This window comes from Osmerus eperlanus, chromosome 13 (assembly GCF_963692335.1).
Source record: "Osmerus eperlanus chromosome 13, fOsmEpe2.1, whole genome shotgun sequence".
In the NCBI taxonomy this organism is placed as follows: domain Eukaryota; kingdom Metazoa; phylum Chordata; class Actinopteri; order Osmeriformes; family Osmeridae; genus Osmerus; species Osmerus eperlanus.
In genome coordinates, this window is record NC_085030.1 from 14,382,573 (window position 1) to 14,519,577 (window position 137,005).

Below are 137,005 nucleotides of genomic sequence, written 5' to 3' on the forward strand. Positions count from 1 at the left end.
AACAATTTTCTGCTGATAAACTTTCACACAATCGTACATGGCAGTATCACTCAGTTTCGTTTGATTAATATGCAGGTTAAAAGTCTGTCCTTCTACTTTTGCTGTGATGCGTGGGGTGTCATTAAAGCCATCCTGTGATATTTTATCTGATCCCATGTGGTTTAATGCCGCTCTGAATTCAGGACTGTGTCCTACACCATGTCTGAACCAGAAGATGAATGAATTCTTGTCAATAAATCCCCTTGGATGGAGACATTGAAGAGTCACATTCTCTCCTGGCTGAACAGTCATCGTATTGTAGTGCAGATCACATGCGAGGCCTGAGTAAATACAACAATACACAGGTATTAATGAGGTATTTATCTATAAATGTAACAATAATACAATATTTTTTGAATTTGAGTATCATACTTACATACACTACTGGCCACAAATAAAGCCTGAAATATGATAGACACCATTATGCTACACCAGAGACTGCTGTGGCATTTATGAGGAAACTGACGGTGATTCATCCAAATATAGTGTGAGGGGTGTGAAAATGTGACTGTGTTTCTGATTGGCTTTTCAACTTCAGTGTAACTATTGAAGAGGTCTGTCCTTATCCACTGATCAGTTAACAATAATTGAAGATAATGATTACGTTTATAATGTTTGGAGTTCTCTGAATATAATAAACAAAGTTTGATCTATACCCTGCTATATCAAGCTCATGAGAACATAACCCTTGGTCATGTCCAGGAGAGAAATATGCCTATCTATTAATTATGTTGCTTGTATCATTATCATATTTGGGTGTGCTCAAGCCTTCGGCGAGAGCACAACCTTTGTTCTCTCACATATATATTTATTATTATTATTTATTTTTGCCCCCCTAAATCTTTGTCAATATTTGGCCTACATAGACAACCTAGGTGTCAAAAGTTTCGTCTTGGTAGCGATTGAGTTGCTTGTATTTTTATTTACGTTCCGTTGCATGGTTTAGGCTGAAGTTAAGTTTTTGTGGCGAAAAGTGAAGCTAACGGTGGCTAATTTGCTAGCCACAGTCACTGACGTTACTAACGTCACTACGTCACTAACGTCACGAAAACACGCGTGACTACCTGTAGCAGAACATTCGTTTCATATCTGTTAACTTGGGGGATAGCTAGGCTAACTATAGCTTTACTGCAAGGCAGCTGCAGGAACGCCACAAGCAAAGAGGCCAGGGTGACTATTTACTCATTTTACTTTGATTGAATTTCAGTGATGAGTTGTTTTTTCACAGCTTTAACATTTGCCATGTCACGGAACCCAAAGTTTTTAAATCTTGTGTCCAGGTAGGTGCTGACAGCAAGACCATAAAAGGATTCAACACTACTGAAATGCTTCTGGCATTGTGTTGTTAGCTCAGCAGCTAGCTAGCTACCTTGGCACTCATGAGATGCAGTTGATCGAGAAGCGGTTAGAACCGAAACTGTACTATACTGTTGCTAGTGGTATGTACCACCGATGCCAGTGGTACGTGACAGCGCCTCTACTGGCACATGACAGTTATTGCTAGTGGTACGTTCCACTGCTGCCAGTGGTACATGACAGTTAGCCTACTGTAGTTGCTAGTGGTACGTGCCATTGCCTCCACTGGCACGTGACAGTGGCTAATGGTACGTACCACCGCTGCCAGTGGTACGTGACAGTGCCTCCACTGGCACATGACAGTTACTGTTCTGTTGATAGTGGTATGCAAGTGTCTCGTGGCAGATGCATTGGCTGTCTTGCAACTTTTGTTTACTGTCGTGTAACTGCCCCGCGGCCATTTTATAATAGGATAACAGGCTATAAACTTTTATTTTTGAAATATAAGTTAAACTGTTTGTGCTAACAGACTCCAAACATACTTTTGACGTCTCACTACAAGCTCACCATACAAAGTAGTCGATTTAGACATTATGATGCATATAGTGTAATGGTGTGACTGTAATGTAAAGCAGACTTGTACACATGTAATGAATTAGTAACAAATTATTTTACTCAAGAGTAACTGAATTTAAGCGTGAACATGAGCCACCGTTGTAGACTCTCGTCTCTAATGCACATCGTTGTGTTGTTATCAGCGCCTCCTAATGACGTATATCATTAATTGTAATAACTGTGTAATAACACTTGCGTACCACTATCAACAGAACAACACCAAGAAGACCAAAGAGCTCATTGTGGACTTCAGGAGAACCAAAGGTGGCACACACACCCCCATCCGTATCAACGGGACAGAGGTTGAGCGTGTCGCCAGCTTTAAGTTCTTGGGTGTCCACATCTCCGAGGACCTCTCTTGGACCCTCAACACCTCAACATTGGTCAAGAAGGCTCACCAGCGCCTCTTCCTCCTGAGGAGACTGAAGAAGGCTCATCTGTCTCCTCTGTCTACCGCTGCACCATCGAGAGCATCCTCACCAACTGCATCTTGGTGTGGCATGGCAGTTGCTCTGTTGCGGACCGGAAGTCTCTTCAGAGGGTGGTGAAAACCGCCCAGCGCATCACTACTTCCTCGATCCCCACCATTGAGGCTGTCCCATAAGCGGAAATCGCGGGGGGGACAGGGGGGACATGACCCCCCCATCCTGGGAAAAATAATATTTGTCCCCCCAATAAATCACTGTAAACATAACTATGTAATTTCAATAATATTAATAATACGCAATGAAAGCGCTTTGCTGATAATGGACACAATGGCGCTTTTTTAATGTGCTATGTTACAGCAGTAATTTTGGTGTCCCCCTCAGAAATTGCTCTTGAGAAAATGTCATATAATTGTCCCCCCCAAAGTTAATAGTAGATGTTTGCCACTGGGCTGTCCAGCACAAAAGATGTCTGCGGAGGCCACGCAGCATCGTCAAGGACAACTCTCACCCCAGCCGCAGACAGTTTGCCCTCCTCCCCTCTGGGGGGCGCTACAGGGCCCTCCGTTCCCGGACCAGCAGGTTCAGGAACAGCTTCTCGCTGCGTCACCCTGCTGAACTCTGCACCACGGTGATGGCCCCCCTGGTTACGCCCTCACACACCCTCCTCCAGTGACTGTACTTACCCCTACACCCTGGCCTGGACGGCTATGCACCTTCTTCCATCCACTGAACATTTGCACTACTTTTTTACTAACTTTACATCCACTTATATACTTAGTCCGTAGTATTCACTGTACCTATCTCTTCATGTTGCATATTGCATATATCACATATTGCATATATCACATGTTGCATATATCACTTCCCTTATATATATATATATATATATATATATATATATATATATATATATATATTTACATTTACATTTATTCATTTAGCAGACACTTTTATCCAAAGCGACTTCCAAGAGAGAGCTTTACAAAGTGCATAGGTCACTGATCATAACAACGAGATAGCCACAAAACATTGCGAGTAGCCAAAACATGAAGCACACATTGTGAACAACCAAAATAAGTGCCAAAGGGAAGAACCATAAGAGCATGGTGTATATATATATATGTTTATATATATATATATATATATATATATATATATATATATATATAAACCCTGATTGACAGCTAGGGTGACCAAACAAACATACCCAATGAATAATATGTTTTAGAACTATATATCTTATTTATTACTGATGAACATTTATTTCTATTTTAACGCTATGAACTACAATTTTTAACTAACTTATAAAGATATCTGGATTAAATATGAAATACTTTTATATTTATGTAATATAATACAGTTTAATGTGACTGCTTATGTTTTTAGTAAGTAAACAGAACCTGTATATTCTAAGGTTTACCACCCAGGCTACACACACAATACTACTTAACAGGCTGGCCACACAGTAGCATTTATATATTTTATAATATACATTTTATTATATTAATATATTTTCACAATTTAGTTACAATTAAAATTGTCAGATGCATTTGTGACAAGTGAGAGCAAATCAAGAAAACAAGAAATCATTCATTTAAAAAGGAATCAACTAATAACACAATGATCATATTAAACACAATTCTTTTAAATTGTACTGGCCAGTTTCTATCACATTTGATGGCAAATTGTGTAGTGGCAGTGGCATATTCCCACCTTATTTAAATAAAAATAGTAGAACTGATAAAAGATTCGTATTGTAGCTGACAAAAATATGATATTGAAAAAAAAATGTATTTTTTTCACATACAGTAGGCTACCGTGACATCGGACAGTGTAAAAAGTATTTGAGCTAGCCTATATTGTTTTGCTGATCACAATTGTTATGAATCGGTTTTAGATTTGTTTTTTGTCTTTTCTGAATCGTGCAAATGTTTCATGGCCCTTTGTCTGGCTAAACAACATCACCTTCATAGTGTATCGGCCAACGTATGTGGTGGTTTTGCAGATCAGGTTGACAACCAACTTGGATTCTCCTTGTTGATGCTCTACCTCTGTATATATGCGGAGTCAGGTAGCTGAGCGGTGAGGGAATCAGGCTAGTAATCCGAAGGTTGCCAGTTCGATTCCCGGTCATGCCAACTGACGTTGTGTCCTTGGGCAAGGCACTTCACCCTACTTGCCTCGGGGAGAATGTCCCTGTACTTACTGTAAGTCGCTCTGGATAAGAGCGTCTGCTAAATGACTAAATGTAAATGTATACACAATTGGGGTGTTGAGTGCCATTAGAGCGCCTACAGGTGATAAGAGAGAATGGCTGAATGCTACTGTATATATTTCCAAATGAAGGTGTTCCAGCTCTATTACAGACTGCCTCCACAAGGTTAGTTTTAGTAATGATGAAATTGTTTACATATTTGCAGTCTATAATGTGTGTGTCAGAAGAAGTGTTATTCAGCTCCAGTGTTCGCATGACGCGAGTACAGTCCTGGGTTGCCATTCCCATTGTTATGTGGTTCCTGACAAAATTGTAGTAACCTCTGGGTGGATTATCTGCCCTCACCACTGTGCAGGCCAGCAGCAGGAGTATCCACTGGAGCTTCATGATGACCTAAGGAGAGTCCTGACTTTCATCTGTTACATTCACGTCAATATTTGAACTAAGCCAATAGTGCTTCTCGCAAATCATGTGATGATTATTTACTTTTCCTGTCCTTTGGCTCTGTGGATACAAATACCTGTAATTCATTAATACACAACCTTTATTGCTACAATAGGACAAATACGGAATATAAACTGAATTTGAGTAATACAGTTTTCTCAGTCACTTTGGTACACGAATCATATCACAATTGAAATTCTCAAAACCTTTTGTTCAACCTCCACATCATCTAGTCATTTGTCACAAAAAATAAAATATTCATTTAGCAGACGCTCTTACCCAGAGCGACTTACAGTAAGTACAGGGACATTCCCCCCAAAGCAAGTAGGGTGAAGTGCCTTGCCCAAGGCGCAACGTCATTTGGCACGGCTGGGAATCGAACTGGCAACCTTCAGATTACTAGCCCGACTCCCTCACCGCTCAGCCATCTGACTCCCTCAACACGCTGCCATTGTCAATGTACAGCACAGGGGGCACTAGGATTTGAACCTGGGACCTCTTGATCTGCAGTCAAATGCTCTACCACTGAGCTATACCGCCTATGTTCTCACTGTTTTGAACAAATTGTCAATGTTTTGTACATTATTGCAAATTATTTTGTACAATTGTCAGCTGTTTCCAATATTATAAATTACTTATGCTACGTATATAAAAATGTATTACATGGTTCGGTGTTGAATAGTCATACCCCACAAAACATCTAGGCATTAGTTCATCGATAAGCAAGTCCTTTATCTTACGACTGCCCTGAAGTTACCTTGGTCAAATGCCCGCTCACAAACATGTCACAGGAAGGTATAAGGTCAAAACACATTTTTGATTCAGAAAATTGTATTTAATGTACATTTGAAAACAAACTTATGTCCCTGGTCAAAGTGTAAAAAACTGTAAAGTTCAAGAATTGACTTCAGCTGCATTAGCACCCCCTGGTGGTGAAGTATGAGTATGACAGCTGGTCTGTGTGAGGTCCACTGTCTGAGGCTGTCAGGCCTTCCAGAACACATGTAGAATGAGTTAGTTCCATTCTGCTGAGAGGAACCGCTGATCTGATCTGCTCTGCTCTCAGTCTGCATGATCTCTGCAGCCATCTTTTTAAATCCTTGCGAGACTCTCCTGAAGTTACCATAGTCAAATATTTAGATTGTGAGAATTTGAGATTTATTTGATCTTATGGTACAAGTTCAAGGCAAAAGGTCAACAGTTTTCCAAGGTAGAATGCTGAGCAAACTGTTTTCAATAGAGGTTTGTTTACTGTCCCATTAATTTAGTGGGAAACAAATAGTTGCATCACTCAAACAAACAGTAAACAAATAACTCAAATACAGTTTGCCAGTTAACCTGTTTTAACAGAAATTTCAATAAATGTTTTATGTCATTGTAACTGTAATTTAAAGACTAACACCATACACACAATACTACTTAACAGTCTGCCCACACAGTAGCATTTATTTAATACATTTTCACAATTTAGTTACAATTAAAATCATGCTGCTTTTCAGATGTATTTGTCACAACTGAAAGCAAATCAAGGAATCAGGCATTGCATTACTGTAAAAGGAAGCCACTAATAACAAAAGGATCATATGTAACACAATTCTTTTAAATTGGACTGGCCAGTTTCTATCACATTTGATGGCAAATTGTGTAGTGGCATATTCCCACCTTATTGAAATGAAAAAATAGTAGAACTGATTAAAGTATTGTAGCTGACAAAAATATGCTAAACAACATCACCTTCATAGTGTGTCGGCCAGAGTATGCGACGGTTTTGCAGATCATGTTCACAAGAAACTCTGATTCTCCTTATTGGTGCAATACCGTTGTATACACAATTGGGGTGTTGAGTGCCACTAGAGCGCCTACAGGTGACAAGAGAGAATCGTTGAGTACTAGTGAATATATCCCTATCTCGAAAGTCACGTGTTCCAGCATTATTACAGACGGCCTCGACCTGTTCGAGGATAGGGTTAGTAACGATGAACGTGTTCGTATATTTGCAGTTCTGAGTTCCAGGCTCATTCAGCTGCAGTCTTCGCATGATGCGAGTACAGTCCTGGATTGCCATTCTCGCTTGTGTGTGGATCCGGACAAAATGGTTGTAACGAGGGGGTGGATTGGCTGCCCTAACCACCGCGCAGGCCCCTAGCAGAAGTATCCACTGGAGCTTCATAATGTCCTAAGGACAAAAGATATGAATAAAACTACCATTACAGTCTGACATTCCATGGCATCGAATTCTGTGTGATTTGCAGCGTGATGCAGAAATTAATACATGGATGTGGTACAAGGAAACAAACATTTTCATTAGCTAAAGAGTTGTTCACTGATTCACAGTATTTAAACAATTTAATTCCCTGTGTCAAAAATGCCTACATACCTGTATCTCCACAAGTCTACACTACTGTAGTCTGCATTGAGTCCTGACTTTTATCTGTTACATTCACGTCAATATTTGAACTAAGCCAATAGTGCTTCTCGCAAATCATGTGATGAGTATTTACTTTTCCTGTACTTTGGTTCTGTGGATACAAATACCTGTAATTCATTAATACACAACATTGATTGGTAAAATAGGACAAATACGGAATATATTATAGTAAAAAAATAGTAAACTGAATTTGATTGATTAATACAGTTTTCTCTGTGACTTTGGTACATGAATCACATCCCAATTGAAATTCTCAAAACCTTTTGTTCAACCTCCACATCATCTATTGATTTCTCACTCTTTCGAACAAATTGTGAATGCTTTGTTACATTCTTGCAAATGATTTTGTACAATTGTCTGCTGTTTCCAACATGATCCATTGCTTATGCTATGTTGATGAAAATGTATTACATAGTGGGTCAGTGTTGAATAGTCATACCCCACAAAACATCTAGGCATTAGTTCATCGATAAGCAAGTCCTTGATTTCTCCCACAAAACCAACAGAGCATGTGATGATTATTTACACTTCCTCCTGTAGCGGGGTTTGCTCGTTTAAGATTAGCAATACTTAATTTATAATAAAGTATGTAGTTCTTGGGGGGGGCACCACCTCTTATTGTTAAAGGGATAGAGGAAACCTTATTGAATAATATTTAAATAATAGCCTTCGTAATAATCAGTCTAATCTTAAGTCGTGAATTCTATGAAAGTAGAGCAGATCAGATAACGTGAGTGATACGCGAATATTATACACAATGATTTATTTAGGAGAATGTAATTATAATGAACAAATACCAGATAAGTTATGGGTTAGTCAGAGTAGTACAGTGGCTGGATGCAAATGAGGGCGAGCAACACAATGGCTGTGTAGAGCGCGTGTAAAGGGGGGAGGGAGAGAGAGTGAGAGAGGGGTAGAGAGGGACAGGTAGGCCTTTGTGGTAACAATGGACGAGCAAGGGCAACTGACTTAGCAAGGGTTAAGCTAACTCATTTGTAAAATACAATCAACATCAACAATTCAATCACAACATGCCAATATGTCACAGGTAAGAAATATTGCAAATCGTAGTTACTTTTGTCGGTTTGAAGAAGGGTAGAGTCAATGGTTTCGTTATCGTCCAACGAAAATAGAACAACGGAATCTTTGGCCAAAGTTCCGGGCGCTCAGTGAATTTGCAGGTTGAGAGGAATAGTTTAGAAATGTCGCGAGCACTTCAGTTTAATCCTACGAACAAGCGAGGGTGATTGTACGTTTGGGGGTTTTATACTCCAAAGAACAAGGGGGGGGTCCCCGTGAAGGTGACCTCTTTCATTGGTCAGTTTCCCCCCACCTGGGCGTCGTCCTGAGATCTGCCTAGGTGTGAAGTAGCTGTACCTTTTGAGTTCCGTTATTTCAACTGTCTATGGAATGCTCAAACTTCAGAATATAACAATACAACATTCGTAAATGGTTTTGTTAGTATGGTACAATCATTTTGATATCAAGATTGGCTGACTTAACTATACTTGAAGGGAAGTTATAATCAAACCTCAATTAAACAACGTTCTAAGTAAATGGGAAAAACACACATTATAACACATCAACTACTGTCATTGAAATAGTGTCCATGAGCCATGTAGTCCTTGAGAATGTGTTTGTAAATCCACATAAGAAAGTTCTTCCTTGTAAATCCTTTGTCTGATACTGTGGGCCGTGTGGCCTCTGTATCTGACCCCATGCTGGGTCAGAAGCTTTGAAGCTTCTCCTCTGGGAGAAGGACAAAGGGGGAAGACCCTTTCCTTGTCGGGGGTAGGAGAAGGTGTGATGGTACCGTGCTTTGTCTGTGGACTGTGCTACACTCCTCATTGATTCGGTGGGTACAGACGTTTGTGTCAAGTTCACTGTGCAAAGGATGATGCAACATGAAGATGACACTGCACTTCAGAAGGAAGTAATCTGGCAAAGAACACAGGTAAAGGTAACGGCCAAAAACACCCACACAGTCGTATATCTCCACAAGTCCACAGCACGGATCGGACTCATGACTTTCATCTGTCACATTCACGTCACACAACAATATTTCAACTTTCGACTGTGGAGAAAGAAGATTCTGTAGAGGACTGTGGAGAAATGCTCTGAAAGACCAAAATGTACACTGCATTTGATCGGATCCTGGCTACTAGAGACAAGTTTAGCTAGGGGGCAGTGTTGATCCAAGATTCACAGGAAATCTCCCAAACAGTATGATCTGACCTAAAGGACATTCATGAAACCGTACACAAATACAAAAGTATTCTGATGTTGAGTTTGTAATTTGAAGCATAAGGCTATTTAGAAACTTGATTCGTGTTTACAGAACTTCCTCACAGAATCCCAGCTGTTCATCGGAAATGTGTTTGCTACTTTAGAAAATACATGTATCAATCAACAGGTTTTTGAGAAACATTGGATTAAAAAATCATCATTAGGAAATGAAAGGGAGTGTGTGTGTGTACATATGTGCGCATGCACGTGTGCCTGCATATGTATGTGTGTGTAGATGTGTGTAAACGTACGTGTGTGTGTGTGTGTGAGTGTGTGTGTGAACATACATGGGATAGTGGGTCACAGCAACACTTAGACCCATATCTGCCACCATTGAGAGGTGGAGCACAGCAAAATGAAGATTAACAGCAGACCAGAGACATCTTTGACCCTGAGAATCAAGTCTCCCTCAAACTGCCTGAGATGAATGGGTTAGGAGAACAGCTCAGACAATAAGAGAATTACTGGATTAGGCCGAACTCAAAAGTTTCCCTTTTCAGAGAAACATAGAACAAAGTTATTCTGAAACCATTATCAAGATCACACTTCTATTGGTAGAGCATTCAAATATACATTATTTCCTGAAAACCAGCTTTCTGCTGTTAAAAGGTATAAAATAAAAAACGTTTGAATGGAAAAACAAAGGATTTAATCAATGTTCTTAAATGTCAGAAGTGATTTAACATTTCCTAGTTCCCATGTAAGAGTGTTTTTTTGTGTACACCATGTTGTAAACACAGTTCCCAGCTACCCCAACCTTCAGACCCACTCCACAGGCCCCCCGGCCACCCAGCCCCCCCAGCCTCCTCCCCTCAGCCTCCCTAGCCCTGCACCCCCCCAGTCCCCTAGCCCCTTCCTCCCCACACCCCCAGCTTCTACCAACCAGCCTCCACCCCCAGCCTCCACCCCCAGCCTCCCCCCCAGCCTCCACCCCCAGCCTCCACCCCCAGCCTCCCCCCCAGCCTCCACCCCCAGCCTCCACCCCCAGCCTCCCCCCCAGCCTCCACCCCCAGCCTCCACCCCCAGCCTCCCCCCCAGCCTCCCCCCCAGCCTCCACCCCCAGCCTCCCCCCCAGCCTCCACCCCCAGCCTCCACCCCCAGCCTCCCCCCCAGCCTCCCCCCCAGCCTCCACCCCCAGCCTCCCCCCCAGCCTCCCCCCCAGCCTCCCCCCCAGCCTCCACCCCCAGCCTCCCCCCCAGCCTCCCCCCCAGCCTCCACCCCCAGCCTCCCCCCCAGCCTCCACCCCCAGCCTCCCCCCCAGCCTCCCCCCCAGCCTCCACCCCCAGCCTCCCCCCCAGCCTCCCCCCCAGCCTCCCCCCCCAGCCTCCCCCCCAGCCTCCACCCCCAGCCTCCCCCCCAGCCTCCAGCCTCCACCCCCAGCCTCCAGCCTCCACCCCCAGCCTCCAGCCTCCACCCCCAGCCTCCCCCCCATTTTTATTTCAGGGCTCCCCGGTAGCTTGCCGGATAAGTGCACGCACCATGTAAGGTGAGGCCTAACCCCGGCCTGGGTTCAAATCCGGCCTTGACTTGCAGCATGTATTCCCCTCTCTCCTCCTGCCTTTCCTGTCTCACTTCACTCGCAACAAAAAGGTACATTTAGAAAAAGGACTCCAACAGCAAACGTGTTTATCGCGGCGGCGAGTCGGTCACAACCGGATTTGTCACGCAGCCTCACGAGATTACATCAGCGCGAGAGACCCACAACGGCATCTGACGTGAACAAAGATGCTTGAAACGTAGATTTGATAAGCGGCGAATAACGAGGTTTTGGTGGGACTTAGCGTCCGTAAAGTATGAGTGGCGTCTGGGTTAATAATTTCCTCCCTCCAAGATAGAAGAGGCGCCTGGACTCGTGAGCGCTCCATCACGGTCGCCCTGCATCTCTCCACACAACAGCTGCTCAGGGTTCTTCACCGAGACGTGGTTAAACTTGTGAGAAATAGTTCAGAGGGGCATAACTAAGTATTCCAATCAACCTCGACTTGTATGGGGCAAACAACTTGAAATCTTGACAACACCAAGCCACGAGCCAACAAGCGTCTTATTGCCTTGCGGTGTCGCTGTCATTTTATCCTTTGTTCCTGTTATAACGACGACGGAATGGAATGCAACAAGCACGCTCCCTATCAGATGAGCCCCACTGACTGCACATGTTGTACTCTGACAAAGCGTAGGCATTCCAGAAGAAGTGGCTAATGGTTGGAACAGTGCTGTTCTGTTCTACTCATATCACACATATCACAGCCCCACAGCAGCCAGAAGACAGAGGGAGAGTGAGGGGTAGGCAGAGGCCAGGAGGAGGCCAGGAGGAGGGCTGGAGGAGGGTTGGAGGTTTGGAGGAGGGTTGGAGGAGGGCTGGAGGAGGTTTGGAGGTTTGGAGGAGGGTTGGAGGAGCGCTGGAGGAGGGTTGGAGGAGGGCTGGAGGTTTGGAGGGCTGGAGAAGGGCTGGAGGAGGGCTGGAGCAGGGCTGGAGGAGGAGGGCTGGAGGAGGGATGGAGGAGGAGGGCTGGAGGAGGGTTGGAGGAGGGCTGGAGAGCACAATCAAAAATAGAACTGTGATCTCTGGAGAGGCCATTGAGGGTCTCGTCGTTCTCAAGCGCGATAATCTTTTTTCCACTGCGGGAGAGGAAGGAAAAAAAGGGGTTGATAAAAATGATTTTGTAACAACGTGAGAGGCCATTGCTGTCTGTATGTGCGTATGTGTGCGTGTGTGTGTATGTGCTTCTTTGTGTGTGTGTGTGTGTATGTGCTTCTTTGTGTGTGCGTGTGTGTGTGTGTGTGCGTGTGTGTGTATGTGCTTCTTTGTGTGTGTGTGTGTGTGTGTGCGTGTGTGTGTATGTGCTTCTTTGTGTGTGTGTGTGTGTGTGCGTGTGTGTGTATGTGCTTCTTTGTGTGTGTGTTTGTGTGTGTGTGTGTGTGCGTGTGTGTGTATGTGCTTCTTTGTGTGTGTGTGTGTGTGTGTGCGTGTGTGTGTATGTGCTTCTTTGTGTGTGCGTGTGTGTGTGTGTGCTTCTTTGTGTGTGTGTGTGTGTGTGTGTGTGTGTGTGTATGTGCTTCTTTGTGTGTGCGTGTGTGTGTGTGTGCTTCTTTGTGTGTGTGTGTGTGTGGTATCTTGAATCTAGCTGTCCTGGCCTTTCCACCAAGGTCACTGTCAGAAGACTGAAAGACCATTTGTGGAAAAGTTTGAGAAGTTTATTTTGTATGTTTATGTTAACACACGTACACACAGACATTATGTTCCATTTCTTCATCTCCCTCTCTTTCTATCACTCTATCTCTCTCTCCTTCTCTTTTCCTCTATCTCTCCCTCTCTATAATTGTATCTCTTTCTCCTTCTACCCCTGTCTCCATCACTCTCTCTCTCCTTCCCTCTCCCCCTCTCTCTCTATCACTCCATCTTTCTCTTCGTCAAAAGAAATACACATCTAAGGACACATTTAATGTAATCGAATGATTCATAAAAGATTACACAACTCCAACTAAGCCAGAGTGTTTCAAAGTTACAGGAAGAAAAAAAACACAGAAGGGTCTCTCTTTCATCCCCAGGAAGCATCTGAAAGGTGAAGTGCTCTTCCTGATAAAGGACAGAACGGCACTTCCCGTGCAGCTGAAGGAAGGCTTTGTGGGCTGTGGATTTGTTCAGGGTAAAAATGACCTCCCACACACTATTCTCTTTGTAATCATTTACAATGACTGAAGATGCTAAAACCTGATTGAAGTTGTAAAAACTATGGCAATTTATAGAGTGCCACAGGCACAACATACTGTACACTTTGAGCAAGATGACATATGGAGATTACTTCCAATCTTGGGTAGGTGGGTATGTTGTAACACAATGAAGCCAAGATGGATGAAAGTGAAATCAATGGAGACACTATAGAGAGTAGAACACAGAGTCTTGGTCAATTGGATGTTTTTAAATGGGAAGGAGAGAGTCAATAGGTGAAGAAAAAAAAAAGGTAGGTGGATGATTATATTAGGTAGCTTGGACAATAGGAATGTTATTTCTCCTTCTCTCTTTCCAACTCTCTCTCTCTTTTCTCCCCCTCCCCCCCCTTTCCTCCCCCTTCTGTCTCCACCCCAACCCCACTACGGTGCATGATCAGCCCCCTCCAGTGCTTCAAAGCCCCCTGTAATATATCAGCTTGCAGCCCAGCGCTCCTCACAAAGACCAGGAGGCCTCGTGAATAATCCACAGCTTTCCGTGAATGCTTGCCGCTAGATAGATGAGATGTGGTGGATGAAAGCACAGACCTGTAAATCACGGACCAAGCAAGAAGAAGCCACTTTACCGGGCTCAGGTCATCGTGAAGGCAATAGTCTGATCCACAGCTGGGTCCACACCTGACAATCTTCCACACTTACAGCACTTTGACAACTTTGACCTTTTTCCAAGTCACCTGAGCTTTTGTTCAGGCAGAGAATACAGACACCCACTGCTGCTGGCCCTGTTGCAGTTGCCAGTATGGATTGAGCCGTAGTGTTTTATTAATGGATCAATTGTGTCTCTGCATGATGACGTCATGACCTGGGGAATGTATTGATTTCTGCCAGAAACATTATTGTGGATTCAGAAATGTGGATTTATCGATCCCAGCTCTTCTGCTACACTAAAAGGAGAAAAGGATGAACTGCGGCAATGATACGGTTTAATGGTTGTTTCCATACTCACATCCAGAACAGACACACACACACACACTCTCCCTCTATTTTTCTCTCCCCTCCCTTTTTCCCTCTTGTTCTTCCTTTCCCTCTCTCTCTCTCTCCCTCTCCTTCTTCCCTCTCTCTATCTTTTTCTCACCCCTCCATCTTTCCCACCCACCCTCCCTCTCCTTCCTCCTATCTTCTCCTTTGTTCCTCTCCCTCTCTCTTTTTCAACGCACTGAACAATTGTGAGTAGATTGGTGGTTAGATAGCGCGTCGCACGTACAGTTGCATAAACGGGCGGCCCGATTCTTCTTTAATATCATCCTCGTGTGTTGGTGTGAAAGCAGGGGTGAGGATTCTATCTGAATGAGGATGTAATTGTTGAGGGCTGCCAGGGGGAGAGAAGGGAAGGTTATGGAACTGCAGAGATTATTTCCCATGGGTCCATTATTGCTGAAGCAGTCGCAGATGCATGAATGCCTGGAAGGACTGTGTGCTCCTCACTAGGTCTGGCTGCTAGATGGACCACTGGGGCAATATCTGTCATCTGAAATGGTGTCGCTCTTATGTTTCTGACAGGCACAATACCACAGGGCCCATCTGCAAGGACCCCAAATGCCACAAATTGAACTTTTTCTCTCTCGCCCCAACCATATGCCTGTGTCATTCATGGTTCAAAGTATTGTGTTTAATCCTCTGAAGATTTTCCACACTGTATTTGTAGCTTGATTGCCGTCTCTGAACTCTTGAATGTACCTCTGAGGCCTTCTGGTTCCTGTTTGATGAAGGAGAACATGTCACTGCCCTCTCATTCACGAGCCTGGGTTACTCTCTACATTTACATTTTATTCATTTATTCATGACTCTTCTGTGCAAAGTGACATACAAATAGTGAAGAAAGTATAGCAGAACACCAGGGATCAGAACGGCAAAGTTCTAACAGTATTTCGGTGACCAGAGTTAAGGAACCATCTGTATTTACCAGGCACAGTGAGCGCACAGCTCACCGCATCTCAGCTACCAAGCACAGCGCAGAGTAACCGCATCTCAGCTGCCAGGCACACGATAATAATATCTCTACAGAACAACAAACACGTCTTAACTACAGTGTTACATAATACACGGCTGCATAAACAAAGTCATAACTATTTTATTCAAAGGAAGCTTGGAGTGGTGTAGATCATGATCAAGATGTGCCACGCTAGTACACTGAAGTAAAACATCCCTGTTGTGGCTATCACGCTGCTCTTACTATTTTGTTGCAACCATGTTATTGCTAGTCTGTTGTTGCTATCATGTTGTTGCTAATCTGTTGTTGCTACTACTGTGTTGACGACACTACAGTAGGCTGTGTAAATGCTATAATGATGTTTTTACTATGTTGTTGACACTACACAGTATGTGGTTGTCACTGTGTTGGCTATCTAAGGAAAGACCATGAGTATTTTCAACATCACCATGGTTACTTCCACTAGTAATTAAATATCCATCCAACAGCTGTTAGGTTGCTTGTATGAGCACAAACTGCCCTCTGAAAAACAGTAATAACATAGCTCAGGAACCTGCCAGAGGCCATCAGGTAAAGTCATGGAAATTAAGATGAAAATCAGATATTGAAGGACCCGAAGAAGAGAAGGGAAGACAAAACGTCTTCTTGGGAGGGCGGATCCGAAGGGTTTTCTCCCTCAGAGAGGAGACAGCCCTCTAAGTCTTATTGAGCAATCATGGAGAGAACAGCTTTTGGTTTCATTGTGTGTTTTGTCTGACTAGTGGCCCTTGGGGAGCCTGCCACTCACTCGCACATCTCTCCTTCTACAGAGAAGAGATTCTTTTTTGACTGGGGAGGATTTTTCCTTTTTGCCCATAAGTGGTCTGATTTAAGGCCCAGAACCTTGTGATTACTTTAAATGGAGGAACTCAGAGAGACAAAGAGAGTTATTGAGAGAGAGAGGGAGCGAGCGAGGGAGAGAGAGGGAGCAAAAGCAGGAGAGATAGAGAGATAGAGAGATAGAGAGGAGACAGAGAGAAGGAAAAATAGAGAGAGAGAGAGAGAGAGAGAGAGAGAGAGAGAGAGAGAGAGAGAGAGAGAGGGAAAGGGAGATAGATAAATAGCCTCCATAGTGTCTCTATTGACCTACATTATTATAGATTTAAATGTTGAATGTCATATTTTTTTATTAACACTAAAATCCTTTCCCTTGAGGTTCCAACACCGTGACACAGAGAACCAGCACAAAGGAAGAGATGTGTTTGCCTGAGACACAGAGCAGCGATTCCCTTGTGTCCTTCCTGTTGTTCATTCTACGGGTATTACATTCAAGGAGACCAACTAGGGCTAAAAGGAAAATGCTACTTGCAATTAAACTATTTATTTTCACGATCCTTGACTCCATCCCCTGTTTCTCTCTTTCTGCAACTCCAAAATAGTCCCTGACATGAGTATGATTCACGGGTGAAACATGTATTCTTCTTGACGTTTTCCTGACATCTTTCTCTCCTCCCTCCTTCAGCACATGCCCACCAGTGGTCCTCAGGCCCCTGGATGAAGCTGCATGTATGGTTACGTGTTGTTCTATTAATACAGGATCAGGCTGATTCCAGATCCCATGTGTGCCTCTGCCCCTAATTGAGCCCCACAACCAGTGACCCCATGTCTGCCTGGGCCCTTATCCCTCAGCCTGTCACTCGGGTTGGGTAATTGGCATGGTGAAGATGCCGTGGACCTATATCCTGGGCTGGTTTTGAGGCAGTGACTGACAGCATTCTGTTGAAGTTGTAGCGGCAGAGATCTTGTGCCAGTGTTTCCTGTTGTGTTCATTAGAAGAAGTTTGAAGGCCTTGGAGGAGAGTGACCTCCAACTGGAGTCTTAACAGATTCTGGCGAGTCTTGCCTCAACAGAAAATAAATCAGTCTGTATTTCTACACCACAGCTGGAATACTTAAGTATTATAGTAAGTGTTTTTTCTGGCATGCTGGTCTGTCTGAATAAACTAGCTAGCTAAAAGAAAGATCTAAAAGATACAGCCAAAAAAACTAAATAAGATAAATCCACAGATCACAAGATAAAGATACAAAAAACATATCTTGATAAATCTGTGAACGACCTCAGCAAAAATAAAATATATTTCCTCCGTCCACAATAAACAAACATCCAAATAACTTCATAACTCCCGAATAGACACAGAGTACATCATAACCAGAATGTGTGCATTCCTGCGATCGCTGTGCCTGATGGAGTCCCTGAGCAGAAATGTATTTTCTAAATATTAAGAATCAAACCAATGGCCATCATTTAACAATGCAGCCAGAGTGTGCAGTACAGTGTCTGTGAGTTTCACATTTAATTAGAATGCCTCTCACACACACGCGCCCTTCAGAGCTGCGGAGTTCAGCCTCGTTCTTTTCAATCCCCTCTCTCTCCCTGTGGAGGAGGGAACACAATGCCAGCTCCAGGTAACTGCTTCCAGGGGGAGCCGATCCTCAGGGAGGGGGGAGCTCAAATCCGGGGAACAAAAACACATCCATACTGTCTCTCCTGACAGGAAGGGAGGAGGGGGTGAGGGGAGGGGGGACGGTGGTACAGGGGAGGCCAGAGGGAGACTGGGGAAACAGAGGGGAACAAGAGAGGCAAGGAGGAGGGGGGTGGGTGGGGGTTCAGTTTAGGCAGGGGGGAGACAGGGGGATTGGGGGGGGATATAATAATGAACTGGATTAAATGTGAAAGTAAGAGAGCAACCGCTCTTCTGCAGGGAGAATGCTAATGCTTGTACAGTCTGAACTGCTACCGGATCAAAGCAGCGTGTAACGAAGCCGGAGACATTAGAGCAGGGCCGTAATCATATATTGATATAAAAATATAAATCAAATATAAATGTGCTACGCTACGACAGACAACCACGCACGCTGTCCAGAATAATCAAAAACATCATATTCATAACTAAACCTAAAAAGTTCTCAGGGGGGGACCCTCAGACTTCCCAGCATTTCTTCCCCCCCCCCCCCCCATGTTGTCTCCATGGCTACGGCCTTGCATTAGAGATACAATACAATGGTTTCTGCCGCTTTGTTGGAGGTCCCTGCCGGAAATAAAACTTGCTGCTAAGTGATGTATCACTTAATGTTCACCCTGGCCCTCTATTATAATCAGAGTAAATACATAAGGGGAAATGGATGGTGTTTAAATGAAACGCTAAGGAAACACAGGTGCATAGGTTACCGCGAAAATGCCTTTAATCAACAGCATGCTACTTCATCTCACCCGAGAGAGGGGACACCTTTCATCACTGCGTTCTATACATCTTTTGATATGGCTTTCTCCCGACAATTTATCGAGTTTAAGATTGCGCCGGGATAATGGCAAGATAGCAGCAGAATTGATGCCGGGCATCTTGATCGTCATCAAGCTTCCCTTAGTCCGCTTTCCTGTCTGGTGGACATCATTATTTCCAGTTATCCACAACTCGTTAGGAGCAGCGGACAGGCCGGCCTCCGCACAACCTGCATTTCGTAACCAGCTCGGGCGCAGTTAGATGAGAGTTAGTCGCAGAGCGGTCGCGCTGATGCAGGCCACGCTATCTAGGCTACCTCGGCGCTCACAGGTCTGTTCAGCTTCTCTCTCTCTTTTTCGCTTATATACCTCAGGCTCTTTATCTATCTTCATACACAGAGCGAGAGAGAGAGATAGATGGGTATGGATAAATATAGATGGATAGCTTTAATTTTTAATGTTTTATTTCAGATAACTAACAGTCCTCTAGTGCTGTCTGTTGTGGCGTTCTGGTGTTGTGGAACAATAGCCCGTCAACTGCAAATTGTTCATGGATGTGTATTTTTATTGAACAGACTAGCACCAAGGAAAGGCCATACCACAAGATACCTTGGCCGGTACCACATAAACACACATGTTTTTTGTTCAAATTCAGTCGAGGCAACGCAGGAACGTAAACATTTAAGCCCTCTTGACGCTGTCAGATTATTCAGCGCTACGTGCGATAGCGCCCACGGGATGCGGTGCTCCCCCGCGTCTCAAAAGCACCTTTGCTCCTCCGTGAATCTGAAAGGTCAAGACAGTCTCGCTCTCAGCTGAGGAAAAACATTAGCCTCTGGCCTATTGGGAATATTGTTTTCCATCTCCAAACCCCCCAGGTGCATTGCTAATGTGGCCCCTCACAAGCCTTTAAACCAGCTCACAGCAGGGCCGAACACGCACAACAAGCTCTGGTTGAGCACACTGGGACTCGCTAATATGCAGACTATTGATATGGCTCCTTTCTACCTCTTGATCTTTCCTGTACTGGGACTATACAGTGCTTGGATCGACTCGCCCCCACTGTAATCAGTAAAGGTTGCATTACTGGGCTGCTGTTGGCAGGTGACCATGAAGTTACGGCTTATCTATATAATGAGTTAATAAATACTTATTTTATTTTATTGTATATTTAATTTAATTCTAATCCCACTTAGTACTGCTAGTTTATGTACCCTTAGTATAGATAGTCCACATATTTAAATTTTAGGTCCCTATATGTTTATTGTATGCACCTTCCTGCCAAAGCAAATTCCTTGTCTGTGCAAACTTTCATGGCGAATAAATCCCATTCTGATTCTGATAATATCGGATTCTAAAAAAAGAACCCTTTTCCTCCTTCAATTTCTCTCAAAGATGCTAGTCATAGTCACCACATCACCACACCAGCATGATACATGGCTTGGTCTTGGTATGATGGTTACTGTTGGTTTGCATTCACAGTTAAGGTACCCAAGAAGACCATACAGCATTGTAATAAAACCATGAATCTTGCTTGTACACCGCATTGCATCTGCATTGTAGCACAGGCAACACTGTACCAGGCAGCAGGGCAAACCTTGTTTAGCCTTGGGAAAAGCAAGTCCTCAATTGAATATTCACAATGATAAACATGGTTAAATAGCAACTGCGGCAATCTGTCTCCTGCTCCTGATTGTTGACAGCACTTATGCCACATTGCATTTAAATATTCATCATATGCATATCCCACACTGAAGGGCAGCATTTCAAATTATAACAGTCCAGTCTTTAATTGCCAAAAATGCCACACAAGCTTGGGGATCTAAATGATGTTCCTTTTTTTTATTATTAATGAGCGAGGGAGAACGGTTTGACATTTCATCTGCGCCAGGGATGCAAATAAGCCTCTGGATTGGAAGGCCGGGCACCACTGGGTCTGCCGCTTGTGAGCTAAACGGGGGGCTGGTATGAAAGTCTCCACATATTATGCCCTCTCAGTTCTTTCCATTCCTTTTTCGATGGGAGTTTTACATTACATTTACATTTAGTCATTTAGCAGACGCTCTTATCCAGAGCGACTTACAGTAAGTACAGGGACATTCCCCCCCCCGAGGCAAGTAGGGTGAAGTGCCTTGCCCAAGGACACAACGTCATTTTGCAGAGCCGGGTATCGAACCAGCAACCGTCTGATTACTAGCCCGATTCCCTAACCGCTCAGCCACCTGACACCCATATAGAGTTACTATGGTACCTTCTGTCAAAGACGCCTGTAATCACCTAGAGGTTCAAACGGCCACAGGATTTCCCTCCGCTTCCTCCAGAAACACGTGGAGGTACTTTCGCATGTCCAGCTCCAGAAATACTGCATACAAGCAGGGCTAAAAGGTTGCTGCTAATGCACTCCTTAATGGGCTTTCCACATGTTAGCCTTGTTAGCGCGTGCCACCTGAATTCCATCAAGCTATTGCTAAGTGTTGTACCTCTGGTGTTTCATAAACAGCTGCCAGTGCAGTTAAGGCTGGGGGAGAATGAAATAAAGTCTTTCTGGCTCCTGACAAAATCACTTGTAAAAGCAAGGAGTGGGGGTTCAGAGGTAGCAGAATTAGGAGCAGAGCATTTCACCGTGCAGACCCTCCTGTAAAGTTAAATAAATCACCCGGAAAGCTGCGTTCTTCCATTTGTATCGGTCTCTGATGTGTTTTTTTGGGGGGGCTTCTTTCCTGCCTGAGAAATTCACAGAGCTGAAGGTCCAGTCCGAGGCCTGAGCTACACAGCAGTGGTCTGATTGAGGGAAGGAAATGGAGGAGAAGGAGGAAGCTGTCAACACAACACGCAGGGAGAGCACCTCCACTCGCCTTAGGCCACCACAATTTAGGAGAGATTGATTAACCAATTAACTTTGGGGGATGGTGTGATTGTTCAGTGTGTGTGTGTGTGTTTTGTTAACAAGATGCAAATGCAAAATCTGAGGGGAGTGGCAGCAAAAAATGACTTAATATGCAAAACGTATACTCACTATAGACTTGTGACAATGTACATTGAATATGCTGGTTGAATATTGCAGCGTGAGCCAAAGGGAACAGATTCAAACCAAACCAGAGTCCTCCATCCTTATCCAATGAGCTAAATACCAACTCCCCCCCCCCCCCCCCCCCAGAAGAAATAGGCCATGTTTGCCTGAGTGTTTTGCATTAGGATAAGCTAAAAGAGTCCATCTCCGACTGAAAACTAGATTAAATATAGTACCTGCTATTAATATTCATGAACATAATGTCCTGTTGCACAGACCATTAACCCAGCATGATGGTGAATAATTAGCAGATGGCATGTGATCTCCGCTCAGCTCTGATGTTGAAGTAAATGCATGACAACACAACAGCAGTAGGCCTCCAATGTCAAGTCAGCCATTTGAAAACAGGATTTAAAGCCCATTGTGTTCCTGCACGCTTGATCTCTGCGAGCACAATTAATTCACTTGCACTTAAGCACCCCATGGAGAGTGAACGTGAGCTTTTATTGATTTTATGATTTTCATTATAATCTGTTTCAATAACAGACAGTCTTTCGCTACGGCCTTTCACATCTGATAACATTTAACTTTGACTATGCAACTGATTATTTCAGACAGATTTCGTTAAAACAGTTGAGGAGAATTCAGTGTAACGTGGCTTGTTTCCTTAATCACAAATTGGGGATATATGGGGAGTCAACTGGCTGAGCGGTTAAATCAGGCTAGTAATCAGAATGTTGCCGGTTCAATTCCTGGCCGTGCAAAAAATGACGTTGTGTCCTTGAGCAAGGCACTTCACCCTACTTGCCTCGGGAGAATGTCCCTGTACTTACTATAAGTCGCTCTGGATAAGAGCATCTGCCAAATGACTAAATGCAATTCCGAGCAAAACCAATGTGAACACAACAAACGTGCCGTCCACCTCTTTATCTGGGAGCAATTAAAGATGGAGACTGGCAGATTGGCAACTTCAAAGACGGACCTCAAAGGCGGGTTTCTTGAGAAGGGGCCCGTGAGGTCCTCTGGTCCAGCAGATGACAAACTGGGGATGGAGACTGATGCCAGGGGAGGAGTCTCGGCCTTATCAGATCCCATAGGGGACACAACATGGAAGTCATTCTGGAATTAAACTGTTCCCGTTTGGCGCAATCATTTCCAACAACCTGCCCTTCACAGAGTGAAGGCAAGATGTAGAAGTGAGGAGATATTGTGTCAACATTTTCCGAACGTCACAGTTGGCTACAATGTCAGCCTACCCCCCTGCCTAACCCACCCTACTCTATATCTACCCACACCCTACCCCCCAGCCTACCCCCAACCGACCCCCGGCCTGCCCCCTGCGCCTGTATACATCCGCCTCTGACTCATCCATTTGTCTTTGGGTAATGAAATCCCTGGGGTTCCATGTGCCTCTGCTCACGGGGCGCCTCATTTGAGGAGCTATTAAATACAGAAACGCAGGATTCTGTTGCACTCTTATCTCCAGCCTCGTTAATCTGGGATCTCTTCCGCTCAGAGGCTCCGTTGCCATGGAGGTAATAAAACTAAATCAGCGAGACGAGAGGTGGGACTCTGTGGAGGGGAGGAGGACGAAGATGAGGACAAGAGAACAAAGAAGGTGGTAGAACCATCGCAGTTGTACTTGCTGCTGTTAAAGTGTTTGTAGAACCACGGCAGTTGTACTTGCTGCTTTTAAAGTGTTTGTAGAACCACTGCAGTTGAACTTGCTACTGATAAAGTGTTGGTTCGTTGCTACTGGTAACGTGGAACTCATTCTTGAATGTGGCTGCGTCATATAAAGAAGATACTCACGTCCTTATGTGTGTTTATTGATGTTCAAATATTAAGTTAAATGGCACAAGACCATGCCGTATACACGAGATTCAGCAGATAGTTTCCTATCAATTCCGAATGACTAAACCAGTGCATAGCGAACCCAGTACATACTCAGCAGAACTAGTAATCTAGTTTCCGTCTCGGTGACTTTAAAAGCTGCCGTTATGTGAATTCATGTGACAGACCACAAATATAATCTGTGTCCTCTTACTGCAGAACATTTCTGTTCTGCACATTAGCATGTGTACGACATGATGAATGTCTCTGTATAAAATCGTACCATTCCAGCGTGCAAGTAAGCAGAAAACAGTCTTGCCCCAGCAGTTTCATAATCACACTTCCTTTCCAAGACCTAACACCGGCTTACTGTAGAGCATAATTACATTAACTGTTAATGTGTGTTGGTTGTCTCCTTGCACGGGGGGTTGCAGAGTGATAATCAGAGAAACATGATGGATGCCAGGAACCCAAACCGTCATGAGGTGTTTGTCACACAGGCCCCTGCCCTGCAACAGTAGCTCTCAGATGTGGAGACAGGGCCATGGTTCGGACCGCTCTAGCCCCACACTGAATAGGCTTTCTCCTTTGAAATCTAGCCAACCAATGAGTGCAGGTGCCGCGAAGCACAGACCGGTCACTGCCGTGTTCCTGTAACCAGGGAGACGGAGAGGTGTCACCAACTGACACAAAGACTGGCCGTCCTGGATAGGGAGACCACAAACGCTCCAGATATAGATGTGAATATTGCTTTACAGGCTGAGATTAAATCCATATCGACGGTACACTCTGTTCTTATCCTCACCACACAGCTGTGACATCTGGACACATCTCATGTGCGGTTACTATTATTATAGAGAGAAATGTGTAAGTGGCTCATGCACTTCTAGTACTATGCACTTCTGATTCTTGATCTCCTTCTGTACTTTCTGTATGCCCTTTGGATAAAAGCGTCTGCAAAATGAGTAAAATATTTGTTTTTACGTAATTCCACCTAAAGTCTGTATAAGCGTACTACATCTATGTCGTCTTCAGAGTTTCTGAATGTTGGTTTACATCGTAATTGGGTGGCTAAATTCAATCTTGTTTTAATTATGCGTATATGTGGTTGGATCAATTAGAGGCTCTCTGGAGACGCGCGGATGAAAGTGAGCGGTGAGGAGCCATTTGCTTTTTAATTGGAATATGATTGACTGTAATCCCAGCTCCACCACCACTACTGGGGACATCCCTGTCGCTGCTCTCTGGAGAGCTCAGCAATGCAGAGAACCATTTCCTTGGATCCAACAAGAAACCTTCATAACGCAGGATACTAGTAATCGCTGCAAAAACAAAACCATCGTTTGGTAGTGCTGCAGTAAGAAATAAAGAATAAAAGTGTACATTAAAATGATATATTTAGAAATATTTGTTGATATGATGAAACTCCCTGAGAGTAAAAACACCACATATGCTCTTGAGGGTACAACTAAGACTGAATGTGTAGAAGGCTGTTAGAGAAGGACCACTACATCCCCAGTGTAGAGAAACACAGTGTTGTGTGTGGCGCATAAACGGCCCACACACTCATAAATGCATTATTTTCCAACCAATTTGCAAAATTGATAGCTGCAGAACACCACCACTGAGTTTCTGCAGAAATCGTCCAAAATATACAATCTCGACTGTCTGTGTGTTGATAGTCACAGATGCATCGTTTCACATTCATTCATTCACAAATTCATTCGTTTCACATTCATTTTATTTTGCATGAACGTGTGTTCACGCATCAATTAATCAAAACAGATCACTTGGAATGAATAAAATGTCAAGCAGCATTTTGTGAATGCATCATGCATTACATCCTTTTCTAATTGTGTTTATTCAACTGAACATGTTGCTATTTACATGCTATTCATATTAATTAATTTTTGTCACAGGAGGGTAGGCTTTTACCTGTCACGTAATTTCCAGGCTAAATGGACATATGCAAAACTGTTGTTATAATGGTTTGACAGACATCTCTGACCTACACAAGGATGAGTGGCTTTTACACAAACAGACAGAGATCTAGACAGGTTCTCTAAGCTGTTCAGACTACTCTTGATTTTGAACCGTGTCTAAGGAATACCTGTCCAATACTGTGAAGAGCTACCACAGTGTTTTGTAATGTAACACTTTGCTAAGTGCAATCCTCTTTTGTTGTGGTGTTGCTTTTTACTGGAGTTGCCTTAACTGAACATAAACACAGGAGCGTGAAATTTGAAGCTTTAGCATTGTGTTTTCAGACTTAAATGGGATATTGGTGGGGAGTTTCTGCAGTGTTTTGTTTAAAACACTTCTATAACTCTTAAGAAATACTGCACACACCGGCACCCATCAGTTACTGAGACACTGTAGCGGGACACAGGATCTCTCTCACTATCATATCTCGGTCTTCATTTCCACCTCCAACGATAGCCATGATTAAAATGTATGCACCTTGTGTCAAAGTCAGTCTGTGGGAGATAATTGTGTATAGGTTTAGCAATGAGGAAGGCATGCGGAAAATTGGACTTGTGCTGCCACTGTCTCTGTTCACGATGTATGCTCTGTGAAACCAGATACTGCACAGGCCTTTGTTCTCAACTCAAAGCGGTCATGCAGTTTGTCAGAGCATTGTGTAATGTTTAATCCTGCCACTTTGCACAAAAGAATAATTGAGAATCAAGATTCAGTTTGAAATATCGCTGTGTGTTCAGTGAGCCAGAACAGTGTACACCACATTGTAATGTAATGTAAGTGACGAAACATTTCTGCTATCAGTAATTTAGTGTGAATGATTTCAAAGCTAGTTTGAAACTGTCTCCGCAGGGCCGGTGATCAAAACATAAAATGTACAACAAGATAATTCCTTTTATACGTAAACAACTGCTCTTTTACTGCTCTTTCTGTCGTTATCAGTAGGCTACCTACAGTTAGTCATGTCGCTGTCATGAGTCTTTAATTTAGGCAGTGATGAGTGTGGATGCAGGAATCTTCTTAATGAGTGACTGAGCCCTGAGTACGACACAGGTCCATCCTCACGCCCATCACCTCGTCCTTCCTGCCTCAGCTGGATCAAATCTGTCCATGGAAATCCTCGCATCCACTGGAGCAGCAAAGAAGAAAATACTGCAATTGCTTTTGAGATCACACTGTTACACGGATAACAGAGGATCGTGATAATAACATGCCTGACATTTTCTGTCGGAAGAATGAAATGTAGAACACCAGTGTGAACAACAGACTCCTATCTCCATGGTGTTTTGAAGTGGTTTTACAACACAGTCTAAATTGCAATAAATAATAAATCTTTTGGCCTCCACTGCCAAGTATGGTACTGTATTTTACATCAGGCTGACACTAGTTTTAAGGGAATCAGACGGCTGAGCGGTTAGGGAACCGGGCTATTAATCAGAAGGTTGCCGGTTTGATTCCTGGCCATGCAAATGACGTTGTGTCCTTGGGCAAGGCACTTCACCCTACTTGCCTCGGGGGGGAATGTCCCTGTACTTATTGTAAGTCGCTCTGGATAAGAGCGTCTGATAAATGACTAAATGTAAATATAAATTAGACATAACGGCAGTTGGGAGCAAGAAATACACAGCTCATCTTCTCATGTTCACTGTTTACATTTTCCTAGGAATGCACAGAGATCCGTCTCCATGGAAACTGCGTAGCTATCCAATGGCAGGGGTTCTCTGCCTGATCATGTGACACGCTGCTTGTTAAGATGAGTATTGAAGTTGACGGTTGGGCATTCTGCTGACAATGTTTTATTGAAAGAGAAGTGAGATCTACTGATGTGGATCCAGGCCCTTGTTTTGCTGGAAAGAATACATTGTCCTTCTGGATGTTCATGACATCATGATGGAAGGTAACTTCTCCTCTGGGGTTTATGCTCATAGAACAATGTGTGAATAGAACAACTTGCACAACAAAACATTGCTCAGAAGGTGTTACCTTTGAAAACTACCCTCCCCCATCTATGTGCTACTCTTTTCCTCTCTCCCTCTCCCTCTGCCCCCCCCCACACTCACGCACACACACACACACGCACACACACACGCACACGCAACCAACTTCAAAATGTGCTTTTCCCTGTTCTGTGCTATTTGAGCAGCAGCCTTGAAACTACCTGTCTAGATTGATCACAGTCATGGGGTGGGCTCTCTCTCTCTCTCCATGATGAGCCTAGCGGTTATTAGAGCGTGAGGCTGAGAGATGAGGAAGCTGGTCCCTCCTGTAGCTGCAGGTGAGCCCACAGGAAAACTACCTCCAACACAAACAGTCGCAGCCATCACTTCAGTTCTAAGTCAGCCAGTTTAGGAGATGAATGGAAGTTCTCTGAAAACAACATTCAGGTTTGAAGGTTGGAAAATGTCAACGGTAATATTTTGCCGCGATGGAAATTAGGCTGGCAGGTGCATTGAAACAAATATTGTTATACCATGCTCACGCAAGAGTCTAACCTTTACACAGATCTACTTACTTCATGTGTTGTATTCTATACTGTTGTGTTACTATCGGTCAACAGACTTTCAAATCCCTACTGTTCAACAGACTGCTCTTCACAGGACTATTTTGTTCACCAGACATTTAAATGAATGTTGTTCAAAAGACTTCTGTTTAAACGGATTGTTCCACAGACTAGCCTACTGTTGACATTTTACCTATTTTTAATAGATTCGATAAGCTTTTGGCAATTCATGCAGGAGTACAATCTACAGCCAACAGATGGCAGACATAAGCAGATCACTGAACGAAGCGTCCGATGACAACGAAGGGAATGCTGTAAAGTAGAACTCCTTTTTCCTGACGGGGGCAAAGATAATACACAGGCCAGCCCACGACAACAGAATTCTAACCCACGACCCTGGCCTAGTACTTGTTGTCTTCAGCGAATAACCGGTGGGAACTCTCCCTGTTGTCTATCCTCTCACTGCTTTCAAGGATTCTTCTCTTTCTGCTTCCACAGTGCTGGCCTTTGTCCCAGATTCAGACGTCCCAGCGAGTCGTATCTGTAAGAAATCTGCCTGCCTTTCCCAGTGAGCTGTGCTCACCTGTTGATAATATAAATAGTATTTAAAGTCTTCTTTGGTGGGTCTGGAGAATCGGCCTCCCAGCGCCCCCCCCCCCCCCATGTTTTGTGAGAGCGGGGAGAGGGTGCTGTTAGAGCCTTTTCACGCTGCCCATCCAGCCGGTGTGTCTGTGAGAGCCGGCCTATAGAAGCCCTCAGGAGGCCAGCGCTCCTGGCGACACGCGGAGGCCCTCAGCCTATATTCATCAGACACATCAAACAGCAGCTCAAGATCCATCACACACCCCTACCAACCTCCCTCACACCCCTACCAACCTCCCTCACACCCCTACCAACCTCCCTCACACCCCTACCAACCTCCCTCACACCCCTATCAACCTCCTTCACAACGCTACCAATCTACCCCACACCACCCTTCCTACCTCCATCACAGCCCCCTACCTAACTCTCTCACACCCCTACCAACCTCCATCCCAAACCCCCAACACACCCCATCCCCAAAAGCCTCCCCTCCACAAACACCCCCCCCCCCCCTCGACACACACCCACAACTTCTGACCCCTCTCCCACAACCACCCACACACATCCCCCGCCCCTCCACACTACGATTCTGCTCCACCTTGGGGGACGGACACCCCCTGGACTCCTAAGCCCATTTAATCAATGGCAGAGATCACAGCACTGGGATGCCTGCCGGTGCAGATCTGAGATCCACTGGGGTGACAGGGTCTTTTCAGTTGCTGCACTTCTCCCTCTGGAACGCCCTCCCCAACCACATCCGACAGGCAAACACCCTGCCATCGTTCAAACAGGCCCACAAAACCCACCTTTACAAACTCTTGTTCACCAGCCAACCTCCTTCTCTCCATTTTCATGATTCCTCTAGTTTTTAACTACTTACTTGCCTTTTATTTCTCTGTGTACCTAATAAATGATTTATCATGATTCTTTACTCTCTGAAGTTTTTGAGTATTTATAAAAGCATTTTAGTGTATCATTGTTATCGTTGTTGTTATCATTATTATTCTCTATATCTCTAACGTCACAACATCACAAACCTGCGCGGGTTTACCTAACTACAGTAGAACATCAGTTCAGAAGCTCGTTAGCTTCTGGGAGATAGCTAGCTAGCAAAAACGTCAAAAAAGATAGCTTCAGAAATGCCACAGGCACAGGCCAGGGTGATAACATCTTATGTAGCTAGACTATGTTTCCAGGCTGTGATATCAACACTCTGTATTTTCGCCCTTCATACTGGTTAGCTCTTGTTACGAAGCGCATGGCGACGGTGCGCCGGTCTGCGTCACCGGAGTTCTAGTGCGCACCTGTTTTATGTTGGGACTAATTAGGACGGCTATATAAGCCGAGATGTTTTCCACTTCGTTGTGGAGTCTTATTCTTTCATGTTATGGCCGTGTGGCGTCTGACCTTTGTTTCCTGACCCTTGTTTTTGTTAAACCTTGTTTATTCCAAGTAAAGACCTCGTGCACTTTCGTCCCAAAGACGCTGACTCCTTGTCTGCTTTTCCACAGCTCTAGCAATAATACCACAGACAGCAGCAGGAGTTAGATCAGCTGTACAAGTTACCTACCGGTCCAGGGGTCATATCCAGTTCTCCAAAGCACCGGGTGTACCAGTGCTAGCCACCATGCAACCAGATGGATAATACTTTGTCAGTTGCCTTTGTTTTCCCTGTATTCACACTGTTGAGCTGGTATTGTGATTCTGATTTTGATCAGTTCACTGATTATCTTTTGTTTATACATTGCAAGGACAGATAAGTCACCTGAGATGGTTTGGTTGGTGTGTCAGACATTTTCAGCCATGAACACAGAGGTCACATATTAATTTGATAACGGAATATACAGAACAGAAATTACATGGGGGGTGCATTTGAGGGCCAGGCTGTCTTTCCAAGAAATGTCTGTCTATGCAAGCTTTTCACATGTGGATGTGAGTTTTCAGTAGTATAAATGTGAGTGAACATTTCATAAGTGAATGTGTTTCATGTGTTTGTGTAAGGACAGCCTGAATTATTTCCTAAACGGCCCCTACCATCAGCTCCACACTGGGGCGGGACCACCAGCCGAGCGCAGTCCAACCCAGGGCTCATGATTGACGGGCAGAAACAATGTCTTTGTGAAAAGGTTACTGGATAGAGAAGCAGTTTTTTTTCTTCTATAGTCATTCTGCGCTTCTTAGGCTAACTGTAGACACGGAGTGGATGATGAAACTCCCATCTGTTGTTGAAGAGCTCTGTGCCACGGCACTTCTGCTAGATCAAAACCACATTTTCTAATGAATCCTGTTCGTATTCTCTTTTCTCACAAATAATTTGTGTGGAATCGATGCGTCTTTAGGCCTCTTGAGGCCTCTGGATCACAACATGCATAACCATGGCTGGGTATGAGTCATTTTAAACACTGGGTTTGTATCACGCTGTTCGGCTTTGCTGCAAACTGCCTAGGCTGACTCCCTGTTGCCTGTCTTTCTATATTTCACAGCAGTTGGCCCAACACCCTCATAAAAGCGACATAACATAATTTATCAAAGCTATTTTTCACCTCCAGTCGATTTTCAAATATTCACACCCATTCTGGGTAAACAGATATGTCTTGAGCAGTGTGCTTCACGGTTGCCAAGTGTTTACAGGACTTAAATGTTTAAGCAGCTGTGTCCTCTGAACTACGAGCCCCGTCTAACAAATATTCTTTTTGCATTTTAACTGCTCAAAGGGTTGCTGTTTGTGTTTACGAATCTTCTAAAAACACCTTGTTTTTGTTTGCTCATGACTTGCAGTATGAAACACAAACACGTTAATTCACCCTGCTACTTCACGCTAAAAGTAGGGTCAAATAATAATCCTTGTACTATACAGCAACATCATCCATTTAAAAGACAAGCAAGAAATTAAATAGAATAATTAAAGTGTAATTTTTGTAAGCGACGACGGCAGGGCATATGGAGTTGAAACCACAGCAGGCCTTAAAGTACATACCACTTGCAGTGACTCACATTTGAAAATGTTTCTTGGACCAGCGTTCTGAGGCTTGTGCAGGTTGTGAAAGCATCCATCTGAAAGGATGCAGTGTGCAGGCAGCCAGGTATCCAGACTCTGCTCTATGAATACCCAGGCTATCCACAGCTAGAGGCACAATCTGGAGGCTGTTCCTCCGGAGGTTTATTTGGCCCTGCAGTGCAGCTGGAATTTACAGTCATTACACAGGTCCTCCTGCCTCTAATCCGCTCCCTCTAATCTGATGCCCCTAGTCTCCTCCAGTCATCTGCCTCTAATCTGCTGCCTCTGGTCTTTCCAAGTCTGTTGCCTTTAAACTGCTGTCTCGGTTCTCCCCAAGTTTGCTGCCTCTGACTGCTGTGTTCAGTCTCCTCTAGTTTGTGGCCTCTAATCTGCTGCCTCTGGTCTTCAATAGTCTGCTTCCTCTAGTCTTCTCAAGTGTGCTGCCTCTAGTCTGATGCCTCTTATCTGATGCCTCTACTCTTCTCTTTTGCTGCCTTTAATCTCCTCTGCCCGTTCCCAAACACTGCAAGCCAGAGACCAGCGCTACAGCAGTGGGCATGGTAATTGTTTCACTTGAATTTACTAGATCTGTCTTGAAAAGAAAGAGCGTGCTGTTTTATTCAGATGATTAAATCAGCTTTCCACTCCTGACTCAGAGCAAACCAGCCTGAATATGAAATACAGGGAATTATAAAAATACAAATCAGGACTTTGATAACTCATAATCAAGTATGACACTTAAGACCTGGCCTAGATTCTGAATCAAACACAAGCATGATACTTGTCGTGTCCCTCCCTCCCTCCCTCCCTCCCTCTCCCTCTCTCCCCCTCTCCCGTCTCTCTTTTACAACACACACACACACTCTCTCTTTGGGTACTGCATCATTCCTGCTCCTGTGTGCTGTATCAGAGAGAGCAGTGAGGGTTGGGAGACCAGATGTGTGGTTGTCCTGTACCACAGTAAAGCAGCCCTCCCGTGGGAGCAGGGACACTGCCCACTGTCTCCATGATTGAATGGCTGCCTGAGAAGGAACGAAAGTGATTGCCATAAATATTTCATCAAGAAAATTGCTTTGCGCAATAAATACATCATAGTGCTGTGACAGCAGCAATTGTGCTGGAACCCCTGTGACACGGAACCTTCCTATGTATCACATCATGAGCGACGGCAATTAACCAGGCCCTCGTTCATCACTCCCCGGTAGTTTATAACACCATTCCCCACCTTCCTGCCCTCGTCATAATCGTATGCATGCACACACCACAGATTGCGCTCCAGAGTTGTCAAGGGAAAGGGAAGGTATTGTTCGTTATCTGCGAGGGGTTTCCTCCTGGCCTCTCCAAGGCGTCCGTGCGTATGAATGGACCACAGCTCCACTCGTCGCTTCATGACATCCCCATTGTGCTGGGTAAAAACACTCACATGGCGCTATATAAACCACATTCCAGCGCCGTTGAAGTTTGACAGTTGGACGTATATCACTATGTCTGCCATGCATCCAAAGGTACCCCAACAAGCCCCTGTGCTCCTGAACAAGATGTGTGAGATGAAAATGCCCCCTTTTTACATTTCGGTCTTAACCCTTGACCCAAGGTAATATAAACTGCACAGTGTGGCTTTGCTCTGAGTTTGTTTCTGACGTGGTGTTGGCGCACCAGTGGTTTGTTAAAAGGGCTTCAGTTGTTGTTTTTATGGCCTATATCTTCAGCCGGCAAATGGCCCAGCTCTCCATGTGCACCTTGCACATTATTTACACCACTTTTTTTATTAGGGCAGTTCTGACACACATGTTTGTGATGGATGGAGGGTCCTGTTTTACTAGCTCTGCCGGGGTTACAAACTGGGCCAGGATGTCGTATATAACACAGGAGCAACTGGGATTCACTGCCTTTATTTTCATTCTCGATTAGGGGCGGAAAATTACAGAATAGAACCCCAGATTTGAGGGCACCAGTTGGCAATGTGTTCCAATGCTCAATGGGTGAGGTGCTTTCATTATTTGACGTCAACAAACCAACAGAGTAGAAAAATACAAGTCTTATTTCAGTAATTGGGTTGACCTGTGAGCCAACATGTCTCCCATTCGTTGGTTTAATCAGCAGCAGAGTAAATCACCTAACTGCTAACCACACTGCTATCAACCCAGGACCAAAATCACTCAGAGAGAGAAAAGGTTGAGAGGTTATTTCAGCAATGCCAGAACAAAATAGTATGAAATGAATCGTTTCCCTTTAAGTGTTTAAATATAACTGTTTTTCTAAAAACTGCTGAAGACATTCTCTGCTGAGAATTTGCTGAACGTGACCAGCATTACAAAAGCCTCTCTACAATAGCAATTATACCACAAACTACATGGTTAGCGAGTCGACCCATGTGTGTCCCAGTATTCGCTGTTGGAGTCATGCTTTCTCATTGACTATTGAAGAACATATTTTCTGTCTTTGTAGTTGTTTTTCCTGCACTGTAACAGTGTAATTCTGTTGTTAAGAGGCTATTGTTGGCACTTGAGATATTATTATTGTCACCACGTACCTGGTAAATTCAGACTCTTCCTTGACTCAAAAATAATGTTAAAACCGTGCACTTCTGATCCGTGCTGTTCTGCTTTCCTTTCGCACTATTTGTACAGTACCAGTAATTGAATGGGAAAATGTGTCTAGACTTTTGACTGGTACTGTATATTGCTTTGGATCGAAGCATCTACCGCATGAACAAAATGTAAGTGTCCGTGAGGAATGACAGATGGACCTCACACAGAATCAGGGACAAAGGCAGAGAGACAGCTGACAGATCCATGTGTACGTTGGAGTCAGCGAAGCTGCACAGTGTAGGTGGGACAGGGGGAGCATCAGGGGGAAACATACGCCATCGTAAACAAACCAGAGTTCACCAGACCCTCGCTGCAGCACAACTGAGCCCTGCTTGAGGACTGATGCATCCTGGGATTCACAAACTGCTTCTGTGTGTGACAGACGCTGGTACGGTTGTTCTCACTAAAATGGGGGGTCAGATGGCTGAGCGGTTAGGGAGTCGGGCTATTAATCAGAAGGTTGCCGGTTCGTGCTAAATGACGTTGAGTTGTTGGGCAAGGCACTTCACCCTACTTGCCTCGGGGAGAATGTCCCTGTACTTACTGTAAGTCACTCTGGATAAGAAGTGTTGCAATGGAGTTACATGGTTGCTAATGTAACCTTAATGTAAAGTGTTGCTACAGAGTTACATGGTTGTTAACGTGACCTTAATGTAAAGTGTTGACCTTTCATGTTTACCTTAACAACATTGAAAGGACGATGAATGTTTTTTGTGGCTCAGAGAAGGAGAGGAGATTAGACACAAGGCAGCAGCAGAACTGTCTGCTTGGTTCAGCTGGACAGGAAAGGGGAGACGAGAGGAACTGGGATAAGGCTTTGAATTTCAGCGATTTTCAGTAACTGGGGGGAATTGCTGTAGAAAGCTATTGAAGTAATTGGCTCCATATGTGGAATGGCTCTCTCTCAAGATAGCTTGCTCACATCCTTCGCCCTGCCGGGTATGTGGGTCTAAAATCATTTCTGTTGTGTAGTCGAGACCTTGTGAGTCTCCCTACCAGCTCAAAGCTAGCTCTGCCATGGATAATAACGTGGTCATGAGAGCTGGTATAGGAAAAACCCTTCCATATGTGTGTGCACATGCTTTCTTTCAAGATTTATGAATGAATAAGCTTCAATCGGTTCCAAGTCCGTAGCCAATGACATGCTCATGTTTGGAATTTTGGCCTGAAATCCAGTCACTCCAGTGATGTCTGTTTGTTTCTTCAACTAGATGGGATTGCAAACTTATGTTAGCCCTGTAACCATGGTCTACCCTGTCCTGTTTTTAAACAATATTCCTGTTTTCCTGTATCCAAACACACAGTGGACAAGGTTTTCAGTTTACCTGTAACAGATTGTTTACGTGCATTTAAATTTCAAACATGCCAGACTGGATGACTCTGTTGCAACAGAGTCCCCTGACATGCAGGTATTATAGGCACTTTGTTGAGAGAAGCCAAGGACCACACACACACACGCCCGCAGTCTTTCATCGAGCAGACATTCACGCACACGCACACATCCTGTGTTTTAAATGCAGGAAGCATTGTGCTCTATCCGTGCTGCACAGAACGATGGTGGTCATTCTACTTCCTGATCAGGTCATGACACGGTCTGAACCCAGAAAACCTCCACAGCTTCCCTCCATCAGGAGAGGGATCAACCACACCTAACAGGGGGGAGAGAGAGAGAGATGGAGAGAGAGACAGAGAGAGAGAAAGACACACAGGGAGACCTGAAGAGAGAAAGAGAGAGACCAGGAGAGAGAGACATTATCCTAGCAGAGACTCTAGGAACAGGGGAGGCATGGAAGCCAGCCAATCACCCAGCCTAAACTGTGAACAGCAGGAAACCAATCTCCCAAGCCTCCCCCTACAGTAGGCTTGTGACCCCCTGATCTGCAAACCAGATTATTTTAATGCTAGTTTAGACTCCAACAGAGACTTCAGGCAGACCCACCCACTCCTACATTTACATTTAGTCATTTTAGCAGACGCTCTTATCCAGAGCGACTTACAGTAAGTACAGGGACATTCCCCCCGAGGCAAGTAGGGTGAAGGACCTCCCAAGGACATAACGTCATGTCGCACAGCTGGGAATCGAACCGGCAAACTTCTGAGTAATAGCCCGATTCCCTAACCGCTCAGCCATCTGACTCTTGCACTCCTCCACTCCTGATGGAGTCCACAACATCCCCCTTCTCACTGTGGAGGTAGCAGGGAAATCCACCATACACAGCACATGGTGTGGGTACGGCTCAGTGGTAGATCATTTTAGTGGTCATAGGTTTGCATCCCATAGTGTACATCACTTTGGATAAAAGAGTCTGAGAAATAAACGTATGATAATTAATGATAATTAATCTTCACTTCACAGTCAATCAAAAAGTTTCTTATGCTGCAGTGTACTGTACAAAGCTTCAACAATCTACCTTATCTTTAATCTTTTAAAATCTATTCAAAAAAGTGTATTAGTGGTTTATCTTTTTACAGCTCAGACAAAAAACCTTCTCCTTAGCTGGCCATAACCATAGTGAGGTGCTCTTGAGCTTTCTTCAGAAAGGACTTTAGGTAGCAAATGTTTCCCATGTTGGTTAACAGTGTTTAGAGTCTTCAGACCACCAGTAGTGAACGAGGTTGCAGGGAAGGTGAGTCGTATCTACATTTTGTCATTTAGCAGACGCTCTTATCCAGAGCGACTTACAGTAAATACAGGGACATTCCCCCCGAGGCAAGTAGGGTGAAGTGCCTTGCCCAAGGACACAACGTCGTTTTGCACAGCCAGGAATCGAACCAACAACCTTCTGATTAATAGCCCGACTCCCTAACCGCCCAGCTATCTGACCCCCCATGCTGTTGTGCCTCTGCTGCTGTGTGCGTCTCACACAGAGTGCGTGCGTGCGTCCTCCACCTCTGAAATCCAGCCTTCCAGTGAACCAGGCAGGAATAACCCCCTTTCTTTTCTACTTTTCTCTCACTTTTTCTCTCACTTTTCTCTCTCTCTCTCTCTCTCTCTCTCTCTCTCTCTCTCTCTCTCTCTCTCTCTCTCTCTCTCTCTCTCTCTCTCTCTCTCTCTCTCTCTCCGTTGCACCTTCTCTCGCCATAGCAACACTGACACAACCATTTACTCGGCAAGTGACTGCACCTGAAGTGAAGTGGAAAGGATGGGTGGGGGGTTGGGGGGAGGGAAGGGGAGGGGAGGGCGAAAGAGGGAGGGAGGGGTCACAGTGGGCAGGCAGGGATCTGCTCGGCAGACTCAGCCAAAGTGTCCCAGGGTTGAGCCTGCTTCATTCTAACCTGGAAGAGTATTCTCCCTGTCAGCACTTTTTCCCCCACTGCCTGGCACTCTGTTTATTTTTGCAAGACATGGAGCTGAATAGACTTTAATAAATACCCTGGCCCACCCTAACCCGTAACCCAGGCCCGGGACTCAGGGAGCCATCTGAACTTGTCACAACTTGTAACTTAGCTAGCGCACCAGTCTACACCGCCGGCCAACTGGCAGTTCCCTCACGGATGAGCGAGTGCTCTGTGAGGCTGTTGAATAATCTCTCTATAGGCTGAGGGAATCACTCCATTACTGTTCATGCTGGCGTCTCTGTAGGTGTCCTGTGTGTACATGTGTTATGCATCACAACATTTTATACCTTTAAGAACATATTTTATATCTAATTTGAAAGTTGGACCCCGGTATGTCTGCTAGGATTTTACAGTCTGTATTCTTCACACTAGAAAGCACTATAAGTATGTAAGTAGTCTGAATGAGTTATATAACCTGTTCCCCTCAGAGCCACTGGTACAGTACATTAAACAGTACATGATTTAATGTTTGCTGAAATATTTCTGTAGAGGCATAGCTGCCCAAAAATAAAAAAAATAATCTTATCTGCTTTGGTCCAGGGAGCAGACGTTGCCATGGTGTTGTGTGCCATAAACTGATGTTGACAGATGAAAACATCAAAAGAACAACTTTCCTTTGTAAAATGTCTTCGTGGCAGTGCTTCAACTTTATACATTTCTTTCAGTTAACTTGACAAATTGACCCCTGATGTTGGATGTTTAGATTCTTATTATCTTTGATAGAAAGCACACTTTGGGTACGCAACAGAAGTGAAATTAAATGAGAAGTTTAAATTCAAATTTAAACATTTACAGCTTCACATGAAGCAGGAGCAGTTTTCTAAACTGTAAAAACAGACTGTTCCTTGAAAATGATCCTTGATTTTCCGATGTACTTTCTACATGCACTGTTCGTACATCGCTTTGGATGAAAGCATCTGGTAAATGAATTAAAAGTTAACCTAAATGTAAAATACCAACATTGTATGTGAAACAACACAGACGGATTTGCACGGATGCTCCTAGCGAGGTTTCCTGATATCAGCAGATGCGGTGTTCCTGAGATAGAGCCACTGACTCTCCGATTCCACCTCACTGGATCTCAGCGTTTAACCTCAGCACTGTCGAAATTCCTCAGGAGTCTCAGCCGGTGGTAATCCTCAGAGATTTGTATTAGAGTCCTCTGACACCTTTGATCTTTCTAAAGACTCTGATTGGATGTGGGGGGGAGGTGGACTTCTCATCATGCATCACATGGTTAATGGGGTAATTTATGATTCAGGAAGAGAAGTAAGAAATAACACGTGTAGGTAGTTAGTGGTGATAAGGGCAGGAGGGTAAGAGAGAGGCTGGGTTTCCACCCTGACGAATCCTCAACCTGTTCCCTCCAGCTCAGTTCTCCAGTCTCTGCCTTTTTTTTTTAATACTTTAAACTTTAATATCCTTTGGATGGTGTTTTTCTCGGTGGTCAGAGTTCGGGCTAGGCATCAGCTCTGGGTGGTTTGGTCGACTCCACTTTGGTGGGGTGTATTCTGGGAAGGGCTGTGGTGTTGCGAAACTACTGCTGTACCCTGCTGAGTCCTTCCTAGTCTCATACCTGTCACCCTGGCAATCATACAGCTAATAAAAAGCTTTGTTCCATGGCAATTCATCATTGCGATTCATAACTCATAATAATGTCCTATTGTATTACGTTTTACTAACACAGGTGTCAGTGTGGGGGCATGATACGGGAGTTACAGTGTAGTTTCTGTGTCTGAGAAGCACCACAGCACAGCTAGAGTGAAAAGCTCACAGCTAGAGTGAAAATCTCTGCAACAGATACAGCTTTCAGGTCCACTCAGGGCTCTAAATTTCCTTAAATTATTTCACTGAGTCATTTATTAAATAATGACAATGTTTTGCTGTGGCAGGTTTTTGCAGCTAAAAACTTTCTTTTTTTGAGAACCTACTGTATAGTGCAGTAGATGTGTCCTCATAGCTCTGCTCAACATATCCACTGGATTAAGACCAGTAATCTTTTAACTTGTATTTTTTGAATAATATATCAGAGAGGCTAGGAATTGGTTGTCATTACACTTTTGAGACTTTAACTTTTGAGATAAAACTCAATAAAGAATATTACCGTATATGACCATCACCTGTCTACATGTGACACAAACAAACACATATCTCCTGGGTGATTACATTTAGTTTCACCCACAGGACTTGCTGTTATTATACATGCCTGAACTGGCATATTGCCCCTAAATTCAGCATATCACAAATTATCTTCTGCCATTATAAACCAAATAAAAAAACACCACTATAATCTTGAAGCTATGAAAGTTTAATGATGCCGTTGGTGCATCTCCACATCTGATCCAAAACCAGGATATCCTGTCTTATCTTCCTGCAGGATTTAATGAAGATCTACGGACGTACACAGAAAAAAAACATTTCATAGCTGTCATCATTATGTGGCTCTTAGTAGGCTTAATCTTTAATGCATATTTTTGGGTTAAAACAACATAATGTCCATGAACAGTCCTCCCTTTGTCAAGCGTGAATGTCAACATGCCCGTGATCCCATCACCCTCTCTGGATGAAACCAGACACCACCAAACACCTGTTCCTTTGTGTAGCTGACATTTTACTGGCTTTTTCAGACATGAGCCTCTCTCTCTCCCTCTCTCTCCCTCCCTCCCTCCCTCTCCCTCCCTCCCTCCCTCCCTCCCTCCCTCCCTCCGTCTCTCTCTCTCTCTCTCTCTCTCTCTCTCTCTCTCTCTCTCTCTCTCTCTCTCTCTCTCTATCTCTCTCTCTCTCTCACTCACTCTCTCTCTCTCTCTCTCTCTCTCTCTCTCTCTCTCTCTCTCTCTCTCTCTCTCCCTCAGCCTTTATCTCCTTCCCATTCTGCCTCACACTCATCTTTCTTTCTTTCTATCTTTCTTTTCCTCTAACCCCCTCCTTTCTCAGTTTTGAGGAGGACGAAGGAGAAAAAAATGCCTGCTATCCCTGGTTCTCCTCCTGAAAGCTGGTCTTTGTGGAAGCGCTGGGAGCAGTCCACTCTCCCACCACGGCTCTGGATCTTTTCATCAGGAGATATTTGAAATCTAACTGACTCTATTCATGCGTTGCCAGAGCGCCGGTGCTGATGCTACATAATACGGGGAGCTATAGCGACTGGGGAATGTGAGGTATTCAGAAAGGGAGACAACTCTTAGGAGGATTGTCCACAGAGCAACCCCAGGCTGTTCTATGGGCTCTGTCATGTGCTCAACCTATACCACCATTGTGTTACACTTCCCTTGTAACTAAGAGTCCTTCAATGTAATAATTAACGATAAATATGTCGAGAATTTATTTTATAGGGTTTTTTTTGGACAGGTGGGTATGCAAACTGCAAATAAGAGAACATGAGAAGTGATTAGTTTAAAAGCCACCGTGCATTACTGTAAACCAGCCCCATAGTGGAAATGTTATATTTAGTAAGTAAGGGGCACACAGACTTTATTTAACTGCCAGTGTTGACGGCGAGGCTGAGCATCAGCTATAAAATACATAAAGTAAAGACAAGACTGAACACCAAACCAGTACCATACAGGCCAGTAAACAGGAAGAGCATCTCTTGGTCAAGAGACTTCCTGTTCAGGCAGGTAAGGTGCTGCTTCCCCTGAGTCGACGTCCTCTGAGCAGCCCTGCAAACGCTGAGAGGGCTGGTCTGTGTCAATACAGACGAGCCTGTGTGTTTAAACGTCTGAATGGGACGGCACAGGGGCTTGCAGGCGTACAATGGGAACACCAATGTGTGAAATATGTTGTGCAAAGGAACCAAGTCGCTGGTGGAACCAGGGGCTGAAATTTGGCACAAAGTTGCAAGAGTCAGCAATAAAAGGCTCTAAAAGAAAACAGGCCATTGACATGAAATGTTGGCTGCTGGAACACCAGCCAAATACTTCATGTCTTTCTGGATCTGCACAGTGGGGGATTTGCTTGATGTTACAGTCACCTTGTTGGAAAAGGTCATTTTCTTGAAATATAGCTGTAAACTAAGTACTAGTAATTTATTTCAGGACTGTTTCTTTGAGAAAGAGTGCAGATTTTGTTCAAGTGCTAGGGTGTTACTGTAATCACTTTACCTGCAGCACACTCTCTCCAGAACTTAGGAAACAGGATAGTAGACATGTTTATATGTTTAAGTATATAGTTTTGATTGTGCTTTTAACACAATTACGTGTTTTAGGTGGTGTTACCTTATAATGGCACACAACAAATTTATAGAATAATTTTTTTGTAAAAGTGATTCTGAACTTCCCAAAATGCAACACGCCGTTAATGAGAAACCATTTATCATTTCACTGAAATTCATGTTGCACGCTTTGACGTTTCCTTGGGTTTAATGTTAGATTTTATGCAACGCTTACAAGGTTTCTAAATGGGACTGTAAAACTGGAATGCTTCAGCAGTTAAACAAGGCCCATGGACCTGGAATGGACTGCAAGTGTATAATTATGATAGCAAAATCACCTGAAGGGTCTTGTTTGACAATTTTATTGCCACTAATAAAACCAAAGGAGACGAGGGCATTGCCAATCATCACACTGAGAGCTTTTATTGAAATGGCAACATAATTAAAAATCCAATTAACTACGGAACCCTAATGAATAGAAAAATATAACACTCTTACTTGACCTTCAAAATAGAATTTGCTTCCATTCACTACAGCGGCAAAAAAACATTTCTGAATTAATTATAGAATAAATATCCTCAAGACGAACATGCTAACAATGATTTTTTTTTAAATGGTATGAGGAGGGCATGCCAATTTTATTTAGAGTGGAGTTATTTTGTACTTTTGTGATGATTGATTGGTTGCTGTACCAGAACCACAATGATTAAAGACTGCATTGAATGAGCAAGCAAACAAGGCTGATTGGAAAATGACCATGGCTGGTTAGAAGGACAGACACGTTAAAAGGAGGACAGGCTAGAATCACAATCATCTCTTTATTCATAGACAAAGTGCCAATCACACAAAACGACACACGAATAAACACCTTCCACCTCTGACAGAACGGACTCGTGGATACGAACTCAGAGTGAATGGACGTTGATTACAACAAAAAGTTAATGTTCTGGTCAATCCTTTTCTTCAGTCGTTGTGTGTGCGGGAATCTGTCTCAGCCTCTGCGGGTATGTAGGCTCATCTCTGATCCTGTTTGGAGGATGAGTCAGCCTCCTGAGTTACCCACACACACACCCAACATAAACACACCCAACACACACACACGCCCACTCAGCACACCTGCACACCACATCACACACACCCAACACAAACGTACCCGACACACACACACAACCCACCTAGCACACACACACACCCAACCCAGCCAGCACACACACACACACACAACCCATCTAGCACACACACACTCAGCTAGCACACACACACACCCAACACAGAGTACACACACAGTCCACCCAGCTCAGCACACATCCCAGACCCATCCGGACACATTCAGGCAGAATGTTGTCACGCTCCGCTGGGCTCTGTGTGCACGGCCATGGCCTGTTGAGCACCAAGAGGGTTCTGGGTGGCAGGAGCTGTAAAAACAACAAAGAGAAATCATGACATTCAATTGCGTCCCACCCCCCCCTTCACACATACACACACCCAGAGACATACAGAAGCACACACACATGCACACTCACACACACATCTCAGTAATAAAACACGCAGGATGCTCGATAACCCCTGCGAGTAACGAGGACAGAGGACAAGATGAAATATTTGCTTTTGGCACTTGAGGATCTTGACTCACAATGGAAGTCAGCGATCACATTTGCCCGTCTACTTCCTTCTCCGCACAGGAAACGCGGGTGACGGGAAGCTGCAGACTCACTCACCCGAGAACAGGATGAATACAGGGATCATCCCGGCTGTCACGCTTATATGTCAGAAAACTGACCTTCGGACACTTCAGAAAAGCAAATAATCAGGTCTAAGAAAAGCAACGTGATTGTTGCATCCTTGCTCCCTGCATCTCTGGTGAAAGACCCCTGGTTACGATCAAGCCCCTCAGTGAAGGCCGAACAAAGCGAAGCCGCTAGTGGTCTTCTCAAGACGGAGGATTAGGCAGAGAAATGAAGAGCTGGGGTTCACATCAGCCGACGGGCTCGCTGGAATCCAGGCTGGAGTGGCAGGGTGCCACATTTCTTTCACGACGTCCTTTATAATGGGCTGTAATTAAATGTCTGTGGGTTCAGTAATTATCAAGGGGCAGAGGGACGGAGCGGGGGCCGTCTTAGTCCTGGTCAGCATTGGAAAACTGAGCGAGAGGAGAATGGTGAGATTTAAACTCGGTGGGGTTTGAGAGCAGAAAGGCTCTTATGGTTATTCTAAGAGAGTCTTACTCAACCACTGCTTACTCAGGCAGGAACTGGAGACAGGGACAACAAACATGTGCAAAGACCAAAGTAATTCTACACACCATAAATATTAGGGAAGCAAATACGCTAGACATTTTTAAAAGACAGCTTAAAACCTACCTTTTTACCGAAGCATTTAAGTAATTTTATCTCAGAAGGGTTTTACTACTTTTATTAGTTATATTATTGTTTTTATAATTTGCTATTTTAATTATTACTTTTATCACTTGTATTATTGTTTTTATTGATTTTATGTAAAGCACCTTGAGCTACAATTCTTGTATGAAATGTGCTATATAAATAAAGTCTTACTTACTTACTTACACCTGGAAAAAAATGCTGTGGAATTTAATAATATCCCCCAGCATCTAATCTGGGAATGAAGCAGAGGATTGTTCAAGATATCAGCCAGGCACTTCTGGAATCTCTGGTGAAAACAAAACCAGTGAGAAATATTTTTTTTTTCTTCTTTCTTTTCAAGCCTGCAAGTGTCTCTCTTTACAGTTTCATGCTGTTACAATACCACAAACAGTGCCAGGAGGCTACAATCCATAATTTCATTTCTGATACTTCCAGTCCATGTGCACACATTTCAGAGTGCCGTTTATCCTGCATGACTGCACAACCTTGTAGGTTGTTCCTCTGGGCTCCATTAGCCAGGACAGAAGTGTTGGCTTCGGGAAGGTTAGGATTAGGGTTAGGGTTTGAGATTGGCTTGTGTTATGGCTATTCCTGACTCTTGCCTACAACAAGGATGGGATGAGGTGTGAGAGCAAGGTTACAGTTAGGATTAGGGTCGCTGCTAACTCATAACTGTAGCCCCTTAAATTAAGATTAGGGTTAGGGCTCCATTACCAAGGACATAATCCTTGGATTTGGGAGGAGGAACTGTATCAGAAAAAGAATCAGGACGTGTCTCTCTTGGTAGAAACGGGTCAAGAAAGAATGAAGATTAGGCTTATTCTTTGACTGTCCTTTTCTGTAAAATAACATTATATTGTGTTTATATTACAATTATATGTTTTTTGGTAATGTATCCCATTAGCGTGGTTTGAGATCTTAAGTAGAGCTACAAAAACAACAAACTTTAGAAAAGGGGGAGGGCTGTACTCTTCCGGTTTTTGAACGCAGAATCACAAACCACACACTTTGACAACCTTCTTCTCAAAGTGAAGTCTCTCTTGACTATTGGAGCTCTGCTGTCCATAAAGGCCCCCAGGGAGTTCATTATCATGCACATACCAGAGGTCCAGTACTGGAAGGCAGAGGCCTCTCAGACTATATTTGGTCGGCACATCATGTACAGCAGCTTGTGTCTACAACTCGAAAACTTTCACGTCAACTGCAAAAGAAAAAACGTTTTATTAACAACAGTTCATATGCAAAAGTTTTACTTGGGTGTTTGGATTTAATCAGGCACGGTCTGAGGTTAGCTTACGCAGCCGGGGGCTTGGTATGCAGACGCAAGACTGGGTCCTGAGAGGGATTCTTTCAGGGCTTGTCTGAGGATCTGTGTCTCATGATTTAAACATTGAGGGGGATAATGTATGTTCACTTGGTCTGGGCTGTTTGAAGAATGAAACCTGCAGCTTCAGCAGTCTAACTGGACTGCTTCAATTGTGTTTCTGCATCGCCGCTCTGTAAACAATAGATCCAGTTTTCGACCTTAGTTGGCGGAAATGCTAACAGCTACGACAAGCTTTTAAGTTCTTTTTAATTTGATCAACGGGGTGTTATAATATCACAGCAGACAAAATGCAGTATGTTGTCGTTATTGGGTGTGCTCATGTTACCTGTACCTTGTGTTGTATGTGTATAGAGAACAAGCTTGAGACAAAGCTATGTTGGACATACATCCATACTGTGAGCGTTATCTCAAGGCTCGCCAATTTCACACAGCCCTGTGTGAGTCCGGCTCCAGTGGCAGGTTGACAACACTGTAATATTCCTGTTGCTGAACACAAGCCAGTATCAAATAGCCCCATGAATCATCACATTTAGCTTCTCTCTCTACGTGAAGAAAAAAGATCCTAGGCTAGCTTTTTTTCTTTCTTCCTCAGACTGAGCAAGAGGGGTAAAAAAAAAAAAAAACCTCAATGAGGTTTTTGCTGCTGTGGCCACGGAGCAAAATTGGACTGCTCTGAAGGTCAACTTGTGAGAGGAGTCTTATAGGGAGCAAGGGGGCGGTGGTGGTGTGTGTTTGTGTGTGTGTGTCGAGAGGGGGGGGGGGGCACAGAGGACTGCTTCACTTGCCTGGCTTCTCCACTTCACAAGCACCACAGATTCCAGGAGAGGCTTTATATGTAGCTTGGAGATTGAAGGATTTGGTCCACAGCGGTCAAGGTCAGATATGGAGGGGTAGGTGCTCTGAATGCTACCATAAGGCGATGTCTTGTGGGTCAAATACGAAATCGGTCAATCCCGATTCTTGGATCTGAAAGGTTTGGGTCAGAAAAAAAACTCAAATGTGATGTTTATTTTAAAAACTACCTTTTACGCTACCACTCCTGATAACCGTTCAGCACGAGTCTGCATATACAGTAGTTACGTAGCTATATTTTGGTCACAATGCGGTTACATTGTGGTCATATGGTGGACATATTGAGGCTATGTTGCTTTCATATTATAGGATTTGTGACTCAGCAGAAAACACATCCTAAACAGAGTTGAAATCACGTGGTTTTTGTTGCTATTTTCTGGCCATAGAACACAGAAAGAAAACAGTCCGTTGGTAAAATCCTGAGCGGCATCTTCTCCTCGTTCCCGATAACAAAAGGGGTTTGTCGTTTCTTCGTTCTTCAGCAGGACTGAAGGTGCCATCTCTTTAATGCATTGAGACATTAGCATTTAGATAACCCTTCTGTCTACTGACGACGACGGAATGGAAAACAGGGATGAAATAAATGTGGTGAATAATCTGAAATTTTAAATGTGAAGAAGACTTCTTTACTACACTAGGTAGGTATTGTCCAAGTGGAGGTGTGAAGGTTCAAACTACAAACTTGTCAACAAATTAAGGTTGGGGCTAGTGTTAGCCAGATCCTCTGGTGTTAGCCAACCCTAGCTAACCTTAATCCAATCCAACCTTGCGCCGAGGAGTCAGATGGCTGAGCGGTGAGGGAGTCGGGCTAGTAATCTGAAGGTTGCTAGTTCAATTCCCAGCCGTGCCAAATGATGTTGTGTCCTTGGGCAAGGCACTTCAGCCTACTTGCTTCGGGGGGCATGTCCCTGTACTTACTGTAAGTCGCTCTAGATAAGAGCGTCTGCTAAATGACTAAATGTAAATGTAACCTTAACAACCCTTTCCAGCTCTATCTAACCCTGACCTTGACCAACCCTAACCCAAGCCAACCCTAGCTAATCCTAGAAATTCTGTAAAATATAGTCCTGTCTGTGAGTAGAATATATTTATATATTTAGAATATTGTGATCGTACTTCAATGGTTAGATTTTTTTTAACCTATGTGAGTAATTAAACAGTTCAATCATGTGACTCAAACAAACCTTTCGCTTTAATCATTTTCTAATCATCCCTTATTGCTGCACTGGCTCATTGCTTCATCCTTGAGAAATCTTCCAACGCTCACATTATTCTCCGTGCCTATCCTGTCATCTTGTTTGGAATCAGGGGAAAACTGCTCAGATCCCTTTAGGGTTTATCAAGTTTGCTGTCCTGCTAGGAGCCTCCCAGAACCTCCCAGAAGCACTGCTGCACGTCACTACTCCATGCGCCCAGTGGAAAACCAAATGGGCATTCAATCCATCTGTGCTCTTGAGAAAGTGCTAGGTTTCAGTCTGCAGCTGGGAGATCCACAAAGCATCAGTATTCCAGTCACCTGCTGCACAACATGAAGACCCAGAAAGCAGGCATCAGCCAAACAGCCCCCTCCCCATCACGCACACACACAAGCACACACACATACAGGCACACACATACAGGCACAGGCACACAGACACCCAGACACAAACACGCACACACACACCGGCACATGCACAAAATCGCACACACAGGCACACGCACACACACAAACACACCCATTTACCTTCCCACCACACACACACAGGCGTCTAAAACAAACTTTAGTAACACAAATGACAAATTCACCTATAAAATGTGCCTTCAACCTTTCAAAGCTGCCAGAGGCAAAAGAGAGAGAGAAGAAAAAGAAAAAAATAGCTGATTAAAGCTTGACAGACGGTTGTAAGATGTGTCAGTGTGGCTTCAGGTCAATCAGCACTGCGTAATATGAACTCCCTGAGGGGAATTCAGAAATGGAGGCGGAGGAGAGAGGTTGAGGGTGATGTTGTGCAACATAATAACTTGTGATGGTCCCTTTGAAGTCAACACGCTAAACACTATGCTAATAGTTTCAGTCAATTTTCTGGTGTTTACAAAAACTATTATATATATATATATTTTTTTTTTAATGATTTTCAAGTCCCTGCGTTACGCAAACTGGCAGTTTGAGGGTTGGTTTGGGCGGGCTGGCTGTGAGCTGCCTGGCCTGTAAAGCAAACTGACTCTAGCAGGGCTGTTTTGTGTGAGGAGGACAGAATGCAGTGGCAGGTGGTGGTTAACATTTCAAAGTCTAAGCTTTCAAAATTCCGACCACGGATGTTGCTCTAAGAAAAAAAAACATGGGGTGACGGTGAGACAAAGACTTCAGGTTTCAGCTGCATGAAAGACAATGTTTTGGTTAAGGTGAGCACATTGGAAATACCAGGCTGTCTCGTGCATTAGAGCACCATAACAGCGAGCTGTGTTATCACAAGGGCACTTTGTCAGTGACACATCTCTTCTCTCGTAGATTTATGGAGGAGAAGAGGTTGGTGCCTTATTACCATGGATAATTGAAGGCCTGTAGATGGGGCAAATGTTCTCCAGTACCTCTCCCCCAACCCCCCACCTCCCACCCCCCTTCCCGTCAATGGTATGGCCCGATGACTGGGGGGCCGCAGGTGGGGGACGGGAGGGGGGGGCTCCGTCGCCACGGCAACAGCACCAAAGCGAACAAAGGGGAGAAACAGGGGAACACGATAACACAAAGGGCTACCTAGCACAGTGGAAGACTTTACACAAAGCAGAGCGGGGACGAAAATAAAAAATCACCTAAAAGGTGAAGAACGCTGGTGGAGGGTCCCTGATGTTCTTCATGTTGAGACGAAGAGTTTGAATGTTGAAGTGTGAGCTCTTCTTTGGTTTGTTATGTTCTGTCTTTAGCCTCTCACTCGAATTAATCGTCTTCCCCCATGGAAATCTGCATTAACATATGCAAATAGTAACCTTGGAGAAGTGATTAGTTCAAATTGACATTCAGTGTTAAATTAAATCTGGAGCCACTCTGTACTCATTTGAATAAAACTCAATCTCTACACAGCAGTCAATCAAAGATAGATTTCGGTTTTAAAACCAATATCCTGATCAAGCTTCACATCCACTGGGATTATGAGTGGAGTCGATTCACAGGTACTGCAACTTCACAAGACAAGGCCAACAAAGCATTTCTGAAATCAGCTCGAACACGAACCGTATCAAGATCAACTCCCGAACTTTGATTCAGAGCATAAACAACAATCAGGTGGGACTTAGAAACGACACACTCCAGTCACCAAAGTGTTTCCTAAACCACTCGACCATTTTTATGTTTGATGAAAAATGCCTGAATAGACGGGGCACATAGGAAATTACCATGGTAAGGTGAGGATTACAATTTCACAACGACCTTCAGCTAGTCCCATCAACAATAGACTTGACATCGAGGGTCGGCCCATTTAGACGGTTGCTAAGATCAAAAGGAGGGCTGTAGGTAAGAACAACTTCAATGGTCTTAGGCCGGCTATTCATGTTTTCTTTAAAGACTGACAGGAAATCAGACTTAATGGTAAAGAGCTTCTCCTCCCTGAGCTGGTAAACCTGAACATCAACCACTCCAGTATATTTAGAGGAAGTGCAAAGACTTGACCTGGTTTGGAAATGAAAGCACCTTGGAACAGACGTTTGTGTGTTCAACCTGATCACACACTAAAACTGAGGAAACTCAAGAAGTGTTCAGACAACTGTTGCCTAGCAGCTCTTTATTTTCCACTGGACGTTGCGTCAGTTAACTGACATTGTTGATCATTACCTGACCACCGTACAAACCTTTCAACTAATGAAAGTTCAGAATTAGAAACAGATGTTTTTACAAGTATGTTTTCACATACAATGAATTTTCTTTGATGGTGCAAAACAATAATCATAAAGTATAAAATACAAAGGACAGTGACTAAAGTGACAAATTAACAACAAAAGATGTGAAAAAAGTATTATGTAAACATTTTAATATAAGAAAGTTTGCATCAAGTTTACTGTGTTTAACACAGTTAAGTAAGTTAGATTTTTTTTATTTAGACTTTTATGTTATATTGACAATGTACATTGTAAAGCACTTTGTGACCCTGTCTCTGAAAAGCGCTGTATAAATAAATTTTACTTACTTACTTACTTACAGCATAGAACATTTTCAGTATTTCAAGTGTTGATTGACAACTGTTGCCTGGTTACTTCCATTCTTTATGTGGATCTGTATCCTACTTGCCTAGAGCCTTGATGTTGCGTAAGTCCAGCTGCAACACCTCTTTCTAACTTTCTCTTTCTTTCCCTCTCTGTCTGTCTCTCTCTGTCTCTCCCTCTCCCCAACTCCCTCTATCCTGCTTTCCCTCTCCCTATCTTCCTCTATCCTGCTCTCCCTGTCTCCCACTCTTGTGTTTCCCTTCCACTCCCTCACTCCGTCTGTCTCTGACAAGCAACCTTACTTTTCATTCATGTCAAAATGCTGATGCTGCACCCCTCAACCCTGCCGACATCACTTCTGTGTGTGTTTGTCTGTGTACACCAGTAATGTAAAGCACTTTGTGTCACACATAATGAATATTTAATTTTTGCTTCTGCGTCAACATGAAGATATGATGACAGATGAGTGCTTTCAGTTCAGTGAAAATCTACTGGGATTTCAAGCTTGGTGTCTTCGAGTATCACAACAAAGGACCAGATGATTGAATGTCGTGTGCAGTGTGACACTGTTCAAAACCTGATTCAAAGATCATTCAAAGCAAACCCAAATCAACCTTGAAACTCTCCATCTCTGTGAATACTGATGTAAAGGACACATTGTAGACATTTCCAAGCTGTCAATTATTCCTTTTTATCTTGTGGAATGTGACTTTCACATTTCAATAATACGTAAGGGGATTTCACTTAACCAAACTGCGGGTTTGTCCCTTGTTGTAGAAAGATGCCAGTGCCCTGAAGCCAGGTATTTCTTGAAGACTGGCCAAGAGCTGAACTGTCAATCATAGTCCATGTACAATGCTAGCAGGGTTTTATTTCATTTTCACTTTGCAGAGGTTGTGAAAGACTTTTGAACAGTCAAATATATCATAGTCTAGGCATTGCTTGATCTTATACCTTGAGGGGAATTTTATAAATGTAGGACAACACTTTTTTTTGTCATTGAACTAGGCCATTTAAATCCACTGATGTGAGCTAATAAGCAGGCTATCTATAGTAGTTAGTACATTTACTATACAATACTGTAGCAGGTGTGTGTGGGTTACCAGGCTATCTACAGTTACCTACTGTAGCAGTCCAGGTACAGTACATGATCATTAGCATGCTAGCAGGCTAGCTCCAGTACTGGAGCAGGTATATGTGGATTAGCATGTTAGCTACAGGAGCAGGTACAAGTGGGCGAGTCCATCTTAGAGCTTCCAGTCTCCTGACCTGAAAAAATTCTCTGCTGTCACTATTGATTAATCTACTAATGTCCTCATGCAAATCCCTCCCATAGACCTCCTTGGTGCACCTGTTCTAATGGCTGCCAGAGGACACTACTTAACCATATCATGCATATGTATGAGCTAATAAATTTAGCTGCCAACCGGCGGTTGATCAGCAAGACCTTCTTTGAATAAATGAGCTGAGATGTGTTGGGAGGATTAAAAATCACGGCCCCAAAAACAGTCTTTTTATCATCGTCCAGCTGCCTTTCGCTTCAGACAAATTAAATGATTTGTGGAATCAACAAATCAGGGTCAGCATGTGTTAAAATATAAAAGCGTCTATGAAAATGCAAGCTTAAATAGGAAAATAAGAACAAAGATAATGGAAAGTGATGCCAAAGACAATGAACAATGACGTTCTGTGCTTTTATATGTCATTGAGTTTTTGCCAGGAAGAGATGCCACAAATGCAAGTATCAAACATACAGTTTAGTAGGCTAGGATATTCCGTCACTTAGTCTGTCCTGGACTAAGAAAATACAAAATACCTGGAGATGCAAGATTGCATGACTATTACACCGCCCACATCGGGTAAACCAATGTTGTGGAAAATAACCCCACTAGAACACATGTCTACAAGTGTGTAACCTATTCAATGTCTCACGTGGCAAATGTTTAGATGATAAATCAAGAAATCGAGTACTCTGTGTTTCTGTGGCCGTCAAGCTAGTTCCTGTTTACATGCCCCTCGTTCACATACACATAGATGCTTCTGGACAGCCTGGGGCCCATCTGGTGGTGTCTCGTATGGGGCATTAGGAAGCGATTGCAGCCGTTTAGAAACCTTTAGATTGGAACTGGGAAATGGACCCTGTCAAACCCTTCAGGGTCATGCATGAAAACATCTCCAGCTTGACTCAAGTCTCCCTCCAAAAATCGAGTTATCTCTCACATTGGCATCTTGACAACACTGAGGCTTTTCAGTTCTCTGGGGTTTCAGGATCTGTTAACGCATCCGGAGAATGAGGCCTGGCATTTACATTCAAATGAAAATGACTACGGTTCTTGTTTTTCCATTTAGAGAAGAAAGTGCTTTTGTTATTGTTGTTGCGATTCTGATTTCTGTTATGGTGACCCAAACCCCTGAACCACATGAGCTGAAGATATAAGATCTAAGATCGTTTTGAGAATTGCCCACACTTTAATCTCGTAGTAGGTAATGCTTTGCTTGTGTAAAGGGAAACAACATTACTGTTAAATGCCCTAATATAGCACCTGTGTGAAAGGAAACCCCCCCCAGTCTCAACACACTGGGAGATAAGATGGGGGTTTGGGGTTTCGTTAAGCTGGTAGGGAAAACCATTCGGTGGAACATTTATTGTTTATTTGTCTGTGCATGGGGGACAATAGAGCACCTGACATAGTAGAAGCCACTGTGTTGTGTTACCCAGGTCGTGCATATCCCCCTCCCTCCCTCCCTCCCTCCCTCCCTCCCTCTCTCTCTGTCCCTCTCTCTCTCTGTCCCTCTCTCTCTCTCTCCCTCCCTCTTTCTCTCTCTCTCTCTCTCTCTCTCTCTCTCTCTCTCTCTCTCTCTCTCTCTCTCTCTCTCTTTCTCTCTCTCTTTCTCTCTCTCTCTTTCTCTCTCTCTCCCTCCCTGTCTCCCCCCTATCTCTCTAACTCTCTCTCTCCCTCTCTCTCCCTTTCTCTCTGGTGTTATCCTTCCCTCTCTCTCCCTCTTTCACGCAGTCTGGGTGTAAAAACAGATCCCAAATACACCAGAGAGAAGAAAGATAAGATAGACAGCGGTAGTTCAAGCAGGGCTCCTGTCCCTCTTGCTTGGTCTTGCCTCGAGTATCTTCTTTCTGTGTTTCTGCATTGTGTGTTGTGTGCCCCCCACCCCCCCCCCACTCGCTCCCACAGTTCCCCTCATCACTTGTGCCCCCCAGCTCCCCTCCCTCCAGCTGCCCCCCCCCCCCCCCATTCCCTCTTATGTGATTTTTGTTCAACCAGTTTTTCAAAGTCAGTTGAAGAATTTCCGAGGTTGGGGTATGGGGGTGGGGGAGGGGGGGGAGTGAGGGGTAGGGCTGAATGGTTGATCCTGACTAATCCTTGCACTGAAGCCCCCTCCCTCTGGCCCCCGCCCCCCTCCCCACACCCCCATGGTTAATGTATGGTTTTACGTACGTCAAATCAACGCTGTAAGGTCATGTTTGTTTGGCAGACTGGATCAAACCACAGAGGACTAATCCCCCAGAATTAGTCCTTCCAGCAACCACCTCTTGACCATGAGGCTCTGACCATTAAAATGGTTACAACAGGAATGTCTGAGCCCTTTCAAAAGGCATGCTGACTTTCTGATGTGAGGAAAGACATGCGAACACATCCATTCTGATCTCCTCATACAGTCTGCTGTACCCTCACAATGTGAGTTGCTTAGAGAACAGGTCTTTGGGATATAGGAATTGGGAGGGGGGGAGTGGAACTACAACTCAAAGTGTTTTACAACACAAACCAATCTCACTACTGTTGTCATCTCTCCATTCCATTTTATTCACACCCGCTCGGGAAAAAACACAGCATCAGCAATGGTGTAGCTCCTGATTACACACGTCTCAAAATGTCCCTCATTCCTGATATTCATTTCACTAAAGACATTACTACGATTTTCCATCTGTCTCTCAGCTGTCTGGAGTGGATCTGACTCCCCGCCCCCATCGCTCTCCTCAGGACTGAATTATCTGCAGACACCTAAAGATCAACCAGCCATCCAAAGCAGGTCTGAGCTACCATTTCTAAGTCTTCAGCCTTTGACCTTCTCCTCTATAGACTCTCTATCAGAAAACGTTTATGACCGCCATACCGGAAATTTCCTTAACAAGTCTGTCATCGCCCAGCCTTTGTCAGCATCTGCAAGGCCAATCGAATGTGAAGTGGCCCACCAGGTGACCAAACCCCTACGGTGAACTTTCAGGTTGAAAGATTTGTCCAGGCTGGACAGGTGGCTCTCACAGAGAGGCACGGAGCCTTTGAAATCCTCTCGACTGGAAAATGCAGCTGCTTTTCACACGACAAGGACCTGCCTCAGAGAACCGGCTCTGACAGCCTTGAGGATAGAATTCTAACCCCTGGCAGGTCAGTCAGAATCTGATACTTCTGCTTTGTCGAACTGTGCCAGTGGCCTTCTTTTTTCTTCCAATGTGGTCAACTTGATTCTGAGGCAAATGAACTATTTTTCAAATGGTAATGGGTTTCACCCGCTTGACTCTCTCATTGTGATCCATGTGAGTGAGCTGGCCGAATGCTTCACGGTTCTAAATCGAAACAAACGATGTTTGTTGTTGGTGTAGTCTGCGCTGCTTCTCTGTATAAAAGCTCATCTCATCGACTTCTCTTCTTTCCAGTATGCAGAACCCCTTTGAAAAACGTTCTCATTAGAAGGAACCAAACCAAGCACTAGTTGTCTCTGCGTTAGGAGAGATGTTGTCTGTAATCTCTCTTTTGTGAACACACACATAGACGAAAACACACACGTTTTTTAATCAATCAGCTTGGCTATCAGTGCACTAATTATGTTGTTTAGGGTAATGAGAAAGGTGACATGTTCACAGGGGTAGCATAATGAGGCTAATCTGGGCACTAGCCAAGAGATGCACAGGCTACAACTCATCACAGTCACCAAGAACCTATTGATCAGGGGAGATCCAAACAACAAGCCTGTGTGTGTGTGCGTGTGTGAGTGTGTGTAATGATGGGTTCTAAACCACATGAGGTAGTGCTTATCTAGGTGTTCCAAGCATTTTGCTACTATTCAAACACATCAAAGATTCAGGAAGGACTCTCCCTGAGAGCCATGACAACCAGACTGGTCTGGAGGCCTGTTTTGATGCACTGGAGGAATAAGAGTGCACCCAACACTGTAATCTCACCATCTACATGCTTGCTCACTCTCGGAAACATCTTTAGACATGAAATACTCTGAACATAAATGCCTTAATACCAGCTTTACAAGCAACACAATAGCTTTTCATATTGTGAATGCAAATCAGCATAGTAATACCACCCAATCTCACTATTCACTCGACGAGTGAATAGTGAGATTGGGTGGTATTACTATGCACTCTTTCATACACACTCTTTTATACACACTTTGTCATACACACTCTTTCTGGTGGAGGCTGTTTTTTTCTCTCACGTTCCGAACATTCATCCATAACCTGTACATACCCTAACGTTAATACATAGCCTGAATATTAATCCGTGACTCAAACATACCCTAACTTCTCTAACACATATGAGTATTAGAGGAGACTGGAATGATAATAAAGAGATAATGAACTTTATTTCCAATTTGTGCTTTTCTTTCCAGTTCAACGCCAGACTAAATTCTCCCTCACCAGTTCCCTCCCTGATTACCAATCTGAGACTCTGTTTCTTCACTTAGCCAAAAAATGTTTATCTCCGCTTTGAGATAATTAGGTATGTTTTTAATCAATGTAGTAGTTAGGAACCTCCGTTAGAAGAGATGTTAGAAGGTAATACATCTCTTTGTGTGCTGTTGAGGCATCAGATCATTTGAAGGTCGTATAGATTTAACAACCACACTGGCAAAGCAATGCTATGGAACATGACATCAAAGATGAATAATACTTATTGATCTTTGATGTCATGTATTGCTCTGTATTATTAATAAAGTGTTCCAGTTACAGGGATTATAACTGTAGAACTTTTCAGACTCACACAAACAATGTGATCATTTTCATGTCTTGCTGTTCATGTTGTTTTGTTTTGTAACAGGCTAGTCAATCTACTGTTCCCTCTATTACACTACAGACATGGTACTGTATATCCAGTATCTATGAGACGAGAGTGCAATGGTATCATCTGTCTGGATCTTCATTCCATTAAATATTTCCTGTTTAACTTGAGCAGCAATGGAATAAAACAAGCATGCCACCCTCATTCAAGGGCTCATGGATTAGTGTGCCATACAGCTCACCAGACTAAACAATGTTCTGCCGATGCAACACAAAGCTTTTTATCTGTTCCCATTCCCTGCCTCTCTTAATATCTATGCAGCCACTGGCTTCTTTATGGACCCGCTAGCTTTATTATCTTCATTTACTCCATACGGCTGGAGAAACCGGCTCTGAAAGTAACCATCAGTTATCTGCACAGGCACACACCAACACAATGGCGTTAGGGGAGTTAATATGCAATTATGCAGAAGCCCATTTTCTAGCTATTCAGCCTGGGAACAAAAGAGAGCTATGTACTTACACATATTTGTTTACCTCGTATCACAACAACAACAAGAATTCATAAACCCCGACTTCTCTGTAACGACATGGAAAGGGCTTCCAATTGACCCTCTGCAGTCCCAGCTTTACATCTCTCCGCAGAACAAAGGATGAAGGAACGAGAGGCTTCTTAGAGCCGAGGACTTTAATCAAGTAAAGGCCTGCAGCTGCAAGACCTATAGAAAGACAGAAACGCTGTGAACTTCATTGTCTGATTCCATAGTTTAATATGTGATCAACCCCCCATTGAGCAATCTATCAAGTAAAATCGAATTTGCTCCCTGATTAAATTGCCTGAATGTGTTGTTATATGCATAATCACAAACACTGTAGACTAATGGATATTAACGACAGCAAACTGGAACATGGGGTCTGATAGAAAAGCAGGTGGGATTTTGAAATAAAATAACACGCAGGCAAAAGAAAGGCAAAACAATCGAGGCATTTTTTATATGCACAGATTGGCTACAGTGTGCTAACCATACTGATAACAATAATGTACAGAAGTAGCACATGGAAGACCAATGAGATGCACCAGATTTATACATTATCATACAGTATATACTCTGCAAGGGGTGTAATGCACATTCCCATAATCAACGCTCAGCAAAATCCATATCTGACTTGATTCATGTTGTAAATTGTGTCCTTAGGGTATGTCCATAGTAAGTACGTTATTTTCAGCACGTGGTTTTTGAATCATAAAGCCACCTCTGTTATTAGGTGATGTGTGAACCTGCCCTAGTGTGTCGGACTAGGATGGGTTTCTCCTGGTTAGCAGTTTTGCAAAGGAAGACTCAGTTTCAATCCCAGATCAATGGCTGTGCTAATCTCACTTCCTGACAGAGACACCTGCTCTGCCTCTGGACAGCCAAATAATCTCCTTCACTTAATGGATGAATGGTAATCCCTCCATACAACCACACAATTACCCAGTAATGTGGACATGAATATTTCAGTTACACCTTCCAGATGCTGCAGCAGGGAAATCCAATAAGGCTACGTCGGCAGCATGTTGTACCAGCAAATTAGTAGGGGAAAGAATACATTTTTAATGCTCAATCAGAGATTGCATGTTCTGGAGAGAAGCAGCTGACTGACTTGAAAGTTCAAATCCAACAGCAGCTGAATTAGCATTCTGCTGTGAGAAGCCGCCTCTAAAACATGCCACACAGATTTCCTTCCCCTTTTTATAACTGAAGCTCAGTCAACAGCAAAGTATTGTACTCTACCGAAATCCCTTAAAATAGACTTAATCCTCCCGATTGGACAGGATTCAGCAGCCTCCCCAGTACTTTTAATTAGCACCACAGTCACTCATGTGTTATCATTGTTTAAAGAATCCCGCCTTCACATTCCTGAGTTAGGTAGTTAATCTTGGACAAGCAGTGAAGCACAGTACTGTACTCTGTCATCTGTAAATGAATAATGCCACTGGGTAATGTTCAGGAATGGGTGTATTACCTCTGTGAGAACTAGTACAGCTGAAACATGTGATGCAGGTGATTTCATACCGCTTGGGTTCTCTCAGTGGAACGCGAGGCAATCGCTTGCATCCTAACATCTTCGGTATTCGTCTGAGTGTGCTACTACCTGGGGAGTCAGGTGGCTGAGCGGTTAGGGAATTGGGCTAGTAATCAGAAGGTTGCTGGTTCAATTCCCGGCTGTGCCAAATGACATTGTGTCCTTGGGCAAGGCACTTCACCCTACTTGCCTCGGGGAGAATGTCCCTGTACTTACTGTAAGTCGCTCTGGATAAGAGCGTCTGCTAAATGACTAAATGTAAATGTACTAACTCCTCATGTGTTTCCTGTCAGGGAGGTCAAAGGTCAGACTCAGTCGTACAGGTCGGTGCGTTGAGATCCAGATGTTTCTCTGTCAGGGTCAGTCTGTTTACTCCTGATTCATTTTATATTCTCCTGAAAAACACAATCGCTGCTTCTTCTCCGAGGGATGCAAATGTTTTATGGAAAAGGTGGTGAGTGTAGCTTAATGTTGGAGAATGTGACTGCAGATCAAGAGGTCGCAGGGTCGAATCCCCTCCCAGTACATCACACATTTAGATGAAAGCAACTTCTAAATGAGCACATTAGTATTATTGACACATTAAATACAGAATCACACCTCCCATTCCCAGAGGTTAATATGAAATACATAAAATGGGTTAAAAAGTCGTCTTTGTTCGGATGTTATCATCTCATAATGATGTAATCTCTAGAATGATCTGGGGTCACAGCTCCCCCAGAGTCAGAAAGCTGTAACTACATTCTTCTCTTAATTCTCGGGTTGACACGCCATTATACTCCATTTAAGAATAAGTGCAACTGTAAACAAAAGTACTGTGCATCCCACAACCTTTGTCTATCATCATACAGATCTCTGATAATAATCCCATACAAGGGATCACCAACCACCTAAACGATAACTTGAATCCACACCAAGCACCTGAGAGGTCCTGAGGTTCAGAGTCCACGCTGTCGTTAGTGTTTGGTGTGGCGATACAGCTGCCTAGCAGCGGGTCGGTACTGCTTATCCTCAGGTCTGTGTTCCCAGTCTCTCCAGTCTCTGAATAGAGGAGAATTGTGCAAAATGCTTTGTGTCAACGTGACTGACTTCTGACTGCAGGGGGACTAGCTGGGCATCCATGGGTCTCTGCCTACTCTTTCAAGGAGGGGAATTTGAGAGGGTGGCTCAAAGGGCAATACAGTTTCCCTGTATTCAGCCCTGAGCCTGGGGAACAATGTGCCTTGACGAACATGGCTTTTCATACAGTGCCAAAACCCCAGCAGGAACACTGGAGGAGCACTAAACTAAATCCACTGACAAAGTATCACAAGCCCATTCAACTCCACAGTTCACATTCCTGGCCATGATTACAACCAGTGAATACTGACATTAACATGGTTGTGTGAGGATAGGGAGTCATAATGTCTTAATCACAACGTCGTACAGCCCAATCTGTGCTATAACATTTGTAACCTATGCCAACATTTCTTTTTCATACGTCGAGTGAAAACTAGAAATGTAACACAAAGGATATGATTGTAAAAATAAAAAGTTGTAGTTAAAGTCTAGTTATAGCATGCACAGAAACATTATACCATCTACACTTAGTTCCTGGTTAAAATATGAAGAGCAAACAAAGAACTAGGCTCACTTGATTGAGGAACGTGTCGCTCTAAAGGATCGCTCTATGAAGACACATTATCCGGGAACGCGCAAAACTGCTATCTGTATTCATTACATACATCTCTGTATTTGACAACTAGTGTATGCATAACGGAACGTGAGCTGCTTTAACGCTGTAAATGTGCCTAGGTATCAACATAGTGTAGAGTATTCTCCTGTATAAGGCACAGCCGTGGGGACGCATGCCCTCAACCTGATCATAAACTTGGTTTGAAGAGCCCCGCCCTTCTTTCAGTTTTCCTTCTCTTTATAAGCAGCAAGCCTGTCGTACAAGCGTTCATACACAAAACACTGGAGCGGTCGCTGTCTACCAAACATTCTGGAAAAGAACCGTGAACTGTGACTGCAGAAACTTAGAGGATTACATTGTTGATTTTGAAGAAAAGCAAGCGAACATGGATTTTCTCAATCATAACTATTTGAATGCGCGAAGCCCTTATGACTACACATTCAATTTTTGGAACGACTATCTTGGTCTTTCGACGTTGGTCACGAAGAATAACAGGCACAGCATGCCACAGAATCCCAACTCAATCACCGAGTCTCTGAAAGCAACGCTGGGCTTGGATGACTCTCCGACATGTGCGTGCGTAATCGCGGCCATCGGTGAAGGCGGCCACCTGGACTGCTGTTGCCCGTCCGCGAGCCCTCCACCTACCACCATCCTTGACTTGAAAGAGCGCTTCTCAATCCTTAGCCCGTTTCAAAACCAAATCGCTGGTGTTCCGTTCCCAGAGAGGGACTTGAGTCTTGGGGGAAGCATGGCGGGATTTGATCTGTTCGGCATGGAGAGGAAGATGCGCAAACCAACTTCCAGGAATAAACAGGAGCCCAAAATCTGCGTCTTCTGCCGGAATAACGGTGCGCCGGAGGAGGTGTACGGCTCCCACGTTCTGAAGACTCCGGACGGGAGGGTTGTGTGCCCTATTCTCCGGGCATATACCTGCCCCCTATGCAGTGCTAACGGGGATAATGCCCACACAATAAAGTACTGTCCACTCTCCAAAGATCAGCCATCCCAGAGACCATTAAAGGGAGGTAGGGCAGTAGGTGGTAAGCGAATGAAAATATTCTAGACAGATTTTTACACGATTAAATAAACTAAATTTAATTGCACTGAACAATTTTCAGATGACTGTTTCGATTGCGGCCATAGCTTATATCTCAGTCCAAACTGATAAGGCTATGATTTCCTAAACAAAACAAAAAAATAAAAATGGATTATATTCTTGTTTTCCAAGATCTCGTATATTTTTATAGTTACTTTATTCACATAGTTTATTTTATGAGTTATAATTTACGTTTATATCTTTGTTAGTGTGTAGCCATATGATTGTTCATATGAGATCACATATAATCGCAGCGTGTGAATAAATGAGAGATGAGAAGGATGTTCCGTGTAGGGAAGACATAGTTTTGCAGCGGGTGTGACTGTCATGTTTTCACAAGTATTCTTTACCGTAAGCTAAGCTTACTTGTTTATCTGTCTTTGAAAACCAAAGTTATGTTTGCCATTAAACAAGCTCAAGAATGTTCAATTAATGAAATCTATTCACATTTAAATTGTATGTATGACTAGGGTATAACCCCCGTTTCCTCATTCCTCTCTCTGCCTGCTCGTGCACCACATCATTTCCAGCTCGCTCTGAAGTTGACATTTAATATGTGTAGACCCCCCTCCCACCTCAACAACACAATGTAGCCTCTGTTATGCCCCCTGTTCTCTGAGTAACTCCATAATCAGTGTTGCCAAGCCAAATAACTTTCAACTCCAATGTCACGGACCGTCATCACCCGAGTTCATGAACAGCCAGTACCCCAATATAGATTATATTAATGTTTACATTCTGAAGATAGAGTTACACACTGGATAAAGTTTCTTTAAAAAGTATTTCTTTCATTAGACTTTCATTTTTCAATAACAGCAATATAAAGTTGTTGTTGACATTGTCCTATAAAATGTTCACCGGAGAATGCTCAGCAAAGGACAAAGGAAAGAGACAAGCGCAAATGAATGTTATTAAACAAGCTTTTCTTAAACAATGTATTACCCCTGTTTATTTGCATTATTTACCAGAATCAATCCCAAAAAAGATGCAGAAATATTGTGAATGTACGATTACAAGTGTCACTTGCAGGACTGCACATTTGACAGTAATGTTTACCAAAGGAATACAGTTTAATGAAGTAAGAAAGGAGCTGTATACTGTATATAAGTTGAGTGATGTTTATCCAGTATTTGAACATTTCAAGTGACTTCAGAGGGTGCTACCTCAGAAGGATTTTGTACTTACATGTGAAATGTCAACAGCAGTTTAATAATAACAGTGCTGCCATTTATAAGGGTTTTTAATAGTATTTTTGATCTTTGTATAACATAATTGTATTTTTCCTTTCTTGCATTAAGCATTACGGAAGTGAATTTCCAAGAAGATTTAAGCGTTGTTCACCCAAAGGTGATTGTCTGTAAATAATGATACCCATACTTTTTAAGTGTAATTGTAAAATGTTACATTCTTGAGAGTGTACAAGAGAATGGATTATATTGCAAGCAATTGAGAATTTGCCACTTTTAACAGAGTTTTTTGATTAAATGAACAAGAAATTAAAACACTTGTTGAATTTTGTTATTTATATATTTTACCACGTTCATCTCAAGCTCAAGTCATGCTTGAATCTTAACTGACTCTTAACTGACAAACTTCATAGAACCACCATCATTGCTGAATTTCCAAGCGGTATCTTTTTCATCTTACGGCAATATCATATGACACCATTTTGTACAGAATTCAATTCTTTCTCTTCCCCTGTCATGTCCCTCTGAGGTTCCAACCTAATTACTCCTACTTGAGCAGATGGAAAGCTCTATTCCTCCTATCTTGAAGTTTATAAAGAACAGGCAAAGAGCCCATTTCAGACCAGAACAAAGCCCTATGGTTGTCCAGTGTACTGGCCTGTTGTTTATGAAGCCTGCCCACCCTGGAATGTCTAGGCCGGAGCCTAGCCATTAAAACGGATCATGTTTGCTCTGAAGACTAGTGAACTACTCCCCCTGCCTCTCCACCTCCCATCTGGCCGGGCAGTTGAAACTAATCAGTTCTGAGTCCATTTCAGAAAGAGGGAATTCAAAGGGAAGAACAGGGCAGTGCTGAGATCCAAGACCGGCAGTATTCCAAGATACGAAGACTTGTCATGAGCCTGTGCGACACCATTACAATGCTCCAGTATAACCTCATTATATTGCAGAGGTATGATAACCTGGTGACCTGATTCCCAGTAAGAAAAGACCCAGATCTGATACCACAGAGAGGCCGCATACTGTCACAAGAAACACACAATGAATTGATGAAAGAAAATATGATGGGCTTTCTATATAAAGTAGCAAGCTTCAACAACACTTGTTGGCTTCTGTTGCAAACAGGTCATGGTATCGGTTTGAGTCCTGAAGTTTTACATTTGACATGTATTCATTTTTAGACGGTTTCATCCCTCCTCTCTGCATTGGGGTAGACTCACGCACACCTTCCTCCAGTTCTCTCTCCCCCTCCTCTCTGCCTCCCATTCTTCTCTCTCCCTCCCCTCTCTTCTCTCCCCTCTGCCTCCCTCTCCTCTCTCCTCTCTCCCTGCCCTCCTTCCCCTCTCTCCCTCTCTCCTCTCCCCTCTCTCCCTCTCCCCTGTCTCCTCTCTCTCCCCTCCCCTCTCTTCCCTCCCCTCTTCCTCCCTCTCCCCTCTCTCCCCTCCCCTCTGCTTTCCCCTGCTCTCTTCTCCAGCTGAGGCCCTGGCATTAAAAATGGATGAATACTAAGTGCAACAGGGATTTATCTTGCAGAGAACAGTGGTGCAGAAGGCTGGCGGGTATAATTTCAGACCAACATGGCCGTCTAACAGGCCTTATTCCCCAAACACCATTCCCCATTAGCTGCTCTGCAGACAGGGTTTGCGTAATGTAGTTAGTTTTACCATTCATGAGATAGGTATATCTCTCATAGTAGGATTACGACTGGGAGTCGGTAAGTTATTGTGCGTTTTGACACAGAATAATCAGCCTGGTAATACCTCAGATTCTGTGAATTCTACAGAACAAAGATGATAGTCAATATATTATACTTCAGACAGCTTGCAGCCTACACTAGCTGAGACCGTTTTATCCAAAGTGACATACAGGGTGAAATTTCAAGCCGTTATCTCTTAAACTGCAGTCAAATTCTCTACCACTGAGCCACATCCTCTCCGTCTAGTTAAGTTTGTCTGTGTCGTATTTCAGCCCCACTTCAAAACCTCTTGTTTTTGTCACGGTCTGATCACTGCCGAACTCATCCCAACCTCACGGCTAGATGGATAACAACGACATGATGTATTCGTTCAGCAGATACTTTCATCCAGAGGGCCTTGCAGAGAGGGATTTGCGCCTGTATCCCCTTGATCTACAGGTGAATGCCCGACCACTGAGCTACACCCATCCTCTGAAAACACAGGATGATCAAAGCAGCGAGGCCTCGCTCCCACTGAGCCGTTCCTCTCTCAGTGTGGCAGTTGTAACCCAGGTGTTGCTTCTCTGGAAGCTGCCATGCGAGGTAGGAACCAGATTGTACTAGTTACTCTGACACGTCACACAATCATACGGCTCGCTATTTCTGCTACACAGAACCAGAAGCATGTCGACCAAGACCCCCCCCCACCCAAACACACATCGGCACCATTGTTCAGAAAACACTAATAAATATGAGAATTTGCTGTACCTGTTCAAATTAAACATTGATCGGTTCCCCCATTTCCCAGAGTTCCCTGCTTCTGTAGATGCTCCGTGAGGGTAGAGTGAAACAGCAGAACCGGAGGGTAGGAAGAAGGTAAGAAGGACATCCTCTTATTCAGATACTGAGATGTTACATTTTATTCATTTAGCAGACACTTTCATCCAAATTTCATCCATATGGAAAGTACTGTTCAATATCAAGGATCAGAAGAGCAAATGAATGTTCTGAAACAAGCGTTTCTTAAACGATGTTCACACACATCATAGCTTACATAGTGGACTCGGTCACACAGGTGTAAAATCACCCCACTAGATGAACGTAATTGCTGTCACTGTCATATTATTCATATCTTTACTATAACATGGTCCTTGTTCTCTCTTGGGTCCTCAGTGACTAAGTTCCCCTAGTGGCGATGCAGAGTACTACAAAAACATCCTTGTTCAACAAAGAACTACTGCATGGAGAGTCATTACTGAGTTTAGATGTGAAGGTGATGCCAAAAGAACAACTTCAATACACATGCACTGCACTAAACCATCCACATTATTCATCTAGCAGACTCTTTTATCCATGGCAAAAGAACACACATCCTTCACTCAAGTAAAAGAACAGATACTCATATTTACAAAGACTCAGTACTCAGTACTTCAAGAAGTATGGGCTCTGACATATACTTAAGTAAAAAGTAGCCACTACCTTTTTTAGTGTCACGCTGGAAACTGGACCTCACATCATATTAAAATACACGAAAGACACGCAGTGCATTCGCCAGGAATCCTTTTTGATGACGACAATTTTGAACATCTCCCTCATTTATGCGTGTAACAGTGTAAATAACAGTGTAATAACAACATAATAACAGTGTAATAACAGTATAATAACAGTGTAATAACAGTATAAGAACAGTGTAATAACAACATAACAGTGTAATAACAAAATAATAACAGTATAAAACCAGTAAAAAAGTTGTAAAAAGCTTAAAAACAGTGTAACAACAGTGAGTCAACATGACATCCCTACTAGCCCTCCCCTCCTGCCTCCCTCCTTCTTCACTCTTCAGCCCTTCTTTCTATTATCCCGGGTCTTCTGAGACCTCAGGACTCTCCCACCCCACCCCACGTTGTTTTGCCTGGATAATTCATTCACTCTGGGTCCTTATAAATAAAACTACCCGACTCTTGGTGTTTGAACTGGAAGATGTTAGGTAGCATCAACAGACGTCACCTGTGGAAATAAAACGACCATTTTGTGTACTTGTGAAAGCGAATACCGCTTAAGAAACAACAAATGGTTAATAACGTGTTAGTTTAGCTTTGAACACTTCTCTTAATAGGGTTTGAGTAGGCAGAGCCTGTGAATTGACTGCAGTTATGCCAGTTGCGGTACAGTTATTGAAACGGCATTTCCTAATTAACCATTATCAAGTATTAAGAGGAACCACACCCAATCTTTGATGGCATGTCTCCAAACTGCAAGTGTGGAGAAAGTAGCGAATTATTTTCACATCTCATTAAAGAAAAGGTGAAATACATTCAGTGCCTCAGTAGAGTTCCTAGGTCTTGTCCGTATGTATTTGTGTTAGTGGGAAAATTCCAGAGCTGCATCGACGTTCCATGTGGTTGTGGTTTGGGGTGAGAGGCACAGTAACACGTTTGTGACGCAAGCGAGAGGAAATTGCAAAAGCTTCCTGCACAACTGTGCTTTTGTACTGCTTCCAGGTGGATACCAGGCCCGGCCACAGCATAGCTTTTATAGGAAATAAGACCTGACGACTGCCATGCCTGAAACATGCAGCAACATCACCCCTTGCAGGTCAGCATTGGAACAGCACACAGGGAAGATCAATCCAATTACGACTCGATAAGACTCCCAGATGGCAGCCTTTTTACATCTGCTGTTTCTATGGTGTCATTTACAGATGGAATATTATGGTATGTCAGTGTAACATCCCCTTGTACTCTAGCACCATCTAGTGTTGGGAAGTTGATAAAGAAGGGATTGAAGACAATTTGCCTGTATTTTGATGGTGAAAGCCATTTTCAGTTAATATGTCAGAGTACACATTAAAATATATGAAACAACATCGGTTTTTAATGCAATATTGTAAGGGTATTGCTTTGTCATCATTACTATGAATTGGCATTCAATTTAAAACCACTCTACCATATTACAATCTTTGCAATCTTTCAAGGGAATACTACATTTTTAAACATGTTTGATGTAGAAGTTAATGAGCTGCAGTACTCAATATGCATCTCTGCTCGTTGGTCTGCTCGTTGGAGTCTACTTGACTGCAAGGGACCTGAATCAAATCTCACACATATTTTCTTTGTGTAGCCCTGTCTGCAAGCAATGTCACATAGGGCTTTACAGATGCCCACAAATAAGCATGTTTAACCAACCTGAATCTCAAAAAGACAAAGGAAAATTTCCCAAAATAAAAAACTGTAGCAACCTTGGAAGGAGGAATTCAGAGTGATCCTCTCTTCCATAGAGAGGAGAGCCGCAAGGTTGTTTGTTGACCACTAGAGGTCATTGTTCTCCTCGGTCAGCTTATGCTTTCCAAAACAGCTCCGCAATGCACAGCACCACCACACCACGTGGAATGGTTTTCAGCCATAAACAGACGCTTGAAAGCCCTCTCTCTCTCTCTCTCTCTCCTGAAAGTAACGGTGGGTGTCCACTACAGTGACGCGATGCGAGCGACAAGATACTTTCCATTTTCAATGAGAGCCATTCGAATCGCTTGCGTGGTGTATTGTGGGTATCCAAGCGATTTGAGTTGAGATGTTCAGGCTGCTGGACCTCCGGATGCAGTTGTGGAGGATGCAGGTGGCCTTCACACTAGGGGTGGGGGAAAAATCGATTCACATTTGAATCGCGATTCAGTCTTCTAGCGATTCACAACGATTCCCAAACATTTTTGATATCGCCAAAAATCATGAATCAGTTTTTAATCGATTCGTGACCCCAAGAATCGATTTCAATCGTGAGGTACCAAAAGATTCCCACCCCTACTTCACACACACCTCCGCCTTTGCTGGGTTAACGCCAACCACGCGCCAATACATTCTCCACTGTCTGGAGAGAATACCAAACGCACACTCGACTGTCAACCTGGCACGGCTGAGGCGGTAGTCTCATCCTCTTCTACCTGGAGAGGTTCGTTCCAGGGAAGGGGCGCAGAAGGATGCTCCGCAGAGGAAGGGCCTCATCACATTTACACTTACATTACATTCATGCATTTAGCAGACGCTTTTATCCAAAGCGACTTCCAAGAGAGAGCTTTACAAAAGAGCATAGGTCACTGATCATAACAACGAGATAGCCCCAAACATTGCGAGCAGCCAAAACATGAAGCATACATTGTGAAAAACCAAAAAAGTGCCAAAGGGAAGAACCATAAGAGCATGCAGTTAAACAAGTTACAATTAAAAAACATGAAACTCAAAGAGTGTACCTGTAGAAAAACAATCAACAGTAAAATATTTCACAGCGAGTACAAGAATTTTAAACCGTTACAACTAACCAACAAGAGCAACAAGTCTCTCAATAACAGTCATTGTGATCCTGGAGGAAACTAACATCAGGTCCAGCCAAGCATTCTTAAGTGCCGTTGTACTCCCGGAACAAGTGTGTCTTAAGCCATCACCCACAAAGACGTGTTGCAGTGGTCCACGTGGTTCTGCTCCAGGGATGATGCTGTTGTCTGGGAGGGCCAGGGTTCCATACTTCAGGGCCAATTGGGATTGGGCCTGAAGATCCCCAGTCGATCAGGGCCAAAATTGAAATCTGAATTTATTTCAATGTAAAATTCTGATCCAAATATTCAAGGTTTGGAATTTCAGGTAGCTCAAATTCGAACAGTAAAATTCTGATCGCAAAAATTCCCCTTTTTTTCTTCTTCTGAATTTCACCATTTGAATTTGATTTAGTTTTATTTGAATATCTGATTTTTAATTATTTTTGTTGGATTTTTACAGTTCGAATTTGAGCTACCGGAATTTACAAACTTTATATTTTTTGATCAGAATTCTTTTCTTACATTGAAATTAATTCATATTTCCTTTTTAAAGAGGTGAATTTTTAAGGCAACATATTCGGTGGTGTTTAAATTTCAATATTAAGTATTCAATGCCTTTAAAAATTCTGAACATTATGTCACTGATTTGCTTCCATATAAAGCATTTGACTGCATGTCAAGAGGCTGAAGGTGAAAATCGTCCCTGAATGTCACTTGGGATCAAAACGAATGAATGAATTAATATTTATAATAATTATCATCTTCCATGATCGGAATTGATTAAAACGTGTTTTAATCTTACAGCCTTGACAATATAAACGGTTTCAAGACATTTGTAAATATTAATACCAAAACTTCAGTTGTTGTGAAAGATTGGACATGGGTAAGTAGACTTGCTGCAATCAGAGCAGAGTCACTAAGTTCCACAAGATGTCAGTCTTAACCAGCCTTCATAACTGAAGGAGTCCCGTAATTGTACATGCACTACCATGCATCTGGCCTGTTATAAACAAACTCATAAATGTAAATGAAAGAAAATTGGGTATTGTTTTTTTATTAATTTTTTATTTTATAATCTCATGTAATTAATTTGTCTTAACTGGCTATAATTTAAATAGGCTGTTACATAAATTACTTAAATGACTATTAATTAAATAGTACTTTATGTACAAAAGTAGGAACTAGATTGTGTCTGGGTTTAGATTTAGAAAATAGTTTTGCAAAGTATATATATACTATAATTTTTGTAAAATCTCTAAAAACACAAATTAGTTATGTTACATTTGATCAATCCCTGTCATCACACTCACCCCACTCCACAATTCTAAAGCTCAAATAAAAAGTATTTTTAAGAATAAACCATCTGCTACATCCCATAATATACCACACTTAACTCGCCAGGCTTAACTCATCTCACAGGCCTGGGTATCTCCATCATTTCCAGAGGAATTTAACCATTCACAGCTTCTCAAAGACATAATAGCAGGCTTCTTTATGGCTTCCCTCCATGAATGTTTAGCGCAATATGGTGGCAGGCTGGCCAAGGGAGGGGACTGACTTGTTTCCAAATGCTTAATTCAATTTGTCATCGCCATTCAGGGGGCTCAAGTGGTCTAATGTGTGTTAATGAGAGGTAATAAAGTCATAGGCCTTTATATTACTGCCAGGAGGAGGATGGGAGAGAGGAGGGAGTGTGTGTGTATTTGGGTGTGCGTGCACGCACGTGGGTGCATGTGTGTGTAGGTAGGCAATTGACTAGCTTCGGTCCCAGACGGCCTGCCCGGCTGCCCCCTCGTTCTCCCTCCATCCCTCCATCCCTCCATCATGCAGGCTTTTGGCAGGCTGCTCCACCCTCCCTCCATTGTCCCCTAATTAGATAGCCTTTGTTGGGGTAATGCTGCCGCCATCTGGTTCCCTGTCAGGTGGCCCCTGCAGGCCCACGGTGCCTGGGCCATGGGCCCTCCTCTCCTCCTCCTCTCCTCCTCCTCTCCTCCTCCTCTCCTCCTCCTCTCCTCCTCTCCTCCTCTTCTCCTCCTCTTCCCCCAATGCTACAATACGTACAGCCCTGGACCACAAGGACCCTTTCACACTTGAAGGAATTAGTGAGAGATTGATGTCTCCTTCCCTCAGAGCAGGCCGACAAGAGAAGAGACCGCCTACTCGCGGCCTCCCAGCAGGGAGGCGTGGTACACAGCCCCTCTGCTCGGGATCTCTGTTTAGTTCAATTAAATCAAATCACATTTTATTTGGGGAGCGTCTCACAGAGGCTTTCACAGAGGCCATCAGATCAGTTTTGAGATATATTTTTAGGTATATTTCTGCCTTTATTTCTTTTGAATGTTCACAGCAAGAGAGAATAGGCAGAGAAAGAGAGGGGATGACATGCAGCAAAAGGCTCGGATCGGATTTGAACCCAGGTAAGGCCTTGGGGTGCCCCAACCTACCTCAGTTAATTTAGCAGAGGGTTTGCATTCTCAGCACACGTGAAAGACGATTCTGTGGTTCCCCTCATACAGACAGGACGGTACAGTGTGTTGTGAAAGTGTCTGCTAAATAAATACAAATGTAAATGTGATGTGTGTCCTGTAATGTAACATGGAACAAGCACATCGGAGGATACAAAAGAGTGCTGTCTGGGCACCTTTGTTTAATGAGCAAAGCAAAACAAAGCATTGAAATTGAGATTTTAGAAGTGGGTAATTCTGCGAGCTGAAATCTGCCAGTGCCAGAACTCCGATTTCAGTAGGTGGCAGTGTGGTCTCGATCACAACCAGACAGAGAAATCAAGACTTGGCATCATGACATGCAGCAGCTCCTACAAGGCTTCTGTCCATGGCGTTAACCTCCACATCATATCCATCGCAGTCCCGAACCCACCAGGCCAGAATGACTATCTTTCCCACCTCACCCTGCGTGCTGGTTTTGGTTGTGTGATAAAGAGGGACAGGGGATAGACTGGATTGGTACTTGTTCCTTGCCACCTCGAACAGAGACCTTTAATGGATGACTTTTAGGTGACCCCGACCAACTGGCTGACTAAACTCTATCATCTCCCAACACAACGTCATCCATCTGCTCACTGACAGGGATCACCGTTCTGTCTGTGTGTCTGTGTGTCTATGTGTCTGTGTGTCTATGTGTCTGTGTGTCTATGTGTCTGTGTGTCTATGTGTCTGTGTGTCTATGTGTCTGTGTGTCTCTGTCTCTATATCTCTATATCTTTATATCTCTATATCTCTCTGCAACACCATACTTTCGCGATCTACGACCGTCAGTCAGCTCACTAAGTGCCAAAGCAATGGCCAGTGCATCACACCCTTCATAATATAAGATAAGCCAAATATTCTCACCTCTTTCAAAACCCCATGCACGCAACAGCTAATTGTGGAAAAGTACCTAGTTTGATAGATTGTACAGTATCACATATCTCCCACCTCATTCCAGGCATTTTTCCCTCCATGAGTGTTGAAAAATTCCCCCAAAGCCACAAGCACACATTTCAACAACAAACAGCCTCCAAACCTGTTATTTTAGCTGTGAAACTTTGCAGAGGAATTATAAACTCTGCATAACATCAGACAGGCTCGTATTTAAGCTTTTGATGCCTAAAAGTCAAACTTCATTAAGACATCTGACTTATCCTCTGCTTGTGTTCATGCTCTTGAAGCAAACGTACGCACACCCTTCGTGTAATGGACTTGTTAAGAGGGTGTGGGTTTAATTCAAAGGAGCCAATACCTCCAATAGCTAAATTACCCATGAATGAAATCAGCTGTGATTAGAAGGCATATTAGTTCTTGTCATATTTCCATGATAATCATATGAACACCAAGATAATAAAAACCATAAGGTTAAAAAATGTATGTATTACAGAAAAACATTTGATTAAGGTTGAACTGTTTCAGCTGCAAGGGTCCGTAATCCTTTGTAAAATAGGGAAACATATGAACAATCTGTGCAGCTGAATACTTGATGTTTTGTTTTGTGAAGACAGATGATTATTAGCATGCGTAGCAGGAGACATCAGCACACTGGTTTGTCAGATGCTTCTTTACCTTCCGCAACACCCTTTCAAAAGACCTCAGTGATGAAAACAAAACAGTAAGCCTGCGACCATACAGTAAATATTTACTTTGAGTGAGAGCAATCTCCTGAAAGCTTTCCAGAGAACACGAGATAGAGAGATCACCACCGTGAAAGATGCGCTGGCTGTTTCCACCCCATGGTGGTGAGAACCACCTCCACTACGAGGTCGCCGGATAAACGAGGGGAAACGAAAGAAGGGGCCTTCACCCTCGAGTGGAGATGCACTCCATCTCCGGGCCTTGAAGCTTCTGCGCTCACGGGGTTAAAATAAACGTTCCTGCTGAACCATACTGAGCCCCCCCACCCCCCCCCCCCCCCCTGTTGCATATCCTTTATTCACAGGCGCGTAATTGGTAGTCAATTTGAGCTCCCCCTTTGCCTATTGTGGGCACATTTTGTTCTGACAGAGTGCGGAAGATTAATGGCCGAGAGCTGCAGAGGGAGGATCGCATCAGCAAGCATGGGTGCCCTAAATTCATTACACCAATTTCCCCCTGTCCTGCGCTCCCCTCACACACACACACACAGACACACACACACACACACACAAGCACACCCATAAAACGAAATAAAGAATGAAGAGAATAAAAGGAACACAGTCAGATGGTCTCAAAAGAAAAGAAGAAAAAGAAGAAAAAAGAAAGAAAAAAGATTGAAGAAACTGCAGTGGACGTGTGCTCATATACAATGCCAGGAAGTTCAATAATTCGCTTAGATGTGAAGTTTACTTTATTACGTTTTTTTGCTAATACACAACAAATGTTGGAGAGGCATTTAAAGTATAAAATATAAAAAAAAGCTTATTTTGAAAAACACACACACACACACAAAGGGCTGATATTATTGAGGGCTGAGATAATTGGGACAGTATTCCTGATCCAGTGTTCCTCCACAGCACACGAGCCCCTGTGATAGTGTGAGCCACAGAATGTCCTGCAGGGCCCAGTCACTCTGCTTGTGTGAACACCACAGCGCAAGCTGGGCCACATTCCCATCTCCGTCCCTGGACACGAGGTCCTGGCTGCCCTGCCTGGCATGGATGAACAGGAAACACCTTGAACCTGGTGGGCTGATGCTGACCTGTCCTCGTTCACTAGGGTTGGCACATAATTGTGATGATTTATATCTGCTGTCAAAGACAAAGGCTGAATGTCCCCCTCCACTCTGTGTTTCAGTCTCTCTCTCTCTCTCTCTCTCTCTCTCTCTCTCTCTCTCTCTCTCTCTCTCTCTCTCTCTCTCTCTCTCTCTCTCTCTCTCTCTCTCTCTCTATCTCTCTCTCTCTCTCTCTCTCTCTCTCTTTCGTTTGTTCTCTCTCTCTCGTTCGTTCTCTCTCTCGTTCTCTCTCTCTCTCGTTCTCACCCTTACTCTCTTTTTCACACACAAACACTCTACCACTTCACTTGCTTTTTCCACTAATTTCCTCAATTTAATTATTACATTTGACTCTTGTTGGCAGTGTGTGTGTGTGCACGTTTCACTGTGTGTGTCTGTTTGTGTGTGTACATGTTTCTGTGTGTGTGTGTGTGTATTTGAGGCTCTCTAGGCCATCATGCCCTCTAGCACAGCATCCTGCCCCAAGATGCTGGCTGCCACCGTAGAGGCTGTCTTGTGTCTGGGCCGAGGCCTTTGTCTCTGTATGACAGGCCCCGTAGACCGGCCCGCAAGCTCTGCTACCCAGAGACCAATCACAGCCCTCCCTCTACAATAAGCCTGCCTGTCATATGTCAGCTCGCCGGCTGTCCGACATCACAGAGGCCAAGAGCAATCACCGATATCATTGACTCCTGCCTGTCGGCGGGAATGTGGAAGGAAATCACAAAGGACACAGATGCGGGTTTGCCTGTAGGCTTGGAGGAACCTGCCTCGTTTACTAGTCCTGTGGATCGACTTTTAAGGGAAATTCAGAGCAGGAAATGGTATTCATTCATTCCGTCAAAACGAATTTCTGAAAATACTTAAAATATTCACAAATCAAATTGATCCAAAACATTGATTCACAACCGTAAAACTATCAACAACAGTGATTTCGTAACCGACTAAATACCACAAATACAATCTCAGAAACTGACTTAATGGTCCCTGTCTCAGTTAATGTCAAAACAATCTCTCCTTTCTTGTGTTGACGGTGACCAGTAGATCAGTTTTTTTTCCCAGGGTGAATTCCTAATTCTTTGTCCTAGCCTTCAAAGCTCTTGGCAGATTAACACGGCAACAGTACTGTGTGATTTGGCCTGGCGTGTAATTTATGTTTCTCCCCTGGCTCCCAAGTCAGCATGTGCACCTGTTAAGGCCCTGCAGTAAACACGGCGCTCATGCCAGGGCCTTTGTGTGGAGATGGTGACTACAAGGGTGGCTGTACGGGTCAGGTTTTGAGAGACGGAAAATGATTTTTCTCTCCCCCCCCGACTCGTTTTCTTTCCACATGAGTTGTGGTGAGGGGGAAAGCGGGGGTGCGGGGAGGAGGGCATTTCCAGGCTAACCAATAACTTGACGGTGACCTCATGGCGCAGGCGAGATAGATTCATCGATAGGAGGAACATAAAAGGCCCTGGTGGAGGTAATGTGGACAAGGTGTGGAGCTTCGTCTCCTCGCCTCTTCTTTTCTCAGCCCCTCAAGATGGATGGACTCGACCGCCGCCTCGGCCAGGAGAAGGAGTTCGCAAGGTTCCACTTAGCAGGACCTTTGCCTGGACCTGGATCGGAAGACACCCCAAATGTTTCACATTAAGGTTTCGTACACGAGGGGTGCGGGGAGGGTCGGGGCAGCGGGGGGTGGAGGAGGAGGAGGTGGAGGAGACAGGGGGGGGGGGGGAGATGAGGCAGAAGCAGGACTGAGAGAGTGACCGTGCAGGGATGGGTAACGGTGAGCGTTAATAAAGATGTCACAGGAAAACATCAAGAGACACAAAGTCTCAATTTCAGCAAGGTGCTGCCAGCCAGATGTGGAGGCATGAAAAGCCAATTGGACCCTAACCTGTCCGTCTGCCACGCTAAATCCATAGCTAACAGGCAGAACCTCCAGTCTCTTTTGAAGTGAGTGCCAAGAGGTGTCCAGACCCTTAACGACCGGCAATTTATTACAACACCGTCCTGCTGGGAGTGAGAGGTCAAAGTTCGCTCAATGAACCCCATAAAGATTTCTCCTTCTCTTCTCTTTCTCCTCTCTCCTATCCTCCACAAACACTTTCAACCTCTCTGTCCTCCCTCCCTCTCTCTCTGTCTCCCCTCCAGCACCTGTTTAACACCTTGGGTCTGTTTATGACCTTTGTCAAGCTGCTGTTAAGTGCTTCATGTTACTGTTGCCCTGGTAGGGGTGCAATTGGCTGAGCAAACAAGGGTCGCATGTGGTCCGGAGCCCTGGGCGCTTCTCTCTCCCTCCGGCTCTCTCCTCTCGAACACGTGCTGTGTCGAGACGTGAAGATTTGCAACAGCGAAGTGACCGCGTCACCTGCCTCCCTGAGGCATGTTCTTTGTGAGGGGATCACCATCACGCCATCCACGACTTAGAACAAATACTCTGAGCGCTGAGATCAAGACTGTGATCATAGCCTGGTGTACTTGTGAGTTGGTTTAGGACTGACCTGAGTGTAAAGCCGTGCCCAAACAGGTTTAGAAACAATGCTAATGTTAGCTAGGTATGTCTTGCCATGTTGTTTGTGACAAGGCCTTGCACTGGTTAAATAAATAGCTAAAAAGTACTTTAATAGTCAATTACAAACACTAATTACCAGGGAACACCAGGAAATTTACAGTTTATTTTGTGCATAGCTGGTGGAGCTTTCAAATGCACACGGGAAGGACTATCTATGGAACAAATCTTCGAGGAAATATTGAAAAGTTAAACTTCTATCACCAGTAAGTGAAAATCTGTATGACCCGGGAGTGACTTTGGCATAGACCAGATGGGTGTGTTAAAATTGTTGAAAAAAAGACCATGTGAAACAAAGAACACATGTACTGGACTTGTCTAAGTCTGAGGGGAATCCCTTTCTTTCATCGAAACAAGTAAGAGGTCACAACACCTGAACAACTGAAACAAAATTTGCACAAATTTGCACCATAAGATTTGAAAACCCCTTTTGCTTCATTATCCATTTTAAACCCTTGCCTTGTAAACACTGCAAAATAACAGGCTCCAAGTTTGTGTGAGCTAATCGGGGGTAAAGTTGGGAGGTGGGGTGGGGGTGGGGGTGAGGTGGGGAGGAATCAAAGAAAATATCAGACAAAGAGATTTACAACTCTGGCGAAAAGGTTTCAGTGCCGCTTAACCAGCTACAGCAGTGAGATGCTCAGCTGTGGGTTTGCCAGGGTGAGGGAGTCAGGGGGTGAGGCAGGGGGTGGGGGAGACAGGGGATGGGGGAGACAGGGTGGGGGAGTCAGGGTGGGGGAGTCAGGGTGGGGGAGTCAGGGGATGGGGGAGACAGGGTGGGGGAGACAGGGTGGGGGAGTCAGGGTGGGGGAGTCAGGGGATGGGGGAGACAGGGTGGGGGAGTCAGGGTGGGGGAGTCAGGATGGGGGAGACAGGGGATGGGGGAGACATGGTGGGGGAGACAGGGTGGGGGAGTCAGGGTGGGGGAGTCAGGGGGTGGGAGAGAGAGGATGGGGCAGATAGGGGGTGGGAGGTAGACTGTGGAGGGGGGAGGGGGTTCCTTAAAATAGCTTTACAACTCTTGTTATCAGGATGAAATAAATCAATAAGAAGCCCCTTTGGACTGGCCAACATATTTTACAACTCGCTTTCTCACCAGAATATCCATGAGCCTACATTCATTTAGTCATAGAGCCCTGCTTAGAATCTACACATCCAACCACCTCCTTACAAACACACTGATGTGGTTTTGAGCATGAATTGAATAATACAACACTATACATTTATTTGATCCAAAGCAACTGTGAGCATATTAATCACATAAGCACTACAGCCAGGAACATCATGCTTCATCAGAGAATATGTTAAAAACATTAGAGGTTTATTAATATGTTAGGACCGTGTTGGAAACCTTCAGTATTGGCAATATTCTAACTGGTCTAACTGACATGTTTAATGGAGGTTTAATAAAGCCTATGAATACCGCTAAAAGGCGTCAGGGTCTTCTATATGCCAGATGCCATTCTCTCTTCACATCGTGTGACTTACGAGTCTTTATCTGTTGACACCTACATATGCTTTTACCCAGTGTGTATCTGTCACAGGAAATGCCGGTTGCCAGATAAAATTGACCAGTTGCTTTGCAATCCAATATATTTATACTATATATGTGTGTGTGTTTGTGTGAGTGTGTGTGTGTGTAGGAGAGAGTGAAAGACATAAATAAATGGAGACAGAGGGAGAGAGAGAGACAGAGAGATAGAGGGTGAGAGAGAGTAAAGGTGGGCAAGAGCTGGACTGTGAGTGTATCTGTAGCCTGCTGAACGTCCTCGGACGCACATGTGATGTCACACATGGCTTGGGTTCGTTGCCTATTCTGTACGTGTTGTGGTATGTTAACCAGGGTCACCCAGGCAAGTCATGCACATCACAGCAAGAGAAGAAAAAAAACAGGACGTGAAATATGTTGTCCTGTTCGGCTCCATAAATCACTTCGGGGGTGCCAAATGCACATACCTTTAGGTGCAATCCTCCAGCTCATTAAAAATATTAACAGGTCGTAAATGGTGGTTATCATTTCAGGCGAAGCTTGAATCATCTGAAATGATTTAAAGGTCAGTCATATTTCCCTGTGAAGTGTGCTTGCACATGAAAGAATGCCTCCTGCCAGTTACCTCACACAGAGACCTATATATATATATAAATATATACCCAGCCTCCTCACCCACTGAGAAAACCATTAAACACTTACACTTAGGAAACGGAAAACTAACAAGGACCAATTGACCAGTGGGAGACCAATGTTGTAAGAGGTGGTACTTATGTGTGACGTTACTTTCCCCCTGTGGGCTGGTTGGGAGGAGGGATGAGAGTGTGCCATGCCCCCCCCCACTCCTATCCCCCCCCTTCCCCCCATGGTTGGCACAGTGGGGGCTTCTTGAATGGCACTGTTACCCATATGGCCAATCACTCAAGTGGGGCTTTACTGTTTTTCAAAGGGAGCCGGTCGCAACTTGATGCGGCCTTGTCTCCGCAGGGGTCAGCTAGCGTCTGGCTGGTGTAGCCACTCTCCTGCTGGCCTTGCCTTGCCACGCCCCCCCTACCGCTTAGCCACGCCCCCACGGCCTCCCTCTCTGGCTCTCTAACAGGGCTGGGCCTGTGACCTTCAGAAACCGAACACACAGATCTGCCGAGAGCTCGACACAAGCTGAGACACAGAAACTAGCCTCTAATTTATGACTGCAAAGCCTGCTTATGAAGATCAGAGAAAAAGTTCATAATAAAAGAAAACAAATCTGTTGGTGTGACTTCTGAAAAGCATAGTTTTTGTTTTGTTTTAAAACACAAACCAGTTAATAAAAAAACAAGATAGCAACGTTAAACAATATTTGGTGTTAGATGAAAATACGGTGCATATCGTATAATGTACGTATCAGAAAATATTCCCATTGAATAAATTATTCGTTTTTACTTGCAGTGTGTAATGTGAGAAGGCAAGGGAGTGACTCTTGGATTCAATTTCCTCAGCTCAAGGCTGTGTTTACGAGTGGGGCATTACAGCGTAGCTGCAGAAACCCACATCTGTGAGGATTCTCAGCTGTTGCGACGATTCAGCAGCATGTGGAAGAAAGGTAAGAGAGTCGCAGGATTATCTTCCAGCCCGGTTCATCACCGAGTTATTCCTGAACATGTCCACGGTAGACATCCACAAATCCTTAAAGCGTTCCAGAACTGGAAATATGAACACTCAGCCTTGTTATTAGCCTTGTCATCACATGTAACCACAGTTATTGCGTTTAATTGGGATGGGTATAGCTCAGTGGTAGAGCATTTGACTGAATATCAAGATATCAGAAGTTCAGATTTCTGTATTTTTTGCAATTACAGGTGACTTTAGTTTGTTTTAAGTTAACAATGTAGTTCACAATTTATACAACAATGATTACATTGTGCACTAATCTGAGTAATGACTATTTGTCATTGTATTTGTAATATTTGTTAATAACAAATAATTTGAATAATACAAAAACATGTTGGCGTTCTTCTGTACATTTGACTTATATTATTCTAGCTTTGTTTTGCAATCTGTATTTGTAAATTATATAAATTATACAATTATAAAATATCTGTGATGGTAAAGTCTAATTATTCATGAAATGTGAAGTATTTTCCACTGACAAAATTAATCAATTTGTCAGGGCCAAAATACTTTTCATGACCCAAGAGTCTTCCTCTGGAACAAAATAACCCCCTGGTTCCACAAGGATAACATGTTCATCCTTGTGCTTTAGTCAGATGTCCAATGTTTCCAAACATGAAATATAAACCTTGCCTGATATGACTGAACTTCAAGGCCGAACTGATTTAACTTTTTTTCTTTTATTGCACGCTTTCCGATGATATTTTTGGCACACGTTTCATTCCCCGCAACTGCTATCGAGTTGAAGAGAAATTCAGCTCAATATTTTTAAGATTTGAAATGGTGATACATAGCAGAGTGGTGGAGCGGTGTTCATAGTGGATGTGGTTCCTTTGACTTGGGTTACCTTGAGAGAAACTCCCACGGTGTGGCCTACTGTATATAACACCTGTTCCATTCCTGCAACGACAAAACCTCACCGTACGAACACACACACAATGCAGTGCATGCACTGCCAACATGTCACTTCACAAGACTAGGGGTAGGGTCAACTGGTAAATATGGAAGCTTATAGGATATGGGTAGGTGCAATAAAGTAATTTGTCTTAGTGATTGTTTTATTGTGTGTAATGTTTTATTTCTTTATGTCACCAAACAAGACAGATTGCTCTCTACTCAGTTTTTATACTTGCCTTTTACAATAAGTGTTTTTAACATGCCATCTCAGCTAAATAAAACACATTCACTGGATTTTATTATGTATTTCAAGGAAGTAAACAAGGCGATGTGTTTAAACCCACAACACTCACTCTTTTCTCTTCCGCCTCGGTGCGGTTTGTGTTCAGTTCGGGGCGAAGGTTGAGGCCGCCGTCAGGCATGCGCTTCCGGGCATGCGCTCCCTCCTCTCTCCTCTCTCTCTCTCTCTCTCTCTCTCTCTCTCTCTCTCTCTCTCTCTCTCTCTCTCTCTCTCTCTCTCTCTCTCTCTCTCTCTCTCTCTCTCTCTCTCTCTCTCTCTCTCTCTCTCTTGGAAGTGCCACCTCTGGGAGGTCCCAATCTCTACCTCGTGACACATGGGTTTCACCCACAGTCCCCTCACACCCCATCCCTACCAGCTACTGTGCTCAGCATGAACTTCCCTTCCAATGCATGCATACATGCACTGGCCTGTTGTGAGTCTCGTCTCACTAAAGGAGACACCAGGCAGACAAAACTACATCTACATATATGCTGTTTGTATAATAAGGCATAATATTTTTTATGTATTTTGTACAGTTTTACTTTAGTACGTGTAACATGATTAAATGACCCCTCTAAATACATTGACCAGTAGGCAGGACTGTAAAAACAAAATATAAAATAAAAAATATCCTTATTAACTATATTAATATACTAGGAAAGCCTCCCTGGCTTTCTAGAAGCCAGAAGGAAACAGGAGCATTGGTAAGCAGCGGAGTCTACTTCAGCATGTCTGGCCACCGACCTAACAGTGTTGTCAGCATTCCCCCTGGCTCCCTCCTCCCCTGCCCCTCCCCTCCCCCCCTCCCCCTGCTCAGCTGCCCAGTTGCTCAGCTCTGCCTCCTTTGGGGTGATCATGAATCACTGAAATTGATTATCCTGTCACAACTCAAATCCCCCTGCCCAAGGCTTGACCGCAGTGTGTGTGACAACGGGTCGGTCAAGCCTGCTTAGGGATGCACCGCGGGCTACCCTGGAGAAGGGCCAGCAGGCCGGACAGCCCCGCAGGTCATGCAACCTCAAAGCGTGGCGAATGGAAGGAGATTGCATACGTCAGCAGGTGGGAATGAAGACGTCCTGCTTTAAATACCAGAGACTTGGCCCCCAGACTCCCATCTCTCTGTCTCCTCTTCCCCGTCGCCACCTCCTGTGAGCGCTCGTTCTGTGTCATCTGTCTTAATCTGTGTACTCATGACACTGACTCTTGACCAGACCATCCCCACTAAGTTTAGAGCAGCAATACGTGCAGCAGGAGGACTCCTTGGGTTAGAATGGCTATTTTTGTCAAGGCAAAAGAGTTTCAACATTGCACAGAAATACATTATACAGTGTTGTTAAAATCCTTTTTAGTTCGTTTTTACATGTGATTGTATTGTACTGTACTGTAAGTCCTGTTGGTGAAATAGGAAACACAGTGAATAGCATTTTTAAGAGTACTGTACTGTTTTACGTGTTACATGGGTATGCTTGACTTGGGGGACTTGCAGGGATTTTCAGGTTAAAAGGTTTTTGTCCCCCTTTGCTTCCCAGCATAGCTACCGTATGTGCCACTGATAAACCCAATGTCTAGCCAGGTAACTAAGATAGGCCTATGGTTAAAATAAGATATTGAAGTTGCCTGTCATCGAATAATGGAAAAAGACAGTGATGGTAGGATCTTTAACTATTACACACAAAGCTATGTTTACTTTGAAACCTAGAGTCACAAATATGGTAGTCAGCAAACTCAAACAATTAGTAGTTGGAACTTAATTATCAATTCTGGCCAAAAGTTCTATTAACATCTACAAGAACTACACTTTACTTTTAATGTTCATTTGTTGTTTTGTTGTTAACTTTCATGTGAACTGACTTGCTGTTGGCCTCAGCAGGAATTTACTAACAAAGCAAAAACCTTCTGTTCAAAACCTTGAACTTGAGCCACGTGGTGAATTTAAAAAACGGTTGAATGAATTTGCGGAGGTCAGAATGCCAACCACATTTTGAACTTCCTCTCATGTATGAGCTCTTGTTAAACCTACTTCGGCCAGGACTTTTCTTTAGACTTCCCTAATGGCTTCTGCAGATTGTTGTTCTTTTTTATTGTGAGGATAAATCTTCTGTAACAAGCTGAAAACACCCATAAATCTAGCACAGGTCTCAGGTTGCTAAGAGACTTCAAGGGTCAATGTTGCTATGGTGACGCATCAATCCTTTCAGAGGGCAAGGTTAGAGTTGTAAAAAAGTGCAGTGTCTATGACAGTGTTACAATTGTTATTGTGGAGGGGCCATTAAAACATTCTTTAAGGACACAGATTGAGTAGGCCCACTTAACCTCATCCTAGCTTGTCTACACTAAAACGATGGCAGAATCCTACATTCCTATGTGTGGACAGCTGATGTTAACATCCATAATGTTATGGATGTATATTTTGTTAAAAACATGTACTTCAAATGAAAAGTAAATCGAGATAGGTGTAAAGACAATTATTGTCAATAAACTCTTCATAAGACATTGGGTCATTGGAATCTTCTAAAGGATTGAAAAAGCTGCCAGTCAAATGCTCTACCACTGAGCTATACCCCCTATGTGAAGTCCAAGTTATTATGAAACGAGGAGAAGGTGTAGAGATAATACCTGACTGCAAATTCTTAAAAAGACTTGAAATCTTCTTAGAGGAGAAGGTGTAGATATTAATACCTGACAACTAATTCTTCCAAGACTGTCGTTTGAAATCTTCTTCTAAAGCATTGAAAATGCTGCCGTTGTCAATGTACAGCACAGACGGCACTAGGATTTGAACCTGGGACCTCTTGATCTGCAGTCAAAAGCTCTACCACTGAGCTATACCCCCTATATGAAGTCCAACTTAATATGAAACGAGGAGAAGGTGTAGAGATAATACCTGACAACAAGATTTTCATAAGACTTGAAATCTTCTTCTAAAGCTTTGAAAATGCTGCCATTGTCAAGGTACAGCACAGGGGGCACTAGGATTTGAACCTGGGACCTCTTGATCTGCAGTCAAATGCTCTACCACTGAGCTATACCCCCTATGTGAAGTTGAAGTCACACTGAAACGTGTAGAAGGTGTAGATATAATACCTGACTACAAATTCTTCCAAGACTGTCATTTGAAATCTTCTTCTAAAGCTTTGAAAATGCTGCTATGTCAATGTACAGCACAGGGGGCACTAGGATTTGAACCTGGGACCTCTTGATCTGCAGTCAAATGCTCTACCACTGAGCTATACCCCCTATATAAAGTCCAAGTTATTATGAAACGAGGAGAAGGTGTAGAGATTAATACCTGACAACAAATTCTTCCAAGACTGTCATTTGAAATCTTCTTCTAAAGCATTGAAAATGCTGCCATTGTCAATGTACAGCACAGGGGGCACTAGGATTTGAACCTGGGACCTTTTGATCTGCAGTCAAATGCTCTACCACTGAGCTATACCCCCTATTTGAAGTCCAAGTTATTATGAAACGAGGAGAAGGTGTAGAGATAATACCTGACTGCAAATTCTCAAAAAGACTTGAAATCTTCTTAGAGTAGAAGGTGTAGAGATTAATACCTGACAACAAATTCTTCCAAGACTGTCGTTTGAAATCTTCTTCTAAAGCATTGAAAATGCTGCTGTTGTCAATGTACAGCACAGGGGGCACTAGGATTTGAACCTGGGACCTCTTGATCTGCAGTCAAATGCTCTACCACTGAGCTATACCCCCTATATAAAGTCCAAGTTATTATGAAATGAGGAGAAGGTGTAGAGATTAATACCTGACAACAAATTCTTCCAAGACTGTCGTATGAAATCTTCTAAAGCTTTGAAAATGCTGCTATTGTCAATGTACAGCACAGGGGGCACTAGGATTTGAACCTGGGACCTCTTGATCTGCAGTCAAATGCTCTACCACTGAGCTATACCCCCTATTTGAAGTCCAAGTTATTATGAAACGAGGAGAAGGTGTAGAGATAATACCTGACTGCAAATTCTCAAAAAGACTTGAAATCTTTTTAGAGTAGAAGGTGTAGAGATTAATACCTGACAACAAATTCTTCCAAGACTGTCATTTGAAATCTTCTTCTAAAGCTTTGAAAATGCTGCCATTGTCAATGTACAGCACAGGAGGCACTAGGATTTGAACCTGGGACCTCTTGATCTGCAGTCAAATGCTCTACCACTGAGCTATACCCCCTATGTGAAGTCCAAGTTATTATGAAACGAGGAAAGGTGTAGAGATAATACCTGACTGCAAATTCTTAAAAAGACTTGAAATCTTCTTAGAGTAGAAGGTGTAGAGATTAATACCTGACAACAAATTTTTCCAAGACTGTCGTATGAAATCTTCTTCTAAAGCTTTGAAAATGCTGCCATTGTCAATGTACAGCACAGGGGGCACTAGGATTTGAACCTGGGACCTCTTGATCTGCAGTCAAATGCTCTACCACTGAGCTATACCCCCTATGTGAAATTGAAGTCGCACTGAAACGTGTAGAAGGTGTAGATATAATACCTGACTACAAATTCTTCCAAAACTGTCATTTGAAATCTTCTTCTAAAGCTTTGAAAATGCTGCCATTGTCAATGTACAGCACAGGGGGCACTAGGATTTGAACCTGGGACCTCTTGATCTGCAGTCAAATGCTCTACCACTGAGCTATACCCCCTATATAAAGTCCAAGCTATTATGAAACGAGGAGAAGGTGTAGAGATTAATACCTGACAACAAATTCTTCCAAGACTGTCGTATGAAATCTTCTAAAGCTTTGAAAATGCTGCCTTTGTCAATGTACAGCACAGGGGGCACTAGGATTTGAACCTGGGACCTCTTGATCTGCAGTCAAATGCTCTTCCACTGAGCTATACCCCCTATGTGAAGTTGAAGTCACACTGAAACGTGTAGAAGGTGTAGATATAATACCTGACTACAAATACTTCCAAGACTGTCATTTGAAATCTTCTTCTAAAGCTTTGAAAATGCTGCCTTTGTCAATGTACAGCACAGGGGGCACTAGGATTTGAACCTGGGACCTCTTGATCTGCAGTCAAATGCTCTACCACTGAGCTATACCCCCTATATGAAGTCCAAGTTATTATGAAACGAGGAGAAGGTGTAGAGATAATACCTGACTGCAATTTCTTAAAAAGACTTGAAATCTTCTTAGAGTAGAAGGTGTAGAGATTAATACCTGACAACAAATTCTTCCAAGACTGTCGTTTGAAATCTTCTTCTAAAGCATTGAAAATGCTGCTGTTGTCAATGTACAGCACAGGGGGCACTAGGATTTGAACCTGGGACCTCTTGATCTGCAGTCAAATGCTCTACCACTGAGCTATACCCCCTATATAAAGTCCAAGTTATTATGAAATGAGGAGAAGGTGTAGAGATTAATACCTGACAAGAAATTCTTCCAAGACTGTCGTATGAAATCTTCTAAAGCTTTGAAAATGCTGCTATTGTCAATGTACAGCACAGGGGGCACTAGGATTTGAACCTGGGACCTCTTGATCTGCAGTCAAATGCTCTACTACTGAGCTATACCCCCTATGTGAAGTCCAAGTTATTATGAAACGAGGAGAAGGTGTAGAGATAATACCTGACTGCAAATTCTTAAAAAGACTTGAAATCTTCTTACAGGAGAAGGTGTAGAGATTAATACCTGACAACGAATTCTACCAAGACTGTCGTTTGAAATCTTCTTTAAAGCATTGAAAATGCTGCCTTTGTCAATGTACAGCACAGGGGGCACTAGGATTTGAACCTGGGACCTCTTGATCTGCAGTCAAATGCTCTACCACTGAGCTATACCCCTTATATAAAGTCACAGTTATTATGAAACGAGGAGAAGGTGTAGAGATAATACCTGACGACAAATTCTTCATAAGACTTGAAATCTTCTTCTAAAGCATTGAAAATGCTGCAATTGTCAATGTACAGCACAGGGGGCACTAGGATTTGAACCTGGGACCTCTTGATCTGCAGTCAAATGCTCTACCACTGAGCTATACCCCCTATGTGAAGTTGAAGTCACACTGAAATGTGTAGAAAGTGTAGATATAATACCTGACTACAAATTCTTCCAAGACTGTCATTTGAAATCTTCTTCTAAAGCTTTGAAAATGCTGCCATTGTCAAGGTACAGAACAGGGGGCACTAGGATTTGAACCTGGGACCTCTTGATCTGCAGTCAAATGCTCTACCACTGAGCTATACCCCCTATGTGAAGTCCAAGTAATTATGAAACGAGGAGAAGGTGTAGAGATAATACCTGACTGCAAATTCTTAAAAAGACTTGAAATCTTCTTCTAAAGCATTGAAAATGCTGCCATCGTCAATGTACAGCACAGGGGGCACTAGGATTTGAACCTGGGACCTCTTGATCTGCAGTCAAATGCTCTACCACTGAGCTATACCCCCTATGTGAAGTCCAAGTTATTATGAAACGAGGAGAAGGTGTAGAGATAATACCTGACTGCAAATTCTTAAAAAGACTTGAAATCTTCTTAGAGTAGAAGGTGTAGAGATTAATACCTGACAACAAATTCTTCCAAGACTGTCGTATGAAATCTTCTTCTAAAGCTTTGAAAATGCTGCCATTGTCAATGTACAGCACAGGGGGCACTAGGATTTGAACCTGGGACCTCTTGATCTGCAGTCAAATGCTCTTCCACTGAGCTATACCCCCTATGTGAAGTTGAAGTCACACTGAAACGTGTAGAAGGTGTAGATATAATACCTGACTACAAATTCTTCCAAGACTGTCATTTGAAATCTTCTTCTAAAGCTTTGAAAATGCTGCTATTGTCAATGTACAGCACAGGGGGCACTAGGATTTGAACCTGGGACCTCTTGATCTGCAGTCAAATGCTCTACCACTGAGCTATACCCCCTATGTGAAGTCCAAGTAATTATGAAACGAGGAGAAGGTGTAGAGATAATACCTGACTGCAAATTCTTAAAAAGACTTGAAATCTTCTTCTAAAGCATTGAAAATGCTGCCATTGTCAATGTACAGCACAGGGGGCACTAGGATTTGAACCTGGGACCTCTTGATCTGCAGTCAAATGCTCTACCACTGAGCTATACCCCCTATATAAAGTCCAAGTTATTATGAAACGAGGAGAAGGTGTAGAGATAATACCTGACTGCAAATTCTTAAAAAGACTTGAAATCTTCTTAGAGTAGAAGGTGTAGAGATTAATACCTGACAACAAATTCTTCCAAGACTAACGTATGAAATCTTCTAAAGCATTGAAAATGCTGCCATTGTCAATGTACAGCACAGGGGGCACTAGGATTTGAACCTGGGACCTCTTGATCTGCAGTCAAATGCTCTACCACTGAGCTATACCCCCTATGTGAAGTCCAAGTAATTATGAAACGAGGAGAAGGTGTAGAGATAATACCTGACTGCAAATTCTTAAAAAGACTTGAAATCTTCTTCTAAAGCATTGAAAATGCTGCCATTGTCAATGTACAGCACAGGGGGCACTAGGATTTGAACCTGGGACCTCTTGATCTGCAGTCAAATGCTCTTCCACTGAGCTATACCCCCTATGTGAAGTTGAAGTCACACTGAAACGTGTTGAAGGTGTAGATATAATACCTGACTACAAATTCTTCCAAGACTGTCATTTGAAATCTTCTTCTAAAGCTTTGAAAATGCTGCCATTGTCAATGTACAGCACAGGGGGCACTAGGATTTGAACCTGGGACCTCTTGATCTGCAGTCAAATGCTCTACCACTGAGCTATACCCCCTATATGAAGTCCAAGTTATTATGAAACGAGGAGAAGGTGTAGAGATAATACCTGACTGCAATTTCTTAAAAAGACTTGAAATCTTCTTAGAGTAGAAGGTGTAGAGATTAATACCTGACAACAAATTCTTCCAAGACTGTCGTTTGAAATCTTCTTCTAAAGCATTGAAAATGCTGCTGTTGTCAATGTACAGCACAGGGGGCACTAGGATTTGAACCTGGGACCTCTTGATCTGCAGTCAAATGCTCTACCACTGAGCTATACCCCCTATGTGAAGATGAAGTCACACTGAAACGTGTAGAAGGTGTAGATATAATACCTGACTACAAATTCTTCCAAGACTGTCATTTGAAATCTTCTTCTAAAGCTTTGAAAATGCTGCCATTGTCAATGTACAGCACAGGGGGCACTAGGATTTGAACCTGGGACCTCTTGATCTGCAGTCAAATGCTCTACCACTGAGCTATACCCCCTATATGAAGTCCAAGTTATTATGAAACGAGGAGAAGGTGTAGAGATAATACCTGACTACAACTTTTTCATAAGACTTGAAATCTTCTTCTAAAGCATTGAAAATGCTGCCATTGTGAATGTACAGCACAGGGGGCACTAGGATTTGAACCTGGGACCTCTTGATCTGCAGTCAAATGCTCTACCACTGAGCTATACCCCATATGTGAAGATGAAGTCACACTGAAACGTGTAGAAGGTGTAGATATAATACCTGACTACAAATTCTTCCAAGACTGTCATTTGAAATCTTCTTCTAAAGCTTTGAAAATGCTGCCATTGTCAATGTACAGCACAGGGGGCACTAGGATTTGAACCTGGGACCTCTTGATCTGCAGTCAAATGCTCTACCACTGAGCTATACCCCCTATATGAAGTCCAAGTTATTATGAAACGAGGAGAAGGTGTAGAGATAATACCTGACTACAACTTTTTCATAAGACTTGAAATCTTCTTCTAAAGCATTGAAAATGCTGCCATTGTGAATGTACAGCACAGGGGGCACTAGGATTTGAACATGGGACCTCTTGATCTGCAGTCAAATGCTCTACCACTGAGCTATACCCCCTATATGAAGTCCAAGTTATTATGAAACGAGGAGAAGGTGTAGAGATAATACCTGACTGCAAATTCTTAAAAAGACTTGAAATCTTCTTCTAAAGCATTGAAAATGCTGCCATTGTCAATGTACAGCACAGGGGGCACTAGGATTTGAACCTGGGACCTCTTGATCTGCAGTCAAATGCTCTTCCACTGAGCTATACCCCCTATGTGAAGTTGAAGTCACACTGAAACGTGTAGAAGGTGTAGATATAATACCTGACTACAAATTCTTCCAAGACTGTCATTTGAAATCTTCTTCTAAAGCTTTGAAAATGCTGCTATGTCAATGTACAGCACAGGGGGCACTAGGATTTGAACCTGGGACCTCTTGATCTGCAGTCAAATGCTCTACCACTGAGCTATACCCCCTATTTGAAGTCCAATTTATTATGAAACGAGGAGAAGGTGTAGAGATAATACCTGACTGCAAATTCTCAAAAAGACTTGAAATCTTCTTAGAGTAGAAGGTGTAGAGATTAATACCTTACAACAAATTCTTCCAAGACTGTCGTTTGAAATCTTCTTCTAAAGCTTTGAAAATGCTGCCATTGTCAATGTACAGCACAGGGGGCACTAGGATTTGAACCTGGGACCTCTTGATCTGCAGTCAAATGCTCTACCACTGAGCTATACCCCCTATATAAAGTCCAAGTTATTATGAAACGAGGAGAAGGTGTAGAGATTAATACCTGACAACAAATTCTTCCAAGACTGTCGTATGAAATCTTCTAAAGCATTGAAAATGCTGCCATTGTCAATGTACAGCACAGGGGGCACTAGGATTTGAACCTGGGACCTCTTGATCTGCAGTCAAAGGCTCTACCACTGAGCTACACCCCCTATATGAAGTCCAAGTTATTATGAAACGAGGAGAAGGTGTAGAGATAATACCTGACTATAACTTTTTCATAAGACTTGAAATCTTCTTCTAAAGCATTGAAAATGCTGCCATTGTGAATGTACAGCACAGGGGGCACTAGGATTTGAACCTGGGACCTCTTGATCTGCAGTCAAATGCTCTACCACTGAGCTATACCCCCTATGTGAAGTCTAAGTTATTATGAAACGAGGAGAAGGTGTAGAGATAATACCTGACTGCAAATTCTTAAAAAGACTTGAAATCTTCTTAGAGGAGAAGGTGTAGAGATTAATACCTGACAACAAATTCTTCCAAGACTGTCGTATGAAATCTTCTAAAGCATTGAAAATGCTGCCATTGTCAATGTACAGCACAGGGGGCACTAGGATTTGAACCTGGGACCTCTTGATCTGCAGTCAAATGCTCTACCACTGAGCTATACCCCCTATGTGAAATTGAAGTCACACTGAAACGTGTAGAAGGTGTAGATATAATACCTGACTACAAATTCTTCCAAAACTGTCATTTGAAATCTTCTTCTAAAGCTTTGAAAATGCTGCCATTGTCAATGTACAGCACAGGGGGCACTAGGATTTGAACCTGGGACCTCTTGATCTGCAGTCAAATGCTCTACCACTGAGCTATACCCCCTATATAAAGTCCAAGTTATTATGAAACGAGGAGAAGGTGTAGAGATTAATACCTGACAACAAATTCTTCCAAGACTGTCGTATGAAATCTTCTAAAGCATTGAAAATGCTGCCATTGTCAATGTACAGCACAGGGGGCACTAGGATTTGAACCTGGGACCTCTTGATCTGCAGTCAAATGCTCTACCACTGAGCTATACCCCCTATATGAAGTCCAAGTTATTATGAAACGAGGAGAAGGTGTAGAGATAATACCTGACTGCAATTTCTTAAAAAGACTTGAAATCTTCTTAGAGTAGAAGGTGTAGAGATTAATACCTGACAACAAATTCTTCCAAGACTGTCGTTTGAAATCTTCTTCTAAAGCATTGAAAATGCTGCTGTTGTCAATGTACAGCACAGTGGGCACTAGGATTTAAACCTGGGACCTCTTGATCTGCAGTCAAATGCTCTACCACTGAGCTATACCCCCTATATAAAGCCCAAGTTATTATGAAACGAGGAGAAGGTGTAGAGATTAATACCTGACAACAAATTCTTCCAAGACTGTCGTATGAAATCTTCTAAAGCTTTGAAAATGCTGCTATTGTCAATGTACAGCACAGGGGGCACTAGGATTTGAACCTGGGACCTCTTGATCTGCAGTCAAATGCTCTACCACTGAGCTATACCCCCTATTTGAAGTCCAAGTTATTATGAAACGAGGAGAAGGTGTAGAGATAATACTTGACTGCAAATTCTCAAAAAGACTTGAAATCTTCTTAGAGTAGAAGGTGTAGAGATTAATACCTGACAACAAATTCTTCCAAAACTGTCGTTTGAAATCTTCTTCTAAAGCTTTGAAAATGCTGCCATTGTCAATGTACAGCACAGGGGGCACTAGGATTTGAACCTGGGACCTCTTGATCTGCAGTCAAATGCTCTACCACTGAGCTATACCCCCTATATAAAGTCCAAGTTATTATGAAACGAGGAGAAGGTGTAGAGATTAATACCTGACAACAAATTCTTCCAAGACTGTCGTATGAAATCTTCTAAAGCATTGAAAATGCTGCCATTGTCAATGTACAGCACAGGGGGCACTAGGATTTGAACCTGGGACCTCTTGATCTGCAGTCAAATGCTCTACCACTGAGCTACACCCCCTATATGAAGTCCAAGTTATTATGAAACGAGGAGAAGGTGTAGAGATAATACCTGACTATAAATTTTTCATAAGACTTGAAATCTTCTTCTAAAGCATTGAAAATGCTGCCATTGTGAATGTACAGCACAGGGGGCACTAGGATTTGAACCTGGGACCTCTTGATCTGCAGTCAAATGCTCTACCACTGAGCTATACCCACTATGTGAAGTCTAAGTTATTATGAAACGAGGAGAAGGTGTAGAGATAATACCTGACTGCAAATTCTTAAAAAGACTTGAAATCTTCTTAGAGGAGAAGGTGTAGAGATTAATACCTGACAACAAATTCTTCCAAGACTGTCGTATGAAATCTTCTAAAGCATTGAAAATGCTGCCATTGTCAATGTACAGCACAGGGGGCACTAGGATTTGAACCTGGGACCTCTTGATCTGCAGTCAAATGCTCTACCACTGAGCTATACCCCCTATGTGAAATTGAAGTCACACTGAAACGTGTAGAAGGTGTAGATATAATACCTGACTACAAATTCTTCCAAAACTGTCATTTGAAATCTTCTTCTAAAGCTTTGAAAATGCTGCCATTGTCAATGTACAGCACAGGGGGCACTAGGATTTGAACCTGGGACCTCTTGATCTGCAGTCAAATGCTCTACCACTGAGCTATACCCCCTATATAAAGTCCAAGTTATTATGAAACGAGGAGAAGGTGTAGAGATTAATACCTGACAACAAATTCTTCCAAGACTGTCGTATGAAATCTTCTAAAGCATTGAAAATGCTGCCATTGTCAATGTACAGCACAGGGGGCACTAGGATTTGAACCTGGGACCTCTTGATCTGCAGTCAAATGCTCTACCACTGAGCTATACCCCCTATATAAAGTCCAAGTTATTATGAAACGAGGAGAAGGTGTAGAGATAATACCTGACTGCAAATTCTTAAAAAGACTTGAAATCTTCTTAGAGTAGAAGGTGTAGAGATTAATACCTGACAACAAATTCTTCCAAGACTAACGTATGAAATCTTCTAAAGCATTGAAAATGCTGCCATTGTCAATGTACAGCACAGGGGGCACTAGGATTTGAACCTGGGACCTCTTGATCTGCAGTCAAATGCTCTACCACTGAGCTATACCCCCTATGTGAAGTCCAAGTAATTATGAAACGAGGAGAAGGTGTAGAGATAATACCTGACTGCAAATTCTTAAAAAGACTTGAAATCTTCTTCTAAAGCATTGAAAATGCTGCCATTGTCAATGTACAGCACAGGGGGCACTAGGATTTGAACCTGGGACCTCTTGATCTGCAGTCAAATGCTCTTCCACTGAGCTATACCCCCTATGTGAAGTTGAAGTCACACTGAAACGTGTTGAAGGTGTAGATATAATACCTGACTACAAATTCTTCCAAGACTGTCATTTGAAATCTTCTTCTAAAGCTTTGAAAATGCTGCCATTGTCAATGTACAGCACAGGGGGCACTAGGATTTGAACCTGGGACCTCTTGATCTGCAGTCAAATGCTCTACCACTGAGCTATACCCCCTATATGAAGTCCAAGTTATTATGAAACGAGGAGAAGGTGTAGAGATAATACCTGACTGCAATTTCTTAAAAAGACTTGAAATCTTCTTAGAGTAGAAGGTGTAGAGATTAATACCTGACAACAAATTCTTCCAAGACTGTCGTTTGAAATCTTCTTCTAAAGCATTGAAAATGCTGCTGTTGTCAATGTACAGCCAGGGGGCACTAGGATTTGAACCTGGGACCTCTTGATCTGCAGTCAAATGCTCTACCACTGAGCTATACCCCCTATATAAAGCCCAAGTTATTATGAAACGAGGAGAAGGTGTAGAGATTAATACCTGACAACAAATTCTTCCAAGACTGTCGTATGAAATCTTCTAAAGCATTGAAAATGCTGCCATTGTCAATGTACAGCACAGGGGGCACTAGGATTTGAACCTGGGACCTCTTGATCTGCAGTCAAATGCTCTACCACTGAGCTATACCACCTATATAAAGTCCAAGTTATTATGAAACGAGGAGAAGGTGTAGAGATAATACCTGACTGCAAATTCTTAAAAAGACTTGAAATCTTCTTAGAGTAGAAGGTGTAGAGATTAATACCTGACAACAAATTCTTCCAAGACTAACGTATGAAATCTTCTAAAGCATTGAAAATGCTGCCATTGTCAATGTACAGCACAGGGGGCACTAGGATTTGAACCTGGGACCTCTTGATCTGCAGTCAAATGCTCTACCACTGAGCTATACCCCCTATGTGAAGTCCAAGTAATTATGAAACGAGGAGAAGGTGTAGAGATAATACCTGACTGCAAATTCTTAAAAAGACTTGAAATCTTCTTCTAAAGCATTGAAAATGCTGCCATTGTCAATGTACAGCACAGGGGGCACTAGGATTTGAACCTGGGACCTCTTGATCTGCAGTCAAATGCTCTTCCACTGAGCTATACCCCCTATGTGAAGTTGAAGTCACACTGAAACGTGTTGAAGGTGTAGATATAATACCTGACTACAAATTCTTCCAAGACTGTCATTTGAAATCTTCTTCTAAAGCTTTGAAAATGCTGCCATTGTCAATGTACAGCACAGGGGGCACTAGGATTTGAACCTGGGACCTCTTGATCTGCAGTCAAATGCTCTACCACTGAGCTATACCCCCTATATGAAGTCCAAGTTATTATGAAACGAGGAGAAGGTGTAGAGATAATACCTGACTGCAATTTCTTAAAAAGACTTGAAATCTTCTTAGAGTAGAAGGTGTAGAGATTAATACCTGACAACAAATTCTTCCAAGACTGTCGTTTGAAATCTTCTTCTAAAGCATTGAAAATGCTGCTGTTGTCAATGTACAGCCAGGGGGCACTAGGATTTGAACCTGGGACCTCTTGATCTGCAGTCAAATGCTCTACCACTGAGCTATACCCCCTATGTGAAATTGAAGTCACACTGAAACGTGTAGAAGGTGTAGATATAATACCTGACTACAAATTCTTCCAAAACTGTCATTTGAAATCTTCTTCTAAAGCTTTGAAAATGCTGCCATTGTCAATGTACAGCACAGGGGGCACTAGGATTTGAACCTGGGACCTCTTGATCTGCAGTCAAATGCTCTACCACTGAGCTATACCCCCTATATAAAGTCCAAGTTATTATGAAACGAGGAGAAGGTGTAGAGATTAATACCTGACAACAAATTCTTCCAAGACTGTCGTATGAAATCTTCTAAAGCATTGAAAATGCTGCCATTGTCAATGTACAGCACAGGGGGCACTAGGATTTGAACCTGGGACCTCTTGATCTGCAGTCAAATGCTCTACCACTGAGCTATACCCCCTATATGAAGTCCAAGTTATTATGAAACGAGGAGAAGGTGTAGAGATAATACCTGACTGCAATTTCTTAAAAAGACTTGAAATCTTCTTAGAGTAGAAGGTGTAGAGATTAATACCTGACAACAAATTCTTCCAAGACTGTCGTTTGAAATCTTCTTCTAAAGCATTGAAAATGCTGCTGTTGTCAATGTACAGCACAGTGGGCACTAGGATTTGAACCTGGGACCTCTTGATCTGCAGTCAAATGCTCTACCACTGAGCTATACCCCCTATATAAAGCCCAAGTTATTATGAAACGAGGAGAAGGTGTAGAGATTAATACCTGACAACAAATTCTTCCAAGACTGTCGTATGAAATCTTCTAAAGCTTTGAAAATGCTGCTATTGTCAATGTACAGCACAGGGGGCACTAGGATTTGAACCTGGGACCTCTTGATCTGCAGTCAAATGCTCTACCACTGAGCTATACCCCCTATTTGAAGTCCAAGTTATTATGAAACGAGGAGAAGGTGTAGAGATAATACTTGACTGCAAATTCTCAAAAAGACTTGAAATCTTCTTAGAGTAGAAGGTGTAGAGATTAATACCTGACAACAAATTCTTCCAAAACTGTCATTTGAAATCTTCTTCTAAAGCTTTGAAAATGCTGCCATTGTCAATGTACAGCACAGGGGGCACTAGGATTTGAACCTGGGACCTCTTGATCTGCAGTCAAATGCTCTACCACTGAGCTATACCCCCTATATAAAGTCCAAGTTATTATGAAACGAGGAGAAGGTGTAGAGATTAATACCTGACAACAAATTCTTCCAAGACTGTCGTATGAAATCTTCTAAAGCATTGAAAATGCTGCCATTGTCAATGTACAGCACAGGGGGCACTAGGATTTGAACCTGGGACCTCTTGATCTGCAGTCAAATGCTCTACCACTGAGCTATACCCCCTATATGAAGTCCAAGTTATTATGAAACGAGGAGAAGGTGTAGAGATAATACCTGACTGCAATTTCTTAAAAAGACTTGAAATCTTCTTAGAGTAGAAGGTGTAGAGATAATACCTGACAACAAATTCTTCCAAGACTGTCGTTTGAAATCTTCTTCTAAAGCATTGAAAATGCTGCTGTTGTCAATGTACAGCACAGTGGGCACTAGGATTTGAACCTGGGACCTCTTGATCTGCAGTCAAATGCTCTACCACTGAGCTATACCCCCTATATAAAGCCCAAGTTATTATGAAACGAGGAGAAGGTGTAGAGATTAATACCTGACAACAAATTCTTCCAAGACTGTCGTATGAAATCTTCTAAAGCTTTGAAAATGCTGCTATTGTCAATGTACAGCACAGGGGGCACTAGGATTTGAACCTGGGACCTCTTGATCTGCAGTCAAATGCTCTACCACTGAGCTATACCCCCTATTTGAAGTCCAAGTTATTATGAAACGAGGAGAAGGTGTAGAGATAATACTTGACTGCAAATTCTCAAAAAGACTTGAAATCTTCTTAGAGTAGAAGGTGTAGAGATTAATACCTGACAACAAATTCTTCCAAAACTGTCGTTTGAAATCTTCTTCTAAAGCTTTGAAAATGCTGCCATTGTCAATGTACAGCACAGGGGGCACTAGGATTTGAACCTGGGACCTCTTGATCTGCAGTCAAATGCTCTACCACTGAGCTATACCCCCTATATAAAGCCCAAGTTATTATGAAACGAGGAGAAGGTGTAGAGATTAATACCTGACAACAAATTCTTCCAAGACTGTCGTATGAAATCTTCTTCTAAAGCTTTGAAAATGCTGCCATTGTCAATGTACAGCACAGGGGGCACTAGGATTTGAACCTGGGACCTCTTGATCTGCAGTCAAATGCTCTACCACTGAGCTATACCCCCTATATAAAGTCCAAGTTATTATGAAACGAGGAGAAGGTGTAGAGATTAATACCTGACAACAAATTCTTCCAAGACTGTCGTATGAAATCTTCTAAAGCATTGAAAATGCTGCCATTGTCAATGTACAGCACAGGGGGCACTAGGATTTGAACCTGGGACCTCTTGATCTGCAGTCAAATGCTCTACCACTGAGCTATACCCCCTATTTGAAGTCCAAGTTATTATGAAACGAGGAGAAGGTGTAGAGATAATACTTGACTGCAAATTCTCAAAAAGACTTGAAATCTTCTTAGAGTAGAAGGTGTAGAGATTAACCCTCGTGCTGTCTTCGGGTCACATGACCCAAAGGTTCATAACGAACCATCGTTGTGTTTACCCAATTTTACCCAATACAAAAACAAATAAAAATAATTTTATTTTAACCTTCGCAATGTGGGGGGTCTGAGACAGCCCACCGGTTAAAAGAAAATGCTTCACTTTGTTTTTGTATGCGGTAAAGTTGTCGCAATACAACGGTGGGTCACAATGACTGATGGGTCAGAATGACCCGAAGATAACACAAGGGTTAATACCTGACAACAAATTCTTCCAAAACTGTCGTTTGAAATCTTCTTCTAAAGCTTTGAAAATGCTGCCATTGTCAATGTACAGCACAGGGGGCACTAGGATTTGAACCTGGGACCTCTTGATCTGCAGTCAAATGCTCTACCACTGAGCTATACCCCCTATATAAAGCCCAAGTTATTATGAAACGAGGAGAAGGTGTAGAGATTAATACCTGACAACAAATTCTTCCAAGACTGTCGTATGAAATCTTCTAAAGCTTTGAAAATGCTGCTATTGTCAATGTACAGCACAGGGGGCACTAGGATTTGAACCTGGGACCTCTTGATCTGCAGTCAAATGCTCTACCACTGAGCTATACCCCCTATTTGAAGTCCAAGTTATTATGAAACGAGGAGAAGGTGTAGAGATAATACCTGACTGCAAATTCTCAAAAAGACTTGAAATCTTCTTAGAGTAGAAGGTGTAGAGATTAATACCTGACAACAAATTCTTCCAAGACTGTCGTTTGAAATCTTCTTCTAAAGCTTTGAAAATGCTGCCATTGTCAATGTACAGCACAGGGGGCACTAGGATTTGAACCTGGGACCTCTTGATCTGCAGTCAAATGCTCTACCACTGAGCTATACCCCCTATATAAAGTCCAAGTTATTATGAAACGAGGAGAAGGTGTAGAGATTAATACCTGACAACAAATTCTTCCAAGACTGTCGTATGAAATCTTCTAAAGCATTGAAAATGCTGCCATTGTCAATGTACAGCACAGGGGGCACTAGGATTTGAACCTGGGACCTCTTGATCTGCAGTCAAATGCTCTACCACTGAGCTACACCCCCTATATGAAGTCCAAGTTATTATGAAACGAGGAGAAGGTGTAGAGATAATACCTGACTATAACTTTTTCATAAGACTTGAAATCTTCTTCTAAAGCATTGAAAATGCTGCCATTGTGAATGTACAGCACAGGGGGCACTAGGATTTGAACCTGGGACCTCTTGATCTGCAGTCAAATGCTCTACCACTGAGCTATACCCCCTATATAAAGTCCAAGCTATTATGAAACGAGGAGAAGGTGTAGAGATTAATACCTGACAACAAATTCTTCCAAGACTGTCGTATGAAATCTTCTAAAGCTTTGAAAATGCTGCCTTTGTCAATGTACAGCACAGGGGGCACTAGGATTTGAACCTGGGACCTCTTGATCTGCAGTCAAATGCTCTTCCACTGAGCTATACCCCCTATGTGAAGTTGAAGTCACACTGAAACGTGTAGAAGGTGTAGATATAATACCTGACTACAAATTCTTCCAAGACTGTCATTTGAAATCTTCTTCTAAAGCTTTGAAAATGCTGCCTTTGTCAATGTACAGCACAGGGGGCACTAGGATTTGAACCTGGGACCTCTTGATCTGCAGTCAAATGCTCTACCACTGAGCTATACCCCCTATATGAAGTCCAAGTTATTATGAAACGAGGAGAAGGTGTAGAGATAATACCTGACTGCAATTTCTTAAAAAGACTTGAAATCTTCTTAGAGTAGAAGGTGTAGAGATTAATACCTGACAACAAATTCTTCCAAGACTGTCATTTGAAATCTTCTTCTAAAGCTTTGAAAATGCTGCCTTTGTCAATGTACAGCACAGGGGGCACTAGGATTTGAACCTGGGACCTCTTGATCTGCAGTCAAATGCTCTACCACTGAGCTATACCCCCTATATGAAGTCCAAGTTATTATGAAACGAGGAGAAGGTGTAGAGATAATACCTGACTACAACTTTTTCATAAGACTTGAAATCTTCTTCTAAAGCATTGAAAATGCTGCCATTGTGAATGTACAGCACAGGGGGCACTAGGATTTGAACCTGGGACCTCTTGATCTGCAGTCAAATGCTCTACCACTGAGCTATACCCCCTATGTGAAGTCTAAGTTATTATGAAACGAGGAGAAGGTGTAGAGATAATACCTGACTGCAAATTCTTAAAAAGACTTGAAATCTTCTTAGAGGAGAAGGTGTAGAGATTAATACCTGACAACAAATTCTTCCAAGACTGTCGTATGAAATCTTCTAAAGCATTGAAAATGCTGCCATTGTCAATGTACAGCACAGGGGGCACTAGGATTTGAACCTGGGACCTCTTGATCTGCAGTCAAATGCTCTACCACTGAGCTATACCCCCTATATAAAGTCCAAGTTATTATGAAACGAGGAGAAGGTGTAGAGATTAATACCTGACAACAAATTCTTCCAAGACTGTCGTATGAAATCTTCTAAAGCATTGAAAATGCTGCCATTGTCAATGTACAGCACAGGGGGCACTAGGATTTGAACCTGGGACCTCTTGATCTGCAGTCAAATGCTCTACCACTGAGCTATACCCCCTATGTGAAGTCTAAGTTATTATGAAACGAGGAGAAGGTGTAGAGATAATACCTGACTGCAAATTCTTAAAAAGACTTGAAATCTTCTTAGAGGAGAAGGTGTAGAGATTAATACCTGACAACGAATTCTACCAAGACTGTCGTTTGAAATCTTCTTCTAAAGCATTGAAAACCTGGGACATCTTGATCTGCAGTCAAATGCTCTACCACTGAGCTATACCCCCTATATAAAGTCGAAGTTATTATGAAACGAGGAGAAGGTGTAGAGATAATACCTGACGACAATTTCTTCATAAGACTTGAAATCTTCTTCTAAAGCATTGAAAATGCTGCCATTGTCAATGTACAGCACAGGGGGCACTAGGATTTGAACCTGGGACCTCTTGATCTGCAGTCAAATGCTCTACCACTGAGCTATACCCCCCATGTGAAGTTAAAGTGAAACACTGAAACGTGGAGAAGGTGTAGAGGTCCAAGGTCTATGTCCACATACATATAAAAGGAAGAAACAGCTCCCAGTAACACTTACAGTCAACCAAAAGCACCGGTGTCTGATCTGAAGCCTTTTATCTTCCTACGTGTTTTTTTTTTAACTTATGAAATAAAACGTCTTCTGATTAGAGACTTTGAAATGGTCTTTCCGATTCCCGAAAGCAACACATCAATAAAACCACACTTTAAACCCCTTACATTTTGGATATCAAACCTTTCAGAACCTCAGCAATTCACCACATAAAACTGTAATTGCTTCTGAAACACTTTGACATGGTGAAATTGTTGCTAGGAGATAGACTACCAATGCCAGAATCCTTGTAAATATTAAACCTAACTGCACTGCAAATCCCTTGTCGGCAGCTCTCTGCCTGTTGACAGCTAATTGAAATGCACATATCCGGTCTCAAAAAAGAAAGAAAAGTTTTGCTGTTTAATCCATCTGAACATCTGTTTGGGGTCTGTTCTTATTTTGCTCATTTGATTATTTTGTCTTCCCAGATATGAGTTTCTGTAAGGGTAACTACTGCTTTAAAAGAATATGCTTGCCAACATGGGTTGTCAACCTTATGCAGCATTCATAAATCACTCACCATGGGGAAATCAAACGTCGCTGTTATCCTTTACTGTATCATACAAAGTTTTCTTTAAACACAATAAAAAAAGAGTGAGGAAAATAATAGTGGAAGGAAATGTAAACGCAGCAGTATAAACCAGTTGCAACAATGGCCTTTCATATTCAGAGTCTTTACACATCTGTCATAGCGTGTCAAACCTTCTATTAGTAGCAGATCCTTGAGGCACAGAGTGTCATAATGCCCTGCAATTTCTCCTATCCTTTTTTAATCTTATCTAATGAAATTGTCATTTGACACTGCTTGGTGCAAGAGACAGGCTATAATTGCATGGATATATTCACAACCCCCAGAGACCCATCCATCAGATAATCTTATTGTTCATAGAAAGAGATGTGCAGTTAGCTGTGTTGTAATTTTCCCCTAGATGTGAAGTCTACTGTTATTTGGGTTGTGTTACTGTTATTTGTTTTTTTTTGCATTGCAAGAAGGCCATAGAGGAAAAATAGCTTCATTGCAAACCCAAGTTGGAAAACCCTCACGAATAATTCAGTTTCTGAGTTCAAAAGGTAAATCAGTCCACTGTTACTGCTGTAACCATTAGCAAGGACCGAAAACTTCTCTTTATCAATACAGTATGGTCCCACTATAGCCATGTCCTGCTCTGGAACTTCAGAATTTATGTTCCACGGGGGGAACCTTGGCTAACAGACGCTTCACATGTGTCTCCACACCACTCTCCTGTTTTTGTGTTTAAAGGCATTCTGAACTGATTTTGGGGATATCGTAAAGCAAATGATAAATTTGTACCCCTGTCAAGTTGCGTTGCGTGCTGAAGATTTCCTCCAGGAATCATGCAAGAACGTCATATTTCAACTGATTGCTACTCCCCCCCAGTTGATGGCAAAATACATGACATCATTAAGGTATTACAGGAAATAACTTAGCCTTTGTTGCTGCTATTGTCTTGACGTCTAACAGCCCGTTTGATGTAATAAAGATCTATGTGGAGAAACAGACATTGAACATGTGTCTCCTATGTAGGGCTTTAGCTCCACTCACAAGTATTCATATTCACATTCTCCTCTCTGTTAGCCAACCTCTGTTGTTCATACCCAAAGGGAGTCAGATGGCTGAGCGGTTAGGGAATCGGGCTACTAATCAGAAGGTTGCCGGTTCGATTCCCAGGCTGTGCAAAAATTAAGTTGTGTCCTTGGGCAAGGCACTTCACCCTACTTACCTCGGGGGGTATGTCCCTGTACTTACAGTAAGTCGCTCTTGATAAGAGCTCCTGAAAAAAGGGTGATAGTTATTTTCAGATTTTTTTCTCCTTCTGTTCTTTCTTTTCTGCCTTTTTTGACCTCCTTCTGTATACATACAGTAAATACAATATATACTTACGTATACTTTTTCAGGCATAGTTGCATTTTAAAAGCATTCATCATAATCATCAGTTTCTCACATTCTCCTTTTTACCATCACCTGATATAAAGCTCCTTCTTAAAAACATTCATGATCACATATCCAACTCTAATCCTATAAATTAATGAGTGATTCATTTTAATACCCTTAGATGTGCAAACAGCACCACACCCTAAACGCTACTGATACATAGCTGTTATAAGCAGCATTCTGGCCTTGCTGTCGGACTGCATGGCGTGAGAAATGTGGATTGGAGGTTCAAAGAAGGAGGGAGGGAGGGCTACTGCCACCCCTCTTCCCCACAGGCAGGGAGGGTAATCCCCCGGCCAGGGGCAATAAAACTCAGATTTCTACTGTACCTGCCAGCCGACGTTCTTACTATATCTGAAACATTGAGAGCATGAAATTGTCGAGGAGCCATATCAAAGCCTCTGGCCCTTCATTATGACATCAGAGCTTTCTGAAGTCAACAGGCATGAAGGCACATTGGAGCGGCGGGTGGGTTCACAGCCTTGAAGGGGATCCCTTCACCATTATGGGGAGAGAGGGGGGGCAAGGGTAGGGTGTGTAGGGGTGCTAGAGGGGGAAGGGGTAGGAGGGAAGAGGGCATGGTGCGGAGGTGGAGGGGTAGGAAGGAAGGGATAGGGTGTGGAGGGGTGCTGGAGGGGGCAGGGGTAGGAGGGAAGAGGGCAGGGTGCGGAGGTGGAGGGGTAGGAGGGAAGGGATAGGGTGTGGAGGGGTGCTGGAGGGGGCAGGGGTAGGAGAGGGGGTAGGGTGGGAGAGAGGAAGGCAGGGGTAGGGTGCAGATGGGAGGGTGGGTGGGCTGGAGGGGGTGGCGGGGGGTGGGGTAGGGCAAGGAGGGAGAGAGGTGGACAGGGGTAGGGTAGGGTAGTGTAGGGTAGGGTGTGGATATGGAGGAGGGGAGCAGGGAGAGGAAAGGTGGATATATATCAGCACAGGCACAACCTCCCCTCAAACGACCATCAGCTCATTTAAACTTGCCAACCATTATTATGAAACACTAAAAAGATAAAGATTGCAACATGGGTATAAACACAACATCACACTGAACATGAAAGAATGAAAACCTTTATTGCCCAGAGGGGAATTTGTTCTGCACCAAGAGCTTAAAAACAGAGATACATTCAACACTGCAGACAGTTGACATAACACAATTATCAAAAAGCATAGCGAGACAATAAATGCAAGAAAAAAATAATACAAAGATACAACTGAAGGCATCGCAGGAATAACTTAAGAATGTCAGCAGGTCCAGTACAATGTAAAGTGCAGAGTGCAAGAAAGGATAAAAACATTATCTGATTTGATTGAGCAGCTGAATACTTCTTGGGACAAAGGATGTGATGCCTCTCTTGGTCCTCATCCGTGGCATCATGTACCTGCATCCTGAAGGTAAAAGTTACATCAAACTGGACATAACATTAATATATTTACGAGCATGATAATCAAAAGGTCAGCGTACTTCGGTGTGCTTCACTAAGTGGCAATGCCAATAAGATTGCTCCAGACAGATCAAACACACTGTGTTGTGGTCTGGGATGTGTCGACAGGAGAAAGCTTCATGAGTAAGGCCCTGATTTAGGTCTTAACCAATGCGATGGCTCATTTGAAATGCACAGAACCCCTTTCATGAGCTATTGGTTCAAGACGCATTAATCACACACTTTCAATAATAAATTGTTTTTCTATTTCAAAGTCTAGCTCCTCCATAGTAGTATTAGTATTACTAACAGTAGGTTAAATGTTGGGTATTTATCAAATGTATAACTCCAATGTACGCCAAACAAGAAACCAACCAACTAATTAAACATGTTTGGTTATAATCACTTTTCTTTAGTAATCTGTGTAAATATGGTCTTGAGTTTAATACAGTTATTTGGTTGAGTATGCAGTACACGATGGCACATATGTTTCTTGACAAATACAGAAATGTATAAGTGCACTGCATCAAAGCAGAACAAACTGTTTCTGCAGTTGGTTAAATTGAGTGAAAACACATGTTAGTAATCTACATTGCTTCCACAACTGTTTAAAAGGAAATATTGAGACATTTAAAACCAGGATCAAATCCAGAGTGGAATTCGCTTTAATTGCTCTCCTTGGTAGTAGATACACATCTGAACATTTGACCTTACTCAACGCCAGTCCTGCTTTCACTACACACTCACACCCCTTGTCAAGTTGCTATTGATCAGTGAGACTAATGAAACACAATAATTATGAATGATAACGATGACTAAGCATGCCTTCCAGAGAGTAGGACTGAGCCAAATTCCGGATGTTTCTGTGGTCTCTGCACAACACATATACCACATCAGAAAACTAAAATGAGATTCCCGATAATGGATGGTTGCTGCAGGGACGGGAATGTTGACCCATCGCTGCTCTGTCTTCCCAAATCTCCATGTAACTACCACAGCTGCCCTGTCAGTCACCTGAGAAAACTTTTGCTTTTTAATCAAACAAACCAAAAACTAGGCTCCTCTGTCCTAACCTGACAAATTGATTTGGATTCCCTTCTGACAAGTTTCTCCTCCAACATTCCCTACAGTACTCCCAGGCCCAAATCACGTAGACGCAAATAAGCAGCCAGGAAATAAAGGCAATAACCAGAGGTTAAATAAAGCCCCATGTAAAATAAAACGAATATACTAGAAAACGACTAGAGTTTTTAGGGGAAACAACATGTTAATGTAGATTTAAATCATTTAAATGTCAGCAATCTAAAGTCGACTTATTGTTCCTTGGAGGTATTAGCTACATCTGCAGTCGATGCTTCCAGAATCATAAAACATCAGTTACTGTCGATGAAACGCCCGCACTCGTTTATGTTGAATACTGTATGTCAGACTACCCAAAACTGTTACCTACAGAAACTTCAAATAATAATGAATGATAAGAAGTTTTCAAAATCAGGGTAAAATAACCTAAGAATGAAGCAAGAGCTATAGAAGCAAGGTAGCACATCAACTTTCTAAACTGTAATCTACACAGTCAGGCAGCCAGAGCACACTACAAGAGAGTCATTTGGGAGACATTTTGCTGTCACTAAGATATGGACTCTTTATCAAATTGTGTCGGACAAACACATCTCGCATTCCGTTTTTCGTGCTTCCCAGACTCCCTTGGGGACAAGTCTTGGTGTCCTATCTGCCTGCCTGAATGATGATATCTAAATCTCAGCACAGCTGCTCTGCCAAAAACAATGAGAGAGTCACAGAGAGGGGATCAGGAGGGGTACAGACATGCTCGGACACTCTCGGGACTTCCTCCAAGCCCGTTCAGGAAGACCATGTGGCATGCTGGTAGCTGTGATCTCCAGGAAGTCTCGTGTGCATGTTCTTCTGGGATCTGGGATACTTTATGATCATGCTTGGTTTTATGTTGTTGTGTTTGTGAGCTTGTGATAAATAAATAAAAATTACAGTCACGTCATCACACTCTGAGGATCATCATTTGAGTTTATGTCAGGGAATGTGTCTGGGTTAATAAAAAAAACACTTACATAATGAGCTCATGCATCAGTTCTGAAACTATCACATATACACATTTTACCCAAAGTAACATACAAATAGGGGTATTGCCAAATATACTAGTGTAGTGGCAGAAGTATTAGTCCAATTAACTTCCGGTCCCCTGAAACAAGGTGATGTCCAAGTCATGGTGTAAAAGGGGATGACCGGCTTGTAGAGATGAGAAGCCAAACTCCCCTGAAAGGCTAATTAACATGGGTGAGGAGAGAGCAGAGCTTATCTTTACCCCCTGCAGAGCGACACTCGTTCATTTGTCAGTTGCTCGTAGTCAAAGGCAGGAAGTTCCTCCTATTTCTTTTTTTTTGACCCCCCCCCCTCTTCACACACACACACAGTCACACACACACACACAGTCAATACGCCACAAGCAGACTCACTTTCTTCTTTCCTCCTGGACTTGTTTGATTATTTTATTTTACTTTTCACTGCAACTCACTTTCAGGAGCGAGACTTTTTTTTCCCATCAAACTCAATTATTTTTTCTTCCAAAATGACTAAAGCACCAAGAAACCCACCCATTATATGAAGGTTTGTGAAGCCTCACCTAACGGTGCATAACCCTGACCTTAAAGATTTGAATGTGCATATTCTTCAAACTTAAAACAGACGATAATAAATCACTATACTTACTAAATCATCCAGGCTTGGTTGCCAGTCTCATTGCCTCTCTTTCACACAACACCCATGCACACTCTCTGTTCATTTTTAATGGGAAATATGAGATACTTTTGAGTCCAGAGCTTAGACTGTCACATCACATGACGCGCTGCAACTAATGCAGCCGACAAATGGGCATATCACGGATCCCAGTTTCATGGACAATCCTTCCATGGAAACAGGTGGCAGCCGCTGCATGGCCAGATGTCCTGCTACAGCCGTGCTAAAATGTGTCTGTCGCAGTACAACAGAGAACAATGCGTGACGAAGACCGAAGGTGGTCCGCCTTGTGTTTAATCCCCAGGAGTAGACGGTTGGGGGGTGCTCTGGTTGTGGGTATTGGAAGCGAGGGCGGAGAAAATACATCAGTACCCCTCCTGCGAAAATCATTCCCGCGTCCACTTTGAGGAAATGGACGCTTTTCAACACGAGGGCAGCCATCCCAAATATTCCAGAGCAACATGCGCGCGGTGCCAGGAAATTCTCCAAGTCCCGCATTTACTTTGTTCGAAGTTCTCAGCTTGTTAATGCCACTGTCCGAAACCTGCTACGGACATGTGCTGGTGCTGTATAAATAGACTGAGGCATTACCGGGCCCACGGTAGTAAGGTTATGGACCCACGCCAACCTCCGGTAAAAGCTGTCACCAGATGGCACGAGATCAAGCCACAGACAACCACACAGTTGAGCTAAATTAGCACTAACACCTTTGTCCCATGTAATATAGCTAACTTTAGAGTAATCTTTGTAGCCCTGAGCAGAACAGTTGTCATGTTGTTGGATATTTTCTCACAAGCAGTCCGGGAGTTAAAATCTCAACATGAGCAAACATTTCTTGACGCCATTGATGTGAAAAGGAGATTATTTGACAAACAACAATGGGCCACCAAAAGTGGTTGTTGTGTGATGACAGTAAAATTGATTACCGAAGACCACGTTAGCAGGGTTCGGTGTGAAGTGCTCCTGATGTTTTGGTAAGCTCATAGGGAGTTCCTGAAATTCATGTAATTGTTTGTGATAGATCTAAAGGGCGTGTGTTTAATAGCTCACACCCTGGCATGCGTCACTAGAACAAATCATTCTCTCTCTACTGGCCACGTCTATTTGTAAAGACATGCTTGTATATTCTTTCAGGTGCACAGGTGCAACACAGAAATATTGTCCTTGTGATGAAACAGATGCTAACATGGTGCATAGACAACGTATCATGAATGCATTGGCAGGACACAGGAACAAACCATTGTCAGTTCCATCTATGTCCGTCACCGAAGCCCATCTCAGATTTTTGGGAACACTTGATAAGTACATAAGCTTTGTTTTAGTTCATTAAACTTCCTCATCCCCCTGTTTTGTACATTGCTTTGGATAAAAACATCTGCTAAGTGAAAACGTGATATTGTTATTAACCTCACTGAATGGCTTCTGCAGACCTTATTTGGACGTGTGTTGTCTTCTCAGATGGTTTAGCTTGGTTAAGGGCATAGCTGCTGATCCCATTTATATTTGAATCCCCTTGTGACAGTGCTTGTAAAAAGGGGCTTTACGGATAAAATAGGATTAGGTTTTTAATTTAATGTCATACTATTTTGAATCAGAGATATCACTATGAGATGCCATGCAGGAGATACCAATACGTGATACCATTCTATAGGAAAAATATCAGTATGTGATACCATGCAATCGGAGAGATATGATCGTTAGCTCCCGGATGGATCCTGTTTCCCAGGAACGTTCCAGCACTCTCTGTGGGGTTCCTACTGCCACAGTTGCCCAATCAGTCAGCGAGGATTGTTTTTACTGTTTGATACCATGGCAACCCACGTTGGAAACAAACACACGCACAGCATTCAGTGAAATGCTCTCTGTTAGCGCAATTAAAAATGTGGCTGCTATAACTGTACGAAGCAAGATAACTGGTCGTTCATAGATTTGATTCATTCTTCATGTTTCCATTGGGACTAGGTTCAGGTTCAAGTGAATCCAGAGTATTTAAAGAAAGTAATTCTCATCATGCAGTATAATATAATACAATGGAATACATAATATGAGACAACAACAATAGAATTATGCAACATTTTAATGTCATGGTATATAATCACATAATCACTGCAATAACCTAACAAACAAAACATGCACATTTCTGAAAATAAAAAAAGAGTGCAAATGTGTGATCTTAAATGGCTTTAATGGGACTGGGTGGCATTGCACCAAATTCCAGAGTCAGGCAAATATCAAAACCCATAATGCAGTATGAACTGAGATCACCAGGAGGATCAAGTCTCCATGAAACCTCTTTCTGTCAGCAGGGGTCAGGACTCAGTGTGGTGTTCCTCATGGCGAACACCCCGGGCTCTCCATCCACTGGTGAGAGGAGAGGTGCTCCCTTCATTGTTACATGGCATTTAATTCATCTAGCAGATGCTTTGAATCCAAAGTGACATACAAATAGTGCTTGTAGTTAAGCGCAGCAGAAACATCAAGCATCAGAAGTGTGTCGTTTTAATAGTGTTTGAGCGATTGGTAGGGCCTGTGGAAGCTGGAATAGAGAGAGGTGTGACTTCTCAGAGTCTGGAAAGAGGCACTGGGAAGTGCATGGAAAGGTACTATGTTTATAACTGCTTGGTGACAGGAACCTAATCTATCAGAGGTGACAATTTCCACCCTCCTTCACCCTCCTCGGGGCTGAGGAGAGACGACCCCGTGCCTGAAGCGACCAGGCTAGAGCCTTGATCTCACACTTGCAGACCTCGTCAGGGAAGGGAAGTCAAAAGACGAGGAATTCCAAACAATCGGCACAACTGTCAAAACATTCCATCATGGTTTTACAAGGTGTAACAATGACGAAACAGAATGCCCCCCCTCCAGGCTTGTGTATTTAGCGGAAACCGGGACATTACCATATGCATTAGCTGTGAGCAACACCTCAAGTCAAATCTCATGAAGTGTTGTGAGGCCTTGTAAACATTAACTACACGGTTGAGATGCATTCTTTAAGCACTATGGCGTGTGGGGAAACAGATACAGCTGTAATGCCTTTGAATAAATATATTTATATACTGTATATTGGTTGGAGCGATTAACACTTGACAGTCACTGGCCTGTGTATGTGATACTGTGAGGAAGGGATAGCACAATGTCTTGAGTTTCCACGATGGAACATCGTAAATAAAACGACGTGGCCGAAAAGTAAAATGCTGACATAAATTAGGGGACCCAACACAGATGCTATACATTTTCCGACCTCAAGGTGTCAACCATAAACAAATGGGCTGTCCCTTTCTCACTCAAGTCTCTGAGTACAGCTGTTTCTGCCTCTTCCATAAGTGAGATATACTCATAAGACAGCCAGTGTGCTGTCTTAAACCCGTGAAAATGTGCTGCAGGGAGTGAATTCCTCACCGTCAGAGGAGCTGTCAGTGGGAGAGAATGCTCCAGTCATTCCCACCTTCAGATGCAGCTCGCCCAGAAATTCCTTGTTCTGAGGAGCCACACTTTCCCACAGGAAGAAGGCTCCTGCGTCTAATAAGCAGACAACACTGTGGTCACTGACCACAGCTATGGAGGCTGATAAGATTATTAAAAAGCTTATCATAGAAGAAAATAAATCTAGTAAAATAGTACAATAGTATAGTCATGTATTAGTATTATACAGAATATAATTTACAATATGCTATGTTACAATAGTACAATAGCATAGTCATGTATTACGTTTACGTTATTTAGCAGACGCTCTTATCCAGAGCGACTTACAGTAAGTACAGGGACATTCCCCCCGAGGCAAGTAGGGTGAAGTGCCTTGCCCAAGGACACAACATCATTTTGCACTGCTGGGAATCGAACCAGCAACCTTCTGATTACTAACCCGATTCCCTAACGGCTCAGCCACCTGACTCCCTATTAGTATTATACAGAATATAATTTACAATATGCTATGTTTACTATAGCATAAACCTATAATTAATGCATATTGTATCAGTTTTTATTTTATTTAACATATACTGTAATTAATGCATATAATATGTTTATGAACCAGTATTAAACTTAAGGTTTTATCACATACATATTTGTTGTACTTTGCGCTTATAATTTATTACATGCACTTTTTTCTGGGCAAAAATCCATTAGACTCCTTTGCCATAACTAGGACTATTTGATGATCAGATTGCAACAACAAAAATCAGACATGCCACCACATTCACAAAAAAACTCTGAAACATAGTTACTGATTTAGGAACGGTGTGATTCACAACAAAGCTGTCACCAACACACCCAAAACAGGGTTTTTCCCGGTGAGAAGAAGTGGCTGCAGATATGAAACATTACTAAAGCTGTCTAATAAGACCACGCATCAAGAAGCTTCTACGAAGTAACAGATATCCACTGCCCGGACAACCCCCCCCCCCCCCATACAATAAGGCAACAAGCCTGGGGTAGATTTCATATTCGTGGCAGGACATACTGCCAGCCTATTTTTACTGTCCTGATCTCAGGGAGGGCTGGACACCATCCAGAAGGGCTAAAGTAATATCCAGTGCTAAGGCTGCCTATTGCTCTACCCCCTGCTGGGAATACACATTTAGAATTCCCTTCCCAACCTGGTCTGCAGAATGCACAACCATGCACAGGTGAGCTTCATGCTGACCCATTATTACTGGTACTGCTTAACCCCCCACTGCACCCTACAGGTATCTTGAACCATCCAGCACCAGGCCTCTTCTCATTGGAGCCCCCCCCCCCGCCCCTCCCATTAGCTACCCTGGATACCTGCTTGGGAGGGGTGAGCCGTCTCCACTCCAGACTGAAACAGAAGAAGAAGAAGGAGGAGGAGGAGGAGAAGAAGAGCATCGCGAATCGAAACGACGGAAAAGAAAGTGGAGCGCTTCGACACGTCTCCAGAAGTATCCTGTGGATTTACGACAGCGGGTTTGCTATTTTATCCCTCTCCCATGGAGATAAGGGCCGGTTTTCTGCAAAGCTGCAGGGGGTTGGGGGGTAGTTAAAGGACACACTCAGCTGCTAGATTAACTCATCAACGCTGCATTGCCGGGTGTCAACAGAAATGTTTCACACACAAGACCGACAAGGAATGAATACCATTTGGAGGTCACAAGTGGCGGCCCCTCGGTCCTCCAGGCCTTTTAAATGTTAGTGTCTGCCTTTCAAGAGCAAGGATGTAACCTCTAAACCTTTGAAAGGAAAAGAGATACGTGTTGGACACCAGCACTTCATGTCTCTATTTCAACTGCTCATTATGGCCAGGAGTTATCAAGTTCATGTTAGATTTACTGCGATTCAGGTTTCATTTTATTGCGTATTCCAGAGTTGTATTGCCAGTATCTATTCTTAATTGATGCATTCCATGCACATTTTCGAGTACGATTACATTTCTTTTTGTTTCTGGGTTGACATAAACGTTCTAAACATTCTGTGTCTAAGTGAGACAATCCGTAAACCGTCCTCTGCAAGGAACTCAAGTGATGCACACTCTAATTATGCAACGAAGAAACACCTGGCGTCTTGAAAACGCAGCTGCAGCAATCTCGGCTTTCTGTTTCAGCAAGACGAGGCCTGGTTTCCATCCCTTCTTTAGGTTACACTTGAGGAACACCTTTAAAAACAACTGACATCTAGAGAGGAAGAGTTAAATATGTAGCCTCGCTGCTAATGTTGGGACACACCAACCTACCAGGTCACCAGAAACAAATGAAATATTATTTGTTCAGTATTTTTTACAAGCAGTGTCACAGAGGGCTTCACATACGCCCATAGAACTGAACCTAAACCAACTTAAACCCTCAAGGAATACGAGGGAAAAACTCCCAGGAAAGCTCTTAGAGAAACAATGGAAGAAATCTGGTGAGGAGAAATTCAGCGAAGGGTCCCCTCCTCCAGGAATGGTCAGTGACCCCTCCTCCTGAAAACAGTGGGTCTCCCACACTGGAGCCTGTCTGTGTACAGGCCGTTCATGGGAACAGACAGTGTATGGCAGCATCTAAATCAGTCTCTCAGCATAAGCTGCGTGTACAATCTTCAATACACTGTTGCTCATCGAACTTTCAGAGAAAAAGAACATCTTCAAGCTCTGTTGCGATGACCTGAAAGGCCTGACATTGTCACATTATATTGCAGTCATTTAACAGATGCTTTTATCCAAAGCAACATACAAAGGGTGAAGGAAGACAGTACAGCCATGTGTTTAGAAGTGCACACAAAAGTCTGTGACAGCACTTTCACAGAGATATGTGTTCTACATCCTGGGGTTAGTGTATCTGGTGAAAGAACCACTCTTTGGGTTCGAGACTGGACCCCCGCCAACCCCTCTGCCCTCCTCAAGTACCACGGATTGCCAGGCCTTTGCACTTGGCTGGCAGTAAAGCTTTCATAACTGCTCAGGGAGGGTCAATGTTTTCTCACTAAAGCTGCATTATGTTGGGCTGCTGATTCCTTCTTGTTGACTGTGTTTGCTTTAGATTTGAAGCAGATCAAACGCGTTGCTCCACTAAGCTGTGACTGTGTGCGATGCTGCCAGCCTGACAGCTTGAGTACATGTTAGTGGCCATTCAGCAAATCACATTCGTCATCCAGATATCTCCCCAAGAGAGATCGCCACGTGATCGCACTGCTCTTCTCCCTCACTGGTGTTCAGAGATTCTCTCACTACTTCACGGTCAACGTTGGTCGGACGCTAAAAGCGTTTTTGGAGCACATGGGGCCGGGGCAGAGGTAACGGGTGGGGAACACATGCCGGGGCATTTCTACCATTCCAGTCCGCCGACACGGACCGTGCAAGTGGACCCTGACAGTGTTTTTAGTGTTGGGTTCCGGGTGGCGTTTGGTGTTTGGGCGTGTGGGGTTAAGGGGCGAATGGCAGCGCTGGGCCTGTCAGCCACCCCTCCTCTCCCTCCCCCCCCCATCCCGATAGGTCCCGGGGGCTGGCGCCAGGCTAGCCCAGAGCAGCCGCGGCAGAAAATAGCCCCTTCCACAGTTGCTGTGCAGGGGAGAGTGACAGGGAGAGCATCTCACACAGGGGGATCCAGTTTCAGCGGCTGTCATCAGAGACCAGTCATTACTTCTGGGCTAATTATCTGGGGCCGCATGTAAACAAACAGGCTGCCACAGCAAGGACTACTTTGTGTTCACAGCTCCAGGTCGCAGTATGGTCCTCTTTAGCCTTTGGCGTTAGCATGACTTGGGGATACCGGTGTGCTCACAGGCTTGTGTTTGATGGTTGAAGAGGAAAGAGGGTAGCTAAAGCTATGTTTCCAACGCAGGAGCGTCGCCCAGGAACTTTCCCTCGTTTCTTACTGCGTTTCCACTGTTGGAACCAGGCTCTGTAGGAATCAATATGCCCCTGCTCGAGGGATAGTACTTAAAAAGAAATACAGAAACTATGGGGGTGGGGCTAGGAGTTGTATATATATATATAGCTTGACAGCACTTAAGATCTGTCAAGAGTCATCATGTTTAAGTTGTCAGTAGTGGTGATGTACTCCACAAAGTATAATTTAACGATTTAGCTTTACTATCATAGAGGATGGCTTAATTTCACCGAGTGCAGATTTATAAGGATCCATAAAAAATCTTCCCTGGACCATGTCACTAATAACCCTCTCTCTTTCCCTCGTCCAAGCAACATTCTCCTGTCTTCAGACCTGTTGCGTTGCAGACTCAAGATTCATTCACACACTTGCCATGGCATACCTGCCATACAATACTATAACTGTATACTATGAGGGCAGTTACACAATACCTGCAAACTACAACCACAACTATACTATATACTGTATATTCATACTACAACCATTGCTGGGGCGGTGAAATATTTTGTATGTGGGAAGGACTTACTTAAACAGTTGTGAATGCAATGAGAAAATACAAACTATGGAGTTTAAAAACTTTTATTTTGAACATGTTGTTTTCAGCGCTGCATGTTGTCAGGTTGGTTTCTGAGGTGTTATTGAATAAAGAATGCCGTAATAGAGATGCAGAGAGACGCTAACCACTGCATGGATACTGTCAATTACCCTGTCTGGGGTAGATGGGCTGTCACCACTAACTGTACGTTATTAATTGCCCTCGTGCCCACTGCACTGTACTCTGAGATGTTAAGAATGACCAAGTCCTGCCGCTGAAATATTTATGTATGCCTTGTAAACCAAATTAAGCCATCCCCAGGACGAAGCTAAGCAGCTCATCTGCAGGGCTGGGCCTTGTTGCAAGGGCAGGAGTCACCAACAGATCTGACTGGATTACACTACCAAGCAGGAGACTGACGTTTCTAATAGAAGAGGAGTGCTCAGCTGAATACTGATTTAGCCATGCCATAAGCCATGTAACTTTGATGACTGACAGAAATGCGATAGGTAATTAATGTTTGAGAACAACCATCCTCATCCCCTACAATCCCTATTAAGGGTTTGCGCATTCCCCCATTAGCTAATTGAGTTATCCACGGTGCTTTGGTTTCAAACTTGAGAAGTGTCGCAGATCAGTCTGTTAGTTTAACTTTATCTTGGAGCGAGAAGCTTAGTCTGATATAATTATACCTCACGGGACAACGACCCCACTCAACCTCGCTTTTCTAACGCAGAGCGGCTCGAGTCCTCGCTGCAACCGTACAGTCTCCGATCCAGCTCCTAGGTTCATTGTTTCTGTCCGACCCAAACTTTACTTCAACAGTTAATTGAATCCTACAGTCTGTGTGCCTTTCTAATATTGAGTGAGTGTTTCCCGAAGCCCCTTTGAAAGAAGGTCAATAAAAATTCCTGGGTTTTGCCACATGTCATCTGTAATGTGGAGGCAGTGAATATTGATGAGTGTCTTGTGGTCGCAATCAAACCGGGATCGGATTTCACTAGTTTGGCAGACCTGATGATGGACAGAGTCAGGAGATGCAAGCTATCGGACTTAATACACCTCATGACCTCTGTACATTTTGTTCAAAGGTCAACTGAGTAGCAAATACCCACAGCGCAAACACATAATAGAGAAAACGAAGTTCGTCATTCTCAAAACGACATAAAACGAAAATAAGAAAAAAAATGTCTGAATAAAAACAGTTGATGAAAATGCCATACAATTTGTTTTAAGTCTGAACATGATTTGATAGACCTCTCTCAGTGCAGGCCACTCTATCTTCCTTCATCCAAGACGTTCTCAAACGGTGTCAAGGCCTTATAAATCATCTGATATCAAAGAGCACATGTAACGCTTTCTACATTTCAACATATGTGGAATCAGACCGCGTCTGTCATCGGTGTGTGCCACTCTCAGGGATAGCGCTTCTAAGAGCGCGTTCCCAGTGTAATGCAGAACATATGCCATTGATTTGGGAAGTTTATACCTGCGGTCCCGTGATACCCCCAAACGAGGTGAGACAGACGTTGGCCTAACTGTGAAAGATTAGCAAAACTAAAATCAACAACACGGATAACTACCGCGCCGAGCTGAAATGCCATCTCCAAAATGCCAGACATCCCTAAGAGGTAATTTAAAACTGGTTAATGTGCTTGCAAGTTGAAGCTTAGCATGTAATCATATCGGTAGTGTTCTGTAATAAATTAAGGGTGGCCATAGTGACCACTGAAGGTTGAGTTTAAATCTCTTACAGTTGCATTTAGACTTTCACAACATCAAATACCCTGACCTAAAATCAAGATAGGCCTGCCTCTTATGCATTTCAAGGAACATTAGCATACAGTTTATGAAAACGTTCTCCATATGTTGTTGCTCTTAAGGCACTATTGCGAAAAGGAAATAAGTGAATCACAGTCGACACACAACTACACTTAACCATCCGCTGCTCCTTTATACTGTTGTTTACATTAAACAAGCAGAGATTTGGATCGTTTGAAAAAGCAAGACTTTTAACCGTGTCGGCCAGTGCCAAGAGGAGCTTATCCATCTTGCCATTTAAAAGTGTCTCACTGTCATCCAAGGTTTTAGGTTCCATAAGCAACTGATCCCGTCGCTGCCCGGCCCATATATCTCCCTTTGAAAGCAGACTGTTACAACCCCTGCTGTTTTGTGTTTAAGGCTGACCCTCCATCTTAGTTTTAACCTACATTTTAAATGACCGTCATAACTTCCCAAAATGGCTTGTAAGTCCACTGCTCTTTAGCAATTCATGAATCTCCATTTGCAGTGTAAGACCTAGGGTGGTTCAGATCCCACTAACCCCACCATCAACGTTTTGATCTCTGTCATTGTCCCATTGTCCCATCTTAGTTTCTAAATTCAGAATAGTTTCCATGCAGTTCCAAGCACAATCCCTGTCAAGATCTAAATATAAACACCAGAGGATCTACTCTGAAGAGAAACTTGTTGTATCCCATGGTCACACACCCAGGTTAAGTGTTGACTTTTATGCAGGGTTGGTGAATTTGAAGAATGATTATGGGACCATTTGTCATCACTCATTACGGCTTAGTTTCCATACGGATAATCTCACCTTTGACCTCTTTGAAAATGAACCATCCTGGTATGCAATATCATCATATCCTTGTATGTTATACGTAGTCTACGATCATACAATCGTGAAGGGAATTTTACATTAATTGCACACTGGTGGTTAATGATTTATGACACGGTTGTCTGTGCAATGTTGTGAATGCAGGCAATACCTGCTGAGACAGGGAGATCGTCTCCACCATTAGCAAATACTCACCACATTCCCTGGCCATCACATGCTAGTTACAAAGCACTGCTATTCTGGGAAAGCTAGGCTCCATAGCTTCGAATGAAAGCTGTCTTAACATTCCCTGCTGTGAATGCTGTGTTCAAGCTGGCCGTGCATCAAGTCATAACCCAGGCAGTTTAATGGTGTCACAGGTCTCCTGTCTATTTTTTGTGAAAACTCAATCATTGCATTTCACTTAACATTTTAATTATTTACCACATACTTTTATACGGAAACTACAGTTTGATCAACAAAACATATAGTTTGAAAACAAAACTCTGTGTCGATGTCTCCATATATGTTGAGGTTTTGTATTTACATTTAGTCATTTAGCAGACACTCTTGTCCAGAGCGACTTACAGTAAGTACAGGGACATTCCCCCGAGGCAAGTAGGGTGAAATGCGTTGCCCAAGGACCCAACATAATTTTCGCACGGCTGGGAATCGAACCAGCAACCTTCTGATTACTAGCCCGATTCCCTAACCGCTCAGCCACCTGACTTGTATGTCAGGACAGATGTTGTAACCTGTCTGAGGTTTCCAGGAGCACCTTCAAGTGTTATGTTAGGAGCACCATATCAAATGGGCTTGAACAAACCAACACGCACATCTCTGTGAGGGGATCCCGGCCGTGTGTTTGGGTTCAGACTGGAGAACGTTCACACGGCTCGGTCTCATATCAGGAGGGGGAAAAATCGGTGTTTGGAAGCGATCGACGAGGTCCCACAGCTGTCGCGATGGCTTGAATTACCTTGATGCTGCATTTCCCAACACCAGGTTAGATTTCGCTCGCCATCATTTCCAGTCATATTTGATCCAAAAATGCACGCAAAAGATTTATTTCCAATCAACCTTCATGGCTTTCTCAATGATATTTGCTTGTATATCAGCTAAACTTGTAGTTTGGAGTTTAAGTAGTTGATGTTTGTTTGTTTTTTTGAAGGAGGAGGTATTGATTTCACATTAGAAGCATTAGTAATGGGCCTGGCGTGGTTTATGACCCAGTGTTACAGCTTTATGCTTGAACAGGTCACTTAAAAGGACTTGTGTGTGTGTGTGTGTGTGTGTGTGCTGGGGGAGGGTGTGTGTGTGTGTGCTGGAGGAGGGGGTGAATAAAGGTAAGAGTCAGAGGACTCTCCGGGGTGCAAAAAAAACGGAGAATCATGCTACTACTGCTACTTTGAAAATAATTATATATGCTACATTTAATCTAGTATAAAACAACATTTTCCTATTGACATTTAAACCAACTATTTACATTTTAGATCAAAACATTTAAGATTATTTGCATTCTGAAAAGTATAATTCTAACACCAACATCAGAAATTTATCATTTTTTAAATATCAAATGTACAACATTAAATTAGCTAATCCATTAAACCTGGACACAACAGCTTTTCAAAGCTCAAGACCGGAAGGAATCTAGTTATGTAACCACAGCAACTCCCAACAGCTACTCTCTGAGATGGTTTAAGATCGTGATTAGGACATTATCTTATTATTTACAACCAGTCTATGGCATTGTTGTGCCACTGAAGCCAATGAGTAAAGTGCTATGTTGTTGCTCTATATATTCTGAGGCAGTACAGTAAACTGTCCTGTATCTCTTCTGCATAGTGGGAATTCCAGAGATTAATGTAAACGATAAGTAATCTGCAACTTTCGGGATTTTAAATTACAGAGGATTAATGGTTCAAGTTCCGAGACGACACTGGAGGAGAGTTCAGTCTCCAGCTTACAGTATTAAATGTCTCCATTTACAATTTTCCTTAACACTGAATGACCCATTCTTACAGTGCCCGGAAACCGTCAGCGCGAAAATATGTGGACATGGGATAGAAAAGAGGAAAGGCAGGGAGAAGGAGCGAAAGAAAGAAGCAAGACGGAACAAAAGGAGAAAAAAACGACAGTATATTGTAACAAAAGAGGCTGAGATAGTCTGTATCTAAGCAGATTCCACCCCGGCCGATGCCCTCCACCTCTATCAAGGTTACGTGTCATTTCATTACAGACTCTGTTCATTGATCCCTGTCCTTCCTCACAGGCCGTCCTCCCTCTCCTGTGTCTATTAACTAAATTAAGCGTGTGATGCTGTGACCTGTTGTGATCTCCCTGCCCTGGAGAGACAGCCATGCTTACCTGGGCAGAAAGTGCTGAAATGGGCCATCATTATCAAATACATCACATCCATCACAACACTGTGGAGACGAACGGTGTGATCGGTTTCACTTCAGACTAAAGAGTCATTGTAATTTTCAGACTCTATTACACACTCTGACACACAAACACACACACCAAAACACATACAGACACACACACGCAAAAACACATACACACTCTAGCACAAACAATCGAGTATACAAACAGGGACATATTTAGCACATTGACCTTTGGCTGAGAAATAACTTGGTAAAACCAATCAATATCTGCTTTAATATATTAATTTTCTGTTCCTGATGTCTCTCATGGCCTGCTGGAACACATGTGACACATCTCCCTGTGTCCTCCTGCCTCACTGCTGACAGAGAGGACAGGAGGGAGGAAGGACCCTACAGGCTAAGACCTCAGCAGCACCAAATTGCCAGATTGATTAACTTCCCTGTCAGCCTGCGACCAGTGACAATAAACTCCAGCCCCTCGGGGCACAGGCTGAGAGATGACACGTCCGTGATACCAGGGAAATACACACACACACACACACATATGGGTGAAAATATACACAGCAATAAACCTGTGTTTACTCACACACGCATCTGTACTCTCACACACACATACACACGCACAAATGTGTACTCTCACACACACACACACACACACACATACATGCACGCACAAATGTGTAAACACACATACTTACAGTACTAATATATAAGAAAATATGTACGTGAAAAATCTTGGGTGCATAAGGCTTCTGCACAGTACTGTACATGCAAACACAGAAATGTGTACTTTCTCACACACACACACACACACAGATGTGTACACATACTCACTCACTCAATAAAGCACCCTCCTCAGGGACCTCCTGAGGTGGGGGGTGAACGACCCCCCCCCCCCCACAGTATTCCCAGAGGCCGTCTGGTACCACAGCCCACAGCTCAGCCTCATTTAAATGATCCCCTCCGTAATTGAAAGGAGAAACGCACTGCGTGTTCATCTGGGTGATCCATTAAAGATCATTATGTACGTTCTCCTTCTCCCCGACCCAGCTGTGGAGGGAGGAGAACAATGCCTCCGAGTCTCAGGAGGGAGTCAATCTCTTCCAGGTCAGAGGTTAATGAACGATTATGTCTCACTCTGAAACACAATGGGAGACTGGTCTAAAGGTCCTTTCCCAAACGGCCTGATGTTACACACCATTGACTAGGGACATACCTGTTTCACATAGACACATACATAATTATATTTATGATCTGAAGACTTCTTGACTTGACTTTGCTCTTGAAATACCAGGGGCAGTGCATGGAAAATATATCAAGTATTGCTGCAAATGTTACATTATTGAGCCTCAAAACAGATTTCATAATCCACATGGTTGTAAAGCAAATTGGTCCCAGCTTTCTTGTTATTGCTCAACTTTTTATAGCTTATTTGGGTGTTAGAGATTTTGTAGGTACATATTATAACCAGGGATTATTCACAGTTCTGTAAATCCGAGGTATTTATCTCTTACAGGTTCCTGGTGCCAGACCATGCTTTCAGCTGTGTAACGTTTCACCTGAGCGGGGAGTTTTTAATATACGTAGAGTAACTTGGCACAGGAGCTGTGGACTGCAGGATCGTCACAGGAAGGGGCCTCACTGTTGCATCAACTCCTGTTTAAATCATAGCTCTGCTGAACAGAGCGGTTGTTTAAATCATAGCTCTGCTGAACAGAGCAGTTGTTTAAATCATAGCTCTGCTGAACAGAGCAGTTGTTTAAATCACAGCTCTGCTGAACAGAGCGGTTGTTTTTCTCTATGCAGCTCTACATTTCCTCCTCTGGGGACTGCAGTCAACACAGACAGGTATGATTCATGACTCAAACATGCGCACGCGTACAGTTCCACACACACAAGCACACACATGCATACACCCACAACACACACACACACACACACGTCAATCCAAATATAAACACTGACTTGCATGTGTGTACATGTAGACAAAGCTTACACTTAAACACAACATACACACACACACACACACAACACACACACACACACACAACACACACACACAACACACACACAACACACACACACACACTACCAGCATAACTGACATTGTATTTTTATGACAGGATGTGTTGGTCAAGACCTTAGAAGACAGTTTAAGAAGACAGTTTGTGTGGGAGTCAGGTGGTTGAGCGGTTAGGGAATCGGGCTAGTAATTTGAAGGTTGCCAGTTCGATTCCCGGCAGTGCCAAATGACGTTGTGTCCTTGGGCAAGGCACTTCACCCTACTTGCCTCGGGGGAATGTCCCTGTACTTACTGTAAGTCGCTCTGGATAAGAGCGTCTGCTAAACGACTAAAATGAAAACGTAAGATAGTAAACCAAAACAATTTTTTCAGTGTAACGGCTCAATAACAAAATGACTCATATCTTCCTCTGCACAGGATCGCCACTTTTCACTTGCAAGGTTTGACCACAGTGAGAAATAATAATGTGACTGTAGACAATCGCTCAGAGCCTAGTGTTTTTCACGGTTCTCGTTTGAAGTCTGGGGGCACTTCCTGTTCACGTCCTGTATGATCCATTTGTTTATGTCCTCTTGCTCTCTAAATCACTTATCGCATCAAAGAGCTCAGTTCGGTCCCATACAACAATAGGGGTCGTGCCAGCATGAGAACATGACAAGGATACAGCCAAAGAAAATGGCTTCCTCTGCTGAGGTGATGACAGTTGGCACTCCTAGATTTAAGGGATATTGACAAGTACAAATACAGACTTCAGGAGTCTCCTGGCAATATATTCTTATGCATAGTTTAAATAAGGAAAATGATATATTTTATTATTTGTTCATTCGTCTTATTGCTATTGTATTGTGTTAGCGCCAGATCAAATCCAAGAAGAAAGAAAAAAAGTCTGTGAAGAATCGAATTGTGAGTGCTGCATGTTACTTCACAAAATAGGATTCGTTTTAGACCAAATGGAGGAACTGAATGCTGAGAGCTGGTGCTAGTATGTCACGCTAGGATTGTTCCCGGCATCTTGTGAGAAAGACACCTAATTCAGGCTTCCACTCAGCTTAGTGCCATAGGGTGATGAATGAGAGCAGAGAAATCAGTGACTTGATAAATGTGTGGCGGTTGGGGGTTGTATTTGCCAGTCAGGTTTTGGCCCATGAAACCTTGCACCATCTGAGACTCTCAAGAAGCCTCAGTAACAGAACCATGGCAACAACTACTGATATACCTGCACATAAATACTAGCACCTTAGCTACAGCATAGCAACTAGTATCTTAGCAACAACAAAGCTTATAGCAACTTAGGTACAACATAGCTACTAGTACTTTAGTTACAACATAGCTACTAGCATCTTAGCTACTACATAGCAACTAACACCTTGGGGTTAGGGTTAGCTACCACAAAACTACTAGCTACTAACACCTTAGCTACAACATAACTAATGAATAGGGAAAAAGAGTGTGGGGAATGGGCAGAGAACTCCTGTCCATCTCTTCAATCAACACTTTGTAGGAAACCAATGCATTGCTGACGTCAGCAGGGGATCCTAGCAGTCCCCTGGATCTACTTTTTTTTTCACAAACACTGGTTCCCTGGAGCCTGATATGACTAATGCTCGGGGAAAAGGAAGCACACAAACTAGACTGACACCCTCCTGGACCCTAAAACCCTGGTCTTGGTTAGAGAAACCCAAGGCCAACAATGTGCCCACATCCTTTCTGGAAATGGCATCTTTCCCAATCCCTTCCTTTTTCCATAAAAGGTCTAGATTTTGGGTGGAAAAGGGTCAATTTCATGAGAGCCTACAAACAATTGTACGCTAGGAATCCGTGTGAACCGACATTAACAGTTAAGAGTTAAAAGACTTTGGGGGCCTGTGATTGGTCCCCATAGAGTCCACCTCAAAGAAGAGTAGCTGGTAGCAGGTTTGTTATTTGTGCTTTGATCAGGAATGTGTTCCACAGACTTTCTCTCAAAACAGCTTAAAAGTATAGTTTGCATTGGGAGACTTTCGACAGTTAAAGTCAAAAACGAGACAGGTGTGTGACAACTTACAGTAATTGTCCTTTTAGTTACTCCCTGTGTGTGCATCATCGACGTACGAGAGGAGACACTCATTTCCCTCATATTTATAGGGACATTCTCACCGTTGTGGCACTTGCATTAATTTACACGTGTGATGACATTAGTCTGATCGCACGCATTTCAAGCAAATTTACCGGAGCAGCCGACCTGAAAAGCAACCCTCCTTCTGGCGCTGAATGAAAGAGACGCACGCGGGCGTGGAAAAAGGTTGCCCGCTCCGCTCACAGCCTCCCGCACGCCTCCCGTGCTCCTCTGACAGCTCTTGATGCGTCAGGGGTCATCGGTTTCATCACGAGGGTGAGGGGAGTGAGGAGGTTTGAGGGAGGCGAGAAGGGTGGGGGGGGGGGGGGGGGGGGGCAGTGTTCAGACGGGTAGACCTGCTTGGCAGCCTCCCGTCTCTCTTAGCTCGGGGCTACATCCCTCCCTCTCCCCTCCCTCCCCCTCCTCCCCGTTTCTCTTCTCCCAGCAACCTCCCCACCTTGCCATCCTTGTCACATCTAGCGCTGCCGGCCGTCACCTTCCCCCTGTCTGCTCCTTCCCCAGGCTCCCTCCAGGTGTTCCTGCAGCCCCACAACGAGGCAGAGAGGGCAGGGGGACCAGGAGCCAAACCCAATCAGGCCTCTGTCTTTTGTGGCGCGTCAACAGCTCAATTTAACGGCAGCGAGCATCTGTCACTGCAGCACTCACTCCCTCTCCTGCGTGTGTGAGTGTGTGTGTGTGAGTGTGTGTGTTTGTGTGTGTTGAGTGGGAGCGGGGTGAACTATAAAAGTAAAAGTGTGTGTGTTTGTGTTTTTCGATTTTGGATGCATTACAGCACATTATTAGTGTTGATAAGTGAAACTCTGAAAAAAGAGAAGGAGTTTGGGTAGAGAAGGTACAGTATGAGATGAAAAGGGAGAAAGAGGGGGAGACTGGTATAGGAAGAGGGGGGGGGAGAGAGGGAGAGAGAGAGGGAGAGACTGTTCATCCCAGACTGGGACTTCATCCATCATTGGAATCAGCATGTGCTGTAATTACTGTGTCAAATAGATAGGACGATGCCTTAGAGAAACATGTGGGTAAACGCATGTGTGTGTGTGTGCGTGAGTGTATGTTTGTGTGTGAGTGTGTGTGTTCAAGTATGAGCATGTGTGTGTGGGTGTGTGCATGGTGGGGTGGAAGATATCCTGTGGACACCTTATCTTCATAATCATCTCCACTCCCCGATCGCTCCTCCTCCCCTGTCATCTGTCATACATAGCTGTGCTGTCAACTGCTGCTGTCCTGCATGCCAGCATCCGCCCATCAGAGGAGGAATCCACCCACAAAACCCACCGAGGGACTCAGAGACGGGATCTCAGCAGAGGATATTAGAACAATTCTTATATGAGTGCCGGCCAGCCAAACTGATGGTGTTGATTTAATTATCAGTTTACGTACTGCCCTTTGTGTATAGAGCAGATTTGACGTTAGTGAGTTCTGTCGCTAGGTTAGGGTTAGGGTTAGTGCCTGAACATAACAGTATGTGATATGATATACCTACAGTCGATGCCAGGTAATTGACCAATGTGGAGCTGTAGGGATGGGTGTACCTTGGTGGTAAAGGTAAAGTATTTCACTGCGGATCAAAAGGTCGCAGGTTCAAATTATTTTGGAAGAAAACATGGTGTCTTTGGTCAGATCAACACATTATCATTATCATCACATTATTATTAGAACCAACCTGCATTGGCCTTGATTGTGAGTGCCTCATTCATAAATCAGAGATCTCTGAGCAGACATGAGAGAGGGGGTTTCCACCTCTTGAGTGTGCCCAGGGGGAGGGAGGGGGGAGAGGGAGAGGGGGGTGCGTCTCTCTCCAGCGCCCCTGCCCTGTCCTCTCGCTTGAGAAGTTATCTGAAAAATGAGGAGTGTGTCCTGGAGCCATATGGCTGCTGCGGAGTGGCGAGGAGTGGCCAGGAGCGGAGGACTGGAAGAGGAGGAAACGGTGTCACCCGCTTGGCTGCTCGTGGTTGGCCAATCAGAACCCTGGTGAACCGGTGGAGGATTCGAGCAATGGCGTCCATCCCCTGTGTTGATCACTCTCCCTGCAACATGACAACATGACAACATGACAGGATAGGCTTGTGGATCATTTTGGCCTTTGTGTCCTGGAAATTCCTTGTCGTATAAAAAGTCCTTAGATCACTTTTTTTTCATGAAGCACATTTAAAAATAACCCTAACTCCTTCCTGGTGGAGATCACGCTGCAATTAAATTGAGGTTTTCACCTCAGGGAGCGTCTCTGGATACAGTCCTGTCTGTGTAATTGTCTCAGACTAGGATGGAGGTAATTGCAGTCTAGATTAATCACACCAATGTTAGCAAAGAGCAACACAGTGTAATTCCTGACTGGTAGGGGTGCACAATTAGCCACTTCATTAGCCACTTTATTAATACTTAGGTGTGAATTAGTCCAAAACCAAATGTTTTTACTCAGTGGAAATTTGACTTTTGTAAAGGTTGAAATTATACGTTTTTTTTCCACTTGGCCTCCTGTATTGTGGAATTCCAGGCAAAGTGTTTTTATTTTCAGCTTTCCTTCTCATTCTAATGGCAGCATGGCCGCTCTCATGGGCTATTAGAGGGAAGTAACATTCGGTGCCATATGCTTGCAGGTTGTTTGGGAATAGCCACACCGTGCTTCGTTGTTGTCTTACATTTTTGCCAGTTAATTACCGCCGTGACATCAATATTAGGGGAACAAAGAGCTGATGCCAGGCTGGTAGATGCTGGCAGTATGGTCCTGGGAGAGAACACACAATATGGGCCAGATCATTAAACACTACAGCCTTAAGACCCTGGGAACGCAGGGAGTCTGAGGATGGTCGTCTCCACCGTCCACCTCTCCACTGGCTGCTGTAAGAGTCCTCACAAGGACGAGCATGATTGCCGGGTGTGTTCTCTGCATAATGAGTGGAGCCATCAGCCCAAAGCCCAGGGGCTATTTATAGGAGCTAGCCGGCTGACTGGCAGACTTCTCTTAATCAGCATGCTACTACGAGGGGTAATTTAAAGACGCTTCGCCGCTGACAAGAATTAAATTGTGTTTTGATTTTTCTCATTAGCCTAATCTCAAGTGGGCCTCGTTATGGTGTAATTTTCCCGCATTGACACGACATCTTGTTTTGGGAGCTGACAGCCGTATGCCAGTGTTTTGGCGACAGGGGCGTTGGTGGCAGGGGCGCGGCGCGCTGGGGTGGGGGGATGGGCGTGGGAGGACGGGGCGGGTGTCCAAGCTGACAGATCAACGTTGCTGGTTGGCTGTTCTATCACCCCCCTCTCCTGCTGTTCAGCTGATGGTTGGCTGTTCTATCACCCCCCTCCCGTTCGTCTGACGAGAGAATGCTCGACATGTGACATCACCTGGGGAAGGTCTGAGATTGGGGGGCGGGGGCTGCTGGTGATGGGGGGGGGGGGGGGCAAATACTATGCAAATGAATCTTTCAATGTCACTTTGTTGTTGAGGGTTCACCCTTAGCCAAAATAATTAACTTCTCAGCCATCAGATGTGAGTGCATGTTCATATATAAGTGTATCAAGACACTAATGGTGATCCACCACAGATAAGATATCAAACTATAAAATTATATCTGACAAAGCTTTGTGAGTCTGACATTGTGGAAAGATAATATGAAAGTTTTAACAGTGTACGGTCTGACATATGAATGAGCTCTGAGTCTGAGATTTAAAGGCCTTCCATGGCCACAGTAAATTTCCCCTCCTCTTGACAGAAGAGGAGATGAATCACACGCTCCAGTCTCCGGGAGTCTCCTCGTCCGCGGTTTCTTGTCGCCAGTCTTTTAACAAACCAAATGTGAAAGCTGTGACCTACGCGTTGCCCCCTACACCTGCTGTGCTGCGTCTAGACTGCTAGTCAAGGTATTAGCCAAGCTGGGACGCCAGCAAGACACAGACACACAAGAGCACATTCTCCGTACAGGAAACTAACTTACATTTAGGTTTTATCTGTCTACCTGAGAAGACAAAGTACAAAATAAACAGTTTATGAAACAGTTTAGTTACGCCATCTGAACGTTTAACCGACATAACATTTACATTTTATAATTTTGTGGACGATTTCATCCAGAGCAACGTACAAATGCACAAACAGTGCGTACAGAAAGAACCGCAGAAGATCAAGCATAATTTCGGTGGTCAGAGTCAAGGAATCTTCTGTATTCAGTAGCCACATCGCAAAGTGGTGAACAAAATAATTCTAGCGCAAAACCAAAATAACTTTCATGGTATGACTTCACAATCTACACGAATGGAGGACAAACGACCAGGCACTGCATACCACACATCCTTGATACTTTTACAAGTGAAAAGTTGTCTGAAGAAAAAAAAAGGCCCAAGTCAGGAGAGGTCAAAACGAACAATTGCACGGCAGCACACAGTCTGGCTATGTAAACAATGGTGTGACTACATCACACGAGTGACCTTGGTTCCCACAACAGGGAAGAACTGGTCATTTAACAGAGAAAAGGAACCACATTTTTACCACCACTGCCACGTCCTGTGTTGGGGGGTGGGGGGGGGGGGGGAGCAAGGCCCTCCCAAGGTTGACCCCTGGTAAGGAGGATGAGGCTAAACTCCCTGGGTCCCTGGCCAGACTCCTGTCAGGATCCCTGATGATGGCAGCCGAGGGTGGAGTCGTCTGAGTGTTATTCGTCGATCCCTGGTCCTCCCATGGTCCTAGCCTGTCTTGCTCAGGGCAGGTGTTTATGGTCTCGCTCAGGTGTCGGGTGCACGCGGCAGTAGGGGCCGGTCTCTACCACAGGAGGGCTCCTGGTGTATTGCAGTTCGCCAGTATGGTTTTGTGTGCTTCTTCTGCAGTGCCGCTTATTCTCATGCGTTCTCCCCTGTCTACCTGTCTTCCTGTCTCCCAGCTCCCTGTCTCACTGCTCCCTGTCTCCCAGCTCCCTGTCTTCCTGTCTCCCTGTCTCCCAGCTCCCTGTCTCATTGCTCCCTGTCTCCCAGCTCCCTGCTCCCTCTCTCCCAGCTCCCTGTCTCACTGCTCCCTGTCTCCCAGCTCCCTGCTCCCTCTCTCCCAGCTCCCTGTCTCCCAGCTCCCTACTCCCTGCCTACCTGTCTCCCAGCTCCCTGTCTACCTGTCTTCCTGTCTCCCAGCTCCCTGTCTACCTGTCTTCGTGTCTCCCAGCTCCCTGTCTCACTGCTCCCTGTCTCACTGCTCCCTGTCTCCCAGCTCCCTGTCTTCCTGTCTCCCTGTCTCCCAGCTCCCTGTCTCACTGCTCCCTGTCTCCCAGCTCCCTGCTCCCTCTCTCCCAGCTCCCTGTCTCACTGCTCCCTGTCTCCCAGCTCCCTGCTCCCTCTCTCCCAGCTCCCTGTCTCACTGCTCCCTGTCTCCCAGCTCCCTGCTCCCTCTCTCCCAGCTCCCTCTCTCCCAGCTCCCTGTCTCCCAGCTCCCTACTCCCTGTCTACCTGTCTCCCAGCTCCCTGTCTCACTGCTCCTTGTCTCCCAGCTCCCTGTCTCACTGCTCCTTGTCTCCCAGCTCCCTGTCTCACTGCTCCTTGTCTACCAGCTCCCTGTCTCACTGCTCCTTGTCTACCAGCTCCCTGTCTCACTGCTCCCTGTCTCCCAGCTCCCTGTCTCACTGCTCCTTGTCTCCCAGCTCCCTGTGTCCCTCTCCCAGCTCCCTGTCTCACTGCTCCCTGTCTCCCAGCTCCCTGTCTCACTGCTCCTTGTCTCCCAGCTCCCTGTCTCACTGCTCCTTGTCTCCCAGCTCCCTGTCTCACTGCTCCTTGTCTCCCAGCTCCCTGTCTCACTGCTCCCCGTCTCCCAGCTCCCTGTGTCCCTCTCCCAGCTCACATTTACTTATAAGGAGACAGATGCAACATCTGTGTTGATCAGAACTAATTGAAATGTGCGATGCTGTGCGGCCACGCTAATTTGCAGAGTTACCAACTGCATATAAAGAAGCCCTGAGCTATTTAGGGATGTTGTGGCATTGCCTCTGAAGAACAAAAAAAAAACACAAACGAGGAAGATTAGTATTAAAATTACTTCTTGATTGTCAGTGATCAACCCCTTACTACTAATCTCTTTTTCCGTTATGTTCAGTCTGTATGAAGGTACAGTAGGCTATGTGGACTTGTTAGCTTGTAGTAGCCTACAGTGTAGCAGTGTACAGTAGCCTACAGCTAATACCTTATTGATAGTGGATCGCAAGCCAATTATTTTCTGTAATGCTGGACATCACCTGTACACTTATCTATCTATTTATCTACATAGCTAACTACCTACGTACCTATCTATCTACACCTTCCTATCACCCACACACAGTAGAGCTAGTGGAGGACCACCAGACCGTACCTGCATCTCACAAGCAAGCTGGATCACTGAGACAATAACATTTATTCGGGCTTAATCGGGGTGGAAAAACAAAGCTAACGGGTTTTGACTCTTACCCACATGTGCATTAGGCAGCCGCTGATCTGTAAAGCCAGTCTGCTGGGGGACGCTAGCGAGTCTCTTTTACGGCGTGATCTATAGCCCCGCTTTAACTCCGACGATCTATCATACGGAACTGGCAGTAACGGATGAGAATGATCCGCTGGAAAAACTCTCTCATTTGTCTCTGTCGCAGCCAGTGACCTGGAGGAGACGCTAATGTAGGAAGACGGCACAGGGAGGGGAGATAATTATGTCTCAATGCTCCTCTGCTCACTCGCTCTGTATGGAAGGCATATTAGGGCACAATAAAGCTGGGCCTCGCTTCTCTTCTTTTTACCCTCCTCAACTCTTCCTCTGCTTTTCCTCTGCCGATGGCTGTCTACTGTTTTCATATCTTCCTCTGCTACACACCCCTGGGAACACCGGATATGCTTGTGCACATTTTTCTCCCAGCTGAATATATATATATATTCATATACTGCTGAAATGTAGCAGGGTTGAGGGTAAAATCAGCGGTTGTGTAGTGTGTTTTTGCAGCTGAGTGGACTGATATAGTAATTGTTTGAGTAATAGGAGGGTCGTGCTTCACCAGGACACGTGCATGAGGTGGTCGGGGATGACAAAGATCTGTTACCATGTTTAGAACCCTGCCAACCAGGGGAGGCGGGCAGGACATGCTTCTGGGTGGCACATCCGGAGAGAGAGAGAGAGAGAGAGAGAGAGAGAGAGAGAGAGAGAGAGAGAGAGAGAGAGAGAGAGAGAGAGAGAGAGGACCAAGCAAGAGGGGCATCACAAAAGGAAGGGCAGAGGCAGATAGAGGGAGAGAGGGTGAGGAAGAGAGAAAGAGAGAGAGAGAGAGAGCGAAAGAGAAAGAGTGAGACTCCACCAGGGAACTGACCAAATATAGCCAGTCTCCAGCCACAGAGCAGATCAATCACTCAGGACTACAATCACTGTCACCACTCCTCGCTGGTGTCTCTGGGCATGAGAACCTGGCTCTCCAGCCCTGACCTTCTCCTCGCTGGTGTCTCTGGGCATGGGAACCTGGCTCTCCAGCCCTGACCTTCTCCACAGAGACACTGTGGACCCTCAACGACCTCTTCAAATGATCACATAACAGCTAAAGTAACAATGCTATGATTTCACACAGAATCAGAAATCACAATCGCAGCAAACCCAAAATAACCAAAACATGTAACGCGAATGATAACAGACTGAAAGGCTGAGGTGAACACCAACACAGGCAGTGGAGCGCCGAGGTGCTCGCCAGCTCTCCCCTCGCTACGACCATCCGGTCTCAATCACATTTAGACGAGTCCTCCCTGGATCCCAGTTTGGAGCTGGGGATAAACGCTGGAGCCCAGTGGCTGCTGGACGCTGGGAGTGGCAGAGGGCCGAGAGGGAAGGTTCCTCCCAGTTGCGTGTCTGAGTGGGGAGGAGGAGCAGGCCTTGTGAGAGAGAAAGAGAGAGAGAGAGAGAGAGAGAGAGAGAGAGAGAGAGAGAGAGAGAGAGAGAGAGAGAGAGAGAGAGAGAGAGAGAGAGAGAGAGATAGGGAGGGAGAGGGAGAGAGAGACAGAGAGGAAGAGGGAGAGAGAGAGACAGAGAGGGAGAGAGACAGAGAGAGAGGGAGAGAGACCTGTGAAGGCACATGGCTGGACAACACAGGAAACACATGCTCACATACTGTAGATGGGCACCTTTGCATAGATTGGAGAACCATTTGTGAAGTCTAAAATTATACTTTAATGATCCCTGAGGGAAATTGCAGTTTCAGTCACATTGATAGGCTAAATACAAAACATACATAATAACATGATAAAACAGTATACAAAAAAATTATGATGTACTGAAGATCTGATGGATAACCAGTACCTATTTTCTAATTTCTCTATTAAGTTTTTTAATCCTTTCACAAGATACACTCACTATGATTTATGTACTGCAGCCAGCATGTGTTCTGTGGTAGTAATAATACATAATTATTATTATTACCATTATTATTTGTACTTCTATACAGAGCGATATGTTGGAAGCAGGATGCTGATCCTGTTGCAGGCAGGACACACACAGCAGACTAACAGGAAGAGTGTGTGTGTGTGTGACACACACTGTTTATGTACGTGTGTGTGTGTAGTGTCTGTGTGAGTGTATGTTTGCTATGAGACCAACAGGAAGAAGTGTGTACAGTTTTTGTGTGTCTGTCTGCTTGTCCAGACAGTGTGTTTCCTGCGAATCAAAGACAACCACGTCATTGTGTCTCCTCTGTCATGTAAGTAACAAGGACAGATCACTTCGAACTCCATTGTTGCCTCATGTGGTCAGTTGTTAATTTAAGTGAGCAGCTCTTGGTCAGGCCTTGGGCCGTGAGAGATTCCAAAAACATTGTCTGCGCGCCCCTCTCACACGGGGTGTGGGGTGGACACATGAAACCAGAGAAGGTTTTCTGTTCTTGGCGAGATCACAATTTTTTTGTGTGTGTGTGTTGTGTCGTGTCTAAAGGAGCTGTGTGAGTCATGTTCGTTTGGAGAGATCTTGGTAGTCCTTCTCCAGCTCCAGGGACACCTCCCCTCCCCTCACCACCCCCCCACCCCACAAACCTTCACCCCATCCCTCCCTCCACCATTCATACCATCCCCCTCCCTTCGCCTCTCAAACCCTCACCCCCCCCCGCCACCCCCCCCTTGTGAGTGTCATGCTCCACCTTCACGTCCTCCAAGACCTGATATCACTGGTACCTTTTTCACGCTCATCTTCACTGAGGCCTTTGATGCTCAACTCTTTGCAAAGAGCACGGAAAGGCCTGTTGCAATGCAGTTAGATAAGGACATCATGATTTAATTATTATTATCAACAGAATGCCCTAACCTTTCAAATGATTTTATGAAAATGCTTTTGTGATTTCAGATGTTTCTACGTTTAGTCAACACATGCTGTTAAATTCTCCGATATGCAGTTTAGTCCAATCAGGTATGGGTGTTCCCATGCGCCCTTCCAGCTGAAACAGGTATCATGGATACTCTCTTAATAGTTCCATTGGGGAGCTAATGTACGAGGGATCGTCTTTTAAATGTGCGCTAGCTTCATTACATAGTTGAAGAGGCAGCATATCTCAGCTAATGCAGAGCTACAAACCTGGACCAGCCTCCTCTCCTGACCTGTGTGCGTCCTCGAGAGATCAACAGTTCATTAAGCACCCCTCACTCTTTCTCCCTTTTTACCCTGAGACTCAAGTGAAGGCTGGGCCAGACCCTCTGTGGCACTGCCCCGCTAATTGGAACCAGGGTCTGTAAAAATGGGAACTTAAGTAAAACATGCCGTAAAATTCTGAAGGCTAACCATAAACTAAGCGATTTCTTTCATTCTTTTAAAGGGAACTCTAACTGAAACCTCAGTGTAAACCTTTACGAGGACCCCTGGGGTCACCCGTAAACCCGTTAATAGAGATGAGATATGAGTGGCCTGCTTGGGCCTCCCATTTCGTTTTGCATTTTTCTTTTCTTTTTTTTACGTTTTTGCGCATTCTTAAGAGGGGTCAAGTGCTGTTCTGAGAGAAAAGTTGCTAAGTCTCAGCTGTCGTTTATATCAAAGAAGGAGAAGAAATACAAACCACTTAGGCAGGTTTTAACAGATGAGTGTCAACACTTTCAAGCACTCCCTCCATTTTGTCTGTTGTCGCCATCGCCATGGTGACAGCGAGCAGGTAGCGGAGCCACTTCAGTACCGCGGTTAAGAGGGGAATCTCACACTGTTTTAGAGCGAGCTCCTGTGGAGAGGGCTTTATGTTCTTTCTTGAAAACTCTTCTTGTTTCCATTAACCTGTTTACGCTCCTGTTTCGCCCGCGAGACAAAAATGCTGCCTCCCCCTTCCTCAGTTACGACGCACTAAATTCTAAAAAATATATTTTTTAGACGCTACACATGTTATACATCGTTGGAAAGCTACGATTCTTGTGCTTCCATTGAAATAAACCAATTCAAGATCAAGTCGCAATAGCAAGCAAAGTCAACGTCTTTTTCCGGTGAACATTCCTTCAACAATGCCAAAGAAAAAAGTTGTACTCACCCTAAGTTGTTCAAATAGGTCCAGGTGTGCAAATCATGCCATCAAAACTTGATCTGCGTAAGTCCCAAGGGTTCAAAGTATCTAACCATGTAAAGTAATTCGTCCAAATACAATGTTTTACGTTCATGAATAGCCATTATCCTTTGTTTCATTATGCAAGTTAGCCGAAGGAAGAAACAACTTGTTCACATAAAAGTGTTATTTTCTCCGATTTATCAACGGAGTATTTACAAAATGAAGGTCTCAAAATGTCCGTTGAACCCTCCCCTTTTGATTGACACCTTGTTCGACCCAATAGGAGCTTCCATGCCCCGTTGACAGCCCTCTAAAGCCAACTAGGTCTGTGCGTCCTGCCCCCCCCCGCCCCCCCCCCCCACACTCGTTCTAAACAAATTTCTCGAACTGGCTTCGACTGGCTCTGAAATTAGCTCGTTAGCCTTGTAGCTGACAGCTAGCTGAAAATGCCAATACCTCATTTGTATGCGTCTGTGGAGCCTTCAAAATAACAGTCGATTGCGCAATATGGTTGACAGAATCAGTGTTCTTTGTGCGCCAATCCTTGGAATCAGATAAAGCACTCCAATGTGTTCATGCTTCAGTTTTTGTGTTTCAGTATTACTAATTAGGGATTTAGCTATTATATATGATATTTCTAAGTACCAGAGATGGGCCAGAGATAACAATTATGAAAAATAATACCTTTTTATTTGACCTTGACCTTGGTTACAAAGGGTCATTTTGGAGTCTCCAAAAGACCCTTTTAGAAAATTCCTGGATGTACTCTTATAAAAACATGTGTCAAATATGAATATATTGTGGTATTATGTTTGACTTTTGATTTGAATTGGGTAAGGCTTCAACCTGTGGTCCAATTTAGTCTTCCAGATAATACCTACCACCTCTAGGCCTCTTCAGGCCTCTGTTTTCAAAACAAAATCTAGGCGGAAATAGAAATTTTCACTTTCCTTGTGTTCAAGCTTCTATTACTCAACACTAGAAGGACTGACAGGGGTCCTGACAACAGGGGACATAACTTCAGAGTGTCAGCTTTCAAAAGAGATCATTTACATGCATGTACTCCAAATGGTTCAAGAACAGCTTCCAATTTACTTTGGGTATGCTGTTTAGGCGTTTTCAGGCAAATTTAACAGGAACATGAAAAGGTTAATAACGTCTTAATTTGCTTGTTGTTAATTTGTCAGAAAGCCCCGTGAATTGTTATATTCGAATTTCAACAAGGGATTATTAAACACGGTTAAATTCAGATTCATCATGGGATTGATTTCATGGTAGTTGTAGACTAAGGTTACTATTAAAACAGCCCGAGCGTCATAAGCATACCGTACGGTGTAGCAATACACCCACACGTACACACACACGCATACACAGTTCTCTCGGAAAATAAGCATGACACCATACTTCAAATGCATGGAACGAAATTGATCCAGGACTAAAATTAAACAAAGCTTCCCTGTGTGTGATGGAGCAACACTGCTCCACTCATCATGGATATGTTAGCGGGTATTATATCTTCAAATATCCCCTTCCTGTCTCACTCACCCGCTCATTAGGAGCACATTAAAATACCTTGACCCAAATATGTGTTTGTATTTGGATCTGAGGAACAGTGTAGTATGCAGCACACTGCCAAGCCCTGATATAGCTTGGTATTAGCATTAGTATGCGTGTGGTGATACTGGTGAGGAACTAGCTGACAGTGTAGCTGTAGCCACCACAGTTGTTTCATTCATTGAGAAAGCTCACAACAGGTTGTATAAATTGCATATCCTGCCCCCCCCCTTTAATTAATTAATATTTCATTATAATTACTTGAGTGATTGAAAGTTTTTGGTGGATGAAGGGATTTGCTGGCGTAGAATACAGAGTGTTGTAACAGAGAATAGGACATTTGTTGTAACACACAAAGGTAATACATAGCGTTGCAATACAGAACACACACTGTTGCAACTCACAAAGGGAATAGATCTAGCGCTGTAAGACAGAACACACAGTATCGTAATAGAGAACGCAGGAGAGGGAATTAAGTAGCCTCTGAGTCATAGCAAATCTATTAGCAGAGGAATGATGATGGCGCTGAAAATCCTGACAAAACAATTTGTTAATTTTACAAATGATAATGATTTTTTGGCCCGATGACCCCCTGGGGCAATGAAAAACACATAAGCCCTAGCAGAACGTCATGTTGTTGAGTTCACGTGTCTGCCTCTTCGTGGTCGAGGGGGCAGACGTCTACATTTTTTAGTGCTACGTTAACCGTGTCAGGTTACGCCTAGTCCTGAGCCAGCCCAGCCCAGAGACCACCCTTCGATTAATCTTTCCCTTGTAGCGCCTTTATAATTTGCCATTACAAAAGCCATTAAACCTGGGGCCTGATTCTGGGCCAGGGGGGGAGCTAGGGAGGAGGGTCTGTGTTCGCGATGGGCCTCCAGTTGGCCCCTTAGACCTCGGACGAGCCCCCAGAAAACAGACAGGTACTTAAAACAGGGTGAAAAGATCACTTTAAGGAAAACAAGGATGATTAATGGGGAGAAATGAGGGCCCTTTAGGTTTCTTTCATCTGGGGCTGATTCAGGTCTTGGGCGAGCCATTAACCCACAGGACAACTGTCCGGGGCTGGAGAGAAATGAAACCCCAGAGTGGGGTTCAGACTAATGTTTACGCCTCGCAATGAGAGGAGAGCTGGGGCAG

At 43.6% G+C, this 137,005-nt stretch overlaps 2 protein-coding genes and 77 non-coding genes across 79 annotated transcripts in view; 1 reads left to right on the top strand and 78 right to left on the bottom strand.

Moving 5' to 3' along the window:
• The window catches only part of LOC134032895 (uncharacterized), an 8,904-nt gene extending 4,584 nt beyond the window's left edge, over positions 1-4,320 (bottom strand). Inside the window, exons 1-2 of the mRNA XM_062476950.1 lie at positions 3,908-4,320; positions 1-101 (exon numbers count right to left, since the gene is read on the bottom strand). The exon at positions 1-101 is cut by the window's left edge and continues 52 nt beyond it. Coding sequence (XP_062332934.1) covers positions 1-101; positions 3,908-3,968 — 162 coding nt within the window. The 5' untranslated portion in view covers positions 3,969-4,320. The remainder of the gene's footprint in view (positions 102-3,907) is intronic.
• Positions 4,321-5,505: 1,185 nt separating this feature from the next.
• trnac-gca (transfer RNA cysteine (anticodon GCA)) lies at positions 5,506-5,577 on the bottom strand. Its single transcript has one exon. It is a non-coding gene; the product is annotated as a tRNA-Cys (tRNA).
• Positions 5,578-60,389: 54,812 nt separating this feature from the next.
• Positions 60,390-62,293, top strand: nanos1 (nanos homolog 1). The gene has a single exon (XM_062476596.1). The coding sequence runs from the start codon at positions 60,528-60,530 to the stop codon at positions 61,206-61,208; it is 681 nt and encodes a 226-aa protein (XP_062332580.1). The 5' UTR covers positions 60,390-60,527; the 3' UTR covers positions 61,209-62,293.
• Positions 62,294-83,221: 20,928 nt separating this feature from the next.
• On the bottom strand, positions 83,222-83,293 carry trnac-gca (transfer RNA cysteine (anticodon GCA)). The gene has a single exon. It is a non-coding gene; the product is annotated as a tRNA-Cys (tRNA).
• Positions 83,294-83,421: 128 nt separating this feature from the next.
• Positions 83,422-83,493, bottom strand: trnac-gca (transfer RNA cysteine (anticodon GCA)). The gene has a single exon. It is a non-coding gene; the product is annotated as a tRNA-Cys (tRNA).
• Positions 83,494-83,625: 132 nt separating this feature from the next.
• On the bottom strand, positions 83,626-83,697 carry trnac-gca (transfer RNA cysteine (anticodon GCA)). Its single transcript has one exon. It is a non-coding gene; the product is annotated as a tRNA-Cys (tRNA).
• A 134-nt stretch (positions 83,698-83,831) lies between these two features.
• Positions 83,832-83,903, bottom strand: trnac-gca (transfer RNA cysteine (anticodon GCA)). The gene has a single exon. It is a non-coding gene; the product is annotated as a tRNA-Cys (tRNA).
• A 196-nt stretch (positions 83,904-84,099) lies between these two features.
• trnac-gca (transfer RNA cysteine (anticodon GCA)) lies at positions 84,100-84,171 on the bottom strand. Its single transcript has one exon. It is a non-coding gene; the product is annotated as a tRNA-Cys (tRNA).
• A 131-nt stretch (positions 84,172-84,302) lies between these two features.
• On the bottom strand, positions 84,303-84,374 carry trnac-gca (transfer RNA cysteine (anticodon GCA)). The gene has a single exon. It is a non-coding gene; the product is annotated as a tRNA-Cys (tRNA).
• A 196-nt stretch (positions 84,375-84,570) lies between these two features.
• On the bottom strand, positions 84,571-84,642 carry trnac-gca (transfer RNA cysteine (anticodon GCA)). Its single transcript has one exon. It is a non-coding gene; the product is annotated as a tRNA-Cys (tRNA).
• A 195-nt stretch (positions 84,643-84,837) lies between these two features.
• trnac-gca (transfer RNA cysteine (anticodon GCA)) lies at positions 84,838-84,909 on the bottom strand. The gene has a single exon. It is a non-coding gene; the product is annotated as a tRNA-Cys (tRNA).
• A 133-nt stretch (positions 84,910-85,042) lies between these two features.
• On the bottom strand, positions 85,043-85,114 carry trnac-gca (transfer RNA cysteine (anticodon GCA)). The gene has a single exon. It is a non-coding gene; the product is annotated as a tRNA-Cys (tRNA).
• A 131-nt stretch (positions 85,115-85,245) lies between these two features.
• Positions 85,246-85,317, bottom strand: trnac-gca (transfer RNA cysteine (anticodon GCA)). The gene has a single exon. It is a non-coding gene; the product is annotated as a tRNA-Cys (tRNA).
• Positions 85,318-85,450: 133 nt separating this feature from the next.
• Positions 85,451-85,522, bottom strand: trnac-gca (transfer RNA cysteine (anticodon GCA)). Its single transcript has one exon. It is a non-coding gene; the product is annotated as a tRNA-Cys (tRNA).
• A 196-nt stretch (positions 85,523-85,718) lies between these two features.
• Positions 85,719-85,790, bottom strand: trnac-gca (transfer RNA cysteine (anticodon GCA)). The gene has a single exon. It is a non-coding gene; the product is annotated as a tRNA-Cys (tRNA).
• A 131-nt stretch (positions 85,791-85,921) lies between these two features.
• Positions 85,922-85,993, bottom strand: trnac-gca (transfer RNA cysteine (anticodon GCA)). The gene has a single exon. It is a non-coding gene; the product is annotated as a tRNA-Cys (tRNA).
• Positions 85,994-86,188: 195 nt separating this feature from the next.
• On the bottom strand, positions 86,189-86,260 carry trnac-gca (transfer RNA cysteine (anticodon GCA)). Its single transcript has one exon. It is a non-coding gene; the product is annotated as a tRNA-Cys (tRNA).
• A 128-nt stretch (positions 86,261-86,388) lies between these two features.
• Positions 86,389-86,460, bottom strand: trnac-gca (transfer RNA cysteine (anticodon GCA)). Its single transcript has one exon. It is a non-coding gene; the product is annotated as a tRNA-Cys (tRNA).
• Positions 86,461-86,593: 133 nt separating this feature from the next.
• trnac-gca (transfer RNA cysteine (anticodon GCA)) lies at positions 86,594-86,665 on the bottom strand. Its single transcript has one exon. It is a non-coding gene; the product is annotated as a tRNA-Cys (tRNA).
• Positions 86,666-86,793: 128 nt separating this feature from the next.
• Positions 86,794-86,865, bottom strand: trnac-gca (transfer RNA cysteine (anticodon GCA)). Its single transcript has one exon. It is a non-coding gene; the product is annotated as a tRNA-Cys (tRNA).
• Positions 86,866-87,061: 196 nt separating this feature from the next.
• On the bottom strand, positions 87,062-87,133 carry trnac-gca (transfer RNA cysteine (anticodon GCA)). Its single transcript has one exon. It is a non-coding gene; the product is annotated as a tRNA-Cys (tRNA).
• Positions 87,134-87,266: 133 nt separating this feature from the next.
• On the bottom strand, positions 87,267-87,338 carry trnac-gca (transfer RNA cysteine (anticodon GCA)). The gene has a single exon. It is a non-coding gene; the product is annotated as a tRNA-Cys (tRNA).
• Positions 87,339-87,466: 128 nt separating this feature from the next.
• On the bottom strand, positions 87,467-87,538 carry trnac-gca (transfer RNA cysteine (anticodon GCA)). Its single transcript has one exon. It is a non-coding gene; the product is annotated as a tRNA-Cys (tRNA).
• A 193-nt stretch (positions 87,539-87,731) lies between these two features.
• trnac-gca (transfer RNA cysteine (anticodon GCA)) lies at positions 87,732-87,803 on the bottom strand. Its single transcript has one exon. It is a non-coding gene; the product is annotated as a tRNA-Cys (tRNA).
• A 128-nt stretch (positions 87,804-87,931) lies between these two features.
• Positions 87,932-88,003, bottom strand: trnac-gca (transfer RNA cysteine (anticodon GCA)). Its single transcript has one exon. It is a non-coding gene; the product is annotated as a tRNA-Cys (tRNA).
• A 133-nt stretch (positions 88,004-88,136) lies between these two features.
• Positions 88,137-88,208, bottom strand: trnac-gca (transfer RNA cysteine (anticodon GCA)). The gene has a single exon. It is a non-coding gene; the product is annotated as a tRNA-Cys (tRNA).
• Positions 88,209-88,404: 196 nt separating this feature from the next.
• Positions 88,405-88,476, bottom strand: trnac-gca (transfer RNA cysteine (anticodon GCA)). Its single transcript has one exon. It is a non-coding gene; the product is annotated as a tRNA-Cys (tRNA).
• A 133-nt stretch (positions 88,477-88,609) lies between these two features.
• On the bottom strand, positions 88,610-88,681 carry trnac-gca (transfer RNA cysteine (anticodon GCA)). Its single transcript has one exon. It is a non-coding gene; the product is annotated as a tRNA-Cys (tRNA).
• Positions 88,682-88,809: 128 nt separating this feature from the next.
• trnac-gca (transfer RNA cysteine (anticodon GCA)) lies at positions 88,810-88,881 on the bottom strand. The gene has a single exon. It is a non-coding gene; the product is annotated as a tRNA-Cys (tRNA).
• Positions 88,882-89,014: 133 nt separating this feature from the next.
• trnac-gca (transfer RNA cysteine (anticodon GCA)) lies at positions 89,015-89,086 on the bottom strand. The gene has a single exon. It is a non-coding gene; the product is annotated as a tRNA-Cys (tRNA).
• Positions 89,087-89,214: 128 nt separating this feature from the next.
• trnac-gca (transfer RNA cysteine (anticodon GCA)) lies at positions 89,215-89,286 on the bottom strand. The gene has a single exon. It is a non-coding gene; the product is annotated as a tRNA-Cys (tRNA).
• A 128-nt stretch (positions 89,287-89,414) lies between these two features.
• trnac-gca (transfer RNA cysteine (anticodon GCA)) lies at positions 89,415-89,486 on the bottom strand. The gene has a single exon. It is a non-coding gene; the product is annotated as a tRNA-Cys (tRNA).
• Positions 89,487-89,618: 132 nt separating this feature from the next.
• trnac-gca (transfer RNA cysteine (anticodon GCA)) lies at positions 89,619-89,690 on the bottom strand. The gene has a single exon. It is a non-coding gene; the product is annotated as a tRNA-Cys (tRNA).
• A 196-nt stretch (positions 89,691-89,886) lies between these two features.
• On the bottom strand, positions 89,887-89,958 carry trnac-gca (transfer RNA cysteine (anticodon GCA)). The gene has a single exon. It is a non-coding gene; the product is annotated as a tRNA-Cys (tRNA).
• A 131-nt stretch (positions 89,959-90,089) lies between these two features.
• trnac-gca (transfer RNA cysteine (anticodon GCA)) lies at positions 90,090-90,161 on the bottom strand. The gene has a single exon. It is a non-coding gene; the product is annotated as a tRNA-Cys (tRNA).
• Positions 90,162-90,289: 128 nt separating this feature from the next.
• On the bottom strand, positions 90,290-90,361 carry trnac-gca (transfer RNA cysteine (anticodon GCA)). The gene has a single exon. It is a non-coding gene; the product is annotated as a tRNA-Cys (tRNA).
• A 193-nt stretch (positions 90,362-90,554) lies between these two features.
• Positions 90,555-90,626, bottom strand: trnac-gca (transfer RNA cysteine (anticodon GCA)). Its single transcript has one exon. It is a non-coding gene; the product is annotated as a tRNA-Cys (tRNA).
• A 133-nt stretch (positions 90,627-90,759) lies between these two features.
• Positions 90,760-90,831, bottom strand: trnac-gca (transfer RNA cysteine (anticodon GCA)). The gene has a single exon. It is a non-coding gene; the product is annotated as a tRNA-Cys (tRNA).
• Positions 90,832-90,962: 131 nt separating this feature from the next.
• trnac-gca (transfer RNA cysteine (anticodon GCA)) lies at positions 90,963-91,034 on the bottom strand. The gene has a single exon. It is a non-coding gene; the product is annotated as a tRNA-Cys (tRNA).
• Positions 91,035-91,230: 196 nt separating this feature from the next.
• trnac-gca (transfer RNA cysteine (anticodon GCA)) lies at positions 91,231-91,302 on the bottom strand. Its single transcript has one exon. It is a non-coding gene; the product is annotated as a tRNA-Cys (tRNA).
• Positions 91,303-91,433: 131 nt separating this feature from the next.
• On the bottom strand, positions 91,434-91,505 carry trnac-gca (transfer RNA cysteine (anticodon GCA)). The gene has a single exon. It is a non-coding gene; the product is annotated as a tRNA-Cys (tRNA).
• A 196-nt stretch (positions 91,506-91,701) lies between these two features.
• On the bottom strand, positions 91,702-91,773 carry trnac-gca (transfer RNA cysteine (anticodon GCA)). The gene has a single exon. It is a non-coding gene; the product is annotated as a tRNA-Cys (tRNA).
• A 131-nt stretch (positions 91,774-91,904) lies between these two features.
• trnac-gca (transfer RNA cysteine (anticodon GCA)) lies at positions 91,905-91,976 on the bottom strand. The gene has a single exon. It is a non-coding gene; the product is annotated as a tRNA-Cys (tRNA).
• A 128-nt stretch (positions 91,977-92,104) lies between these two features.
• trnac-gca (transfer RNA cysteine (anticodon GCA)) lies at positions 92,105-92,176 on the bottom strand. The gene has a single exon. It is a non-coding gene; the product is annotated as a tRNA-Cys (tRNA).
• Positions 92,177-92,369: 193 nt separating this feature from the next.
• trnac-gca (transfer RNA cysteine (anticodon GCA)) lies at positions 92,370-92,441 on the bottom strand. The gene has a single exon. It is a non-coding gene; the product is annotated as a tRNA-Cys (tRNA).
• Positions 92,442-92,574: 133 nt separating this feature from the next.
• On the bottom strand, positions 92,575-92,646 carry trnac-gca (transfer RNA cysteine (anticodon GCA)). Its single transcript has one exon. It is a non-coding gene; the product is annotated as a tRNA-Cys (tRNA).
• A 131-nt stretch (positions 92,647-92,777) lies between these two features.
• Positions 92,778-92,849, bottom strand: trnac-gca (transfer RNA cysteine (anticodon GCA)). Its single transcript has one exon. It is a non-coding gene; the product is annotated as a tRNA-Cys (tRNA).
• Positions 92,850-93,042: 193 nt separating this feature from the next.
• On the bottom strand, positions 93,043-93,114 carry trnac-gca (transfer RNA cysteine (anticodon GCA)). Its single transcript has one exon. It is a non-coding gene; the product is annotated as a tRNA-Cys (tRNA).
• Positions 93,115-93,242: 128 nt separating this feature from the next.
• trnac-gca (transfer RNA cysteine (anticodon GCA)) lies at positions 93,243-93,314 on the bottom strand. Its single transcript has one exon. It is a non-coding gene; the product is annotated as a tRNA-Cys (tRNA).
• A 133-nt stretch (positions 93,315-93,447) lies between these two features.
• trnac-gca (transfer RNA cysteine (anticodon GCA)) lies at positions 93,448-93,519 on the bottom strand. The gene has a single exon. It is a non-coding gene; the product is annotated as a tRNA-Cys (tRNA).
• A 195-nt stretch (positions 93,520-93,714) lies between these two features.
• Positions 93,715-93,786, bottom strand: trnac-gca (transfer RNA cysteine (anticodon GCA)). Its single transcript has one exon. It is a non-coding gene; the product is annotated as a tRNA-Cys (tRNA).
• A 131-nt stretch (positions 93,787-93,917) lies between these two features.
• trnac-gca (transfer RNA cysteine (anticodon GCA)) lies at positions 93,918-93,989 on the bottom strand. The gene has a single exon. It is a non-coding gene; the product is annotated as a tRNA-Cys (tRNA).
• A 193-nt stretch (positions 93,990-94,182) lies between these two features.
• Positions 94,183-94,254, bottom strand: trnac-gca (transfer RNA cysteine (anticodon GCA)). The gene has a single exon. It is a non-coding gene; the product is annotated as a tRNA-Cys (tRNA).
• Positions 94,255-94,382: 128 nt separating this feature from the next.
• On the bottom strand, positions 94,383-94,454 carry trnac-gca (transfer RNA cysteine (anticodon GCA)). The gene has a single exon. It is a non-coding gene; the product is annotated as a tRNA-Cys (tRNA).
• A 133-nt stretch (positions 94,455-94,587) lies between these two features.
• On the bottom strand, positions 94,588-94,659 carry trnac-gca (transfer RNA cysteine (anticodon GCA)). The gene has a single exon. It is a non-coding gene; the product is annotated as a tRNA-Cys (tRNA).
• Positions 94,660-94,854: 195 nt separating this feature from the next.
• trnac-gca (transfer RNA cysteine (anticodon GCA)) lies at positions 94,855-94,926 on the bottom strand. Its single transcript has one exon. It is a non-coding gene; the product is annotated as a tRNA-Cys (tRNA).
• A 133-nt stretch (positions 94,927-95,059) lies between these two features.
• Positions 95,060-95,131, bottom strand: trnac-gca (transfer RNA cysteine (anticodon GCA)). Its single transcript has one exon. It is a non-coding gene; the product is annotated as a tRNA-Cys (tRNA).
• A 131-nt stretch (positions 95,132-95,262) lies between these two features.
• trnac-gca (transfer RNA cysteine (anticodon GCA)) lies at positions 95,263-95,334 on the bottom strand. Its single transcript has one exon. It is a non-coding gene; the product is annotated as a tRNA-Cys (tRNA).
• Positions 95,335-95,530: 196 nt separating this feature from the next.
• trnac-gca (transfer RNA cysteine (anticodon GCA)) lies at positions 95,531-95,602 on the bottom strand. The gene has a single exon. It is a non-coding gene; the product is annotated as a tRNA-Cys (tRNA).
• Positions 95,603-95,733: 131 nt separating this feature from the next.
• Positions 95,734-95,805, bottom strand: trnac-gca (transfer RNA cysteine (anticodon GCA)). The gene has a single exon. It is a non-coding gene; the product is annotated as a tRNA-Cys (tRNA).
• Positions 95,806-96,001: 196 nt separating this feature from the next.
• trnac-gca (transfer RNA cysteine (anticodon GCA)) lies at positions 96,002-96,073 on the bottom strand. The gene has a single exon. It is a non-coding gene; the product is annotated as a tRNA-Cys (tRNA).
• Positions 96,074-96,204: 131 nt separating this feature from the next.
• Positions 96,205-96,276, bottom strand: trnac-gca (transfer RNA cysteine (anticodon GCA)). Its single transcript has one exon. It is a non-coding gene; the product is annotated as a tRNA-Cys (tRNA).
• A 195-nt stretch (positions 96,277-96,471) lies between these two features.
• On the bottom strand, positions 96,472-96,543 carry trnac-gca (transfer RNA cysteine (anticodon GCA)). Its single transcript has one exon. It is a non-coding gene; the product is annotated as a tRNA-Cys (tRNA).
• Positions 96,544-96,674: 131 nt separating this feature from the next.
• Positions 96,675-96,746, bottom strand: trnac-gca (transfer RNA cysteine (anticodon GCA)). The gene has a single exon. It is a non-coding gene; the product is annotated as a tRNA-Cys (tRNA).
• Positions 96,747-96,942: 196 nt separating this feature from the next.
• trnac-gca (transfer RNA cysteine (anticodon GCA)) lies at positions 96,943-97,014 on the bottom strand. Its single transcript has one exon. It is a non-coding gene; the product is annotated as a tRNA-Cys (tRNA).
• A 134-nt stretch (positions 97,015-97,148) lies between these two features.
• Positions 97,149-97,220, bottom strand: trnac-gca (transfer RNA cysteine (anticodon GCA)). The gene has a single exon. It is a non-coding gene; the product is annotated as a tRNA-Cys (tRNA).
• Positions 97,221-97,351: 131 nt separating this feature from the next.
• On the bottom strand, positions 97,352-97,423 carry trnac-gca (transfer RNA cysteine (anticodon GCA)). The gene has a single exon. It is a non-coding gene; the product is annotated as a tRNA-Cys (tRNA).
• Positions 97,424-97,874: 451 nt separating this feature from the next.
• Positions 97,875-97,946, bottom strand: trnac-gca (transfer RNA cysteine (anticodon GCA)). Its single transcript has one exon. It is a non-coding gene; the product is annotated as a tRNA-Cys (tRNA).
• Positions 97,947-98,077: 131 nt separating this feature from the next.
• On the bottom strand, positions 98,078-98,149 carry trnac-gca (transfer RNA cysteine (anticodon GCA)). The gene has a single exon. It is a non-coding gene; the product is annotated as a tRNA-Cys (tRNA).
• A 196-nt stretch (positions 98,150-98,345) lies between these two features.
• trnac-gca (transfer RNA cysteine (anticodon GCA)) lies at positions 98,346-98,417 on the bottom strand. The gene has a single exon. It is a non-coding gene; the product is annotated as a tRNA-Cys (tRNA).
• Positions 98,418-98,548: 131 nt separating this feature from the next.
• trnac-gca (transfer RNA cysteine (anticodon GCA)) lies at positions 98,549-98,620 on the bottom strand. The gene has a single exon. It is a non-coding gene; the product is annotated as a tRNA-Cys (tRNA).
• A 128-nt stretch (positions 98,621-98,748) lies between these two features.
• On the bottom strand, positions 98,749-98,820 carry trnac-gca (transfer RNA cysteine (anticodon GCA)). The gene has a single exon. It is a non-coding gene; the product is annotated as a tRNA-Cys (tRNA).
• A 131-nt stretch (positions 98,821-98,951) lies between these two features.
• trnac-gca (transfer RNA cysteine (anticodon GCA)) lies at positions 98,952-99,023 on the bottom strand. Its single transcript has one exon. It is a non-coding gene; the product is annotated as a tRNA-Cys (tRNA).
• Positions 99,024-99,156: 133 nt separating this feature from the next.
• trnac-gca (transfer RNA cysteine (anticodon GCA)) lies at positions 99,157-99,228 on the bottom strand. Its single transcript has one exon. It is a non-coding gene; the product is annotated as a tRNA-Cys (tRNA).
• A 196-nt stretch (positions 99,229-99,424) lies between these two features.
• trnac-gca (transfer RNA cysteine (anticodon GCA)) lies at positions 99,425-99,496 on the bottom strand. Its single transcript has one exon. It is a non-coding gene; the product is annotated as a tRNA-Cys (tRNA).
• Positions 99,497-99,624: 128 nt separating this feature from the next.
• Positions 99,625-99,696, bottom strand: trnac-gca (transfer RNA cysteine (anticodon GCA)). The gene has a single exon. It is a non-coding gene; the product is annotated as a tRNA-Cys (tRNA).
• Positions 99,697-99,889: 193 nt separating this feature from the next.
• On the bottom strand, positions 99,890-99,961 carry trnac-gca (transfer RNA cysteine (anticodon GCA)). Its single transcript has one exon. It is a non-coding gene; the product is annotated as a tRNA-Cys (tRNA).
• Positions 99,962-100,092: 131 nt separating this feature from the next.
• On the bottom strand, positions 100,093-100,164 carry trnac-gca (transfer RNA cysteine (anticodon GCA)). Its single transcript has one exon. It is a non-coding gene; the product is annotated as a tRNA-Cys (tRNA).
• A 351-nt stretch (positions 100,165-100,515) lies between these two features.
• On the bottom strand, positions 100,516-100,587 carry trnac-gca (transfer RNA cysteine (anticodon GCA)). Its single transcript has one exon. It is a non-coding gene; the product is annotated as a tRNA-Cys (tRNA).
• Positions 100,588-137,005: the final 36,418 nt, after the last annotated feature.

Bases quoted from the DNA above. Each gene is read 5' to 3' on its own strand.
- nanos1 (XM_062476596.1), top strand. From the start codon at position 60,528: ATGGATTTTCTCAATCATAACTATTTGAATGCGCGAAGCCCTTATGAC.